The 144179-nt window shown below is 40.6% G+C and overlaps 1 pseudogene; it reads right to left on the bottom strand.

Annotated features, from left to right (window-relative positions):
- Positions 1-65103: 65103 nt before the first annotated feature.
- Positions 65104-103826, bottom strand: LOC131820577 (tubulin beta chain-like; annotated as a pseudogene).
- Between the last annotated feature and the right edge of the window lie 40353 nt (positions 103827-144179).

The raw sequence follows: 144179 nt of genomic DNA, 5'->3' as shown, positions 1-144179 counted from the left end.
GTTCTTTTGATTTCACATGTGAGGAGTAAGATTCAGCAAATACTCATTTTATGGTCTGGCCTCCCTTGGACTAAATGATCTTTTTTGTTCCTGTCCATGGGATACGTGCATTTCACACTCTAAACCACCCTATGAAGTTGCAAGCTTCTTGATTCTTTACAGACAGAAATGACAGCTCAAACAAAATGTCAGGGTCAAAACGAGGATATTCAGACTCAGAGATCAGAACTCTTTCCACTGACCAGTGCCCACTAAGAAAAGCACAGTATTTTAGAAGGTAAAAAAGGAAGGCAGGGACCTCGAAGGTGAGACGCGGAAGGAGAAGACCGTTGTGAGGACAAGACTTGCACTCCAGACATCTGACCTTTCTAACCTGAGGTTAAGTCTCATGTATGGATCTCATGTCCCAAACATGAGTCTTCATATTTAAGAATATTATTTAACAGAAGTAAAGGAGTTAAAAAAAATTGAAGAAAATACAGATTTCCTATTAAATACTAAGATTTTTCTATCCTATTAAATGGATGTGCTTTTTCCTCCAGAAATGAATGAGATTTGAAACATAAAAAGGAGAAAAATTCACTCCATTCAAACAGAAATATTATTTGGGCAAATCCATCCTAACAGAATTTTCCAGAAAATAGGTAAAATCTATTTATTGTAGTGTTTGGTCTTAGTGGACCGACTTGGGATTCAATTGAGGCTGTTTCATTACCTCTTTCCAAAGTAACTCCTAGCACTGTAGGTTTAGTATAATCCAAATCCTGACAGGAAACATTTAAGGAAGTCGAGAAGAAAGATGTCAGAATTAGTATCCTCTGATGCATATAAAAAGACCATAATAATCTTCATCCCACTAAATTTCATAATTCACGAAAGGAAAAATATTCCCTTGTTCAGTGCAAATAAATATCTCATTTATTTTTTTAAAGGGGCAGTTGAATTAAAAAAAAATAAAAGTGGAAGATTTCTCTTTCCTCCACCTTATTTTAACAGCTGCTGGCACAGGAAAATAAAAAAGGAATAAAAAACATCTCTGGCTTCCCCTGCTGTTTCTGAGGAGCCCCCCAGGGGTCCTACCTCATGTTACATATCAAAGCCTTTGTTTGAAAATTAAAGCAGATCCTGAATTGAAGAGTACACTGAAACACGGATTTAAGATGTTACAAATAAAACAACTTGTTTATATTGTATAGAGAATATATCTTACATACTTTCAGACTTTGGGGGAAATAACTAGCTTTCCAAACACATGTTTATTCATGCCAAACACCTTTATCAACTAGTGTTAAATTGAATATAATCCTCCAAATCAAAATTAAACCTTGCACTAGACAGACAACCCCTAGCAAATTATACCCATATATATGCACAGAATAGGAAGAAAGTTCACCAGAACAGTCCAGCAAATGCATATGTTTAAGTGTGTGCTTTATATACTTTATCATGTATAAGTTCACATGTTAAAATCAGATGACTTATCATCAGGAAGAAGGTGGTGGTTTGAGCTTCTCAAATGCAGGTATCAGTGATCTCAGGGGTTCAAAAATGTGGTGGGGGGAGAAAGACCAATTCATGACATTAATATTGGGCACCTTCCTGAAGCGTCAGCTTTTCTGAAAGGTGTGAGCTAAATTAGTAAGAATACTTTCTCCTGCAGGTATCTGAAAGCCCAAACTCACCATCTTTAGAACATTTCATCATCCTACATGACAGCAGGCCCACAAAGCAGGTAGTTCCAATGTTGGTTAACCAGAGACTCAGGGCGCCTGGGTGGCTCAGTGTGTTGAGCCTCTGCCTTCGGCTCAGGTCATGATCTCAGGGTCCTGGGATCGAGCCCCACATGGGGCTCTCTGCTCAGCGGGGAGCCTGCTTCCCCCTCTCCCTCTGCCTGCCTCTCTGCCTACTTGTGATTTCTCTCTGTGTGTCAAAACACACACACACACACACATACACACACCCAAAACCAAAAAAAAAAAAAACCACAAAAAACAAAAAACAAAAAAACAAACCCAAAAACAAAAACAAAAAAACAGAGACTCAATGATACTATTATCAGACCATTTATCATTTTGCTTGGCCATTTTCCCAATAGGGGCTTTCTCCTCTGGCTAGCTTGCCAGTATTTACAAAATAACTACCACAACCTTAGATATCCCATCCAGATACAAAAATGTCTAGACAAGAACAGTATGTCACCAACTATCTTTTAAGAACAAGAACAAGGTCTTTTGGGGGCCCTATCTTACTGTATGGGAACTCAGAGTCCTTTCCTGCAATGTCTTTCCACATACACGGACGGGAAAGAGCGTTCTTTCGGTCTCCAGCACAAGGGTCCGTACTGGTTCATCGTAGCGGATCATGGGAATCCCATCATTATTGTCAGTCATATACTTGGGGGTTTCCATGTTACTTAGAGGGGTGATACCAAGAGAAGACTTACATAATGGAAGAAGCACAGTTTTCAGGATCAAAAAACTAGATTCACTGACAGCCTCTTTCATTTGCTGGTAGCATAAACTCCTATGAATTCATTAGCCTCTCTGGTCCTCAGTATTCAAATCTTAAAATGGAATAATAACAGAAAGCTTGCTGTTACAAAGATTAAATTACAAGATATGTATAGATTAGCAATATGTGGGGGTCAAAAATATTTTGGGGATGCATATAAAAATGCACTCTGCTGTTGGAGAGGAAAGCAGCCAGCATTTTAGGTGGATGTATAAACACTCATATTATCACTATACACCATCTGGCATATGTATGACTTTTTAGTTTGCAAAGCATTTTCACCTACACTGTTTCACTGAATGCCAAAATATGCAAGATGTCCATTTTACAAATGAGGAAATGAGGTGTAGAGAAGTTAAAGGTCTCAGCCAAAGCACAAGTGTCCCAAAAAAGTGTCCACCCCTGTCCCCCCAAAAAAGAATTGAGTACAAACTTTATATTGCCTTGGCCAGCTATTAAAATTCCCATAATAGCAAGTTATTTTTCTCAAACTGGAATATGAGGTCTTTGAAAGTAGAGATCATTTATGTTCACATGTCACAGGTATATAGGAAGTACTCAGTAACTGTTCAGTGAGGGAATGAATAAAATGAGATTTTACAAAGGGAATGAAATAAAATTTCAATGTTGTGGGTAAAGGCCCTCCCTCGGGAATCAGGGCATGCAGGGCCCTACTCCACCTTCACCTCCTACCAGCCATACAACCTTGGCTAAGTCAGCTAGCCCAGTATGTACTTCGATCGGTCCTTGGGAAAGTGGAAATAATAACCACACAGATTTAGGAGGGGGAGGGGAAGGGGGAAAGAATTCATAGCTAAAATGTGATTAGCACTGAGTCTGGGACATAATAAACACTCAGTAGAACAGAGGTATCACTCTACTGTTATCATCATCATCATCACTGAGTTACACACGGGCTGAGTCGGCTTGGGCTTATGGGCTCGCAGAGACCATAAACTGGTTGACTTCAACAACAGAAATGTATTTCTCACAGTTCTACCCTACAAGTCTGAGATCTGGGTTCTAGAATTACCAGGTTCTGGTGAGGGTCCTCTTTCTGGCTTGCACATGACCACCTTCTGGCTGGGTCCTCACACAGCAGAAAGAGAAGGAGACAGAGAGAGAGAGCATGGAAGCTCTCTGATGTCTCTTCTTATAAGGATACTAATTCCCAAATGGGAACTCCAACCCTGTAACTTCACCTAAACCTAACCACATCCCAAAGACCCCCATCTCCAAACCCTACTATATTGGGGGTTAGGACTTCAATATAGAAATTTTGGGGAGACCCAAACATTTAGTCCATAATAAGTAGCAACAGGCATCCTCCGCAAAAAAAAAAAAAAAAAAAAAAAAAAAAAAAGCAAAGGCTAAAAGTCTAGCTAGCCAGGAGGGACCTAGCAGATAGGTTAGAGGGATAAGAGGTAAAACCTGGGAAATGTTCCCAAGAGAAAGGAAGGGTAGATTGAATAGACACAGTATATTCAGACAACTAGTCTAAAGCTTATAAAACCAAGTTGCTGGCAAAGGCAGCCCAAACTAGGAAAGCTGGCAACCCCCACCCCGTACTAGTCCCCAGCCAGCACCTCTATACATGTCCTCTTATATGTAACTTCCAGTATATATGATCACAGGACATTTAGAAACCCACCAAGGAAGCAGATTATCATATAATCTCTTTGTCTGATAGATCAGCTTTCCTCTCTGACAACCCCCCACCCCCACACACAATCTGAGAACCTTCAAGAACACTGAAGCCATCTGGCCAGAGGTTCCCTCCAGGTCTCTGCAAGATTCCTCATTGGGAGCAAGCTACCGCCCATCTTCCTCCATCTGATAGCCCCGGGGCATGGCATAGCTTGCAGTTATTCCAAATCTGACCACAGACTCTGAGTTTCACTGCAAGGAATGCAAAGATCTTCATGGTTGACTTACAGTAAGAATCTGTCATTGTCCTAGTTTATTATGGGGGAAAAAGCCCCACCAATCAACAAGCAGACCAAGATTCTGTTTTTCATGCTGGTACTATAATCCAAAGAGAATACCTCCAGGCAATCTTCTTTGATACTCCAAAACTTCCTGCAAATGATCAAAGACCCAGACTATTGGCTTAGAATGGTGCTGGTGCTGATAAACCGCACACAGCCCAACCTCTGCCAGCCTCCTGCATCAGCAAATGTGCTCAGTGGAGACAAGGGAAGTATCTTTCCAAAGAACCTTAAACAAACAGTGATTTCACTGTTTTTCTTCCTGATGTAGCCATATAGTGACTTATATGGGAAAGGTTTGTGATCATTGTTTCTGATGAATCGTACTTTGTAAATAAGCTTGGAAGCAGGTAAGATTCAGCCTTATGAACTCAAGACAAAAAAGAATGGAAGATTAAATAAAGATCACAAGGGAATAAAGATGCCATGGCCAGCCCAAGAAGGAAAACAGGAAATGTCTGAAGCCTTTCCATGACACTTTCATAGCAGAACCAGTGAATTTAATCTTCTGAAACTGAATAATCAAGTTATCTGCTCAGTGGACTCCCCTAGCAAGCTGTAGCTCCTAGCTAACTCTAAACCTTAGATTTAGAATATTCCAAAATATAGGTATTACTGTTCTCCAGGTTGATTATATTTTGCTCTTAATCCAATAATCTTATGCTTAGATCTGCTGCACATCCATGAAGCTTAGAGTTGAAATGCAAAATTTAAGGAAAAATTATGGGTTCAGATTGCCACTACATTTCATGGGTTTTCCATTCTTAACACGTTGCAGTTCTTCTTGCTGAATTTTCTTAAGTTTCCAAATTTCTCACATCTTTTATTAATAGTAAGGCTAAACATCACCCAAATGAAATAAACATCTCCCTATAAACGCAAGAAGTAACCAAGAAAAAAAGTTTAACATCCACAAAAAGAGAATGCTAGGCTGGCATTCAAGGGTGCTAATTCTCCTACCATGTGCTTCACAGCAATAAATGACCAATTATTCACATTGCCTGCCGCATGCCTCAAATGACATTAAAATGCCCAGAACAGTTACCGGTCATAACAGGAGTAGAAAACGAGATTAGTAGTTCTCTGTTTGCACATGGGAAGGAAGAGAATACAGGAGGCAGTCCCTAAGCATATTAAAGCTTTCTCACATTGATGATGGTGTAAGAGAAACAGAGAAGAAGAGTGTCCGCCCCTTCTTCTGAGAAAGGCACTGTTACTGACCAGTGAGTCCGAGATCTCATTTATGGGTCACACGGAGAAGCACGGGAGAACGCAGCCGACAACACAACCATGACCCAGCTAATCCTTTCCCTCTTCTTTCTCATTCATGGCGATGCTTCTAGCAAACGGAAGACATCACGGAAAACAATTTTTTCTGCTACCGATAAACAGACTTGGGCATCTTTATAGCATGTCAGCCAGGTGACATCCACCCAGAGCAGGTGTGGGAAAATGTGGAGAAAACCATTAACGGTTTCTTTATTTAAGATTCCAGAGGCTCAGCATTTAGTGGTAGCAATACAAGTAACGTCCATAAGGACAACTCAATGTAGATGCTGTCAGAGGTCAAGGACAAATGTTCTGAAAGAACACGTAATGGTGAGGTCGAATTGCTGTTTCTGATTTCACCCATCTACACTAATTCTGCATTCACATTTTTCCCTTGAAACAAGAAGGATTTACTCCCCAGCTTGTGACTATGGGTTTGGTCATGGGACTATGGCTAATGAGACACTAGTAATCTGACATGAACAGAGATTCACATTGCGTGTGGGAGGCCCCCACACACGTCTGCCATCATCCAGCAAAGATGAAGCAGGGTACTGTCGCCCCTTTAGTCCAGGCTGATGGACATGACCTAAGGCACGCAGGTCGGGACCAGACCATGAGTCACTCCTGGGGCTGGAATCACAGCTTCTCCAGCCACTCCCCAGGAGCCACCATCCTAAGTAGAGTCACCCAGTTGAACTAAACATCTGTTTACTGCTTTGTGTCACCAAGACTTTATGCAGCTGATACACACCGACAGGACTGATGGAGAAGCTGGTACCCAAAGTAGGGTGTTGCTGAACTAAAACCTGAAAACCTGAAACATGCTTCAGGACTGAAGGAGTTAAGGGACCTTAACTAAAGAGCTAAAAAATGGTCATCTGTGGCTGATGGCGGGGGGGGGGGGGGGATTGGAAAATTTATCCCTGTTGCTGATTGGAAGAAGAAAAATGTTGCTAATGAATATGGGGCCCTGAACAGATTTCAAGGACGTATGTTTGATGTGAGAGCTAGTTGTTACTAGCCACATCTGCTAACTTGCCACGAGAATAAGGCCATCTCAGGAAAGAACAAATCGCCTTGCTGGCAAATTTGGAAGGAAAGCAGAGAACCGATATATTCTAAAATTTCCAAGGCTGGAATATGAAATTATTTCTTATCAGGTCAACATGACAATTATGGTAAAGGCAGCTCAAGGCAAAGACCAGATGAGGGGCTTGGTCTGCATGTCGTGCAGTTATGACATCTGAGAGAAGAGAGCGCGGCCCCCCAAGGCTGGTCAGCCCAGCCAAAGGGCTCATTCAGCAGCACGGGTTGCCTCAGAGAAACCAAACGGGCTGTTGTCTCCACAAGGAAGTGGAAGACTTTCTGTCTGGTGGCTGTTTGGGCACCCAAACTTGTACCCACCTATACAGGACAAATGTACACGTAGCAACCTGTGTCGTGAGCGTGCTGACCTTAAGTACTTTCATTTTTCCCTCATATTTACGATATTGTTGGGAAAATGTACAATATCCTTCGCTGCAATGTAGAGCTTTCTCACATATATTTAAATGGTATACATCATATTTGCTGTTTTTGACACCCAATACACACAGGGATACCTTACAGTGGAAACATTCAATCTTCTGTTGCATTTCTCAATGGAAGGAATCCTCACTAATATGATAACCGGCATGCGGTCATATTTATGCCATTGGCACAGACTGGAATTAAAGCTATGTATTAATTTTACTTGAGTTGAGAACCATAGGATTCTTCTTTGTTCCTCCCTTATGGTGGCCACTCCTATGTTCAGATTTTAAAACTACTAGCTACCAAATAGTAGGAAAATTCAGGCAGTAATTAAAAACCTCCATATCATTGTAAATGGACCAACAGAATATGAATTTGGAGGCCAAGCTCTATAAATATCAAGCTCACATGCTTCAAAGAGAATTACCTATCTATGAGTTTTTAGTCTGTTTCATACAAAATCAAACATAATTAAGGTTTAAGACAGTATAATGACAACCTGCTCTGAGGGAAAAAAAAAAAAAAAACGGCATATTGGAAGCAAAGACGTGGGTGTGTCTGGCATGTTTATCCCGCTAAATGACGAGAGTTTGCCAAATATAATCATTTAAAAGTAAACTACCTTGACCTTCACTTGTTCAATGTTCCATGTTAAGAACAGACCACTAGTAAATGCAGGATAATTATGGTATTCTCAGAACTGGGAAAGATGACTGCCGTTCCACTAAAATAATATAATTTACTTGGAAAAATTCTGGTACCCCTCATAACCATCTCACATAAATCACAGAAAATGTTGCCCAGGGTCCCTCAGATTAGGCCATTGGGACACATTCAGAATAGGGGCTATACTCCTTTGGGTCAAGGGAACATTTGTCTCGATGCAGGTACAAGAAAATAACATGGTGCCCTTACATCAGCTGCCTGTGGCGAAGGCCCAAGGAAACCAAAGGAAGCGGAGATGATTCTCCATATTTAAAGAGGGACTCAGGATGCTACAATTTCAGCCTCTGCAGGAAGAGTTTGGTTGATGCATTCTTCTCTCTGGGATCACATACTGTAACAGAAAACCCATTTGGTTCACTTTGGGAGGAGATTTTAAAATACAAATTTTCATTTCTGATTGAAGGGCAAATTTTTGCCATTCCTTTAAACTCCTCATGTCTCCACCAAAACCACACAAAGATATCCAGATATTCCAAGTCAGGGCTTTTTAATAATAAAGTTATCTAAGGCTGTAGATTGTAAATCATCTGTTACTAACTTTTTCAAAATCCTGTGATATTTTAAGCGACTGGTTGCTAGAATTTCCAGAGACTAAAACATTGTCATGAAATCAGTTTCATGTAGAGACTAGACATAGACACGCGCACACACACGCGTGCACACAGCCCTTGTCTTAGTCTTCAATCAAGCCATCCGTTTCAGAAACAACATAAAAGAGGAACTGATTAACATTAAAATTAAAGTTAATTTTAATTTTTGTCTCTTGCATTCTCTCTACTTGGCACTAATTTCTTTTTTCCTTTTGATTTTAGTCTTTTCCATTCATGTTTTAAAAATTACTACTTTGTTGGAGATTATCTCAGACAATAAAGCAAAACCGAGAAGTGTTCACTTTTATCCCTTGATAGAACTTCCAAAGTAAAATGATAATCTTAGGGATTGCTCAAAAGTTTATGTAAGAAAAATTTTTATTATTTTCAGAGTAAAACTTCATTCATTTATGACCTTTATAGCTTAGTATTTTTAAATAAAAAGTTAATATATTTAATTTTTAAATCCCAAAAATCAATATCATGAATACAATTATTTCAAAACATTACTGCATATATCTCTTTGGTGTTTAATATAATTGTACCAAACAACATCCGGCTTACAAAAACAAACAAAAACAAAAACAAAAACAAAACAACACTCCAGCAACTACGGATATTTTACACACAATATAGTTAATACAGGAGATTGCTGTATTTTGGATACAGCATATCCAATTTGGATAAAATTTGGATAAATCCAAAATTTGAATTTTGGATAAACTGAGAAAGTGAACAGCGAAGTAGAGATTATCCCGAGAACAGAGGTGCGCAGAAGCTGTGTTAATGTGCCTTCACCATGCTAACCAGAAATCCTACTTGTGGCATCTCAAAGAGACCTGCACTCACACGTTCACCAAAGCATGACTCATAGAGCCTGGATATGCAGTCAGCCTAACTGCCCATCGATGGGCGTACAGATACAGTGGAATGGCCGGCCTTAAAAAATGATGGAAATCATACCATTTGCAACAACCTAGTTGGGTCTAGAGGACGTTAAATGAAATAAGCCAGACATAGAAGGTGAATACTCTATGATCTCCTTGATACGTATAATCTGAAATAGTCAAAAGCATGAAGTGGAGAGAGCACTCACAGGTTACCAGGGGCTTGGGGAAGGGGGAATGAGGTCTCAGTGACACAAGGGAAATCTGCTCTAGAGAGCCACTATGAATCACAGCTCCTCAGCTAAGAATACTATATTATATACTCCAAATTTGCCAAGATGGTAGATTTTCTGTTGTGTTCTTACAAAGAAAAAAGACGTTATTGGATAGCACAGACAAGAGAAGGGGCGTCAGTCACAAGCTAGTTTATTGGCACTGGGATGGCATATAAGACAGAAAGTATATGTTAAACTCACTTCGTTCATCTAGCAATTGTGGCTCAACAAAGTTAAACAATTTGTCCAAAGTCACCAAGGTAGGTCATAACTGAGGCACAAACCCATATCTATCTACATCCAAAGACTGGCATTTGAACCTAGTTCTGTTCCTGAAATTTATGACCCTCTCTCAGCACTGGCTTCCCACCTTTTAAGAAGGACTCTGGATGATGACTGGTTGTAGAACACATGTTTGTTAAATAAATAAATGACTGAAGTCTTAATATCATGGAAGAGCCTTTTAATGCCTAGTGGATTGCTTGAGCCCTTCAGAGGCAAAAGAAGTATTTTTTTAAGATTAGGAAAAGAGGAAAAGAGGGGGAGAATATTTCATGTTTTTATTTTCTTAAATATACTTAATTTTACTTGAGTATTTATTTCACTTGCTTATTAAATAAACAAAAACATTTGATGCTTTTGAATATGATTGAACATGCTTAATTTTAAAAAAGCTCTTTGTTTATCCCTTTATAAGTTGGCAATTTGGAAATCTGGATCTAAGTTCTTAGTTTGGATATTTACTTTCCTGGCAATGTTATTTCAACAGCGGAAGGAGGGGATTACCAGCTACGCTCACCATCTCACACCATCAAATACAGAAAAGTTTATAAGCATGGCCATTACATTATCATCTTCCATCATGTATATCAACTTAGAATAAATTAGTTGGATGGAGTTGTATTTTATATTTGTAAGTGTTCGTAGAACATATTGTAGTTAACATAAACAAAGGTAAGACCTTTGATTGTATACATCCTTAATATTGTGTAGTGAAATGGCACTTTACTTCTGTCTTCCTCCCCAGAATCCATCACCCCAATCTAATCATGAGAAACACGACACCAGACAAATCCCGACTGAGGGGTATTCTTTAAAATACCTAGCATACCTCAAAACTCTCAAGATCATCAAAACCAAAGAAAGTCTGAGAAATTACCAGAGCCAAAAGGATCCTAAGCAGACATGATAACTAAATGTAGTGTGGAATTTTAGATGGCTACCTAGAACAACAACAAAAAAAGAACATGAAGTAAAAACCAGAGAAATACAAAAAAAGTATGGACTTTAACAATAATGTACCAATACTGATTCAATAATTTTAACAAATGTACCCTGCTAACATGTTACCAATGGGGGAAACTCTCCAAGGGATATATGGAAACCTTCTGTACCAACTTGGTAATTTTTCTGTAAATCTAAAATTGTTCTAAATTTTTTTTTTTTAATTTAATATGCCTCATCATTTCAAAGATTTTGAGGTTTATTCCCAAGGTTATTTTTTCCAGTATGTAAATACGAAAAGCTTCCAGAGTAGACATACTTGTATCATTTTCTGAAACAAAAATCCTGAAAAAATGGATACAATTAAGAACAAAAAAGGAAAAAGAAACAACACAAAACTCTTTCCAAACTAATCCTGAGGTGGGGGTATAGCTCAGGGGTAGAGCATTTGACTGTAGACCAAACTAATCCTGCCTCGCTGGCAGGAGCTTGCTTTGATGTCTGGATGTGGAAGGGTTACCTGTCCCAGACTGGTGTCTGCAGGTCACCGCTAGCTCCTGACATTTTCTTCGTCATCTGTGTTTGCCTCATGGCTGGTATTTTGTTCTTTAGATTTCTTGTGGGAATACTTTTGTTTGTTTTGACATCTTCTGAGGGCCAGTTTGTTTAAAATTGGATAATTTACAAATGCACTTTACCAACAGAGGTCACGTGACATGGGCTGCGTAATTTAAAAGTCAACGCGGTGCCTGAGGGACCCCAGGCTACTGCCTCCTACTGTGGACCCCACTCTTCCCCGGACAGCTCAGTCCTCTCCATGAGACACAAGTCAGGGGAAGGTGTAACCAGGTGCGGGCACCCATGACCAAAGAAAACAAGTATTGTTCCATGTATTTAGAAAAAAATGAATACAGAAAGTAAGTTATAATATTTTCTTTTTGTATCCAACAGTTATTCCTGAGCAGTTCATTCTGGGGATCAGTCTCCATATGCCTCACTCCCATTGTGCGTTATGATGACTAATAACATTCAAATACTTCTTTATTAGAATCACGCTTGGCATTGTCTCCAAACTCTATTGAGCCTCAGGCTAAATTACTTCCCATCATGCCTCTCTCCAATATGCGTTAAACACATTTGGACATTGGGATAATTTAAACTATGATTATGAAATGATTTTTTTTTAAGATTATTTATTTATTTATTTGTCAGAGAGAGAGAGAGAGAGAGAGAGAGCGCGCGCGCACAAGCAGGGGGAGGGGCAGGCAGAGTGAGAGGCAGGCAGAGACAGAAGTAGGTGCCCCACTGAGGAAGGAGCCAGATGTGGGACTTGATCCCAGGATCCTAGGATCATGACCTGAGCTAAAGGCAGATGCCCAACTGACTGAGCCACCTGGTATCCCATGAAATGATTTTTTTACTGAAAATAACCCACTTCCAAACAAACCAATCCAAAAAACTAAAGCACAGGGTATGCATGTGTGTTTGTGTGTTTGCTTTTAAGTGGACAAGGATGTGTGTTGTGTGTGGATCTGCGTGTGAGCGTATGTAGAGGTGTGTGTGTGTGTCTGTGTGCAGGTGTGCATGTATGTGTGTGGCTGTGAGCCAGGTCACGTGAGCCTTCCAGGACACACTCTACCTGCACCAGCTGAAGGGTTCCGAGCAGAGGAATGGCATGACTGGACTCAGGTTTTGCTAGATCATTGAGGCTCCTCCATGAAGAATGGTCTCTTGGAGGGATGGAGACACACAGATCTGGGGACTCCTGTCACACCCCCGATAAGTGAGGACCACGGCTTGGTCGGTGGGGCTGAGCAGAATGTGAGAATTTTGAGCCAGAGTTGTAGGTTTCAATCCTGATTTGGTCGTGCACTAGCCGGGAGCCCCTGGCGGCCGTCTATTCCATCTCCTTCGGAGCCCTGTTATGCAGACAGAATGAGGTGCCCATATACGAAAGCATTCCCTAAACTCTCAGCATCTCTGTAATGAAGCACAGTGCTCGGGGCAGGATTTTTCAAACAGTGAATCAAATTAGTGGGTCATGAAATTAGTTCAGTGGGTCTCATTCAACATTTAAATAAAAATAAAACAGAATAAAAGAGAAGGGATTACAATGTTTGGACAGCTCTGGTACAGACTGAAGAATGGGGTTTGAAATCAGACAGCCCTAACCTCCACGGTCCAGACTGACATGTCACAAGGTCATTTAGGTTTCTGATCCAGGATCCTTATCTAAAAGGTTGATATTGTTTAAAAAAAAAAAAAAAAAAAAGTCCTAAATCATGGGGTTTTATAATTTAATGAATTAATGCATATAAAGTGCTTGGAAATGTATTTGGCATATACTAAATAAAATAATTATACATGATTATTATTAATTATCAGATAATGTGTAAAAACTTTGTAAATGATAATTTATCAAATTAGCAAGGTATTCTGTTATTAAGTGATCTGAATAAATATGCGCATGATTTAGAAATAGCTATGTGTGGGGCGCCTGGGTGGCTCAGTGGGTTAAAGCCTCTGCCTTCGGCTCAGGTCATGATCCCAGGGTCTTGGGATCAAATCCCGCAGCTTCCCCATCTCTCTCTCTGCCTGCCTCTCCGCCTACTTGTGATCTCTGTCAAATAGATAAACAAAATCTTTGAAAAAAAAAAAAAAAGACCTTTAGAAATAGCTATGTGTTTCAACTATCTGTTCTCCTGAGTTACCCAAACCCTAAAGAATAGAAACATTCCTCCCAGCATTGCATGGATGTTTTCATCTGTCTCCACTTCTTTCTCTTATCTGTCTCACCATCTTTGTAACACTTGCAATGACAAATAAGAAAGGAAACCAAAGGAAAGACTTTGGAAGTACAGTCCACAATAGCCAGTTATTAAAAGGATCCTAATTCCCTGACTTCTCACCAGCAGACACTCCCAGACTCTGCTGAACCTCCCCCTACCAGATTCCCTCAGGTATAGTCAGCAACTCCAGTCCCTGTGGTCCCCATGGACAAAGTGTAAATGTGATTCAGGGATGTGAGCTGAGAGTGAAACCTACTGCCTTCTTAAGTGGGGAGTTCCAGGATGACAAGTTAACATTCGTCATAATCCCTCTTTCTATCCTGTTAAATCACACTTGGAACTCTCTACCATCTCCAGTACGCTTTCACTGGGCTGGACGCGCCATGCTTCCCTACAGAGCTCTCAGAAAGGTTCTCCATGTTTCTTCCATTTGTTACTGATTGAGTTGCAAATGCAATGGGCAAGCTCAAGGTGTTCTGTGTCCAGCCCATTAATGCAAGTCATGTTTTCCATTCTAGGAGTTATCTCTGATGTTTCTTCCCCTCAGTGCTTTGTCCATCTGTACAGTCCCCTGCCTCTACAAACAATCGACTAAATAAGGTAGAAAAACAGCCATTTACTAACTTAAGGTCACAGCATAGCACTAAAATGCTTCAATGGTGAATGCAGTCTGAAGCATTTGCAGATGATTAATCAATTTATTATTTCTGTTTATACTTTTTCAAAGCTCACGATTTATGAGCCTTGCCTTGATTACAGCAACTAGTCAATGAAATTGTGTTTGCATTTCCCCGGGCATGTTTACATTGCACAAGCCCTGCTTTTCTCCAGGGGAGCCCTACAGGAACCGCTCTCTAATCAGGGCCAATACCTCAAACACACCATCAACAAATCTCTAAAACAGTAGCACAGGTAAATCACCTCTTTCACGCTTTGGGCAAAATGAAGTTTCATTTCCCATACCCCATGGATATTTCCCTTAGAAAAAACAGCTCATAAAAATGACTTACTGGAACAGAGTGATAAATAGGAAACAACCCTCACTTACTTTATGTAGACCAACTAAAAGGATCTTTCAAATCTCATGTTCCCCTTTGTATCTAAAACATAATTTACTAAATAGCATTACCACTTACTATTTTCAGAAACACACACAAGGGACATGCCTCTCCATACTGTCTCTTAAGTGGAGAATAAAAGAATATATTTAACAAAAGAAAGGTGGGAGAAAAGCAACTGTTTTAAGATCTTAGACTTACATTAAGTTCTCATTGATTTATTTCCTTCTTTTAGGAGATAATTCCCTGTGAATTCCATTGTTTTTCTACAATTATACTCTACCTGGCTACCTAATGATAACTTTCTATTTTTTGTCAGGGGGACTAATAACCCCGGAGGTGTCTCTGGGCATTCCTGGGGGGTGATATAATATAACACCTATGCTTCAGATAATAAAATAAAAAATAAAAAGAAATAAACAAAACAAAATGGAAATATAATGAGTCTTTCCTGCCCTACCTCAAGTGAAATATTCCATTTGGGTTTTCCTATGGGACAAAGCCACAGTGCTTTGAAGGCCGATGGTTGTGGCAACAGGAAAACCCAGCACCTCCCCCAGGTCCAGTCCTGCACCTTTCCCCTCCCTTGCTTAGAAACAGAACACAGTCTCCATCCTAAAATGATCAAATTCTCAGGACACACTCTATAAAACACTCATTTCCTAGGAGAGATCTACGTGTGGTTTTGGGTCAATACCCAAATTTAACTTTTACCTCAGTGGATTTAATAACCATGCAAATGTCCACCTCAGCTCTCCCTTTTGAATGCATTCACACAAGGGCTTGTGTGTGTGAACACACACATATACACACACACATACACACACACATTCATTCACTCTCACCTTTAATTCATTTGGTTTCTTTGTGGATGGTTTATTTATAGCAGAGAAGTCACTGTACAACTGTATTTTAAACTACCCTGATGTCCAAATGTATTCCACACGTCCTGGGGAGAAGCTTGATGGGAAGCAGTTTAGCTGGAGACGCAGCAGAGTTTGGAGATAATGCGAAGCCTGGGTCTAATAAGAACTATTTGAATTGTATTAGTCATCCAAACACACAATGAAAGTGGAAGGTGTGAAGATTGAGCCCTGAAATACTGTGAACAAAAATATCTACTGCATGAAGAAAATACTTGAACTTATTTTCTGTATTTTTCCCTAAGTAAAATTATTTTCATTCCTTTTCACAGAAGGTCATTCACTGGTACCCTCACTGCTATTGGTCAGGCTGACTCATGTCTAGTAGGGAGGAGTGAGGCACCCGGAGGGAAGAGTGAGGCTCCCACAGCAGGTAGCCAGGGCGGGGGCACCCCCAGCTTCCACAGCAGGTGGCCAGGTCTGGGGCACCCCCAGCACTGGGTTTGCTTGTAACACACGCTAACTTCCAGCCTCTGGCTGGCCCTCCTTGAGTGCCCCAGCAAGCTCACACGTCTCTTAGAACCTGTGTACTCACTCTCCCCGATGTCTGGAATGTTCTCCCCCAGGCACCAGCCAGTCCCTCACTCAGATCCACAGGACTCCACACAAACGTGGCATCACCTCAAAGCTTCTCCCCCACACATCCCCACTGCCCGGTCTCCTGAGCCTGTTTCTCTCTGCAATGCTCTTGGGCATCTGAAACACTGGATCTACCAGATACTTTTGTTTGTTTCTCCCTTCTTACAAACAGGACTAAGATACTGTTTCTTTTGGTCATTGAACTATATACACTGTGCCCCATTCACAGTGGTTCTGAACATTTTTTTTTTTTTTTTTTGTAGGAATGAAGTTGCATTTTATATGCTGCAAAATGGTAGAAATCAACACTAAAATTTAATTTCCTATACCTCGATTGCTTAGAAGAACACTTTTTGGATCATTCTTTATACTTCACCAAAGCTTATCAGTATTATTTTAAGATAATGGTTTTTAAAGATTTTATTTATTTATTTATTATTTGGCAGAGATCACAAGTAGACAGAGAGGCAGGCGGGGGGTTGGGGGGAAAGCAATCTCCCCGCAAAGCAGAGAACCCGATGCAGGGCTCGATCCCAGGACCCCGGGGTCATGACCAGAGCCGAAGGCAGAGGCCTCAACCCACTGAGCCACCCAGGCACCCCTTACAGATTTTATTTTTAAGTAATCTCCATACCCAACATGGAGCTTGAACTTACAACCCTGAGATCAAAAGTCGCATGTTCCACCAACTGAACCAGCCAGGCACCCCTAAGATAGTATTTTTAAAGATAAAGATAAAATATTTTCTGTGCCTCATTTAAATATTAGTGTGCTCCCCTGTTACATCCTAAGATGAACAGTCTTGATTCCTGAATCAACACACTCCCTCTACAAAACCAAGAGCATAGTACAAGGTAACAATGTGCTTTCCATAGCTTTCTTACTTTCCAAATGCTTCCTGACAAAACCCCCTTTTCCTCCGCAGTCTGCTTTTCCTGCCTCGTCACTCACACCCACACACCTGTATTACTACTTCCAACAGCAAGAGCAATTTGCCTTCCCTTTAAGAGAACAGAAGTTCTCCTGATTGATGAAGAAACATACAGAACTAAATCTCCCACATTAGAATTCCCCAGCGGTGAGGGGAACACGAGACTGCAATAACAGAGAGGAATTGACAATTTCACACCCTGCTCATTTATTTACTCATTCATTCATTTGTTCAATGCGTCCACCCTGGGAAGCTCGGGGGCTGTCAGAATGAACAATAATATGTAGTTCCTGTCATCAGGCAGCCCACAGCCGTGCCTCTAAGAAAGACCAAGTATTTATCACAAGGATGTCTGAAAAATCTTTGAAATACCCAATTAACTCTAGCAGTGGGTACTAAGATCCTATCATGCAACCCTGCTGGTTTAAAGGTAAGCACTTCTGACAGCTGATTACTAATGGAAACTATCAGGAATTTACTCTAGTGACATTGTGCAGACTTATTTTTTCCCCCTTTCTATAAGAAAAGCTTCAGCGTCTGCATTTAGAGAAAACATGAGATTGGTGACTAAGAATGATTTAAGAGTCCACGGGGCAAACACAGAGCCAGTCAGCAGTGGGGCCGGAGATACAGGAGTGGGAGACTAGGAACTAATGACCATATCACAAATCCCACATCTTGAGAAATAGGACCAGAAATATGAAAGATAAAGGAAAGAGGGAGGTGTCAGGCTTTGAGCAATGGAAATATGATATAAAAATTAATGTATATCAGGGGATTAAGAATACACTCATCATGGTGAGCACTGAGTAATGTATGGAGTTATTGAATCACTATATTGTACATCTGAAACTAATATAACACTGTATGTTAATTATGCATTTCTTTTTTTGAAAAATTAATTTTTGAAAAATTTTTGCATTAACTTTTGAAAAAAATTAAATTGATAACATTAGTGCTTGAGACAAACTTGCTCATGTTAAATATCAGCCGTGATGGCTGTTTGAACTGAACTAGTCTGTCTCACATCACTTGGTCACTTATGTACACACTTTTCTAAAGATGCCAGAATCTATGAGATACAGAAGAGATACGAAGTAACTTGTAAAATCAAATAAACTAAAAAGAAAACTTATAAATATACTTGTATAGTTTTAGAAGGCACTGATTCTTTTCTTGAACTGCCAAAAGTATTCAAAAATATTTAGGAATACTTTATTTTTTGGACTGGTAGTGGTGGTTTTAAACGGTGCATTCGACCAGATTGTCCTAAGAGATATATTCAGAACATTCTATTGTAAAACACTGAAATACAGTCTGTCGAGTGTATATGAAACATTATCCAGAATAGATCACATGTTTGGCTACAAAACAAGTCTCAATTCAAAAATCACATCATGCATGTTTTCTGACCACAATGGAATAAAACTAGAAACCAAACACAAGAAAGAAAAAAAAAATCTGGAAAGAACGTGGATACACGGGGGCTAACTAACACAGTACCAAACAAAGAAGGAGTCAACCTGGAAATAAAAAAATACTGTCAAATGGAAGTGAGAACAACACAGTCCAAAATTTGGGGGATGCAGCAAAAGCTGTTCTAAGAGGAAGATCGTAAGAATACAGGTCTACCCCGAGAAGCACGGAAAATCTCAAACAACCTAACTTCAGGCAGAAAGGAGCTAGAAAAAGAATAACAAAGCCCAAAGCCAGTAGGAGGAAGAAATTAAAACAGATTAGAGCAGATTTGAACAGAGATGTAAACAACAACAAACCCAATAGTACAGACCAATGAAACCAGGAAGTTGTTCTTTGAAAACATACACAAAATTGAAAAACCCTCCCCACCCTTTGTGGGGAAAAAAGAGAAACGACTCAAATAAATAAATAAGATCAAAAATGGAGAAAAAACAATCAAACTATAGAAATAGAAAGGATTATAAGACAGTACTATGAATAACTACATGCCAACACATGGGACAACCTAGACTGAACCGCTCCTCTTGATTCTCTGGGATTCTTGTCTCTGAGACTCGGTGGCTTTCGAAGATTACCATTGCTTTGCTGCCCTGTGGGGAACCTTTACCTCAGCAACAAAACATAAAACATATTTAACAACAGAGTCGACTTCCACCATCCTCACCGCCATTACCCCTCAGTGCTACTTGAGTGATGTTATTTCCCATATACCTCTCTGTGCAGAGAGTCAAGTCACGTTGAGGGAAGACCACCAGCTTACTAATGGGAGACCTCAGTTGGTCTCAAGCCCACCCTCGTTAGATGTATGATCTCGGGCAGTTCACTTATTGTCTTTGAGCTTCAGGCTTTTTTGTGGCATGTGAACAGCACTGCCTGCTCATATAGGAGGCTTTGGGGCAAACACGAGCTGAAAGATGTTTACAAAAGCCGTACAAACCACTTTAAAGCACTATTTAAATATGAAATCACATTACCACAGCGGTATTTGAAGAAGGGAAAACAAAGTGAGAGTGCACAAGCTTCGTTCTGCCCAGAGTACAATATTTTCTTTGCCAAAGCAGGATCTATTTAAGCAAAGGAACACAATTAAGAGTCCACAGAGTGAAAAATAGATCGCTTCAGGTTCACCTAACAGAGAAGAGAAGTAACTTTTGTCTTTATTTTGCCACCTAGGTTTCCCCCGGTGTCATGAAGGAAGAATGATAGTAACAATTTTAAACTGCGTTTCTTGGATTCTTGTCTCTGTCCATGGTTGCTAAGCGTCCAGCACTCTTCTGGGTTATAGGATCATTTTCAAGAGGAGGTCCTTGGGGCACTTTACATGTTTTCACAGATGCTTTCTTATGTTATGTGTTGTCTCCCAGTAGAGTTCTTGTCTCGCTCACCCTGGGGAATTCAACCTGATCTTCCAAAAGAACCCAGTATTTCTGTCCACAGAATGGTCAGTGTTTTCATCTTATTGCTGGAATTTACCCAAAGAATGTCAGCATTCCTACTGTGGCTGATATGCACAATGGACTCCAAGCTCTTTGGGTCTGGTCTCCCAGTAGTGCTGCAGCCTCCTGATTGTGCCACGACCACTGTGTCCCACTGTGACGTTGCGTAATTGTCACCGCTAAGTACCCATGCTGCTGGATGACTTTCCCAAGTGAAATCTGAGGAACTTCAGAGTTCCTCTGGCAATGACTTTGAGCCTCTCTGTGAGGGGCCAGGAACATTTAACAGATAAGCCTTCAAGAGTGTTTCAGAGTTCTTATAAGGATCTGACTCTCCATTGCACCATTAGGCTCCTCTTCTGTGAACTGACTCGGCCTTCAAACTAGTCAGCAACCATGACTTTCAAACTGGGGACGGTGACATCAACCTTCTTATTTCTAGAACTTTTTCTCAGCCACCTGGAGAGTATAAACACCTCCCGATGCCCGGATCCCACCCTAGAACTAGATCCCTGGGTGTAGGACCTAGCTGAGGGAGAAGAGTTGCAACAGAGTTCAAAAGAGAAGGAAGACACAGTCTGTGCCTGGAAGGAGTTAAGAGTGTGCACACACACACACACACACACACACATGCATGTACACACATGCACAGATATGCATGCTCATACCTATACACATACCTGCACATACACAGTGATCAATGATAATAACAAAGACCATCACAAAGTGTGTTGAGGGAATGGAGGAGGGAGTAAAGATCCTCTACAAGAACTGGGGAATACAGGGCGCCTGGGCGGCTCAGTGGGTTGAGCCTCTGCCTTCGGCTCAGGTCATGATCTCAGGGTCCTGGGATCGAGCCCCGCATCGGGCTCTCTGCTCGGCGGTGGGCCTGCTTCCCTCTCTCTCTATCTCTCGCTTTCTCTGCCTCTCTGCCTACTTGTGATCTTTGTCAAGTAAATAAATAAATAAAATCTTTTAAAAAAAAAAAAAAAAAAGAACTGGGGAATACTTCTCCGATGCAGACACTGAACTTGGTCTTGACAGTTAAGCAGGCTGCTGTCCAGGCAAAGGGAGCCCAGTCTGGGCACACAGAAGTGAGCTTCATGCAGATAGAGAAGAAGTAAAATTTTAAGGGTGCTGGTACCAGAATCCTACTTTTCCTTCTTTTCCTCCATTTGTATCACCCACTGCTAATCTGGTCAAGCAATTGCTTGGATTTGAAGTTCCTTTAGGACCGAAGATCTTTGATTTATCTGTCCCTGTCTTCCAGCCTGTCCCTCAGCCCCGGACTGAATCCACACCAACCGCGGACTGACAGGACTTAGTGACTAAACCAGCTTTCTCACCTTGAGAAGTAATTCCTTTTCACCAAGCTCTGGAGAAGCAGGTTGTGCTGAGCCATACGGTTCACCTGCCTGATGTTTTCAGCAGTCTGCTGATTCTCTTTTAACCAGGGTGTCTCCGCAAGCATGCCCATGTACGAGGCAGGTAACAAGCCCCTTCCCTGTCTTCATGGGATCCCTAAGTACTGTAGGCCCCAACACCTGCCTCTTGACCTCAGAAGTGGAAACACAAAAGAGAGAAAAGCTCAGCTATTCAAAGACACAAATCTTAAAACCCAGTCAATATCCAAACCATGGTGGGAGAAAACCAGCAAAAACAACCTGAAAACCATTGCTACATTCTTACATTTGTTCAACACATAGTTTGGCGCTCCTATGACATGTTGGGCACTGTTCTAAGCTGAGAGAGAACAGTGAGCAAAGCATTTCAAACACAATGCCTTCAAGCAGCTCCTATGCTTCTGAGCCAAGGAAGGAACAGCAAAGCGAGAAGGGAACAGCTGGGAGGAGCGCCGTAGGGAGGGCAGCAATGAGGAAGGGCTTGCTTCTCTAGATCGGTGGTCAAGGAAGGCCTTGCTCGAAAGTGAACATTTGACCAGAGATCTGCATGAGGAGGGAAGCACAGGAGCGCCATGTGAGCCCTGGGGACCACACAGACAGGGGTGAAGAGGTCCTGAGAGGAGAGCACGCGTGGGGTGTTCAGAGCAGCAAGGAGGCCAGCGTGGCTGGAACCACATGAGTCGAGGGCGGAGGCATAGGCAGTGAAGTCCCAGCAGTGACAGGGCCATGTTGGTAAGGACCTTATAAGCCATTCCCCTAGGAATCATATAATTACTTCTAATACTGTGTCAGTGTCCACCCTTCCAAGAGAAGAGACTGTGACCATTACTTTAACCCCTCTCCCACATATCTAGCACAGGGACCACTGTATAGTACGTACTTGCTTAAAACATGTAAACTTGGAGCTTGAGAGTGGCAGCAGGGCTATGAAGGCCAATAAATCTTCAAGGTACACCAGCCTAAAAGAAAGACTCTCCAAGATTTGAAAGATCAAATGGCTAAGCTAAGCACTCAGCACTACAATGGCTAAGCTAAGCACTCAGCAGGCTTGAATCGCAGGAGTTCCAAATTTGGAAGGTCCAGTCAAAACAGAGAGCTGCTCTGTATCCAGACCCTGTCTAAATAATTTGATGTAGTCCACTGGCAATCTCTGGTGGAAAAAAGAAAGCAACACTACCAAGAGGTCATCATGGGCAACTCAATCAGACACAGCAAATGGCTTCCTCATCCCCATCTGTGTTGAACCCAAAGCAAGAAGTTAGATCAGCAAGGAGATGAGAACTTGAGCACCGAGAAGCAGAGAAGAGAGACTATTTTGGGAGACAAGGCTTTTGATGCATCTCAAATAGTTACACATTTAGTCAAGAGGGGAAAAAATTCTTACCGTAGAGTTCAACTATGTTTTTCTTTAAAAAACAAAAAAAATTAAGTGTATGCATGGTAAACAAGATGTGATCTTTGGGGCACAGTCTTATTAGGATTCTCCTGAGGGGGAAAGAGAGCTGAACTGCTCAGTAACAAAGATGTGAGCAGAATTCCACAACTTTTCTGTAGTACAAGAAGGGAAAACGTCTTGGGAAAGAGCCTAGTAGCACCATCTACGGAGAGGTGGGACATTTGAGGAAGACAGTTGGCCAGTGAGATTCCTGGAAAACAACAGTTCAGAAAAATCTAAACTCTAATATTTGATCAGAAAGCACAACCCCAGGACAGCAAGTATATGAAAACATGGGAGTAAGTCAGGAAAGCATGGAAAGGAAATATGTGACATAAAATTGATTAATTAATTTCTGAAGATTAAAAAAGCAACATGGCTGGTGTTCAGCCCCACTATGCATCTTTGGGCATAGTTTCATGAAATAGCATGTTCCCAGATAGTCCATTGAGGGAGAGACAGGATGGAAATTTCTCTGCCAGCAATCTCCTGCCTCAATCCCTACTGGTCAAGAAGTACCCTAGTTGTTGTTTTTTTTTTAAATTCTTCTATGATGTGGTCACTTAGGTGCAGCCATAAGAGGAGACAGGGGAGAGGCTCAGAAAAACAAAGTTTATTACACTCACAGGTCCTAGAAGGGGGAGGCCCAGTATGGCACTCAGGGCCACATGGGGAAGCACCAGGGAGGCTTTCAGGAGGCAAGAGACAGGGCAAGGGGAGTGATTAGACCATGTCTTTTTGGGGGTTTCCATGGAAAAGTCAAGGCAGGGCAGGGTAAGGAGTTTAGTACTGGCTGGCTTGGCTACAGAGGAAAGCTCTGATTGCCCGGTACCTGGATGTCCCTGGATGATTAAAGCAGAATAATACTGTCTCCTGGGGTGCACAGGCCAGAGAGAGAAGAACGGGCTCCACCTTGGTTACTTCTCCAAAGGTACGCTCCCAGCTAAGCTTTTGTTATCACTAGGAATTGACTATCCCAGGAAGGGACAGTCAGAAAGGGTTTTTATGGTGTCAAAACATTATAATACACAGAAAATACAATATATCTACAATACACAATTAAAGCGAAATCTCTCCCAGTTCCAGTGTGTGCCACCTGCTGTCTTCAGCCCCAGCGGAAGGCAGACAGTTACCCTCTCCTCTGGTGCTTCCTCTGGGAAGAGACTCCAGCCAGAAACCCACTCCCTTCTTTGCCTGCCCTTTGGACAGAGCAAGACCAAAGTTGTGAGCTGTTGGTTGGAGCCAACTTTTCCTGATGCAGGAAATTCCTCCTTTGAGGATCAAGTGTTCTAACTAGGAAGAGCCTATGTTAAGCTGGAAGAGAAGCAGGAAACACAAATCCAAGAGTTGGTCCCTGGGGATGATTGCAGAATGGCCTCGTCCTGACACTGCATATACTGCAACGGCACATAGAACTGTACTCCACAATTCCTGCACTGAGCAAAAGGCCAGAGTGCAGTGCTTCATCCCCACAAACTGTTGTCCCCAAGCTAACCTCCAGCTGAGCATCATCTCACCAGCAGCTTCTGTTTCAGAACACGCAGTAGGACCACTGAAATCGACAGCCCTAAGCCCAGCAGAGGAACTCCCTTGCCTAAAACAATCTCTTGGTTTAAGGAACTGACTTGTCAGATACGATGTTGATGGAGAAGGCTCTCTATAAACCTTTGGGTGTTGATACTTTCAGATTGTATTGCTGGCAGTGAAGACAGTTCAGTGTCTATAATGTCCCAATTTTGGTAAAAAATTGCTGCCCCACCTAAGACAGAATGGCAGACTGTGAGACTGACATTCCACGAAGAGGCTGAAGGTCTCCCTGCAAGGTGAGGCTAGTCTGAAGCTCAGCACTGGGGTCTGCTTCTAGAAGGATCAGCCTTGTTGAGAGGCTCTTTCCCACGTACATAGTCTCCATCCCAGCCACGAAGACCACTCCACCCATCAACGTGATGTGTAAACCTTGAGGAGGCTGAGGAGAACGGCTGAGGGACCCCAAATGTCCATACACATTATCCCCACTACCAAGAGTTCAAGCACCTATCTCTTCCCCAGATATTTTTGTTCCCAACATACCAATCAGGTTCTCTCCAGGCTCCTGACTGACTGACCAATCCTTTTGCCACTGCCCAGGAGTTAACGTCGGCACATCAGATCACCTTTCCCTCTATAGGCACAGAGAACGCAGAGCTCTTCTTCCTGGAAAGACTTCAGTCTATCACTCCATTTCCAGCTCTTTCCTAAGCTGTAGAGATAATATGCCAGCAGCACATCTGAAGCCAACTCACTCTAGGAGTTGAAATGCATCCTGCGCAACATAAAATTCTAACCCCAATACCTGTAAAGGGGACCATGACCCTGCAGACACCTTGATTTAGACTTCTAGACTCCAGAACTGTGAGAGAATAAAGGTCTGTGGATTTAAAGCCCCAGATGGGGTATCGCGTTATAGAAGCTCTAGGAAACTAAGACACGTATGATGTCAACCCTCTGTGACCCAGACTCTAGTCCTTTTCTCCTCCCTGTCAGTCATGGTTGGAGAGAGAAGAATAATTTAAACAGAGAATGGTGACACAAAATCATGCCTCCTGAGCTGCCCAAATCGGATCCTGAATGTACCACTGAAATCACACAATAGAGAACCACCAGGCCCTCCCCCACTTTTGGTTCACTGGATTCGACAACACACAGCTTATTGCGATTGGCTTAGATCACATAACTACGTTGTATCCCACATCTCAGTCGATACTGGTCAGGATAAGAAAGCAAGGTGTTTCTCAAGTTGAGAGTGTTTTAGCCTGGGAAGAGACTATAACCTTGCTCCTGAACCCCAGGGGGCCTGTGCTCACCTACTAGGGATTGACATGCTTCATTCCACAGCCTCATGCCCCACAGTGATCTCCAGCGTGAACAGGCATGCTGACACCATGGCTTACATGACAAAGGGCATAAATCACAGCCAGTGGCAGCTGAAGTCCTCACTTGCTTTGTGCCCTAGAATCTGGGGGCCTATGGGGTCATCTGATTGATGGATCAGAGCAGTGCTCCCAAATGTAACAAATTCCCTGCCTGCAAAATTCAAAGAGGCCCCACAGAGGGGGCCAGCAAGATGTTCTCCAGAGTGTAAGGCGACCAGGGTTTCTGGGGAATGGACTACAGGTTGTACTGCTCTCCTTGCCATGCAAAGACAAATTGCTTCTCATTATCCCTACTGAATGGCATCAGAACAGGAACCCTGTCCAGTCGATAGCTACACACCAACCCTTCAGGCTCTGTCTGCTCTGGTCCAAATCTCCCATCTGGCACTCAGCATCGCAGCTACCATCACATTGACACCTATTGTGGTTTAGGGCTGTCCACGATCCTCCGTCATGACACAGATTACTTTTGTGTAGGTCAGAAAGGTCAACTGAGTGAACACAGATGGGGATCAACAATGCCCAATCCTTCATGTGTGATGGTAGCTCTTGTCTCTTCTTTTCCTCAGGGAACATGGCATTACTTCTGATTTACATTTGCATGTGTGTGCATGTGTGTGTGCAGAGAGAGAGATGGGGCTCACACTTATATCTTCCTGCCTTGATGTCCCTTCTCCCACAGCTCAGAGAACCAAGGTAAATGTTCTCCCAGCTGCTAATTCTATTGACTCCAATTTTATATTGTGGGGAGACCCACAGAATCATTACATTCACTGTGAGAAGGGACAATGTTTTGCTTGGCTTCTGTAAGCACCCCCTTCTATGTGGGGAGCAATCATGATGTTTGGGCTTCCTGGCTTGAGTGACAGCTCAGACACCATACCTAATAATCCTCAAAATCTGATCATTACCTGCCCCTTTCCTTAAAGTACAGACTTCCTGGCATAGGACTGTAATTACCTTCATGGAAAGATGGGAGAAATTATCTTGAAGAGATACCGCCGAGGTTTTCCTTGATGAGACCTGGCCTCTCCTACAAAGAGTTCATGCCTGTGAACTGCCACAGAATAGTAATCTAAGCCAGAATCCACAATTTTCCACTACAGTGACCGCTGCCTAGCTTCTGCTTGGCAGCCCTTGTTTTTCTTCTGAATGGAAACACAGAACACCCTCATCAACTGTCCATCTATTTAGTGCCTAATGTCACCACGATCTGTCAGCTACTGCCCTAGATCCTGGTGGAATCTGATTGCTACTCCAGCCTCGCAGACCACCGTGGCAGGGCACTGCCTCTAATGGATACATGCTTCTCATATTCTCTTACTCCATATCCCTGTGACTACCACTGATGCTGAGGAACCCAGTTAAACGGCAGATTTTCTTAGCCCCAGAATCCCTGGATCCACCATAATATGGAAAATCTATACTTTTTACTTGGTTTCTCTATGCCTGCATTCACCACTAATTCAGATCTACAGAGGACATCCACAACAGAGTTTTTTCAAGGATGCACTGGTCCCCTCGCCCCTGCATGCCTTACTGTCTTAGTAAAAGGAATGTTCTCCTGAGCGAACGATGTTTTAGGTTCTTGGGTTTCACAGAAAAAATCCTTTCTAACATTCCTACCTTCCTGAGCTTTCTGACTTCTTCCCAATAAAATGCTAGAGAAGTTCTGACATGTCAACCTTCTCCTCTTTGGGCATTTTGAGGTTTTGGGAACCACACCAGTGAACACTTAAGACAAGCTCCAGCTGTCTCTGACAAAATTTATATCATCAGAAGTGCCTGCCCCTGCAATTTCCCCCATATGCGAGCCTACATCACACCTTAGATGAACATTCTTGAGCTCCAGTCCAACCTGTGACCACTCCCCCCAAGACCTGCCAGCACATATCGTCCAGGTCCTGAGTACCTCTGGCACCTAATGTTTCTTTCTCAAGCAGTTATTGTACGTATTGGGGGTATCAATCAATCAACTGGGGAGAGGCATGTCAAACCCCGTCTTGTGAGGTCCCTTCTCAGGAAGAATCATCATATGTTCTCCAGAACGTGAGACTGTTTTTTTCCGGTAACTTACAGGATCTGCTTCTGTCAACGGATGGTCCAGGAGGATCCAAGGATTCAAACTGCTCGATCTCAACCCTCAAATGGCTTTGAGGATCTTTTGAGGGACTGACATTGACACAGGGACCTCTTACAACTGTGTGTTCAGTTTCCTTTCCAGATCTGTTAGTACTATGACCAGATGGGTCTGATTTTTGGTGCAGTTTGTCCTGTGGCTGCAAAATTCAAGTGTCCTCCACAGGTGCAGTTAGGGTGACCTTGCCTTCAGATCATGTCCTGAGTTGGGAACTAATTCACAGAATTAGTTTTCTTTCTTTCTGCGATGCCTTTAATATCATTTTGAAAAAGTGACTTCACTCTGAATTTAACAAACAAAACAAGTGAACAAAGGGAAAAACAGAGGCAAACCAAGGGAACAGATTCTTAACTACAGAGAACAAACTGATGGTTACTAGAGAGGAGGCAGGAAGGGAATGGGGGAATAGGTGAGGGGGATTAAGGACTAAACCTCGTCATGAGCACTGGGTGACGTATGGAAGTGCTGAGTCACTATATTGCACACCTGAAACTATTATTACATTGTATGTTAACTAGAACTTAAATAAAAATGAATGAATGAAAAATCTATCAGAAAGGTTATTTCAGTATCTTGTGAGTACGGATAAAGCTTTCCCTTGTGGGTAGAAAAGAAAAGGTTTAAATCTTCTTAAAGGTTATGTTTTTTAACCAATGAAGAGATTATCCTATAAATTGAATATTATTATTTTATTTCCTGTTCTAGTTTAAATGGATTTTTGTTAAACTGATTGTTCTAATCATAATTTTATCTTATCCTTTGTTCACAAAAACTAGTGAATCAGCCATTATGTTCTTGTCTTCACAAAATTTATATTCTATTTTAAAAAGATAGAAAACAATTACAGGAAAATACACCAGCATGTTACTTCTGGTTTTTTGGGGATATTAAGATTATAGATAAATATTTTTATTTTATATCATCTAATTTTTTACCTATATGCATTTGTTACTTCTTTTAATTATAATAATTTATTTGTAAACTACTTTAGGATTCCTTCATAGTTAGTATCATTCCTTTCTGACTCTTCTTCCTTTATTTCTTCTTCTGTTATCACACTGGCTGTGATCTCTAGTTCAATGCTGACCGCAGGCCATGACAGTGGGCACCCTTGTAGTTTATCTAATCTTACAGGGACTGTTTCCAGAGTTTCAGTAGTTTTTCTATTTCCTAGATTGCTGATGGACTGTTTATGTTGAATGGATGTTAACTTTTATCAAATAGCTTTATTTATTACTGTCATATTTTTTCTTGTTTAATAGTATGGTAAACTATATCAATCCATTTTCTTACATCAAATCAACTTTCCACAAAAGAAATAAACCTGGCTCAGTAATGATGTATTACCATTTGTGTACATAGATTTTGACATTGTTTGTTTATGGTTTTGCATATATGTTAATGAGCGACAATGACCTCTCATTTTTCCTTTCACGTGCTATCCTTGTGTCAAAATTATATTAGTGTCATAAATCAAGAATATTGTCTCCTTATCTATACTCCAGAACAGTTTAAGTGTGGAATTATTTTTTTGCTTAAATATTTGACAAAATCTTCCTGTAAATCCAAAAAAAATAAAAAAAGAAGAAGAAGAAAGTGACTTCCCCTACAAATCATGTCAACATCCACACTTAGCTGCATGCTGCACTTACAAGTTCTCCCAGCTCTCAACCCTGGGGAGCAAGAGCGAGGGCCAGTGGGAGGAAAACACTCACGATGCACAACCAAGCTGCCCAGGGCTTTGGAGGAAACCCTGCTTGTTGCCTGGCCTTGAAGGATATTTCCTGATGACTCTACAGAAACCACATGCCTTGGGATAATCCCCGGGGAGCAGGAAAGGAGAGGGAATTAATTGGCTGGCATCTTTAAACTTCTACTATTTCTTTGGTCAGATTTTACCTCATGGAAAGTTAACTTCCCAAACAAGTGAGCAAGTGGATGTCCAAAGGCTCAAGGTATGTCCAAAGGCTCAAGGTAAGACCTGAGACCATCAGAATCCAGGACACGGGCCTACAGGTCTGGACAGCTGCAGAACATGGAAACGTTAAAATATAGCAGTGTCTCCCATCTCGTTGCTGTTGTATGACGTGATGTGATGCTGCTTCCCCTCCGTCACTATGAATCTTCAGCATCTAATCCCCCGTACCATGGTCTTCCCCCACACCAAGCAATTCTCAGATACCAGACTACTGATTTATTATGACGGTTCTTTTTTTTTTTTTTTTAAGATTTTATTTATTTATTTGTCAGAGAGAGAGCGAGCGAGAGCGAGCACAGGCAGACAAAGTGGAAGGCAGAGTCAGAGGGAGAAGCAGGCTCCTTGCGGGACTCCATCCCAGGACGCTGGGATCATGACCTGAGCCGAAGGCAGCTGCTTAACCAGCTGAGCCACCCAGGCGTCCCTATTATGAAGGCTCTTAAAGTATAAGGATCAGCATCTACATGAAGAGAGCTTGGGCCAAGTATGACACCTGGAAGGATTCTGGATGACCAACTGTAAACTCTCTGAACCCCTTCCCTTGGGTTTTTTTGGAATTTCATCACATAAACATCGTGGATTAACTCACTGGTCATTAGTGATTGATTCAACCTCAAGCCTCTTCCCTCCTTGGAGGTAGGGGTGGAGGGAACTGAAATTTCTAACTCTTTAATCAGGGTTAGTTCCCCTGGCAACCAGACCCCACAGCAGGTTACCTATGGGTTTTCTAAGAGTCACCTTATCAACATAACAAAAGAAATCACCAGGGTTCCAGGAGCTCTAGCCAGAAACAGAAAAGAGGATCAAATATCTATTTCTCATGAAAAATCACAGTATCACAAGGTCTGTTAAGGTAAAAACCACTGCACTGTGAGAATGGTATTTGTAGGGAGTCAAGGCAAGGGGACAGTTTCCACACCCAGGCAGTGTGGGGCAGAGAGATAAGGACATATACCACAAAGGGAGGACCTGATTCAGGCTGCAAGTCTTCAGGTCAAAAACTGAGAATGTGAGGGTATAAACCACTGGAAACTAACTCAGAGAAGGCTCGGCGGAGGCCCTGGATTTATTAGATGTTGAACGACAGAGGACGCTGTCCAGCCCTATTCACACTTGCAAGGCCACAGGACACCAGTCACTGTGAGATGTCACACAGTCGCCACTTACCAACTCACTTAGGTCACCAGGCAAGGACCGTGTTAAACCAGGTCCACGCTGTGAGTTGGTGGTTATGTGGGAAAGTTCATTCTCCCCTGAGTCTCAGTGACCCCAAACAACTTGTAAGAGACTTAATGCAGATGCTACTCAAACCTCCCAGTTCTGTGACTGCAGTTCTGGTCAACTGAGAATTTTGTAATCACATTTAAGTAGGGATTAAAGAAAAGCAAAACAAATGCTCGATGAGTCACTTTGCCCTTTGGACCCAATCACATCCCTGCAAATCTCTTATCATGGCAGCTGGGGACAGAAATTCTGCCACACCACACCTCACCATCTGTTCCCTGGTTCTGAAGTAACTGGTTCTGTTGAAAGAATGGGTCATCACTTTATTAGCTGCATTAATACAAATTACATGGTGTTTTAATTTAAACTCTCGGAGCAACTACAGGTATTGTAACAAATTTGATCAGAGTCCAATCTAAGGAAGGAAACACATATTGCTGAATGTGATTTCTGTATTAAAGTAGCTGAAAGTCAGTATAAGAAAAGACAAACTTAACTCATGTCATGAATATGCTGACCTCAGTTGTGATCAAAGCCCCCAGAGTTCCAATGGGAAAGGACTTTAAGGCTCTGGGAGCTGCCCTTAAGGTAAATGTGCCTTGAGGTAGGAGGTCCCAGTCGTTCAATCAGAACTGGATATAGATGGCCTTCCTGTGTCTTAGCACCGAAGACTGCCTTCTAAATGATGCAAAGAAGTTTCTCAGTGCCTAGTATACTCCCCGGCATAGCTGGCTTAGATACATAAATGCCTTAAGTGTTCAAGAGCATTCTGGGTTCTTTAATTACTTCCCCTTGCCTTTTGGCCCACTTTCTAAATAGAGTAGGGCGGCCAGATTTCACAGGGTTCTTCACAAGGCTTTCCCCTCGGTGGTTAATGGGTAGTCATGAAGGCAGATCTGTTGCATTCTTTGCCAAAATTCTTGGCAAGAGTTTCAAAATTTTAATTATCCTCCATAGTTTTTATATTTAATATTCCCCCTTCTATTTCATGGATAGAGTTGACTTTGAATGGATTTTTGTTTTGTGGAAACTGATTTGGAATGGCTTCCTATTTGAGGTTTCAAAGAAAAGGCCAAGGTGCTGCAACAGGATAAAGAGAACCACAGATCAGCTGTGGCTGTGTTCTGTGAAACAGAGTTTCTCCTCCTGCTGTACTTTGCTGTCTTGAAGCAACCACGTTTTGTGGTTGACGAAGTCCCTGAAACATTCTAGATCCAAGCATAAAGTGACAGTGCTATGAATTTTCTTGTAGAGCCAGAAACTTCAGGAAACATCAAACTTATTGGCCTGACCACGGTTCAATCAACTGTTAAAATTAAGGGGGTGCAGCAGGCACAATCCAACCACTGGGTCAAGAGCTTACATTCCCTCCTGCTCCAACTGCTTTTTTGACTCGCAAATGGGCACCTCTCTGAAAATAAGTGATTGCATTTATGTAATGCCTGTGGGAGAAAAATCTTAAATTGCCTCTCGGATATAACAAAGTTATAAATACATTTTGTGAGCCCCTATTTGCTGTGAAGACCAATAAAAATGCATGTTGCAGTACAATTAGAAAATAGGACAGTAATTTGTAGTTCCCTATTTTATACTGAAACCTGAATTTATTTATTGAACCTAATAGTTCAGCATCATCATTCTGGGCCTGAAAATATTTACAGCAGTCTTGAATCTAGAAAAGTTCCACATCAGTAATATATTTGCTATAGCAGAATTTTTAAATGTCACTTTAATGAGATATTAACATGTACATATACTACATACATACATGTGTACAATGTATACATATATAATATACAAAAATAGCCCTTTGGTGAAATATCCAGTATCTCTATCCAGATCACAGCAAAAAACTGCATTAAAAATTTTTAGAAAGATAAACTTTCTAATAACTATAATCATTACCACAAAAACATATGCAGTAAAGTTCATATACTTTGCTAACTGAGAAAGTCTTCATTTGTAGACTCTGATCTGATATCCTAAGATACAGAATATTCAAAAGAGAAGACTTAATCCTGTATCTCTGTCACATGAATTTTTGGAGGTAGTTGGTCTGATAGAATTTTAACTGAGGCCCTTTGTCCACACTCTTTTCTCTAATCTGAAATTATACATGCCACCATCACAAATTAACAAACTTGGTCACAAAGGTTAGCCAAAACCATAATACACACATACAATGCTAAGCATGGAGGAGGTTTCTAAGCTCTGCAAAGTTACTGTATACACTTGTGCTTTCTTTGGGGGATCTGTTTGAATGACTATTGCTACATAATAAAACACTTTACTTTAGTGGTGGGAACAATGATATTTTTGTTATGCACTTGGATTCTGTGGCATGGAAATTTAGAAAGGGACCAACAATAGTGGCTGGTCCCTGTCTAGAACCTCAGCAGGGACAACTCTAAAGCTGAGGGTGAGGACCAGAGTCCTCTCAAGACTGGCTTAGTGATCTGGTGCTCAGAGTACGTACCCAAATGTGCAGACTTACAGAAGGAAATTATATTTCACCTCTTGGTGGAGGAGAGGCAAGCAAACATAAAAAGAAAACAAAAACATGTGGAAATGGGAAATACAGTTGTAGTCATCCTTGGAAATCACCATTTGCTATAGCATGTGGGCCCTTGGGTGGACTTCCTCCCTGATCAATCTTCCAGTTTTAATGTGGAACCTTAACATGGACTGTTCCATATGGAATACGGAAATATTTACTGGAGCAGATAAGCCACTCCTCTCCTAAGGAAATTTGTTAACTAACACACGTGGAGGGCCAGCAGAAACCCTCTCCAACATTCACGAAGAAGATGGTGAGCTAACTACCCGCGTGATGCTGGAAATATAACTCACTTAAGCCTCAGCTTTCTTATTTCTGAAATGGGAATAATAAGTAACATGTAGGATTTTGGTGAAGATCACAAAAAGTGGCTTTAAAAAGTGTTGACAACATGCAAGGTATTTTGTATATAACTAGTAACATCATAAAGACACATTGTCACTGTTTTTCTCTAGTGACTTCTGAAACCCCCACGTGGGTCTTCCAACGGGACTCTGAAGGCTGCTTACAAGGCGTTCCTGAGGTGTGACTTGACTATGAAGAGACCCAACCAGAAGCAAATTCTGAGAGTGAAGCCTGTCGCATTCAGAAGAAGGATGGCTAACAGTCCAGCTAACGTGTTTTGTTACAACCTAAAGTTATCGGCCAAAATTTACTTTTCAAAATCTCTTGTTCCGCTGGTCTGATCTGCAGGCAGAAAGGGACTTCGTCAGGGGCAGCAACAGAAGCACCTGAATCCACAGTGGTAAAGCGAGAATCTGGAAAAACACCAGACCCAAGATTCACCCTGAATGATTCAGGGTGTCTCTAACTGCTGACTTCCGGTATCCTGAGGTCTGGGTGTAAATGACACGCATCACCCACGAACAGAAGAGAAGTGTGAGGCCACAATAGAAGACAGGAAGACACTGAAGGGTGAACCCCACAGAAGCAGACAATCCCAAGAACAAGACTTGACCCCTTCCCCACAGGGTGAACTAGAAGAACATGTTTCTGTCTTAATCTCTGGATAAAGAACATATATATGACCCTGGAAATTCCGGCACATGCATTTCCAGCCCCTTAAGAAAAAGAGTGAAAACACAGGTTTATGTGAGTCTCAAAGTGATAAGCTACTGAGTGCCTAGTAGAAGCCAACCTCCTCTGAGGAGATTCACTTTAAAATCGGGTGGCAGGGGATTCTGTTTCTCATTTGAAGGAAACACAACAGCCTGCCTGCAGAGAGCAGCTATAAACTCTGGGCAAAACTGAAAACGAACAAGAAAACCTTTCTGCGTGAATTAGAGACCACAAAAGCAGGCAGATCGGTTAGGCGAGTTGAAACTTGAGGGAAGCAACCAGTTCTGGCGGGGGGCATGGGGGAGCCCGTGGAAGCTGCGGGGGAGAAGGGGGTCCCATCTTTGCAGCTTTTCCCCCACCACCTGCACAGGGAGGAGGCAGAGATGAGACAGACCCTCTAGCGATGCCATCACAATCCTTGTTGAAGGAACCAGTGGGGGGAGCCTGGGCGTGCGGCTGCAGAAAGGAGAGCGCCGTGATGGGGAGTCCGAGTTCTGCGCACCAACTCTGTTACATCCCCAGCATATCCGTGAACCCTGGTGTGCAGCGCAGAGCGGAAAGTGCAGAGACCTGGCCAGCCACCTGCACCACACCAGACAGAATTTGCAATTCAAGGAGAGCCCATTTCGTGGTGCCTTGAGGCAAACCTTCCTTGTTTTTGGAAAGAATATCACAGATTCCCAACCTCCACAACCTAACAGTCTCAATGCTGAGGAATCCACAACTCCTCAAGAGACAAAGAGGCAGGAAAGTATTTTCAATATATTTCCAGAGAAAAACATAATCCACTCTGTGATAACCCGCACGTCAGAATTGTCAGGCAAGGACTTCCAAACAGCTGTTATAATCACAGTTAGTGGGGCAAAGGGAAATTGCACATATTTATATGAATAAAACAGCAGTAAAGCTCAGAGACAGCATGATCTGTAAGTACGCTCATGTGTGTATATATACACACCGATGTACACATAAAACAAAACACAAAGTAATCCCTGATTTTTTTTTTAAAGTTACTGAATGCATCTAGGAGTGAATACAGATAATAATGAAAGTGAATGAACTTGAAGGGGGATATATACGACTGTGCAATCTAAAAAAGAGGAAAAAATTACAAAAATAGAATAAAAGAGCCTCAGAAATTTGTCACAATAACGCAAGTTACAATGGAAGCCCGATTAGCACATCAGAAGAGAAAGCAAAGAAAGAGGCAGAAAAATAATGGGAAAATAATGACTTTAAACTTGCAAATTGGTGGCATCTATTTTCAGATTTAATCATGTCAGCAAACCCCAAAGGGGATAAATACAAATAAACCCATTCCAAGGCACCTGCGGGGCGACTACCGGGACTACTGCTGGTGAGAGATAAAGGGACAGCGAGGGTGCGAGGGTGCGGCAGGAGAGGAGACAGTCCCCCAGGGCACTTGTCATGAGGGACAAGACCTCTCCTCAAACTGTGGGGACAGAGACTGAACCATAGCCCCCCAAGATGTGCCCTACCAGAAACATTAAAGGAAGTTCTCCAAAATGAAGAAAAGGATAAAACAGGGAAACTCAGATCTTCAGGAATGAATGGAATATAACTGAAAAGTTCATGGATAAAAATACAAATTATAGAAAAAAGGAAAACATACGCTAAACATATCAATTATAAACATACATTAATGTGTATATATTTTGATATAACTTGTTTATATGTTGCTAATGCATAACTATATGATATAAAAATATAAAGATTTATCATCTTAAAATATTTAAATACATGTGCCTTTTAAAGCAGAAAGTATAATCTTGTCATGAGGTATTAATGTATATAAATGCAATAGATGTGATGCTGCGTATAACAATGGGAAAAGACTGACAGGGACAATATGCAAAAAGGTAAAACAAATAGAAAACAAACCCTGAAAGGCACATCTAAGTCAACATATAGAAACCATTTCATTAAATATAAAATAGTATATAAATGTGTATGTGTGTATATATATATATATATATATACTATCTCTTTTTTTTTGGTGTACATGTACTATTTCAACGAAATAACTAGGATGATCACATTGGATATAAAAAGCAAGAATATACACTGTGCCTATAAAAAATGCACTTTAAACATAAAGCCCCATAGCAGTTGAAAGTAAACCAATAAAAAAGATATACTACACACACAGTAAGAATAAGGCGGCTGAATGGCTTTGTTAATATTTGATAAGGTTGACTATAATAGAAGTTATAGCATTACCGAATACAAACTATTCAGTGCCTGAGGATAGAGTTGTCAATTCATCACCAAGACTGAACAGCCATAAATGTGTCCTCCCAAGAGAAGAGCTTCAAATTATGTAAAGAATAAACTGATGGAAAAGACATCTAGGATTCCATCATTAAAATGGGAGATTTTGAAATCCTTTCAGCAACTTATGGAAAAATTAGGTAAATCACTAAAGATAGAAACACCTAAGAAAAGCATAATTAACTACCTTAACTGCCATCTATAAAATCCTACACCTAACAACTGAAGAATGAACATCACTTTCAGGTGCATGGGGCACACTCGTGAAGATCGATCCATTTTATGGGCCATAAAATAAGTCTCAGTACATTTCAACAAACTGAAATAATATGAAGTGTGTTCTCAGGTGTTAACAGAAATAAAATTAAAAGACCAATACGATGTGTTAAAAAACCTCAAACTTTTGGAAATGAAACAATATATCCCTAAATCACCCATGGGTCAATGGAAAAATTACAAAAGAAACTGGAAAATATTTTATACTAACTGATAATAAAAAAATTAACATTTACATTAACATTCCTTTGAAACAACTAGAGTAATGGTTAGGGGAAATTTATGGTTTTAAATTATTCTATTAGGATAAAGATTTAAGACTTTCCCTAAACTACCGCCTCAGAAGATTAGAAAATTAAATACAAAGAAACAAGGAAAAAATACAATGAGCAGAAATCGACAAAACAGAAGACAAATAAAAGAGAAAAGAAACAAGGTCAGTATCTGGCTATAGGAAATAATCAACAAAAGTGGTATATAGTGGACTAAGCTGAGGAAGAAAATTGAAAAATCAGGAAAAAAAGGATAAGTTCTCACTACAAATCATACAGAAGTTGAAAGTATCTCAAGAGAATCTAGTATGACGTGTTTATGGCAACAAACTCAGCATCTTAGATTAAGTGGATAAATTACTTGAAAAGTACATCCTAGCCAAATTGGCACAAAATAAAAGAAATCTATGGAAGAAACTGAATTTACTATAAAAACTTGTCCCATGGAGAAAGTATTGGTACAGGATAACTTTATTGGTGAATTCTATTGAACATTACAGAATAAATACAATTCTTAGATACATTTTTTCACAAAATTTAAAAAAAAAAAAAAAAAAAGGAACCCTTCCCAACTTGTGTTATTGAGTCTGCCAGGACTCTGATAACAAAAACAAGACATTAGAGAGTCTTAGATTTAGAGAGAGAGAGAGAGAGAGAGAGAGAGAAAGAAAGAAAGAAGCAGTGTCCCTCAGGTTTATAAAAGTAAAGATCTTTCACAAATATAAGTAGATAGAATATGACAAACTTGATAAGGAGGAAAATCTTAAAAAAAAAAAAGGACTTCTTTTAGGAATATGAGGTTGCTGATATTAAGATATTAGTCAATGGGACATCCACATTCAGCCAAGACAAGGAAACAGAGGTTATATTTATATTTACCTATAAGCCACTGTGAAGTCGGAAACCAACAAAATATTGTAGATATTGAGAAAAAATAGAGCAGAACCAAAGGATGGAAAGTAAACAAGTCATATGTTTATGCCGGTTTCCAGTTTATAGTAAGGACTAAGAAGACACAGAATCAGATGGAGAATTTGCAGAGCAAGGCACAGAAGGACAGACAGCTGTCTTCAGCAACAACTCTGGATACGTGTAGAGGGGTTCCAGAGTCTTTGGCTAAGTTCTAAAGTGCACATTTTACGTAGAAATATCGACAGAGGAAAAAGAACCGTAAGAAAGATTACACTGATAGTTTCTCGAACTCACACAGGGCTCCAGCCATGGTGGAAAAGCTTTGTAATATGTAGGGCAGAATCTTCAGAAGGATGTTCTTTACTATAGGAATAAACTTATGCTAGACTGAAAGCTTCTCTGGGCCCACCGTATAAAAGCTTAACAGGAAGTCTTGAAAGATCCCAGCAACTAAGGGCATGCAAGAACAAAATCTTACAGTGTGTTAATGAAACAAAATCCAGTAACAAACAACATAAAATCTTCCAGGTCTGGTATCCAATCAAAATTTATGAGGCGTGTGAAGCTGAAGAATATTATGACTCACGAACACTAGTAAAGTCGATCTGTAGAAAGAGACCTGTAAATGACAGAGATGATAGATCTACCTGAAAATAAAAACTACTAATTAGAAATAGGTTCCATATGTGAGAAGTCGAGAAAAATATGAGTGTGGTGAGGAGACAAAAGATATAAAAAAGAACTGAATAGAATAGATATGAAACTTCTATTCTAAAAATATCTATTCTATTCTAAAAAATAGAATAGATATGAAAAGTATAATACCAATAACAAAAAAAAACATACTGCCTGGGATGAACACATCAGACATTCCAGAAGAAATGACTGGTAACCTTGAGGACAAAGCCATAAAAACTTTTCAAAATGAAGCACAGAAAGAAAAAGATAGTTTAAAAAAATAATACAATGGATCATCACTATCTTGGTGGGCATTAGTATGTAGTCCAGTATACATATAATTGAGGGAAAAGAAACAAAAATATTTTAAGAACAATGCCAATTTTTTCCAAATTTATATAGGGTCTAAATCCGAAGATTCAAGAAATTCAGCAAATTCCAAGCAGAATAAACATAAGAAAACCATTCCAAGGCAATCCTGATGACGTTGCTGAGCACCAAGGATAAAGAGGAAAATGTTATAAGCATCTAAGAAGGGGCTGGGAACGGTGAGCTCATTGCACATCAGAGAAGACAAAGACAAGAGTGGCAGATGATTCATCAAATCCCACAGCCAGCAGTCAAGGCTGAAACACCCACGCACCGAAGGAAAAAAAGAAATTGTCACTCTAAAGCTCTTTGTCCAAGAAACTGTCTTTCAAAAAAAAAAAAAGCCAAATAACAGTATTTTCAGCCAAAAAAAGTAATTAATTACCTGTATATCTGCACTGAAATAAAGGTTAAATGAAGTTCACCAGACACCAGGAAAATTACAGGAGCTGGCAATGCGCTTAGAAACAAAGGAATGAGGAGCAGGAGAAATGGTGGGGATGACTCTGACATACACAGACCCTACAGCATCCCTCTCACGTTTACGTCTTTTTTTTTTTTTTAAAGATTTTATTTATTTATTTGACAGAGATCACAAGTAGGCAGAGAGAGAGGGGGAAGCAGGCTCCCCACTGAGCAGAGAGCCTGATGTGGGGCTTGATCCCAGGACCCCGAGACCATGACCGGAGCTGAAGGCAGAGGCTTAACCCACTGAGCCACCCAGGCACCCCTCACGTTTACATCTTTAAGAGGCAGGACTTCCAGCTCTGACTGCATGAACAGGCTGAACAGGAGCTTACATGCATGTGTGTACACATGCACATACACATGCACATACACACGCACATACATACGGACACACACATACACACACGTGCACACAGTCTACCACATTTACAACACGTTCCAGGCTCTGGAAGCCAAAAAAAAAAAAAAATAGTCAAACAATGAATGGAGAGTGTTTATCCACGACATGCTGGCAGAATTTGGGTAAGAAAGGTAGAGATCTGGGAGCATCTTACTGAGCCCACTCACTCGGTGGTGATGGTCTCTGAGGGAGCAGAGCTGACAACGAAAACAGGCAGCTGTTCCTGCCGAGGGGCCAAAGCATATCTGGATGGTGATGATCATTTCTTGGATTGTACAAATCTCCAAACCCAAAACTGAATGTATTTTGGTACATTATAGATGTAAATTAGAGCCCAGTAGAATTGATTTAAAAAAAAAAAAATGTAGGTCTCAAAGAACTGATGTAGATTTTTGTAGAACATGAGCTCAAAACTAGAAACACCCATTGTTAAGAGAAAGCGTCGACAGGAGCAAAGATCACAAATTCACGATGCTGGCAATGATGTAGTGACTGTATTAGAATTACACGATCCCAGTTATTTCAAATTTGTTTAATGTGAATAAATAAGATGGTGTTGGAAGTATAATTAACTAATAGGAAACAATCAAATTTATCATAAGATCCAAAGAATAAACAACCATCCAGCGAGAATCTCCGCGGAGAGGTTAAGCAGACTCGAGAAGGTGGCAGAGGAGTTAGTGGAGAGGTTGCTACGGAAGCAGAATGCAGCAGAGAAAAGGAGATGAAAAATGTGTGTGAGAGATAAAGAGGAACGGACTCAGTGAGCCGACCCCATGTTCAGTCAGCAATGCAGGGGACAATAGAATGGGGAAGAAGCAATATTCAAGGAAATAACAGTGGAGAATAAATGAACAAATGGATATACAGTCCCAAATTGTGCCAAGTTACAGAACACCAAACACAAAGTGAAAATGCTGGGGGAAAAAAATTAAAAACAGCTATAAACAGGGAAAACGGGACCACACAGCAGACTTTTCAAGCCTACATTAGAAATTAGAAAAAAAGTAAAATGATATCAATAAAAGTACTGAAGTAATTTAGTTATTGTATTAGTGAAGGTTCTCCAGAGAAATGGAACCAATAAGATATACAAAGATGGATGGAGGGATAGACAAATGGATAGATGAATGGATGGATGGGTGGAAAGACAGATGGACAGACACACAGATGGGAGATTTATTATAAGAATCAGCTCACATAGTTGTGGAAGCTGAGGTACCCCATGATCTGATTTCTGCAAGCTGGAGCTCCAGGAAAACCAGTGGTGTCACTCCGTCCCCATCTGAAGTTATGAGGACGAGAAGCACCGACATCTGACGGTAGAAAACAGAGGTTTTAGCTCCAGCCATGAGCTTACTGCTCCCTCCTCTGCATCCTTGCTCTATTAGGGACCTCAGGGGACTGGAGGTTACCTACCCACGTTGCAAAGGGTGATCCCATTTACTCACTCCACAGATGCCGATGTTGATATCTTCCCAGACACACCAGACAGAATTTTGTCAGCTCTCTGGGCATCCCTTAACCCAGCCAGGTTGACTATCAACTGGGCATTCCATACCCTAATAATCTAGAAATAATGAGGGTATCTTTAAGAAAAAGATGGCGGGGAGAAGAAAAGAAGGAAAGAAGGGAGGGAGAAGGAAAGAAGAAAGAGGCAGGACGGACGGACGAAGGAAACAGAGAAAATTATACTCAAGTAAAGTAAAAAAGGAACACAAGGAAAGTGGTTGTAGAAGGTCTCATATGCAAAAAGAAACGCTGAACAAAGGAAATGTGAGGATATTGGATGTTATGATTTTCTTTCAACTTTGCATTTCCTGAATTTTCTTTGCATTGTCTTCATATTAGTATGTTTTTTAAAAGAATTATGTGGGACCATTTATTACAGGAACAAGCAGTACTGGACTCCCAGCAGGCCCAGAGAGCATGGCATTATCCCACCACAGTGATGGATGGAAGAGTCATCACTTAGCTGTGTGAAGTCAAAGGCAGAAGGGCTTTGTAGAGGGTCTTACATAGCCTCTCCCAATTTTTAGTGAGTAAAGAAAGGTCACATATAATACGTTCTTTTTTAAAAGGAGAAACATTTGTAGGTATGTTTTAGGAAAATTTCCATCCAAAACAGTTGAGCACTTTGAAAAGGTTTAACACTTTCAGGGTAAAGCACAGCAATGTGCAAAGTTACATGGAGTGAAACGCTTTATTATCTAGTATCACCAGATCGATGCAAGCATTAATTGCACCTGATTGCTTAATAAGGAAGTTTGAATTAATAAGGAGATAGTTCTAATATAGAAAACAAGGAAACAAAGCCTTTCTTTCCAGTTGATGAGCTGATAATGGCAAGAAATGTTTATTTGCTTTTGTCCTTCTACACTTCTCCCCATGGGGTACCCAGCCTAGTGCTTTATGGTAGAACATAATCAGTGAACTGCAGGAGAATTCACTGAATCTATTTAAAGTTGTAGTCTCTTTTCATGGGCAGAGAATGGGCAACATAATACAGAAAATGTCGATCCAATACTTAATTAAATATTTGTTTTCCTGATGAATTTAAGTAGATCAAAAAGAGACTCCAGGATGATGATTGAGACTATCCAAAATATAATAATAATAATAAGAAGAATCCTCTAATTCCTCAGTCTGGGTAGAGTTTGGAGCTATACGGATTAGTTCAATAAAAGAGTGTAGGTGATGTATATGGGGGGCATGGGCGGAGGCAGTCAGAGAGAGAAGGAGAGACAGACACTGTCAGAAAGAACAAGCACAATCAAGACTACGTTAAATGCTCTTGGAAAACATAAACAAGAGGCTGTCGTTAGGGCTATGATTTAATTGTATCAGAATAACAACACGAGATTGAATGTAATGCATCAACGGAGAACTAAATCAACTACCCCGAGAGACAGAAAAAGCACTGTGGCGTTCAAAAGGAAGGAAGGAAGCCTTCGTGCACTGAGGAGGATACGAAAAAGAAGCAAAATTGTGCGTACAGTACAGCGTCTTCCAAGGATGACAGGGGAAAAGACACTACACCCTGCCACGTCCTTTTGAGTTTTAAATATGTGAGTGCTCTGCTGGACTTCAAAAAGAGACACACACACACAAACACACACACACACACACACACACCCTCCCAGCTGAACAGCATATGTCCCTGATTAGTGCATTTGCTCATTTGCTTTATATGTGCCCCATTTTCACATTTCTGCATGAATCACAGATACAAGATGGTATTTAAGTTTGAAGGCCACAGATCTAGCAAGGCTCAGAGAACAGCAGGAAAGAAGGAAAAACACCAAACACAGTGAACGTTTCCTGCTCACATTTGCGGGAGGTGCATTGGCTTGTGGGATTCTGTGCATGTATAAGCCAGAAAAACAAAATTAACATCATCTCAGCCCCCTCCCCTGCCCGCCACAGAGAGACTGCCTTTCCTGCCTCATGTGAAAAATTGGCACAACAAATATAGAGCCAAAACCAAAGACACTGACAGCCCAGGTTGATTTACTTGGCAACGGCAGAGAGTTTCCAGAGAAAGGTATATAATTCATCCAGAAGTTGAGGAGACCAATGAGAAAGAAAAGAGTGAGCACAATTGGCTGTTTGCATAGAGCGGGGAGAAATATTTGAGGGATTGCTGCCATGACTTTTTTTTTTCTTTTTCTTGCTTTTTTTGGTTGACAGATTGGTTTTCTACTAGTTTTTTTCTTTTTCTTCTTTGAATGTTTTATTGTACTGAAATGAACCCTAAGAAGGGATGTATATATACATATATGTGCATATAAAATATGTATACATAGATACCTGTAATACACATATATACCTGTAATACATGTGTAATGTAATCTATCTAGCTATCTATATATTACAACGACCAAATGAGAAAATATTATGAAAGTGTTTTGTGTACCACAAAGCACTATCATATAGTACTTTCCTCATTTGGTCATTGTAACAAGCTTTAAAGAAAACATTCTTTTTTTTTTTAAGGAAGCAGGATCAAAATGGTCCAATGCCTTATTCATTACAGCACAGCTAACACTGGAAAGCGGCAGAGTTTAGTTTATGTATCCATTCATGCACGCATTCATTCAAGAGCTTAGCCCAGGCCAAATTCTTGTGTTTGCTTTCAAGATACAAAGAAAAAGTTGAGTCTCTGCCTTGAGGGAGCTCACGTCCTAGCAAAGGATGACAGAGGTCCAGCACACACGTGCTGTGGAAGAAATGTCCCATGTACGAGGCAGGCACGAAGTCTGCCAGCTGGGTCACACGAGCTTGGATGAACCAGGTCCCCTGGAGCTGACCTGGAAAGCTGTGCGGGCATTCCCGAGGGAGACGGGACAAAGGGGAGAGAGAGAAGACATGGAGACGATATCTCTGGCCAAGGAGCTTCCCTTGAAGAGCCACACCCTTCCAAGGAGTGTCCCCCAGCCTGCCATGGTGAGACGTTGACAAAGGGCTGTGCTCTTCAGGTGGTCAATTCCCAAAAACCCTTCTGTCTCTGAGCCCAATTTCTCCTATGGTCTCCAAACTTCAATGCACGTAAAATCACTGCAGTGATCGTTTGAAAGTATCTGGGGCCACCTTGGGGTTCTGATTTTGATTCACACAGTCAGGCAGAACAGAAGCCAGAATTCCAGTCTTCGGGCTAAGGAGAGACTGTGTGGTGTAGGAGAACAGCCAGTGACAGAGTGCCCAGCACATCCGCCAGCACTGGCTCGACCACCATGAAGCCCCTTCTTGTCTTGGGGCCCACATTTTAGCATCTGCAAAGTGATCACACGCGCCAGGGGAGCAGTTTCCAAAACTGTGGTTGTGTTTTCAGAGTAGATGTTGCTGTCGTTGTTCAGACACTTCTTACAGGGAACAGGAATAAATAAGTAACCAGTATTGGGATGATTCAGACGTGAAGAGAACAAGCTCTCATGCTTGCTCTGCTGCTCACCCAGAACACTTCTGTGACCAAACGCATGGGTTTGCCACACACCAAACAATCCCCCAGCTCTCCAGACACAAGCTGGGGATCCCGCAATTCAGTTCCATTCTAACCCTACCAACCTATCAACCTGCAGATCCCACAAGTCAAGGGCTCAGTCCCACAAGATGGCACCCACTGCTGGTGAAAATCACCAGCCCTGTCACTTGTTATTGTCACCTGTAGCTCTGATGGATTCTCTATAAGTCAGGGGTCCATGAGCCATCCTTAGTTTCAATGATCTGCAAGAATGGCTCACAGAACTCAGACGACCTACGTTTGCCACTTTGTTACGCAATAAGGGACATGCTAAAGGCTACAGATGAACAGCCATATGAAGGGATACATAGGGTGAGGGCTAGATGGGTCTAGAGCGGAAGCTCCTGGCTCCATGGACCGGAGGCTTAGCCATCCTTCCAAAGTGTGAATGCCTCACCCATCCGGATGCTGTCAGAACTCTGTAAGTTAGGCATTTTTGTAGAGGCTTCTTTACATAGGCATGACCGATTAGTAACTCAATCTCTAGCCCATTCCCCTCCCCCAAGGACAGGAATGGGGCTGAATACATAAAGTCCATTTACTGCTGACCCTACAGTCCACTGGGTCATCCAAAAACTTGTGGCAAAGCTAGATTGGACTGTGCCTCACAAAATTTATCTGAAAATATCCCAGAGAAATGCCACAAGAAAAATGGGTGTAGCATATGTGCATCTCATTCACATGCATCTATAAGAGAACGTCCTGATAAATGATCCCGTCTCTGACCTGTTTCAGACTTTCTCATTGAAAGTGATGAATTGGAGAAGGGAAACAGCTAAGACATGGTTGGAATTGCTTGGTACCTACACTGAATATTTTAGAGTTGATATTTACTTTGACCTACAAGGGCAGCCTTGACCATTTTTACTCATTAACACAACTCCTTCAGGGGCTCAGATACACATCCTGATTTTGAGGAGGTAACAGGGAAAAAATTATTTAACTGTCTATAAAATAGATAAAGAGTCTGTACAAAAGAGAAATGACTTACACCACTAGCAGCAGCGGAATTAAATGCCACGAAGGAGTTAAGAGATGTATTAATACAGAGAACAGCACTGAGTTGCAGAGCAAGGGTCCCGGAGTGATCCATCACCGGCCACAGGTATGGCGCAGAAAACCGCACAGGTAGCCAAAGAGCACTGATTAGCACAAACAGATGGTAAGGTAGTGACAGCCCAAAGTTAGTCTAAAGCTTACAATTCAATATGCTTCTGCTTCTTCCTAAGTGTGCAATGCACAGACGAGTTTATGGTGATTACACAATAATTATTAAATAACACATTTGAGTCGCACAATCTTGATGGGCTCGCAATACATTAGCCATAGTTTCCATGTAGCCAGAACAGAGCTGGTGCTTAATGTTAAATGAATAAGGACGTAAAACTGGAAAAAAAAAAAAAGGACAATATGAATACTGAAATTAACTCTAAGATAAATGCCATCACAGCTACCATCTACAAACAATCAATAGCTATGTTAATCTAATTCATTTTGTCTGCCTCAGATTTTTTTTTTTTTTAAGATTTTATTTTTAAGGACTCTCTACACCTGAGGCAGGGCCTGAACTCTCAACCCTGAGATCAGGAGTCCTAGGCTCTACCCACTGACATCGTCTGCAAAGCCACTAACCTCGGGATTGTCCTTTCGCTTGCCTCTTCAGAGCCCCTCAAGAAAAGCTTTTGAGAATTTACGGACCATGATAAATACAACATTAATCACATTATCAATGAATCCCCAGCCACAGACGAGTGGGAGAAACAAAGTTCACATCAAAGTTGGAAAAAGAAAGAAAGCCAATTCAAATTCAAGTCAGAATCATCAGTAAGCAATACGGAAAATGAGATCAGCTTCATTCTCTCACTCTCAATGCCTCTGAGAGAAAGAAAACAATTAGCCATTGGTGCTAACTGGAAGCTACAGGACACACACGGCAGCGTCCCTCCCTGCGTAGCAGTGGTGATACGGTGGGATTCTGCTTCTTACTAAGAGGGCTCTTTCTTCTTCCCTTTGCTGTTTTTCACTGTCAAATATTCAACTGGTGGGTATTTCATGTTTACTTACTTTTCTGGCTTTTGGTATCTACACCCACACTGGGTTTGCAAAAATAATAATAATAATTCATTATTATTTATTAATTTATTATTATTAATTTATTACCGCGCTATCCTCCTGTGCCTTCTCAGAAACAGAATATTTCATTTCTAAAGCGACTGTTCCCAATTTAAGAAGAAATATCGAGTCTCACTTTCTTTTTATTAATTTTTAAAGATTTTATTTTTATTTATTCGACAGAGAGATCACAAGTAAGCAGAGAGACAGGCAGAGAGAGAGAGAGAGACAGAGGGAAGCAGGCTCCCTGCTGAGCAGAGAGCCCAATGCGGGACCCGATCCCAGGACCCTGAGACCATGACCTGAGCTGAAGGCAGAGGCTTAACCCACTGAGCCACCCAGGCGCCCTCTTTGTATTAATTTTTAGACTCCCTGCTTCATCTTTCTGAGATTTCAGGGCTCTCAAGAATGTACCAGGTGAGAAGATGCACACTTCTTATCTCTTGCTGTCACATGGATGCCTCGCTTGCTGAGAAGCACAGAATATTCCTTCAACAACATCCCAGGGCTTCAGTGTACAATAAAACCAATGGGCTCACCGTGTAGGTGTGAGAAACAAAGTTGACCTCCACTGAAAATAAGGATTTAACCAGATTTGGTGAACTTTCTCGAGAAGACAGAGATCAACTTGTGATGCTTGTTAGGATCTTACATGAAGACGGCACCACGCAGGTGAAGGGACACAGAACGGGAATGAGATTCCCGTCTCTGAGTAACTGACATTCCTTGAAGTCTGTGCACCAAGAACCTCACTCTCAGCAAGAACAGAATAAAAGCTAGAGAGAGAGTGAAAAGTCCTACATGAAAAACAGAGAGGGAGGAGAGGTTAGTGGTCAAAAACCCAGGAATCCTTCCCACGAGTAATGGTAACTGAGGTGCCGGACCACTGCAGCTGGAGATGGTGGAACAGAGCATGTGTGCAGGGTTTGCATTAATCACGTCGGTTACATGCTTGGAATCTGCATGTGGGCAGGAGGAGGAGGAGGAGGAAGGTCAAGGACATGAGTTAGACCAGAATGAACAAAATGCCACAATAATTAGTTGAGGCTTTAATGAATGGGCACGAAAGATTTTTAAGCAAAGAAATAACATAATCAGGGCTGTGTTCTCGGAAGATTTTGGAAGCAGAGAGTGTTGCTCTCGATGTGGAAGGAATCTCAATTAGGTTTAAATCATTGATGTACCTAATTCATAAAGATTTGTGGGACGACACTGCATTACTAGAGGACTACTTGTGACTATTAATACTTTAGATTAACAAAATGCTTCCTAGTTAAAAAAATAAATTTTCTATTTAGGATCTCATTGTAGCTTTGCAATTGCCTCAAGACGTAGGGAGCATTATCTTTGTTTATAAATAGAGAGTAATCTTCTGTCATATACACCATATATATACATACACATCATAATTAGGAGAGCAAAGACCAGAATCCAGGATTCTGGAAAATCTCATGTGATGTTAACGGTTATATGAATTAAATGTCAGTGAGAGATCAAGAGAGTGGGGGACTTTGGAAATAACAGTGACTAAAAAAGTAAAATTTTTAAAAACATAGGTTCTAATTCAGGAATTCAGGAATGACTCAATGATTTATTATGTATCCTACTTGAAACACATAATTTCACTTTAAGAGAAAAAAACAGGAGTTAACATAGAAAAGGGGTACATGGGTGGCTCAGTCAGTTGAGCGGCAAATTCTTTTTTTTTTTTAAATGAGGTAAGTTAGATTTGTTTTATGCAATATCATTACTATAAAATGATATATTTAAGAAAAAATGCATACATTGCAACAATAAGTATATCTGGTAGGTCTTGTTTTCTTTTTTTTAATTAATTAATTATTTTATTTTAATAAACATATAACGTATTTTTATCCCCAGGGGTACAGGTCTGTGAATCGCCAGGTTTACACACTTCACAGCACTCAGCATAGCGCATACCCTCCCCAATGTCCATAACCCCACCACCCTCTCCCTCCCCCCTCCCTCCAGCAACCCTCAGTCTGTTTTTTGAGATTGAGTCTTTTATGGTTTGTCTCCCTTCCAATCCCACCTTCTTTCATTTTTTCTTTTCTTACCCCCAAACCTCCCCACATTCATCTCCACTTCCTCATATCAGGGAGATCATATGATAGTTGTCTTTCTCTGATTGACTTATTTCACTAAGCATAATACCCTCTAGTTCCATCCATGTTGTCGCAAATGACAAGAAGTAATTTTTGATGGCTGCATAGTATTCATATATATATATATATATATATATATATATATATATATATATATATCTCACATCTTCTTTATCCATTCATCTGCTGATGGACATCTAGTTTCTTTCCATAGTTTGGCTATTGTGGACATTGCTGCTATAAATATTCAGGTGCACGTGCCCCTTTTGAGCACCACGTTTGTATCTTTAGGATATATACCCAATAGTGCAATCGTTGGGTCATAGGGTAGCTCTATTTTCAGTTTTTTGAGGAACCTCCACACTGTTTTCCAGAGTGGTTGCACCAGCTTGCATTCCCACCAACAGTGTAGGAGGGTTCCCCTCTCTCCGCATCCTCGCCAGCATCTGTCATTTCCTGACTTGTTAATTTTAGCCATTCTGACTGGTTTGGGGTGGTATCTCATTGTGGTTTTGATTTGTATTTCCCTGATTCCAAGTGATGTAGAGCATTTTTTCATGTGTCTGTTGGCCATCTGAATGTCTTCTTTGTAAAAAGGTCTGTTCATGTCCTCTGCCCATTTCTTGATTAGATTATTTGTTCTTTGGGTGTTGAGTTTGCTAAGCTCTTTATAGATTTTGGATACTAGCCCTTTATCTGATATGTTGTTTGCAAATATCTTCTCCCATTCTGTCAGTTGTCTTTTGGTTTTGTTAACTGTTTCCTTTGCTGTGCAAAAGCTTTTGATCTTGATGAAATCCCAATAGTTCATTTTTGCCCTTGCTTCTGTTGTCTTTGGCAATGTTCCTAGGAAGAAGTTGCTGCGGCTGAGGTCGAAGAGGTTGCTGCCTGTGTTCTCCTCAAAGATGTTGATGGATTCCTTTCTCACATTGAGGTCCTTCATCCATTTTGAGTCTATTTTCATGTGTGGTGTAAGGAAATAGTCCAATTTCATTTTTCTGCATGTGGCTGTCCAGTTTTCCCAGCACCATTTGTTGAAGAGGCTGTCTTTTGTCCATTGGACATTCCTTCCTGCTTTGTCAAAGATTTGTTGACCATAGAGTTGAGGGTCTATTTCTGGGCTCTCTATTCTGTTCCATTGATCTATGTGTCTGTTTTTGTGCCAGTACCATACTGTCTTGATGATGACAGCTTTGTAATAGAGCTTGAAGTCTGGAATTGTGATGCCACCAACTTTGGCTTTCTTTTTCAATATCCCTTTGGCTATTCGAGGTCTTCTCTGGTTCCATATAAATTTTAGAATTATTTGTTCCATTTCTTTGAAATAATGGATGGGATATTGATAGGAATTGCATTAAATGTATAGATTGCTTTAGGTAGAATAGACATTTCCACAATATTTTTCTTCCAATCCATGAACATGTAACATTTTTCCATTTCTTTGTGTCTTCCTCAATTTCTTTCATGAGTACTTTATAGTTTTCTGAGTATAGATTCTTAGCCTCTTTGGTTAGGTTTATTCCTAGGTATCTAATGGTTTGGGGTGCAATTGTAAATGGGATTGACTCCTTAATTTCTCTTTCTTTTGTCTTGATGTTAGTGTAAAGAAATGCAACTGATTTCTGTGCATTGACTTTATATCCTGATACTTTACTGAATTCCTGTACAAGTTCTAGCAGTTTTGGAGTGGAGCCTTTTGGGTTTTCCACATATAGTATCACATCATCTGCAAAGAGTGATAGTTTGACTTCTTCTTTGCCAATTTGGATGCCTTTAATTTCTTTTTGTTGTTTGATTGCTGAGGCTAGTTCTTCTAGTACTATGTTGAATAGCAGTGGTGATAATGGACATCCTTGCTGTGTTCCCAACCTTAGCGGAAAAGCTTTCAGTTTTTCCCCATTGAGAATGATATTTGCAGTGGGTTTTTCATAGATGGCTTTGATAATATTGAGGTATGCGCCCTCTATCCCTACACTTTGAAGAGTTTTAATCAGGAAGGGATGCTACACTTTGTCAAATGCTTTTTTAGCATCTATTGAGAGTATCATATGGTTCTTATTCTTTCTTTTATTAATGTATTATATCACATTGATTGATTTGAGGATGCTGAACCAACCATGCAGCCCTGGAATAAATCCCACTTGGTCGTGGTGAATAATCCTTTTAAGGTACTGTTGGATCCTATTGGCCAGTATTTTGGTGAGAATTTTTGTATCTGTGTTCATCAAAGATATTGGTCTGTAATTCTCTTTTTTGATGGGATCCTTGTCTGGTTTGGGGATCAAGGCCATGCTGGCCTCATAAGATGAGTTTGCAAGTTTTCCTTCCATTTCTATTTTTTTGGAACAGTTTCAGGAGAATAGGAATTAATTCTTTAAATGTTTGGTAGAATTCCCCTGGGAAGCCGTCTGGCCCTGGACTTTTGTTCATTTGGAGACTTTTGATGACTGTTTCAATCTCCTTACTGGTTATGGGTCTGTTCAGATTTTCTATTTCTTCCTGGTTCAGTTGTGGTAGTTTATATGTCTCTAGACATGTATCCATTTCTTCCAGATTGTCAAATTTGTTGGCGTAGAGTTGCTCAGAGTATGTTCTTATAATTGTTTGTATTTCTTTGGTGTTGGTTATGATCTCTCCTCTTTCATTCATGATTTTATATATTTGGGTCCTTTCTCTTTTCTTTCTGGTAAGTTTGGCCAGAGGTTTATCAATCTTATTAATTCTTTCAAAGAACCAGCCCCTAGTTTCGATGATTTGTTCTATTGTTTTTTTGGTTTCTGTTTCATTAATTTCTGCTCTGATCTTTATGATTTCTCTTCTCCTGCTGGGCTCAGGGTTTCTTTATTGTTCTATCTCCAGCTCCTTTTGGTGTAGGGTTAGGTTGTGTACCTGAGACCTTTCTTGTTTCTTGAGAAAGGCTTGTACCGCTATATATTTTCCTCTCAGGACTGCCTTTGTTGTGTCCCACAGATTTTGAACCGTTGTATTTTCATTATCATTTGTTTCCATGATTTTTTTCAATTCTTCTTTAATTTCCCGGTTGACCCATTCATTCTTTAGAAGGATGCTGTTTAGTCTCCATGTATTTGTGTTCTTTCCAAACTTCCTCTTGTGGTTGAGTTCTAGCTTCAGAGCATTGTGGTCTGAAAATATGCAGGGAATGATCCCAATCTTTTGATACCGGTTGAGTCCTGATTTAGGACCGAGGATGTGATCTATTCTGGAGAATGTTCCATGTGCACTAGAGAAGAATGTGTATTCTGTTGCTTTGGGATGAAATGTTCTGAATATATCTGTGATGTCCATCTGGTCCAGTGTGTCGTTTAAGGCCTTTATTTCCTTGCTGATCTTTGGCTTGGATGATCTGTCCATTTCAGTGAGGGGAGTGTTAAAGTCCCCTACTATTATTGTATTATTCTTGATGTGTTTCTTTGATTTTGTTATTAATTGGCTTATATAGTTAGCTGCTCCCACGTTGGGGGCATAGATATTTAAAATTGTTAGATCTTCTTGTTGGACAGACCCTTTGAGTATGATATAGTGTCCTTCCTCATCTCTTATTATAGTCTTTGGCTTAAAATCTAATTGATCTGATATAAGGATTGCCACCCCAGCCTTCTTCTGATGTCCATTAGCATGGTACATTGATTTCCATCCCCTCACTTTAAATCTGGAGGAGTCTTTGGGTCTAAAATGAGTTTCTTGAAGGCAGCATATTGATGGGTTTTATTTTTTTAATCCATTCTGACACCCTGTGTCTTTTGATTGGGGCATTTAGCCCATTAACAGTCAGGGTAACTATTGAGAGGTATGAATTTAGTGCCGTTGTATTGCCTGTAAGGTGACTGTTACTGTATATTGTCTCTGATCTACTAATTTTAGGGTCTCTCTTTGCTTAGAGGACCCCTTTCAATATTTCCTGTAGAGCTGGTTTGGTGTTTGAAAATTCTTTCAGTTTTTGTTTTTCCTGGAAGCTTTTTATCTCTCCTATTTTCAATGATAGCCTAGCTGGATATAGTATTCTTGGCTCCATGTTTTTCTAGTTTAATGCTCTGAATATATCATGCCAGTTCTTTCTGGCCTGCCAGGTCTTTGTGGATAGGTCCCGTGCCAATCTAATGTTCTTACCCTTGTATGTTACAGACTTCTTTTCCCGGGCTGCTTTCAGGATTTTCTCTTTGTCGCTAAGACTTGTAAGTTTTACTATCAGGTGACAGGGTATGGACCTATTTTTATTGATTTTGAGGGACGTTCTTTACATCTCCTGGATTTTGATGTTTGTACCCTTTGCCAAATTAGGGAAATTCTCTACAAAAATTCTCTCCAATATAACTTCTACCCCCCTCTCTCTTTCTTCTTCTTCTGGAATCCCAATTATTCTAATGTTGTGTCGCCTTATGGTGTCACTTATCTCTCCAATTCTCTCCTCATGCTCCAGTATTTGTTTGTCTCTCTTTTGATCAGCTTCTTTATTCTCTGTCATTTGGTCTTCTATGCCACTAATTCTTTCTTCTGCCTCATTTATCCTAGCAGTAAGAGCTTCCATTTTTTTGTTGCACCTGATTAATAGCTTTTTTTAATTTCAACTTGGTTAGATTTTAGTTCTTTTATTTCTCCAGAAAGGGCTTTTATCTCTCTGGAGAGGGTTTCTCTAATTTCTTCTATGCCTTTTTTGAGCCTGGCTAGAACCTTGAGAATCATCATTCTGAACTCTAAATCTGTCATATTATCAGTGTCTCTATTGATTAGGTCCCCAGCCTTCAGTACTGCCTCTTGCTCTTTTTTTTTTTTGTGGTGAGTTTTTCTGCCTTGTCATTTTGTCCAGATAAGATTTGCTTTCTCCTCCTCTGGAATTCTGATGCTCTCCTTGGTGAGTGAAGGTGGTCTTGGCTGGGTTTCTTGTTGATGTTCTGGGGGAGGGGCCTGTTGTAGTGATTCTCAAGTGTCTTTGCCCAAGGCGGAATTGCACTGCCCTTACCAGGGGCCAGGCTAACTAATCCACTTGGGTTTGCTTTCGGGAGCTTTTGTTCCCTGAGAACTTTCCGTTGAGTTCCGGAGGACGGGAAGGAAGATGGCAGCCTCCCAATCTGGCCTGGAGGAGCCAAGAGCTCAGGGTCTGCTCCTCAGTGCGCCCTCAGAGAAAAACACCCAACCGCCCCCATCTCCCCGGCGCTTGGAGGAAAGCTGAGCGGCAAATTCTCGATTTCAGCTCAGGTCATGGTAGTGTTGTGGGACTGAGCCACTTAACTCACAGAATTTAGAATCAGAATGAATTTCAAAAGGAAAACCACTGAGAGGGGTAAGAATCTTAAGATGTGGGCCCTGAGATTCCTGGGCTCTTGTGTATACAAACAGGTCCCAAATCAACTGATCCTAAGATAGGGAGATTATCTGGGTAATCCTGACCTAATAAGAGGAGTTAAGAGGCTCTTCCTCTTTCTGTCTGATAATACCCATACCCATGTCTAGGGCTGTGCCCTCTGCCCTGTCCCTGTTCCCAAACCTCAGTATAGAACAAGGCAATTTCACAGTTCTTTGTGTCTGACCCAGCTGGGGCCACTTAAAGGACCAGAGGCAGTGGAACGGCATGTCCCTCAGGGTGGGACAGCTTCAGATTCCGGTGGCCATCAGTTTTCTTTCTTGGATTCCAAAACTGGGTTTCTGGCAGGAACCAAGAACCCTGAGTGTTCTCTTTTCTGTGCTGGTTTTCTTCATTGAGTTTCAGTTTCTACACTGGGATATCTGGTATCTTTTGCTGACAGATCAACTTCCAAGATGAAGTTGACCTTTATGGGTTTAATCCTATGGAACAGTTCATTAATCTCTCATTGTAAGAATACCATTAAACTCAGAAGGGCAGGTATCCTTACCTATTAGTGCTTTTTTTCTTATTCATGTCAGTTAGCACTCCAACATCATATCAGTCAGAATCAAGAATAAAAAACAAAATCATTTTAATTAAAATATAATTTTAGGGACGCCTGGGTGGCTCAGTTGGTTAAGCCGCTGCCTTTGGCTCAGGTCATGATCCCAGGGTCCCGGGATCGAGTCCCACATTGGAGTCCCCGCTAGGTGGGGAGCCTGCTTCTCTGCCTTTGCCTGACACTCTGCCTGCTTGTGCTCTCTCTCTCTATGACAAATAAATAAATAAATAAAATCTTTAAAAATAAATAAATAAAATAGAATAAACTTTTACATTTGCCATGGACAAAAAAAAAAATCACAGAGCATCAGATCAAATTAAAAGTTATAATGCTAACAGCCACCAGCTACAAAACAGATTATGTCCCAGACTGAGGTTCAGTTCAGTTTAAGTACTGAAATACACATGCAAGCTCAAGTAAAAGGAGATTAAATTAATCTTATTTATCAAAACCCAAAGTTGTCCCATGCCTGAGAATTTTCAAGGCTTAAAAACAAGATTTTTAGAATGTCACATTACTAATGTCCTTAAATTTTCTTAAGGGGTTTGAATTTCAGTTATGTTATCCATCTAAAAAACTTCCTTCAGTTGACTTTTACATGGTACTTGAATTAGATGATACTGAATCATAGTGACATTTGTAAATATGTACACATAGTTTAGTGTTCTTTCCAAAGTTAGTAACATGCAGATCAGCCCATTGAAAAATCACTAACTTGCTTTTATCAGCAAATTTTTAAATAACAGCTAATTCAAGAGCAGACCTTCATTTTCTCTGAACAAAAACCACTTGCTTCATTAAGCAATATGTTGACAGCTAATATGATAAATTTAAATAACAAATATGAATTTTATGAGCTCATTAACTGATAACAAAAGATGCAAAAGGGCATACTTTTGAAAAGGGTGATTACCTCATGTACATAATGTTTGTCAAATTTACTTGAAATACACATAATAGAGCATTGATGTTGCATAAATTATCATAGTAATCCACTTTTAATTTCTTTCTTTCTTTCTTTCTTTCTTTCTTTCTTTCTTTCTTTTTTTGAGAGAGAGAGCACAAGAGTGCAAGCTGGGGTTGGAGAAATAGGGGAGTAGGGACAGAGGGAGAGAGAGAATCTTAGACTCCACACAGAGCCTCATGTGGGGCTGTATCTCACAACCCTGAGGATAAAGACCTCAGTCAAAATCAAGAGTCAGACACTTATCCTACAAAGCCACCCAGGCACCCCTAGTTTCTATTATGATACTGCTGGTGACTACACTTCTCAAAAACAAAACAAAACTGAGCAGCAGATGAAGAATGGTAAAAATAGGTAAAACAAATTGATGCTAAATATATGGCCAAAGTATTCAAAGAAAATTTAATCCTAAAATAAACATGATAGGAATAAAGCATATACAGTAGTAACTCCTCCAGTGAAATCCAGACGACCTATTTTGCAGAGGTTTTCCTGTTTCTCTACTACTTCTAGAATAAATTCCTCCTTTTGGGCAATATACAAACACTTTGCCTCCCAATAGGATTTCAGCAAAAGTTGTGCACAGTATTTAATAACAGGGAAAGTTCTCGTTCCTGAGGCACCATCAATCCAGTAATAGATGAAGATACTCCAAACAAAATGTTTCACTTGTCAACATCCTCCTACTGGCTTTCTGACTTCTCTTTACCACCACTGACAAAATGTTGCTGGCACAGAATATTCCCTGTGGTTCCTCAGTGAGGGGCCCAAATCAGTCAGTAGTTAATGTGTGGTAAAATTCTTACAGAAGATTATTTCATTTCTGTAATAATGCATGACACCAATCTCTGCATACATCTTCCCAATCTCAACAAGGCCAAGTAGGGGCAAGGTCTAAAGCCGCCCTTGCCTTAAGATACTTCCTTTATGGGATGCCTTCTGTCCAGCGATGTCCCAGTGCACAATGGTGTTTAAGACTGATGCTGGGTCTCCTGGAGATGACATGAAAAGTGAAACTGATGCCAGTAAGGTGTTCCTCCAGACACCATCCAGCAGAATCTGACCACAGCAGGAGAGCAAAGTCCCAAAGAAAAAGAAACCCCTGAGAAGCACAGATCAACTTCCTTGGGAAGAGTGAGACCCGCCAGGCATGTCAGACGGAGTTCTTCCAACAGTCTACCAAGAATACTCGCTTAGGAAGATTTCCATTTCAAAGATTTTATTTATTTATGTGACAGACAGAGATCACAAGTAGGCAGAGAAGCAGGCAGAGAGAGGTGAGGAAGCAGGCTCCCCGCTAAGCAGAGAGCCCGATGCGGGGCTCAATCCCAGGACCCTGAGATCATGACCTGAGCCGAAGGCTGAGGCTTTAACCCACTGATCCACCCAGGTGCCCCAGAAGATTTCCATTTTAAAAAGTAAATCTAAATCCCTGAAAACAAGGCTATAGGACAGGAATCTATAATGGGTCAGTGCAAATGTCTTCTTCCGAGAACTGTTTGGTTCACCATGGCACTTACCATCTTGAATCTTCTATTGAAAATGTGTTACTATTAGATAACTTTAAAGGAAGTCCTTTTTTCATGATTCATTTTGTCTTCCCCATAATGCCTAACACAGTCTATTCTATGCAACACACGCTTGCTAATTTTTTAAGTAAGCTAACAAAGGACTCTCAATTTCTTAAGAATCCAAAGTCCAAATATAGACCATCGTCATTGCGCCTTTAGGTCAGCTCATCCAGACCCTAAGGTATTTTTAGTCAATCAGAAATAACCCCCCGTTAGGGCATACTAGGGTAGGAGCTGCCTTTCCCAGCACAGTCTCCTTATCAACCTCCAAGCAGAACATATTCTCTGTGACTCCTACTGTTTACTCAAAACAATGGAATTGAAATACCTATGGATTTTAGAGGTTTGGTAGAAAAAATTATTAAAAGAGCAGGAAAGAAATAGCATCACACATTTCAAGATAGCACATACGAAATAAACAATGCATGAAAAAGTATTTTCTTCCCTTTAGGTCTTGGAGAAGACATGTGGGGGTGTTTTGATTGGTGGGTAGCCAGGGAGGGCTCTTCAAGGTCTGGCAATTCAGCTGGAAGAAACATTCCCATCCCCTGGATCCCCTTCACCGGCTAGAACTCTGCTCTAGGTTGCCCACTGAGAAGGGACACTGAGATGTGTAGAATGACAAAGACTAGAAAGCAAACGAGTCTGGGGAACAGCCACACAACCACTGCCATCTAAATGATTCCCTGTCCCCCCTTATTCCACATTTTAACATCTCTGTCCCTGGTAAGGTCTCATATTCCTTTTCCAAAGTAAATATGGAAGAACCCATATATGAATACAGCACAGAAATAATGTATTCTGTAGGAGATAAGCAGCTCACTTTTAAACTGTTTGACAATTCCTTTCTTCACACTTACTATTTTCTTGAAAAACTGGTGGTTTTAAAGATTTATTTATTTGAGCGAAAGCAAGCAAGCACAGGAAAGGAGTGGAGCGGGGTGGGGGGGGGGGAAATCCCAAGCAGACTCCCCACTGAGTATGGAGCCCAATGTGGGACTCGACCTCATGACCCTGAGATCACGACCTGAGCCAAACAAAGGCAGACACTTAATTGACAAGCCACGCAGGTGCCCCCAAACTGTCTTCTTGATCAACAGTCACAATCCTCTCTCATGAGAAAAAGTCTGCAGTTGCTGTCACTGATCGAGATTTCCTACAGATATAAATTTCTCCTTAGAAACAAAGAAATGTTTTTTTCTGCAAATTTATTTGCTTGAAATACACCTTTGTTCTAACAACTACTCCCACTTACCCCGCTGAACCAGGTCAACCTGCATCTAGGTCCCTTAGGACATCCAAGACTTTGAACAAACCCTCCCTATTCTTCTCAAGTCAGAATGACTTCAACCCAGGTTAGAGTCTCACTTGCTGAATCATAAAGCTGTCCTCGACATAATTTAGGAGCCATCTGATAGCTGTATTTGTAACCCGACAGATGTCTAGGTAGTTAAAGCCCTCTGGAGGATGGTGCCATGCAGTTTGGAACTCTTTGAAAGTGGCCCGGTGTTTGTCATTGTTGCTACCACTCGGCCCCTAGGGACCCTGACAGATGCAGCAGATGCCCACTGGAACTTCTTCTGTCTTGTTCATTCTTTACATCCTCTCCTAACACCCAATAATTTTTTTATTAACCAAAGTCCCTTGGCAATACCAGTGGAAACGACATCTTGCATAGAATTCCTTCTAAAGAGGTCAAAAGAATTCATGCATGAGGCATTGTCAGTATGTTCCGGAGACACAAAAAAGGATATTGCTTCATTATAGTGAACCAGAATTTTGAGGATTCAGAGAGAAAATAGCACTATCACAATCTAACTGTTAAAACTTAACACTATGTGATATTATGTTTGTACTAATGTGAGCTTTTATGTATGCCATTTCATCGCTCAAAATGAGAATTTATAGGAAAACACCATTTAGCTTTGTAGCAGGGGCAACTGAAGTTTGCTGCTCCTCCAAATTCTTCATGAATTCTCCTCCACGTGCTCTTGCTTACACGTATGCCTCTGATGCCCCGGGGGCTGTCAGTCATCCACTCAGAACATAGCATCCTGTCTTACCTCACTCCAAAACTCTCTCTTCCACTCTGTTCTTCATTGCCACTATACGCACCTGCCCACCCACTGCCCTCTCCAAGAGACACTCCCCAGAACTGCTGTGCAATTAAAACAAAGGCACAGATCAGATGCCAAGAGCCCTACGCCAAATTCTGTGGCAGGACATTTTAGCCAATAATTTACTTGTGATGTGATTTGTACTTGTTGATTGGCCAAGATGAAACACTCCATCCAGAAATTACAATTTTTGAGTGAAATGAGAACCAGACAATACATTAACTATAACAGAAGGGTAAAAATTATTGTAGGATCATAAAACCAACTATAGGAGTATCAACCTTTCAGAGAGGCCCAAAGTCCTTGGCTACCTTCAGTCACAGAACAAACACAAATCTTTAGGATGAGAAGAGATGTGTTTCCTCCCACCGAGTAGTTGACAGACCCGGTTTATTTTGAGCTATTTTTCACATACACCCAGGAGATTTTCAAATTCATAGGTCATGTTTCCATGTAAACAAGCATCTAATTCAGCTGTTTAAGTGCAAAAACAACCTCAAAATAAGTAGTGCATATTAAATAGTATATTTGTCTCTGATCTCTAACTTACACTATAGTATATTTGTCTCTGATCTCTAACTTACACTAAACATATTTTGAGATTTGGTAGATTTTTAGGATGCTTTTCCTCCATTGTTTCCTAACTCTCTCTGGCACTAAAATGCAGCCATCCAGGAAAGGACTGTGCTGAGGTAGTGACAGTCTTTCACTCCTGAATCTCTGGGATCTAGAATAAGGCCTGGCATGTAGCAGGTGCACAGCATGTTCCAGAGCCTTCCAATAAAGACCTTGAGGACACGATGCTGAGTGAAATGATACACACAAAGAAAGACAAACATTGCGTGGTGTCACTTACAAGTAGAATCTTAAACAAAACCAAAAACAAAAGCCAAACTCACAAAAACAGAGTAAAAAAGTGGTTTCCAGAAGATGAATAGATAAAGAAGATGTGGTATATATACACAATGCAGCCATCAAAAGAAATGAAATCTTGCCATTTGCAGCGACGTGGATGGAACTAGAGGGTATCATGCTTAGCGAAATAAGTCAAGCGGAGAAAGACAACTATCAAATGATCTCCCTGATATGAGGAAGTGGCGATGCAACATGGGGGCTTAAGTGGGTAGGAGAAGAATAAATGAAACAAGATGGGACTGGGAGGGAGACAAACCATAAGTGACTCTTAATCTCACAAAACAAACTGAGGGTTGCTGGCGGGGAAGGGGTTTGGGAGAAGGGGGTGGGGTTATGGACATTGGGGAGGGTATGTGCTTTGGTGAGTGCTGTGAAGTGTGTAAACCTGGCGATTCACAAACCTGTGCCCCTGGGGCTAATAACACATTATATGTTTACTAAAAAAAATTTAAAAATTTTTTAAAAATGCATTTTTCAAAAAAAAAAACAAAGTGGTTGCCAGAGCTGGTGGCAACTGGGAGGAGTCAGTAAAAGGAGACACAATTTCAGCTGCAAGTGGAATAAAGTCTGAAGGTCTAATGTGAAACATGGGGACTCTCAGTGAGTAACACTCTGTCATGTGATTAAAACTTGCTAAGAGAGTATAACTTAAATGTTCTCTCTCTCTCTCTCTCTCTCACACACACACACACACACACACAGAAATTACAAATTTACTGTGATGGGGGTTGGAAAGGCTCTGCTATTGTGAATGTTTGCTGTAGAATCCAATGGGAATTGCAAATATGTACATACAGGTGTTTGTAAATAGATTTTTTATCTTCTCATTTGATCAGATAAAATTCCTCCTCTTTATTATTTTTTTTTATTTTATTGGGGCTATCATAGATATTTAACATAGGAAAATGTGTGGACTGAACTGACCTGTCCCTCCTAAGCCAGAAAACAGAAACAGCCAAGCCTTATTTTCACCATGGGGGAGGGGGTTCTTTCCTTGTTTTTCTAGAGTGGCTTTACACATGGACACCAAAAGGGACAAGGGGATCCACTAAAAATTATGCCATCCAGATCCTGGACTATAGTTCCTCCAAATGCCTGATGAAGGAAAAACTACAAAGCTCGTGCCATGTATTTCTGGGCATTCCTCTTTACATAGTTTTGTGTGATCCTTAAAACCACAATTTATGGTGGAATGTTAAAAATAAATTTTTTTTAATGGTATTTTTTCCAGTCTCCCAGACTTAGATGCACTATCATTCTTACCAGGAGCTACCTTCCTTCCCTAACTCCTTCCGCACGGTTTCTAAATGTTAATCCTGTGTCTCATCATATGAATTTATACAGTAAAGTAAGTTCAATAATATTAGGCCTCTATTTTGACCATGTCACTGCAGATGCAGTTGCTTTTTCTGAACCCAACTAAGGGAGGGTGAGTAGCCCCTGATGCTCAGAGCTTTGGGTCTTTGTACTCCAAGATACTTAGAGTACCTGCATTTCCAACACCCTCGCAAATAACACTGTTGAGAGAGAATTTCACACAATAGAACTTTTTTTCTTAGAATAGTCCAAATATTAAACTAATGAGAGTTAAATTCTCCTTCTTATGCCTTTGCAGGTTTTTGCCCACATTTTATATCAGGCAGCGGGACCCCAGGTGTGAGAAAAGGGGTTATTTCAAAGTCATTTTCCAGATAGCTTCAAGTACCATCCCCGTCTTCTGCAGGGAAAAAGCTAGTGAAGAGGTATCACTCTTAGCGATGCTTTTTAGTTATAAATGTACATAAACCAAGATCAAAAGATTTATCACACTGCCCGCATGCTGCCTGGAATTTCTCCTTTCTCAAAAGCCTTTATGGCCACACTGAACACAAAGCCCTTTCCTACTCAACCTTTCTAGGCTCAACAAGGCTTAGAAAACCCTATGGGCTGTTCCTGACCTGATCAGGGTCCAGGTAAACTTACCCACTCTTGTCTTGTATAGTACCTCCACTATGCCCCACACAGACCTGATAAGAACATGGTAATACTCCAACAGATGCTGAGATTTTTTAAGGAAAAGGACCATCCTTGCATACACAAAGCGGAGCATCGTTTGAGCACATGATATATTTTCACTAAGTATTTGTTGAAAAAATTAGTAAATGGGTAAGTCATGAAATTCAAATGATCCACCCACTTATCCAGTCCTCCAAAGACCTTCCTGAATCACTGGAAATGAGCTGAGAGAGCTCAGCGCAGTGCCCTTTCAATCTGCCAGTATCCTTTGGGATACTTGAACTGAAAACAGTAGAAACAAACTCTGGCCAAAAGTAAAAAAGCATACTAACTGGTAGGATAGGTCTAACTAAGAGAACCAAAGGAAGGCTGAAAAACTCTAGGGTTCAGCAAATGTCAAACAAAGTCAAAGAGCTCTTGGGGTACCTACTGGAAACCACCGTCAGGGTGAATAAGCTCCCCCAGTTTTCAGACCTTGTCATCCCACTCAAAATTGAAATTCCAGAAGAACACCTGATCTTGGCCTGATTTGGAGCAGACAGCAATCCTCTACAAGGGAGAGTCAGTCAACTTTCTTGGCCGTGCCATCTGCGTTTTTATGATGGGGGAAGGATTTGCAGCAAAAGAAAAACTAGTCTGCTGCTATGAAAAGGCAGCAAAATAGATACTGGGCAAGAAAAAAATAGATGTCCTCTACGCTAATCATCTGGGCACGGGCCCTAGCCAGCTTTGACTGGCGTCCTCTATCTTTATCTTTGCTCTGATAGAACTTATTGCTTATTCTTTCATTCAACAAAATCATATTAGGAAGCTGCTATGCCAGGAAACACTCAAGCAGCAAGGATATAGCAATGAATAAATCTGACACCTCCCCCTGCTCTCATAGATCTTACATTAAAATCAAAGGAGACCGACAATAAACAAATACGCAATATGCCATGAGCCAATTAGTGAAATGGAGAAAAATGAGTCAGAAAAAGTAAATACTGCAGGTGCTGAGGGTGGATGTAATTGCCACTTCATAAAGGACGCTCAGGGAAGGAAGGCTTCTCCTATAAGGGGACATTTGAGCAAGAACCTCCAAGAACAGATGGTAACTGGGGAAACGGGAGGAGGAACATTTTAGGGAGAAATGGGGATATTATTGGGAATGTAAATTAAGGGTAAGGAGACCAGTGTACCCAAAATGGGGCAAGGAAACATTGTAGCAGAAGAACCACAGGGGTAAATAGCAAGACACATTATACATTTATAACCATAATAACGATAATAATTATAATTATAATCCTATTATAACCATTAATATACTACAATTATGCCTATTATCTATAATTACAGTTTTATTAATAGATAACACTCATTTTTGATGACCTTGGTACAATACATTGATTTTATTTTGAATGAGATGGGATTTTTTTGGAGGTTTCTGAAACACATCTAATTTATATTTTAAAATGGTCCCCTTGATTTTTGTGGGCAAAACAGACTATGTGGGCAAGAAGAGAAACATGGAACCTTGTTATGTTGCTGTTATAATCCTGGTTATTTATAATTTTTCCTTGGAGTAGACTGAAGGATGTAAAGACAGATTCTGAATGTGTTTGGGGGTGGGGTAGCACCAGCACAACGAGCGGTGAGTTACGGACTATGTGCACTAGGAAGGAAAGTATTGAGCCTGATCAAATGCAATGATGGAGTTTGTATTTATCGGATAAGAGAAGAATATGTAAGGTGGGCAGAAATTTGATGGCATAGGGTAAGCAGGTAACAGGAATGCAGGTGTAGACATGCTAATTTATACGTACCTGTTGTAAATCCAAGGAAAGATGTCCAGCTGAAGTCAGATGTGGATGTTCATTTGGGAGGAAGATCCGACCTAAGAATATAAATTTAGAAATCATGTAGGTAAAGATTGTTTTTAGACATATTTTCATTTCTGTCTTTTGTTAACAATCAGTTATTTCATCCAGTCCTAGGCTTTAAAAACTAAGTGCGTGGCACTCCGATTTTAGAGGTTAAGAACCTGAGTAGGACCCATCAAAGGTGATGAAGAGATAGGGTCAAAATTGTCACAAATTAAGACAGGGATGTCCCAGAAGTCAAATGATACAAGAAAGACTGAAAACTAGTGAGAACATACATATGGCCCAGCCACTGTGAAAACAGTTTGGCACTTTTAAAAATACTTTAGAAAAATTACAATCCTGAAATTCTACTCCTAGGTATCTACCCAAGAAATTAAAATCTGTGTTCACACAAAGACATAGGCACAAATATTCGCCACAGCATTATACAGAATAGCCCAAAGAGGGAACAAAGTGCCATCAGCTAATGAGCTAATGAACACAACGTGGTCTATGCGACCATCGATGACTACACGGCAGTAATAAAGGAAAAAAAAAAAAAAAAGACATCCTAGAGCAAGGCTGAGCCGCTGACCCTGTAGTGAATGAGAACTACTCACTGAAGGAAACGAGACAGTAAAACCGCATATTCTATGACTCCATGATATGAAATGTTGAAAGAAAGAAAGAAAACAAAGGAAAGAAAAAGAAAAAAGAAAAGAAAGAAAAATTGAAAGGAAAGGAGAAGAGAGGAGAGGAGAAGAAGCGCGGGCAGGGGAGGGGAGAAGAAGAAGAAGAGAAGAGAAGAAAAAAAGAAGAAAGCAAAGAAAGGCAGGCAAGTGCACACAGAACGCTTCGTGGCTGCTGGGATCTAGCGGCTGGGATGGAGAACACACACTAAAAGGCACCATCACTGAACTGTACACTTAAAATGGTTGTGGTTTACTGCATGCAGATAATACCTCAATCAAGTTGTTAAGAGAAAAAAAGTAACCATCAAGTCGGATGACCTTAGGATTTTGTCACCCGGAGTTACAACTGCAGTTGACAAGAGCTGCTCGTGTGGTCTAGTGGGGCCCCGGAAAGACAGTGGGAGGACAAGCATGGAACACTGAAATCATACTTCAGTTCATCCAATTATTAGATAAAGATGGTTTCCCTATAACTGCTTAACAAAAGCTGAAGAAAATCAAGTTAGCAGTATCCACAGTCTCCCAATTTTTCACACACAATATTCAACAATTAACCTAAAATCACAAGGCATGCCAAGATGCAGTACCAGGGAAAAATGACCTATCAGAAACAGACTCAGGGTCTGGAGTTAAGGACATTTACTTCTACTTAAAATAGTGGTGATTAATATCATCAGAAAAATAAATGAAATCATGAATTCTGGTCATCTGGAATTTTATAAATTCCAGAGAACTAAAGATAGTGGGAATTATAGAATTGATTAAGAACTGAAATTAATAATTCACTTATTGTGTTAAATGGTAGATTAAACACAGAGAATTAATAATGGTCAGTAGTCAATATCCAGATCCTTCAACATGAGGGGGAAAAAAGATGGGAAATAAAGAAAATGTTGAGTTCTACTGGACTTGATAAAATCCTGTAACATCTATGTATTTACTGGAATCCTAAGCAGAAGAGAGAAACAGGACAAAGGCGTTCTTTAAAAAAGAAATTCTCACCAAGAAATATTATAGCAAAACTGCTGAAATCTGAAGAAAAAGAAAATAATCTAAAGAATTCAGAGGGAAAGCAGCATATTGCCTCAAAAAAAAAAAAAAAAAAAAAAAAACACCAATGAGGTTTATAGCTGATTTCTTAACAGAAATTATAGAAACCAGATTTCAATGAAATGACATATTCAATTTCTGGAAGTAAATACTTGCCTACCAAAAAAAGGTGTCAAGCAAAACTATTTGACAAAATAAGGGGAAAACATTTTAAAACAAAGAACAATCACACAGCAGCACCAGACACCTCTTAAATGAAACACTGTCCACCAGTTTCCAGTGGAAACAAGATGAATGCAAAAGGAAGCACCGAACTTTCAGAATGAATACAGAGCACTGCATGAGCAATGATAAAAGGAACTACGTGGATGAACCTAAATAAATATTGATGGTGTAACACAAAAAATGAAAATAATAGTAATGATGAATTCTAAATAAACATAAAATTTAAATATATAACAAACACTTAAGGCATCTTTATTTGTCCAGGAATGGCAAAAGGTCACGTTTCTATTATGTAAGGCAAGGCTGAATGATGTAATCTGCAGGGTAACCACTGAAATGACAAACGAACAGCTCTTTACTCCCTCCATCTGTTCAAGCTGACGTGACAAGATAATACTGCAGCCTGGGAGCCTCAAACAACAGAAATTTGTTTTCTCACAGTTCTAGAGGCTGGAAGCTCAACACCAAGGCTGGGCAGGGCTGGTGTCTGATGAGAACCGTCTACCTGTTTTGCAATAAGCTGTGTTCTGGTGTCTCTTTCTCTTCTTATGAGGACACTGATCCTATCAAAGTAAGTCCCACTTTATGCTCTCAACTTACCTTAACTACCTCCTTAAAGTCTTTATCTCCAAACAGTCATGTTGGGGGTTAGGACTTCAATATTAAATTTTAACCAAGGGACATGACTGAGTCATTACAATTACTGAAGAAGATTAAATGGATTAAAAATATTTTATTACTCCCAAAGAAAAAAAAAGAGAAGAACGAAAATATAGAAAGATTTGGTAAATAGAAAAATAATAGAATGACATTAGAAATTGAAATATATCACTCAAAATAAACCTAATCTCTCTATTCTAATTAAAAGACAAAGATTAAAAGAATTTTAGAAACAAACCCCAACTATGTTGAAAATACATAATTTAAAAGGATACAGAAAATTAAAAACAGGATGGAAATTTAGATCATAAAACAATAATTAAAAAAATGATGGTATAGAAGATTGACCATACTGACCTCAAAACATTAAGAAGAGAACTACCATATGATCCAGGAACCACACGACTGGGTATTGGCCAAAAAAAACCTACACACTAATTCAAAGGGATACATGCACCCCAATGTTTGTAGCAAATTATGAAAGCAGACCAAGTCCCCATCGCCTGATGTATGGATAAAGAAGATATTACACACAATCGAATATGACTCGGCCATAAAAAGAATGAAACCTTGCCATTTGCAATGATATGGATGGAGCTAGAGTAGAATGTTAACTAAAGTAAGTAAAAAAAAAGACAAATAACATATGATTTCGTCTGTATGTTGAATTTAAGAAAGAAGCAAGCAAATAGAAAAAAGAAAGAGAGATACAAACCAAGAAACAGACTCTAAACTGTAGAGAACAAACTGATGGTTCCCAGAGAGGAGATGGGTGGGCCAGTGGGGGAAAGAAGAAATAGTGGAAAAGAAAAAAAATGGAGCTCACGACTGAATTATGTCCCCCTCAAATTCATGTACTGAAGCCCTAATCTGCAGTGTGGCTATATTTGGAGTAAATAATTAAGGTTAAAGGAGGCCAAAGGATGAAGCCCTGATCTGATAGGATTAGTTGTCCTTCTAAGAAGAAGCACTAGAGCTCTCCCTCTGCCCTGTGAAGACAGAGTGAGAAGGTAGCCAACGCAAGTCAGAATGAAGGTTCTGACCATAAACGAAATCAGCTGGCACCTTGATCTTGAACTTCCTGGCCTCCAGAACTGTGAGAAAATAAATATCTGTTGTTTAAACTACTCAGTCAAGAATTTTTATGGCATCCCAAGCAGACAAAGGCAGATGATAAGCTAGATTGACAGAAGACAAAGCAGGTTATGGCAGAAACCACACTGGTGATTGAGGTATTTCATAATAACAAATGGAGTAATTCTAAAATTTTAAAGAATTCCTAATTTGTTTACACATAAGAATGTAGATTTGACATATATAAAGTGAAATTTAAAATCTGCAATTTTTTTTGTATATACATCTCACAGTAACTGATAGAACAGGTGACAATCAGTAAGGTACCAGATAACTTGAAACACATAATAATCGCTTCTCGGCCTTTTGGCTAAGATCAAGTGAAACACATAATAAATCTGTCTCAAGCAACATATAAAACACTGTCTCTAATAGCTACGTATACATGTGTCTTGGATGCACAGAAAAACATTAACTGGAAGTGCCGTTATGTAGGAACTAAAAGCAGATTCACAAAATGTCAAAGGCCTCTCGTGATACAGGGCGTGCTCTTTAATCAAGTGAAATTAGAAAATATTTAAAAAGGGTATGTGCTTTAGTGAGTGCTGTAAAGTGTGTAAACCTGGCGATTCACAGACCTGTACCCCTGGGGATAAAAATATATGTTTATAAAAAATAAAAAATTTGAAAAGTAACTTAAAACATCTCAAGTATTTTGAAATATAGAAATGCACATTAAGAAAACAACTGTTGTCAAAGAAGCAACGTAAATGGGAAGGTGAAAATACTAGGAAATGATCATGACAATGAGTCGTGCTGTGGGATGCAAGGAAAGCTACAGATTGGGAGTGAATGTACGCCCGAAAACCTGAGTGACGAAACACTGAAGACCAATGAGAAAGAACCAACCCAAACAGGCAGAAGGTAGGAAATGATAAAGAGCGAGGTTTAATGACATAGACGAGAGAGAGTTGAGAAAGGCTTTATGCTCAATGATTGATTTCTGAAAAACTAATTGATAAAATAGCCTCTTAGTAAGAGTGGTAAGAATAAAAATGGAAAATAAAAAGTACCAACACCAGAAATGAAGACAAACACTCCCGTTACATAATAACCTTTTGTAAAAACATTTAGGAACAACTCTTTGTTGATAAGTAAAACATATGGGGGAAATTGACAACCACTATTTTAGAAGAACACAAATAACCAAACATTAGACGCTCTAAGGAGGGGCACCTGGGTGGCTCAGTCATTAAGCATCTGCCTGCAGCTCAGGTTATGATCCCAGCGTCCCAGGATCGAGCCCCAATTGGGCTTTCTGCTAGGCAGGGAACCTGCTTCTCCCTCACCCACTCTCCCGCTTGTGTTCCCTCTCTCACTGTGTCTCTCTCTGTCGAATAAATAAAATCTTTGAAAAAAATAGAAAAATAATAAAAGTTCTCCAGTGAAATATTTTCTGTGTATTAAAAAGTGACAAACGTCTCAAAAAAAAAAACAAAAACAAAAACAAAACTATACAAAAAAGGTCTTCATCAGTGAATTCTTCCAAAGCTTCACAGAAGAAATAAAGCCAAATATTTACAGACGAAAAAAAAAGGAATAATTCTGACTGTTAATTTGTTATGGGGTCAGAAAATCTTACTATTAATATCCCAAGAGCAGATTTCTTTCATAAACATTAGCAAATGTCCTCAACTGAATTAACAATCATTAACAATAAAATCAGGAGATACATTGTAATACAATGCATATCTGCTTCTGGGAAGAATGGAGTGGATTATGGCAAATCCAACGTCAGTATAAAATCATATAATATACGCCCCTATTTAAAGGCATAAGAGAAATACTGAAAAATGAGATCTACAAGCCTTTAGATCCTCGCTCATATTACATAGTCCTATTTTTCGGGGATATCTGCCAGCTTCAGGTGCACAGCAAAAGGTATGAATCCAAAGCCACTGTTGCAGACTTGAGAAACAGTTGAGGCTCTGGCCATCTTCCAGGGCTAGAAAGATCAACATGAACGTGCTGCAGGGACTGGAGAAGCACGGTTCCTTCCTCGGGTACTTAGTTTGACATCTACTGTCTTTTGAAGCTGCACGGGAGGAAGGCCAAATTGGCCAGGAGTCAGCCTCTGACAAGCAAGGAGGCTTTTCCAGTTTCTATGATTTGGAGCCCACAAATATTCAAGCTCAGGAGAGAACCTACAAGTACACCAGGCTTCAGCTCGAGGGGGATCCCTGCCTGCGAGGACATAGCAGGGAGAGTCAGAAACAGGCTCCCCTTACCAAAATGGCAGCACCCCCCTTAGGTCCAGCTCCTCATTTTGATCCATTCTCTCTCCCTGGCAGAGGAGAGCGCAGTTCCTGCAGGGATCCTCTACATTATTTACAAAACCTTTCTCATTCAATAAAAATGAGTAAGCATGCCTACAGAAAAGGGCATGACACCACCCAGACAACAAAAATGATGATATAAGTAGATCCATATATCATGCAAATATCGAACTTAAAAGACATGATGAATATGTCAGCTGGAGGAAAAAATGAAACTTTGGAGCATCTCACAAGTAAATTAGTTGAAAAAGTTGGTCCTTGGGAAATACAAAACAAGTATAAGACCTGGCAAACATCAAGCAGGAACGATTTCAAAGAAAAGTGGGGAAAACCCAAAATACAATATCAGAAATGAAAAGAGTATGACTCAAAGTAATAGAAACATGAAAAATAGGGTAATTATATCATGAACAACTTTACACTTAGAATTTTGAAAAGTGACTTGAAATAACTAGATTCCATAAAAAGCTCCACTTAGGAAGGAAGACATCAAAATAGAAAATTTGGTTGGTTATAACATCTAAAAAGTAATTTGTAGTTACAAATATTTTCAAAAACAAAACTCTGGGCTCAGGTATCTTCACCAGTAAATTCTTCTACTGAAGAAATAATGTCAACCTAACCAAATTTGCTCAGTTAACTTGACAGAAAAAAATTACTTCCCCAGATTTTTCAAGGTCATTTGATTGTCACATAGTCACTTTGATAGTTGCAGATGATGCATTTGATAAAATTCAAAACCCAGTCTGGCTGAAAAAATTATCACACAAGGAATAAAAGACAATTTAATCTGTTAAAAGGACAATTTAATCTCTTAAAAAATACCCACAGAAATACCCAAAGAACACACCACTCTTGATCATAAATTACAGCAAATTTATGCGTGTTCTGTGCCTCCAACTTTCTACAGAACAAGGATAGCAATGCATGCAGGTTTAGGAGGATTATATATGTGCTCACAAAGATGCATTATATGCACGTATTTGTGAAGCACTTTTAAGTAGAAAGATCTCCACAAATGTTCATTATTATTATTATTACATGAGCTTAATAAAATTGATGTTACTTGTCAATTAATTGCATACGACAGTTGAGATGGAAAAGGAAGCAAACATTAGCCCCACGGCTTCAAATCTGGGTGATTTTTAAGTTGTGTGTGAAGAATTGTGAGGAACTGGTAGACAAACCAGCTGGCCCCTGACAGTGTCACAGGCAGGGATGGGAGGCTGGGGACTCCTGGGTGAGCAGTGAGGGACAGCTCGTGCCGACAGCAACAGCAGTGGACAGAGGTGTGTCATATTCGTGATTCACATCCCCGGGTCACTAACGATGGGAATTTTTTTCATATAAATGAATTACTCAGAATCGGGATCGTCTTGTGATGTTAAGGCCAGGAACTGTCTTGCCATGGTCTCAGATATATAATCACACACTTCTCTGTCCTCAAGAGCTACAAGGGACCAAACCTAGGCTGAGTTGAAGAATCACGATGATTTACTCATCCTAAGCAGGGATGGGTTTTCCTTACTGGGGGTTTAATTTATTGTCTTATAGACACAGTAGCACAGAATTTGAAAATGGCTTTGTAGAGCCTTTATCTTCCTCTGCCCTGACCTAGGAATTTACTTTATAAAGAGTCCTACTCGGTAGAATTCTAAAGAGTCAGTTATAAGTATGTTTTACAACGTTTATCATAGTCTTCTCATATCAGATGATAATCTAATTGTTTTTAAACTCCTGAAGCCATGTAAATACTATCCTTGCAAGTTCTCTAAAAATGGAGAAATGCATTACTTTAAAAGAACTGCTTAATAGTCACATCACAGAATTCTGAGTACATTGTTGAGTAATAACTACTCCCCATAATATGCTGACAAAGACAGCCATAAGATGGACAGTAAATTCTATTTTACAGAAAACGGTTAGCTGGTACAGTTGGATGGGAGAATACGAAGTAACAAGAAACTTAAAAAGACACTGCTTTTGAAGGTGGATTATCCTAAACCAGTATACAGAAAAATTTACCGAGAACATTTTGATTTTGTACTTAGCGCAAAAAAATAGGAAGGGGTTTCTGGTAAAATTTAGCTCAAAGTGATGGCTGTCTTGGAAAAATGGGACCTTCAGGTTTCATGATTGTGGAACTAAAATTATAAACAGGAGGAAGTACAAGAGAGCAACAATTTCAAATGATTACTCTAGTTCCCAACTCCTCTATCTGGAGACCCACGATCTTACGTGGGGAACACGAACTCCAGCCGACCTCCAGCTCTGCCATTTCTTTCCCATCACCGGAGCCCGTTCCCTCCACACGGGCAGACAGTTCTCCGGGGTCCCTCGCATGGCTGTGATGCTGTGTAACGTGACAGACTGAGGGTCCTGTGCTCCACGCCATCATTTTGGAAATGCCTGCTTAGTGAAGGCCGAGACCTTCTCTCCATCAGAGAGAAGAGGGAGCATGGCTACCACCTACGGTAAGAGCTCTGGCTTCCTGAGCTCACGGTGTCCCTCCTGTAACAACCCATCATGCCACCTGGCCCCTGTGTATCACCTGGTCGGAAGTAGGGCTTGGGGAGCTGGCCCCCAAATGAGGCTCCTTTGCCTATCGCTGTTGCTGTGGGCATGAGTCTACCCCTTACTGCTGGCCCAGGGGTCCCCAGCTTCCCATTCATGTGCAGGGCTTGCTGTCACTCTAGAACTTCCTCCCAGTTCTTCCCAAACCACAGCTTCAAAACCACCCAGATGTGAAACCTCAGAGTTCATGTCTGCTTGCTTTTCCAACTCAACACTCATATGCAATTAACTGACAAGTGGCATCAATTTTTTAAGCCCATATAGTAATAATAATATTAATCACATTTATGGAGATCTTTCTCTAAGTGCCTTACAAATAGATGCATAGATGCATGTGTGTGTGTGAATATATCATCTTCATAAACCTGCATGCATTGCTCTCCTTTTCTACAGGAAGTTGGAGGCACAGAAAGAACACATAACCTTTCCCAAACCACCAAACCCATAACTAACTGCCAGACCCAAGAGTCCAGAACACCCCCTGTTCCTCCACCTGAGCTCTCAGTCACTCTGCTATGTGTCTCTGTAGTTAATTTCCTCCTATGTCCCACTCTTTCTTCTTTGCTGTAGTTTCTAAGCTCCTGGGGGGCCAAAGACCTCATAGTCTAACTTCATAGTCCAATTATAAAATAGGAGCACAACTTAGTTAATGCAAGTAGACCGAGCTGATCTCTTTAGACAGTCCAAGAAAAAGTAAAAGGGAGGTGAGGATAAGAAGGGATTTGTCCTAGTTTCAAGTATCCAGGAAAGCTTTCTAGAGAATAAAACACCAATCTGAGTGAAATCGTATCATTGAAAATTCAGCCCCAAATCTCAGCTAAGCTCTCGACCCCATGGAGAAAGTCTTCTTTCTGAGAAAGCTCTTCATGCCACCAGAAGTCAGTGGGCTTCCAGACTTCACGACCCACTCCCAGACCCCACTGACCACTCCGCGCACTAGGTAAACACGTCGATGACTTCATTAAGATGACAGGGCACCACTCCCCAAAATAAGAAGCTAAAAATAAAGATCCTTAAAGAAGTTAGTCTGAAAAGGCTACATAGTGTGATTCCAACTCTATTCCATTCTGACGAAGGCCAAACTTTGGAGGCAATAAAGAGAGCGTGGCTGCTGGGGTGGGACGGGGTCGGGAGGATGAACAGGTGGAGCACAGAGAACACTTGGGGCCATGAAAACCGTGATGCATGACGCTCTGATGATGGAAGCACGTCATTATACATGTGTCCAAACCCACTGAGCATGCCACCAACAGTGAGCCCTAACACAAGCCATGGACTCTGGGTGATAATGTGTTGTGTAGGTCCATCAGCTGTGGCAAATGTACAGCTATAATAAAGGATCTCAGTCATTGGCGGGGGGCGGGGGGAGGTGCTGTGCATGTGTTGGGGGCAGGGGTATATGGAAAATCTCTCTACCTTCCCCTCAATCCTATTCATCTAAACCTACTCTAAATAATGAGATTAAAAATAAATAAATTTTTATGCTCCACAAATAAGTGAAACCATATGATAATTGACTCAAGGGGTGTTAGAGAGAAGGGAGTTGGGGGAAATTGGAAGGGGAGGTAAATCATGAGAGACTACAGATTCTGAAAAACAATCTGAGGGTTTTGAAGGGGTGGGGGGTGGGAGGTTGGGAGAACCAGGTGGTGGGTATTAGAGAGGGCACGGATTGCATGGAGCACTGGGTGTGGTGAAAAAATAATGAATACTGTTTTTCTGAAAATAAATAAATTGAAAAAATTTAAATAAATAAATGAATGAATGAATGAATGAATTTTTAAAGATACCTTATGACCCCTGCATCCCTACAAACAAACATCCATGATTACTCAGGACTCCAAGTACAGAGTTTCTCTCCATTTCTTCTCTTCACCTATTTGAGTTCATACTCCTTCACTGTCACTACACTTGTACTTGATTCCATTGTCTACAAATACTTAATCAATTAATTCCCCTTAATTTTGTATCTTTAAATGTTCCTTTCCCATCTGTTCCTCCCCTTCCCTATAAAATTTTCAATTGTTTACCACTTATTTTTAAAGACCTACTATGAGCTTCAACAGCTAAGCTTCTAGAAAGAAGCATCACACCACTGTCTTCACACTGTAACCTCCAATTCTTCCCTGTAGCCCATCATTTGCCACACTAGTTTTCTGAAGTCATTCTCTGAAATTCCTCATTTCAATATGAATCAAGGTCGATTAATCACTATCAATATTCCTGCTCCTTTTTGCACTGAAATCAAGTCTCCCCTTCGAGACTTTCTCTTGGTTTGGTTTCCACTGCACATTCACTTGTAATATTCCTCCTAAATTCCTTCTCATGCTCCTTCAAGGTCAGGTTAGCTGCTGTTTGCCTCTCAAATAGTGAAGTTGATCTAGATTATTTTCTGAACATTCTTCTCTTGGTACTCAAGGATCTCCCCCCAGGCAATCTTAACCAGACCCATTTTCCAGTACCTACAGATCAGGTACTGAATTTGACTGTGGCTTCCTAGAATCCTGAGTTAAGAATGATTCTACAATTAACCATGGGTTTAGAGAGAAGGACTATGAGTGACTGACTAGTGACGTCTTCCATGGACACAGAAGATGCAAAGGCTGTGTAGACCCACATTTGCCATTTTGTGCATATATGCTGATAACTGCTGAATTCTTTTCTTCTATTAAGATGCATGCATCTATCTGTGACTTGGACAATGCTATGTAGACTTATCAAAAGACTACACACACAGTTTGCTAGAGCATCAAATGTCAAGTCTGAAGATAAACAAAATATTTTGCTTGCATGACTGACACAGGCTGTAAGTCAGAAAGCCTGAATTTATCACCTTGTGCCAAACCTCTTCTTCCTCATATCTTCCTTATTATGAATTGTGCCACTCAAAGTCAGGGACACCACGCAGACAGCTGCATAGGTTGGATTCTTCAAACTCCAGGGGCTACTACTCACATAACAGACCATGTTTGTGGACCCCCTAGACTTGTGTGGTGCAGTAAACCTGTCAATTCCCTAACAATCCAAGCCAAAAATCTAGGTTCCACCACGTCCTTAAGTCCAGTAGATCAATACAGCCTCCCACTCCAACCCTCTTGCCAAACCGCCTTATCTTCATGCGCACTCCCAGTGCTTTGGTCACATGGTTGTCTTCTAGTGTAAGCCCTTGCCAAAATCTGTCTCCATTCATGGTCCCTTCTAATCAGTCCATCTGTACACTACATTAGGCAGAGTCAAGTGTTTGAAACACACTGGTTATGACATTTCATATTTAAAACACCAAAACCTCCACATCAATCTGCAGCATGAAACTCAAAATCCCCCAGCCCGGTGCTCTGTCTTCCAAAATCACAGCCTGCCTCCCTCTCCATCCGAATCCAAGGCAAATCCTTGACAGCAGCATCCCTGCCTCACACCTCACACCCCCTGCTCCCACCTTGGCAAAAAAGCACAGGACTCCTCACACATGTTTGTTCACCTCATGGCTTCTCATGTCTTATTTTCTCTCTCAGTTCTCCCAGTCTCATTATCCACAAAACACATGTCGTCCGCTGTTCTGTGGTCAACGTTTCCATTACTCCTTCCTGTCTCTGCTTTGCTGCTCTCTTCCTACCGTGTGAATGTCTAACCATATTATTCACTATCGATGTCCACATCTCTCTTCCCTTCCAGGCTAATAGTTCCCTGAGACTGAGGAAAGGGAATGGTCTGTAGTCCTATCTTACGCAGCTAACACAATAACTGGTACCCAGTGGGCCTCGATAAATGCTGTTGAATGCATCAATAGAGGCTTTAAAGATCATCACCAACCTCTTGTTTCTACAGTTTTCAAGTATGCTCATGAAATAATATGAGCAGAGAAAAAGTAGATTATGAATATTAAAATCACAGATACAGGATGGAAAAAATACGTCAAGAATGCTTAAATTTTTCAAAGAACACAAAAACAAGTGGAGATTAGTCTTGATGAATATAATCTTTATCTCTTTCTCGTAAAATACATCTCACTGAGAATGCCGTCACAGGAGATTACTGACCACTCATGAAATCTTGCTTTCATTCCAAGTTCAATCCTTTTTCTAATTTCAAAATGGGTTTTGGAAAAATCTTGTTGTTAATGAAATGCAATATTTCATAAACTGTGCTTTGAATGGATGATTTTTTTAAATAATAATAAAGGGTTTAGATATTTGGCAAATAAAAATTTAGGATAAACAGTTTAATTTTAATATCAGATGAACAATGATATTTTTAAGTCTAAGTATGTGTCATGCAATATATAGGACATACCTATAATAAAAAATCCATTGTTTATATACAATTCAAATTTAAATGGTGGGTCTCTATTTTATCTAGCTATACTCCTTTAATATGAAGTTACAGAAAGTTAAGAAGTCACAAAACTCCCAGTACTATGTCAGCCTGTCTTTAAATATAGATATAGCTGTAGACAGAGATACAGATACAGATAGAAATTCTATGCAAATTCTTCCTTTCTTATGCCATAAAATTATAATATTCCCAGACATCCTTTCTTCTTGATAAATAAAAAAGAATAATGATACTGAAATATTATTCAGTTTAAGCCAGGACCATACTTTCTTGATTTGCGGATGGTCTGTATTCTGGGAAGCCGTGCCCCAGTATTCTAATTATTTGTCATAAAGGTCATTCCACTGTGTTAACATTCACACTGAAGCATGACCCTGAATAATCACAGGGCAATTTCTTCCAAGTAGATTCTCTTTCTGTACATCCTATTCTAAATTCATGTAGCTCTTTTTGGACTAATTAGTCTAATGAGATATTCAACATAGGGATCCAAGTAGTTTTCATAACCACATTCTAATTTAATGATGGAGAAGATGATGCCTCACTTAATCGTCTAATCACAAGGAAAATGACATAAACAGTTTACCCTCTTTCATTCCCCATACACGTCTAGGAGCTCAGTAGACCCCGAAATGCCCAGGACTAGACTGAATTTCTTCTACTGGTAGTTATAAACACATGTTAGAAGCCAAAAGGTAAGTCACCAAGAACATAAAGTAAGAAAACAGATGCCATAAGAATTGATCCACTCTCTTAATAAGTGAAGTAGCAGACATGGATAAAATTTACATGACATCAATATAAATAAACAGGAAAAAATAGTCTAATAAAAGATTCTAAAACAAAAGGGCAAGAGAACATAGCTCAGGAAGGGGCAGCTAAATAGTTTCACTGCAGAAACCAAACATTTCAGAAAGGCATACTTTCTACTTCCAAGAGAAAGCAAAATTTTTATTGAAAATGATCTATGAAATATTAAATTGTTAGAGCACAGACTCAAGGAAATATGGCTAAGGGACAGACACAAATTAAAGGTGAGTCAGATGAAATAAAAAATGGTTTGTACTTAATAGAAGAAAAAGTTTGATCCTAGAAATTGAGCCAGCATTAGAATAGTAATGAACAGAAGAAACACTGCAGAAAATTGAATTAGGGTAGTAGATGACAAGCTGGAAAAACTTCCTGGTTTTCAAGACCAGAAACAGAGTTAAAAACGTTATCTGAAAGAAAATGTGGGTATAACTGACATGACATTGCCTCTAAGTTGTGTTACTTGAAAAACATAGAGTAGCATCAAAACGCATATTTGCCATATGGAAAGCAGCATTATTTTTTTTTATTTTTTTATTTTTTAAGCAAAAACTATACGTAAAAGAATTCAACATCTAGATTCCATCAGGTGAAAATTTAACTCTTAAAGGCAAAGGAAAGAATCTCACAGACATGAAATGAAAAAAATTAATGAGTCAGAAAGAAAACTTCGATTTAACTAAAATTTCTTCTCCCCAACATCAGATATCCTTCCAGAATCATGAATAGAAAAGTTTATGACTTACAATTCTATATTCAGAAATTCATTCAATAAAAATTTTTTTGAGGGCCAATGTTGTACCAAAAATTGAGCTAAAGTAATTGCAATCATGTCTAGAGGCGAGAGGAAGGCTGAAAAACAAACTTTTCACATTCCTTTGTCAGTGGCCTCCAGAAGCACCGTAGGCTACCCTGCACTAAACCGTGCCAAGGAACCCCAAGAAGAGAAGGTACAAGAGTACCCTAACTAGAAAAGAATTAACCAGACACATGTCTACTTATTGCTCCTTGTCACTGGGGCAGAGGCTGTTTTCAGTTGTTTGTAAACTTTCCACTATCAGTGCGGTGGGTATACGACAGTGAGAATGCGCTGTTCTTGGACTTGCTCTGGGAGGGGACGGACTTTGCATACCGGCCATTGGTCAGCACCCCTCTACGAACCTGAGACAAAGCCTCACCTGACTGTCACCATCTAAATCACAGACACAACCATAAACAGGTTCGGCGAAGTCTTGCCATTAAGTTCAACGACAAAAGGATTGATGAGTAGCAAAAATACCATGACAACTTACATTTTTCTGAATAATTTTTAACAGTTATAAAATTATGCAAATATCGTTACTACATTGACATGTCATATATCTATATGTATATTTAAATCTAGTCAGCAAACAGTGTCAGCATTAGTGTCGGGTGTACCATAAAGTGATCCAGCACTTTCCTGCGTCGTCCGGTGCTCCTCACACGGGCACTCTCGGGCCCGTCCCCTGCGTCCCTCATGCGCTCCATCTTCCTCCCCTCTGGGGACCCTCAGTTTGCTCTCCACAGTGAAGAGCCTGTTTCTTGGTTTGTGTCTCTTTGTTTCCGTTGCTTTTTTTCTTCCTTAAATTCCACATATGAGTGAAATCATACGGTGTTTGTCTTTCTCTGGCTGACTTCACTCAGCACTACACTCTTTAGTTCCAGCTACGGCACTGCAAATAGCAAGATTTCATTCTTTTTATGGCTGAATAATATCCCGCTGTGCGTGTGCATTGGTGTGCACGTGTGCGTGTGCACGTGCCTTTGTGTGAATGTTTGTTCTAATTCTCTGAAAAATACTGCTGGTATTTTGATGGGGTTAAATGAGTAGATTGCTTTGGGTCCTATAGACAGTTTAACAGTATTTGTTCCTCCGATCCATGAGCAGCATGGAATGTCTTTCCAATTTTGTGTGTCGACTTCCATCTCTTTCCTGTGGCTTTACTGAGATCATTCATCAACAGGTAAGATACAATATCCAAAATAAGAATACTCATCTAAGATTTCAGTATCATCACTAAAAACTGGTACTAGTAACAATTTCCTTGTATTTAATGAGAGTGTCAGTAGAGTTTGTTTTATTTCTGATACTGACATTACCAAACACAGTCTCAAAAATGTTTTTGAAATTGGTAAGTATAACTGAAGTTCGTATGAAAAATAGTGGGCTCGTCTGCTCAGGCTACGAGAACAAAGTACTGTACACAGGGTGGCTTCAATCACAAAAATTCATCTTCTTGTGGCTCTGAAGACTAGAAAATCCAACATCAGGGTTCTGCCAACTCAGTTTCGGGGGAGGACGCCCTCTTGGTTTACAGAGGCTGCCTTCCCTCTGTGTCCTGACATGGCCGCTCAGTGCAGACTCAGAGAGAAAGTGTGCGTTCCACAGTGTGTCTTCTTACAGGGACACTAAACCTTTCAGATCAGGGCCCTACCCTTTTAACCTCATTTAACCTCAATTATTTCCTTACTCCAAATACAGCCACACTGGCATGGGGGGGGTGGGTTAGGGCTTCAACCTGTGAATTTGAGACACAAAACTCAGCCCACTACCAACGGAATATATAGCCTTTATATTATAGGCAGAGGAAATGCACAGTGATGAGATACGACAAAAGGAACGAAGGAGAGAATAACAAAGTCCCGAATGATGACAGAAGTAAAACAAGACTATCAGGCTAAGACTATGGACAAAACAGGAAAAACTTCTCTTTCAAGAGGAAGACTCTCAGATTGAATTACTTACTTTCTACAATAAGTGAATACCACCACCAGAACGAAACACATGACAAAAGCTAACACAAAACATCCATAAGTTATGTTAAGTCATGATAACTTCAAGAAGAGAAGGATTACCGTGTTAAGAAGACCAAGACAGAATTTAAAGTCAAAATAAAATTAAAGGGGGATTTCCTATGAGAGGGTATAATCCACCATGACGATGGAACAGAAACAGGGATCCTCCAAGAATACACCGTAGAGATAAACAACACAAATACTGGCTTTTTCACAAAAGGAGAAACTGATAGGTGTAAAGGGAAACAGCATGCATTCTTTCATGCAGCTGCATTTAGAGCAAGAAAATACAGAAAATCTGTGCTGAATGCGTTTGCATAATATCAGATTATCTGCCATAACAAATAGAAAGATTGTTTACTTGCAGCATTCAAGAAAGACAAATGGAAATGTATTTGAACTAAGAAGAGAGCTCAGTGGGATACACAGGTTGCAAAATATTATTTTAAAAAATCAATAGCTTCCCTTTACACCAGAAATAATAATCAGGAAAACATATTGAAAAACATCCTGTTCACAAAAAAAATAACAGACAAATACTGCCAAGAAAATCAGCTTTAAAATACATGCTTGATTGTATCAAGAAAACTAGAGAACCATAGACAAGGGCCTAGAAGATGGTTTAAATAAATGAAGAATCAATCCCTACGTGGCAAGAAATCAATAGGATAAATCTGTCAATTCTTCCCAAATTAATTTATAAATTTTAAGTTATTGCTCTTACAGAATTGAATTGGATTGATAAGGCTGTCAAAACAAAATACCATACACTGAGGGGCTTACACTGCAGAAATCTGTTTTCTCATACTTGTAAAGGATGGACATCCAAAGTACCGGTATCGGCGGGTATGGCTGGTCCTGAGGTCATCTTCTTGGCTTGCGAATAGCTGTGGTCCCACTGTATCCTCTCCTGGTCCTTCCTCCGAGCTTTCTGTGTCCTAATCTTTTCTTCTCCTCAGGAAGACAGAAGCCAGACAGGATGAGGCCCACTGCAGTGACCTCACTTAACCTCATGTACCTCCTGAAGGGTCTATCTCCATGTTGAGTTACTGGGGGTGAGGGCTTCAGCACAGGAATTTGAGGGGAACATTTTCAGCCCATAGCAAGAGCACAGCAGGGGCCTCACGCGTCACCAGTCCCCATGTCCTGTGCCTGCTTCCTGTGCCACTCCTGTGAACATGGCACCAGATTCTGCTCCAACAGGAAATGGGAGGAAGTGCTGTGCTCCGCATCCCAATGGCCCCGGGTCTCTGTCCCCACCCAGTCTACTGTGACGCGGGAGGACTTTGGTTTATATGACAGCATCATAAAAGGAAAACGCCCAGGAGCTCTGACTAAGGAGGTGGAGAGCCCTGCACCCACCTGTCTGCTCAGGCTGTGCAAAAACAGGAAACAAACCAGCCCTTCTGCGAGGTCAGCGGGGTTTCCTCTTGCATGCCAGCGAGCCTAAAGACTAATACTGGATGGCGTGCCCATAGGGCGCCATGGACTCTGGAGCACTGTCCTCACTTGAGAACTCAAACGCTGTCATTCTTAGTTGTATCTGCCATTGAGCATTTCAGTATTACACTGAAAAGGGGTGTTAATCTAACCGTAGTTAAAATATTAAACCCTCTAATCTTATTACTCACAAAAAAAAACAACGCTATAGACTAAATTCTTATATTAAAACCTAACTCCCAGTGTGCGTTTATCAGAAGTAGGGGCCTCTGGGCGAGGATCAGATCGCTGGGTGCAGTCTTCAAGAGTGGGGTTAGTGCGCACAGAAGGGACCCCCAGAGAGCTCGCTCACCCCTCCTGCCATGGGAAGACACAGCGAGAAGATGGCCTCCAGTGAAATGAGACGAAGAAAGGAACAGGCCTTGGGCTTGGACTTCCCAGTCTCCAGAACTGTGAGAAATAAATGTCTCTTGTAGAAGCCACCTAGTCTAGGGTGCTTTTATCACGGCAGACAGATAGGAGCAGACAAACACAACCTACTTGATGCGACGATCAATGTTATTGCAGACGACAGCCCCTCTGAAGGCCTTTGGGGAGGAGGGATTCTAGAGACTCCCCAGTGATACCATGAAAGGACACTATGTCTGCCCTGCATGTACAAAGAAGCCTTTAAATACAGTCCAAAGTGTAAAGTGATATCAAAATGCATTAGTCCTGACATGCGGCCACAGGTCCCCCAACAAAACCTTCTACTGATGAGGAAATCATGACCGGATACAAAAAATCACCACCTTGCAAAACTCCAGGCCACCGCAGGTAGAGGAGCTCAGCAGTGCTACAATGGACATATGGTAGAGCCCATTATTCTGCCAACTTCTGCTCTAATTCAATCTAAAATTATCCTCCAACGGAAAAGCAAAGGACTTGAAAACTTTTTCAGAGCTTTTAAAGGTAGACATCCAAGGACACAGAGACCCCTGAGCAGACACGCAGACTCCTAGCCAAGCTATGGCACGCACCGTGTGTCTAGAGGAGAAGCACTTTCCACAAGCATAATGGTGAGAAAGTTTACAGTGCCTGTTGATGAAAGTGCCTCCTTTAATTAGTATTGACGAAGGTTAAAATTTAGCCCTTGAACACGAGCATAGGCAAAAACAGGAAAATTTTTGGAAGAAGTCATGAAAATCCTTATAAAAAGCAAGAACCCTTCCAAAACAGATGGGCATAAGGCAAGAACAGTGCGGTAAGCAAAGATTGGGCCAAAAAATACACACCAAAAAAAAAAAAAAAAAAAAAAAAAAAAAGATTTCTTCTTGATGCAGTTAGTTGAGATTTTTATAGTTGCTCTAATAAGACTGTAATGGAAATGATGTACCATACCCATCCATGCACACAGGCACACACAAGGTGACCATTTCCTGAACAGCATGATGTTTTCATCCACTTGGTATAACTTCAGATATCCTGCTTCTCTCCCAAACATGTCGCACCTGGAGTGTGTTTTAACTAGTCGCAGCTCTGGCCGGTAGTGTAGCTCTAAACCTCACACATCCTTGAAACCTTAGCAGCTCGAAAATATTTACAAAATGTCACTTGAACACTCAATATCTCAAAGATGAGTAATGTGCTCCTGAAATTATCCTACAGATGTAAGCTGCAGATGATCTGACAGTGCTTTGTCATTGGCAAGGAGATGGTGTATGCTTTTGATTTCCTTTATGAATTCATCACCTAATATGGAAACAACATGCCTGAAATTAATATTAGGAAGAGCAATAGACTGAAATCATTCACACTAACCAAAGGAGTTTTCTGAAACTCTCACTAGAACTCGTATTTGTTTCTAGTAAGACATAGCATTCCTATCTTATTTTGTCCTCCCCAACAATCAGAAAAAAAAATATAGCAAAGTCAAGATAAAACCCTGTACCTTAAGGTTCACATGGAGCTGGCATGACTAGTAGACAGGTGGGCAGCGATCTCATGCCATGAGCAGAGAGAAGCGGCTTGAGGTTGAAGACCACTCACTGCCAGAGTGCAGGGGTTCATTCAGACAATGGGAATGTCACTCTGTCCAAGAGACCTAATGCAGAAAAATCTGAAACAAGGAGCAATTAGGAAACAATCCAAACAGCTGCCTTCTCTCTACCATCAGGAAGGGGTTAAAAGTACAACACCAGTGGTGCACTGAGATCTAAGTGAAGGGACAGGACCACAGTGGAGAGGAGCCGGTCATTCCTGCAATGACTGTGGGGACATGAGACAGACTGGGTACCCTGAGCAGTGAGCGGGGTCAGATTACACTTGTGACAGAAAAACAGTGCAAGTATGTATCAAAGAGTCAACAGTGCCAGCAGATGCCAACAGAGTCAACAGCTCCCCAATATGGGGAGCGAGAGCTGGAGAAGAAGGAAGCCATGGCGTTCCATAAGGCCTGCCAGGATCCCGAGGACAGCTGCTGCGAGCTCACGGGAAGCACCAGCTGGCCGAGCCCAGAACTGATGGGAACTCAGGTGGAGTTCACTGGGGGCAGTGATGGAAACCAGGGGTCTCTCTTTCATCGTCTTGGGCCATTAATTTCATCATCCACATCTTGTAGACAAGAAAACATGAATTTCACTTAGAGAAATAAACGACTGAACTGTGTCTTTGGTGCACTGATGTTTGTTCTTCATGGTGATCCCAGTGAGTGAGTGGGTGTGCCCTCCGGGGAAGGGGGAGTAGAGAGCCTACCCCAGGCCACGTGCCCCTTCCTCCATGCGGCCCCTTCCCACCCAGTCAGTGCGCTTAACATCCACAGGTGAGGAAGCCTCCATAAGGAAGGAGAGAAGGACTCATGAGTTGCATGAACTCACATTACTAGCATGATAGAAAAGTTGACTCAACAGTCCTTCTGAACCCTTGGAAATCATTTATGATTGAAGACTGGCATAGGTGAAAATAATTACAGATAAAGGCTTATGATTAAAATTTGTGGGTAAAAATAATTTAAAAGTAAGCTGTATACTTTAAAAGTATATTAGAGAATTATGTTTAGAGAAAAGGAATCCATAGAAACAGGCAAGTACAGGCTGCCAAATTATAAGATAGTTATGAGGATTAATTAGACTGTATTAGTAAGCTTTTCTGCAGAGAGAAACCTTTGAGATCTCTGCCCCTATCCCAGGACCGCACCTCTCATGACTGGAGGTAAACACAGCTACACACTGGAAGGCCCTGGAAATGCTGGTCGGACACGGTGCATCCCATGACCACTCCTACTCTGTGGGTCCAAGCGAGTCTCCATGGGCAATTCTCAAGTCTACAGGAAGCCCAAGAGGAATAAAAATTAAATGCCCCTTCAAGGGAAAGGGGACATGAGAAAAAGTGAAAATAATAATGAAGCCCATTAAAAAAATTATCTGTAAAATCTAGGAAACACAGATAATAAAAACTATTCCTTACCAGACAGTATAATAGTGTCTAAAAGATACAAGGCAGCACTGCTGATTAGATAAACAGATCAGTGAAACAAGATGGAAAACCCTACATCAGATGCACATAGAGAATTGTAGTGAATAATGAGGACATTTCACATCAGCAGGGAAAAAATGTCAATAATGTGAAGACAACAAAAGAGACATTTGTGGGAAAATGTCCATCTCCAACTGACCTCCAAGAAATAGCCAGTGGGACAGATTTTTAAACTTGAGAAATGAGACAAAAAGTACTTTTGGGGGGAAATAAAGTTGTTCATATTCTTGGAGAGCAACCATTTCTTTTTTTTTTTTTTTTTTTTTTTTGAGGGCAACCATTTCTGATTAAGGCATACAATTCAGATATTATCAAAGTAAAAATTGACAAATCTAACTACAAAAATAATTTCTGCATGATTTAAAAAACTCAGGTAGAAAGATAAGAAACAAATAAGGAAAAGTATTTCCAACATTACCATAAAGGAAAGGTAAGTCTTCTTAGTTTATAATGATCTAAGCATTGGTAAGAAAAAACCCAAAAGAAATTGGACAAAAATGTAAAGCTGAGAAGACATTTTACAGAGAAAGAAATTCAAATATACCTTAAATACAAGGTAATAATTCTCAACAATAAAATCACAGTGATTCCAATGAGATAGGCTTCACCTGTCTTCCTGCAAATTTCAAATAAATGAGAGCATTCTGTATTGACAGAAACAGGAGCTAATAGGTGTGTTCATGTATTGCTCCAGGAAGGGCAAGTAAGTTCAACCTAGAGTACTGGCAGTGTTTATCAACATTTACAATTCAAATATCCTGTAACTAACAATTCTACTGTTCGCCATGGTGAATAGAGAGATTCACACATGTATGAAACAATCAATGTATGTACAAAGAGAGTTACTGTATCTTTCCCCATTAGCACCTCAGGGCAAAGGGTTATCCCTACTATCCATTCATGACACGCTTTCATCACTGGTCCATAAGCGACCCTTTAATTATTGCTTTTTCACATAATGTAAAACATATTTACAAATACTCCATTTTGGGTGCCTAAGTGGCTCAGCTGGTTAAGGGTCCAACTCCTGATTTTGGCTCAGGGCCCTGTATCAGCCTCCACACTGGGCATGGAACCTGCTTGGGATTCCCTCTCTCCCTCTCCTTCTGCCCCTCACCCCTGCTCATGTGCACGCTCTCTCTCTAAAACAAAATAAACCCCACCAAACAAAACAAACAAAACAAAATAAAGGCTATGACCTTGAAGAGGATATGCCACCCCTTCCCACACCCCAGTTAAGCATTGTCCTGAAACCAATTCATTGTTACTTTATTTTTCGGAGAGTTTAACTGCATCTGTACACATTCCTGAAAAGTACTATACAAATGTAACACATATATATCATATGGGTGATATACAGATGTGTGTTATATGTATCATATCATATATATCATATATGTAGGTGGTTTGGACTTTGACCATATATATATGTACTGGGATTCATTTTTCCACTTAATTTTTTTACTAAAAATCATCCATGGAGTTCAATGCCCCTGTAGTCAGTTTGAGATATGACCTGATAATATTCCATTATAAAACATACAATTTATTCATTCATTTTCCTGTGGATGCACAATTGGGTTGTTGCCAGGTGTTTGTTTTTATAAACAGTGTTGCTACAAATACTCTTGTTCTTATCTCTTGAAGAACATGTTTAAGGTCTTCACTTTGGTGGGATTGCTGGGACATGAGTTCAGTCAATATTTAACTTGAGGAATTAACACTAATGTGTTTTCTAAAGAAGCTAGGACAACTGAGATGATCACCAGTAATGTCTAATAGATTCCATGGATTCATACCTGTTACAAAACTTGATAGTGTCGAGTTTTTCATTTTAGAGAATTTTTCATTTTTGGACATAAAATTGTAACTCACTCTTTAATTGTATTTTCCTGATTACTAATGATATTGAAAATCATTTTATGTTTAGTGGACAAAATATGTTTTGTTCAATCAAATGCTTGTTTATCTTTTGCCAAGTTTTTTTCTTATGAAATTATTTTTCTTATTGTTTTGTAAAAATTCTGCATATATTCTTGATAGGTCTTTTCAATTGTGTTTGTGAAAATCTTGTGTTTTGTACTCATTTATATCTTTTTATTTTTTATATCTTTTTACTTTAAAATATCTGTTGATGAACAAGAGAGCTTACTGTCATAGTCATTTACCATTTTTTATTTCATAATCAAAGCACTTTGTATCTTATTTAAGCAACTTGTTCACTCCAAGGTCCAAATATTTCACCTATAATTTGAAAATGTATTTGTATCTAAGATTATATTCATTTGTATCCAAGATCTATAAAGAATTTATATAACTCAACACCCCCCCAATATAATCAAGTCAAGAAAAGGGCAGAAGATATGAACAGACATTTCTCCAAAGAAAACATACAAATAACCAACAGATACATGAAAAAATGCACCACATCACTTGGCATCAGGGAAATGCAAATTAAAACCACAATGAGATATTATCTCACACTGGTCAGAATGGCTAAAATGAGTAAGACAGGAAACAACAAATGTTGGTGAGAATGTGGAGAAAGGGGAACCCTCTTACACTCTTGGTTGGTGCAGCCACTGTGTAAAACAGTGTGGAGGTTCCTCAAGATGTTAATAATAGAGCTACCCTACAAGCCAGAAATTGCACTACTGGGTATTTATCCCAAAGATACAGATGGAGTGATCCAAAGGGGCACAAGCACCTCAATGTTCATAGCAGCAATGTCCACAATAGCTAAACTATGGAAAGAGCCAAGATGACCATCAACAGATGAATGGATGAAGATGTGGTCCAGATAGATGATGGGCTGTTACTCAGCCATCAGAAAGGATGAAATCTTACCACTTATATCAATATGGATGGAACTGGACAGTATTACGCTGAATGAAAAAAGCCAGTCAGAGAGAGACAATTATCATATGGTTTTAATCATATACTAAATATAAGAAACAGCACAGAAGATCACAGAGGATGGGAGGAATCAGAGAGGGAGACAAACCATAAGAGACCCTTAACTCTAGGAAACAAACTGAGGGTTGCTGGGGAGGGGAGGAGGGTGAGGAGAAATGGTAACTGGGTGATGATGGGCATTAAGGAGGGCACATGATATGATGAGCACCGGGTGCTACACGCAACTGATGAATCACTGGCCTCTACATCTGAAACTAATGATGTTGGCTAATTGAATTTAAATAAAAACATAATAAAGAGTTTGTTTTTTGTTTAATTCCTTAATTCTTCTGCAGTTAACTCATTAAGATATGAGATGGTAATTCAATGTCATTGTCAGAAATATAGCTATTCTCCAGTTCTATGAAGCCCACCACCTCTCCTGACTGATCAGATACATGGCATGTGTTGGTCTTCTACAAAAACGCTAGTTTATTGGCCAATTGTCTGATCCTGAGCCAATATCACACATTCATAATAACGTCTATTAAGACAAGTCTCTTCTTTCTGCCCTTTTTCTTCACAAGTGCCCTACCATCATCTACCATATCTTTGCTCCATATAAATGTAGAATCATCTTGTTGAGTTCCATGGAGGAGGGGGTGGGGTGGGCGGAGCCCATAACATTTTGATTGGATTTGCATTGCATCTGTACATCCATTTGAGAAGAATTAAAATTTGTACATTTTTTAAACAATTTTATTTATTTGTCAGAAAGCAAGCAAGCATTAGCAAGGGGAGCAGCAGGAAGAGGGAAGCAGACTCACTGTAGGGCAGGGAACCCAATGCAAGACTCAATCCCAGGACCCTGGGATCATGACCTGAGCCAAAGGCAGATGCTTAACTGATGGAACCACCCAGGCATCCCTAATTTTCACAACATTAAGTCTTATGTATTCACAGGACAAAGAATTAGGTTTACAATATATAAAGAATCACTACAAATTGATTCACCTGTGTATTACTTTAGATCTCTGTAAAATTTTAGGACTTTTACATAGACATTTTATACATCTACTGTCTAGTTTTATTCCTACATACATGATATCAGATGCTATTATAAATTCCCTTGTCTAATTGTATGATTAAATGTTTACTGTGCTTATATTTCTAATCATTATTCCATAGGTTTTTGGGGATTTCCTACATCAACCATCAGAAGTGGGAACCTGGGGGATGGGGGCTAAATCTGGGAAGAGAAAGCTCCTTCAGTGTAAGGAATTCTAGGGGAGGGATTCAGATGCTGGCCGTCAGCAGACAGCACGCCCAGGAGTTGGCACCTGGAGGTATAAGTACCTAAACTCCCGAAAGTGGGTGAGGCTTGGGGTAGCCGCATGCGTTTCTTAGTACCCTCCCTGCCCTGACGCTATTCCCCACTGCGGACCAGACACTACACAGCGATGCTGCATCCCCTGAGCAATTCCAGAGGCCCAGCCATCCAAGACTTATGCGGGGATATGGCCACCAGCTCCTAGGACCCTCCTCAAGGTGCCTCTGTGGCTCCTGCAAAACTCAGGTGGCTCATGACGGATGAAGGCTGACAGCTATAAATGTAAGCCGGTAGAGCCCATGGCAGCGACTGCGCCACACTTGGGATCATCACCACAGGAGATCGACACAGACTCTGGCACTTGATGTGACAGCTGATAATTTAGTGAAAACCTTCTCAGTAGGAAGAAAACAAAGCAGTTTATCTTCACATAATGGGGAGGGCAAATTCACGGTTTTGCACTCCATCTATGCCAACTCTTACTCTCTCTTATAATATAGTTCACAGGGGCCTCATTTATCTTCACATGCTTTTGAACATCACTTTGATCCAGTATTGATTAAATCATTATGCCTGAACCTGGAGAACAACAAGTAGTAAGTACCCTGGTGCCAGAGGGTCCCATTAAGATACAGGGACTTAATCTATTAAAAGAGCTTCAGGGGTCCGGTGCTCTAGGACATATCATAATACTCCCTCGAAGATACAGGGCAAGTCCTTCTATCTCCCAAAGTTTACTACTCAAAAAGAATAGCATTTGGTGGGCCTCTCTGGGTTTTCTCTAATAGACTTTATTTTTAGAGCAGTTTTAGGTTTACAAAAAAATTACATGAAGGATAGAGAGTTCTTATCTGTAAGGTGAGAGCCCACTCTCATCTCCCCCACAATTTCTTCTATTATTAATGCCTTGCATTAGTGGCATTCACTTGTTACAACTGATAAACCAATATTTATATATTATTAATAACTGAAGTCCATAGATAAAACTAGGGTTCACTCTTGACATTGTACATTCTATATGTTTTTACAGGTGCAAAGTAACTTGTAACTACCATTTCAGTACCATTAAGAATAGTGTCACTGCCCTAAAAATCCCTGTATGCACCTATTCATCCCCTTTTTCCTCCCCTGGCAATTACGGATTTTTTTATTATTAGTTATTTTTATTCACATATAATGTATTATTGTATTATTTGCCCCAGGGGCACAGGTCTGTGAATTGCCAAACTTACACACTTCACAGCACTCACCATAGCACATACGCTCCCCAGTATCCATAACCCAAGCCCCCTTTCCACACATACACCCCCCCCTTTTTTTTACCATGTACATAGTTTTGCCTTTTGTCACGAAGTTGGAATTACACAGTATGAAGCCTTTTCACATTGGCTTCTTTCACTTAGTAATATGCATTTAAAGCTCCTCTGTGTCTTTTCGTGGCTTGATAGCTTTTTTTTTTTTTTTTTAAGCACTGAATAATATCTCATTTTCTGGATGGATGAGAGTTTGTTTATCTTAGTATCCTAAGCTTGACAACTCATTTAGTTTTATTGCTGAATAACATTCCATTGTATGAATGCACATTCAGAAGTGTCCTACATATTCCTGACCATTTTTTTCTTTCTTCTTTTTAAAATATTTTATTTATTTATTTGACAGAAGGAGTGAGATAGCAAGAGCAGAAATACCAGCAGGGGGAGTGGGATTCGGAGAGGGAGGAGCAGGCTTCCCACCAGGCAGGGAGACAAATGTAGGGCTCGATCCCAGGACCCTGGGATCATGACCCGAGCTGAAGGCAGAGGCTTAACAACTGAGCCACCCAGGCACTCTAGTTTTTCTTCTATCTAAATTTTATAATTGTCTTGTTCATTTCCATTTTAAAAAGCAGATATTTTTATGAAATTTCATCCCTACATCAACTCAAGAAAAACTGAGTAACATTTTGCTTGATTCCAATTTGGGGCAATTATGAAAAAAAAAAAAAAAACCCTGCTAAAAGCACCTGTGTGCAAGTTTTGCGGGGATGTAGGTTTTCAACTAATTTGGGTAAATACTAAAAACACAACTGCCTCTTTGGATTTTGTAGGCAACAGGCATGACACTTGGAAATCCAACCTGACCCATTTATTGAGGGAACACAGAAAGCTCCATGTTTAAGTTCAGCCAAAGCCAGAGAGAGTTTCTGTAGGTTCAGACTCTGTGCAAGCTCCATGGCCTTAGAGCCCTGTAGATCAGTGGTGTTAAAAATACTGTCTGGCATCTCTGGCAATCCCTGAAAGGAGACTTAACACATAGAACCTGATATCCAGACTACAAGACACAGGTGACAACATATCTGCAGCTGTCCATTAGAAGCCGATATGACCAGTGCCACTGAGGCACTGGTTCTTACTGGCCCGTCAACCATCCACTGTGAGATGAGTAGCAAATTTTGAGCAGAGTCTTTGCAGATCCAGAAGGTATGAGAAAATTAAATGCACGAAATAATGACATGTTCCTGTCAATTCACATGTGGAAGGGTTCTTTAGAACAACTGATGAAAGAAGAAAGAATGTGTGCCTAGTTCCTACATGGGTCAGTGCATCCTGTGGTTACTATCAGAAAATGAGAAACTGTCGCATTACAACCACTTCCAGAAGTGGCCTTAAAGGGCAATATTGAAAATGATGCTTTTAGTGGATTGAGCAGGAAGTGGTGAACTTGGAGATCTACTTTAAATGGAGAAAGAACTGGCTGAGGTATATACTCCAAGGCAGAGGTTACCCAGCGTTTTGTTCGGGAGCAAAACAGAAAAAACAACAGGGAGACTGAACACCTGAAAGTATGGGAGAGAGATTACTGAACCTATAGGACAGGCATAGAATAGGCAGATCCTTGACACTCGTGTTCATGACCACCATGGAGCTTTCCCTACAAACATGGCCATGAACTGCTCTGAGATGCGCTTGAAGAACTCCCGGATGGCTGTGCTATTTCCAATGAAGGTGGGAAGGATGACTTCTGTCACAGGTATAAATCTCCCTTCCTAGTGTCATAGGGCTGAGGCAATGTGTCCATGAACTTAGTCACCTTTAGTGGTAGATAAAGAACCTATTCATGAGACCGAGACACAAGCTCCTTTTGATAACAGCTAACATAGGGACAAACACTACAGAATATCTTTTTTTTTTTTTAATTTTTTATAAACATATATTTTTATCCCCAGGGGTACAGGTCTGTGAATCACCAGGTTTACACACTTCATAGCACTCACCAAATCACATACCCTCCCCAATGTCCATAATCCCACCCCCTTCTCCCAAACCCCCTCCCCCCGGCAACCCTCAGTTTGTTTTGTGAGATTAAGAGTCACTTATGGTTTGTCTCCCTCCCAATCCCATCTTGTTTCATTGATTCTTCTTCTACCCACTTAAGCCTCCATGTTGCATCACCACTTCCTCATATCAGGGAGATCATATGATAGTTGTCTTTCTCTGCTTGACTTATTTCGCTAAGCATGATACGCTCTAGTTCCATCCATGTTGTTGCAAATGGCAAGATTTCATTTCTTTTGATGGCTGCATAGTATTCCATTGTGTATATATACCACATCTTCTTGATCCATTCATCTGTTGATGGACATCTAGGTTCTTTCCATAGTTTGGCTATTGTGGACATTGCTGCTATAAACATTCGGGTGCATGTGCCCCTTTGGATCACTACATTTGTATCTTTAGGGTAAATACCCAATAGTGCAATTGCTGGGTCATAGGGCAGTTCTATTTTCAACATTTTGAGGAACCTCCATGCTGTTTTCCAGAGTGGCTGCACCAGCTTGCATTCCCACCAACAGTGTAGGAGGGTTCCCCTTTCTCCGCATCCTCGCCAGCATCTGTCATTTCCTGACTTGTTGATTTTAGCCATTCTGACTGGTGTGAGGTGATATCTCATTGTGGTTTTGATTTGTATTTCCCTGATGCCGAGTGATATGGAGCACTTTTTCATGTGTCTGTTCGCCATCTGGATGTCTTCTTTGCAGAAATGTCTGTTCATGTCTTCTGCCCATTTCTTGATTGGATTATTTGTTCTTTGGGTGTTGAGTTTGCTAAGTTCTTTATAGATTCTGGACACTAGTCCTTTATCTGATATGTCGTTTGCAAATATCTTCTCCCATTCTGTCAGTTGTCTTTTGATTTTATTAACTGTTTCCTTTGCTGTGCAAAAGCTTTTGATCTTGATGAAATCCCAGTAGTTCATTTTTTCCCTTGCTTCCCTTGCCTTTTGCGTTGTTCCTAGGAAGATGTTGCTGCGGCAGAGGTCGAAGGTTGCTGCTGCCCGTGTTCTCCTCAAGGATTTTGATGGATTCCTTTCGTACATTGAGATCCTTCATCCATTTTGAGTCTATTTTTGTGTGTGGTGTAAGGAAATGGTCCAATTTCATTTTTCTGCATGTGGCTGTCCAATTTTCCCAGCACCATTTATTGAAAAGGCTGTCTTTTTTCCATTGGACATTCTTTCCTGCTTTGTCGAAGATTTTAGTTCACTGTAGAGTTGAGGGTCTATTTCTGGGCTCTCAATTCTGTTCCATTGATCTATGTGTCTGTTTTGTGCCAGTACCAAAGCTGTCTTGATGATGACAGCTTTGTAATAGAGCTTGAAGTCCGGAATTGTGATGCCACCAACGTTGGCTTTCTTTTTCAATATCCCTTTGGCTATTCGAGGTCTTTTCTGGTTCCATATAAATTTTAGCATTATTTGTTCCATTTCTTTGAAAAAGATGGATGGTACTTTGATAGGAATTGCATTAAATGTGTAGATTGCTTTAGGTAGCATAGACATTTTCACAATATTTATTCTTCCAATCCAGGAGCATGGAACATTTTTCCATTTCTTGGTGTCTTCCTCAATTTCTTTCATGAGTACTTTATAGTTTTCTGAGTATAGATTCTGTGTCTCTTTGGTTAGGTTTATTCCTAGGTATCTTATGGTTTTGGATGCAATTGTAAATGGGATTCACTCCTTAATATCTCTTTCTTCTGTCTTGCTGTTGGTGTAGAGAAATGCAACTGATTTCTGTGCATTGATTTATATCCTGACACTTTACTGAATTCCTGTATAAGTTCTAGCAGTTTTGGAGTGGAGTCTTTTGGGTTTTCCACATATAGTATCATATCATCTGTGAAGAGTGATAATTTGACTTCTTCTTTGCCGATTTGGATGCCTTTAATTTCCTTTTGTTGTCTGATTGCTGAGGCTAGGACCTCTAGTACGATGTTGAATAGCAGTGGTGATAATGGACATCCCTGCCGTGTTCCTGACCTTAGCGGAAAAGCTTTCAGTTTTTCTCCATTGAGAATGATATTTGCGGTGGGTTTTTCATAGATGGCTTTGATGATATTGAGGTATGTGCCCTCTATCCCTACACTTTGAAGAGTTTTGATCAGGAAGGGATGTTGTACTTTGTCAAATGCTTTTTCAGCATCTATTGAGAGTATCATATGGTTCTTGTTCTTTCTTTTATTGATGTGTTGTATCACATTGACTGATTTGCGGATGTTGAACCAACCTTGCAGCCCTGGAATAAATCCCACTTGGTCGTGGTGAATAATCTTTTTAATGTACTGTTGAATCCTATTGGCTAGTATTTTGTTGAGTATTTTCGCATCTGTGTTCATCAAGGATATTGGTCTATAGCTCTCTTTTTTGGTGGGATCCTTATCTGGTTTTGGGATCAAGGTGATGCTGGCTTCATAAAATGAGTTTGGAAGTTTTCCTTCCATTTCTATTTTTTGGAACAGTTTCAAGAGAATAGGAATTAGTTCTTCTTTAAATGTTTGGTAGAATTCCCCCGGGAAGCCGTCTGGCCCTGGGCTTTTGTTTGTTTGGAGATTTTTAATGACTGTTTCAATCTCCTTACTGGTTATGGGTCTGTTCAGGCTTTCTATTTCTTCCTGGTTCAGTTGTGGTAGTTTATATGTTTCTAGGAATGCATCCATTTCTTCCAGATTGTCAAATTTATTGCCATAGAGTTGCTCATAGTATGTTCTTATAATAGTTTGTATTTCTTTGGTGTTAGTTGTGATCTCTCCTCTTTCATTCATGATTTTATTTATTTGGGTCCTTTCTCTTTTCTTTTTGATAAGTTGGGCCAGGGGTTTATCAATTTTATTAATTCTTTCAAAGAACCAGCTCCTAGTTTCGTTGATTTGTTCTATTGTTTTTTTGGTTTCTATTTCATTGATTTCTGCTCTGATCTTTATGATTTCTCTTCTCCTGCTGGGCTTAGGGTTTCTTTCTTGTTCTTTCTCCAGCTCCTTTAGTGTTTGGAGATTTTTAATGACTGTTTCAATCTCCTTACTGGTTATGGGTCTGTTCAGGCTTTCTATTTCTTCCTGGTTCAGTTGTGGTAGTTTATATGTTTCTAGGAATGCATCCATTTCTTCCAGATTGTCAAATTTATTGGCGTAGAGTTGCTCATAGTATGTTCTTATAATAGTTTTTATTTCTTTGGTGTTAGTTGTGATCTCTCCTCTTTCATTCATGATTTTATTTATTTGGGTCCTTTCTCTTTTCTTTTTGATAAGTCGGGCCAGGGGTTTATCAATTTTATTAATTCTTTCAAAGAACCAGCTCCTAGTTGCTGAGCAAAAGAGGGACAAACAGCTACTGGACCACGAGGGGAGAATTCGAGAGATAAGTGACACCATAAGTCGAAACAACATTAGAATAATTGGGATTCCAGAAGAAGAAGAAAGTGAGAGGGGAGCAGAAGGTATACTGGAGAGAATTATTGGGGAGAATTTCCCCAATATGGCAAAGGGAACGAGCATCAAAATTCAGGAGGTTCAGAGAATGCCCCTCAAAATCAATAAGAATAGGCCCACACCCCGTCACCTAATAGTAAAATTTACAAGTCTCAATGACAAAGAGAAAATCCTGAAAGCCGCCCGGGAAAAGAAGTCTGTAACATACAATGGTAAAAATATTAGATTGGCAGCTGACTTATCCACAGAGACCTGGCAGGCCAGAAAGAGCTGGCATGATATTTTCAGAGCACTAAACGAGAAAAACATGCAGCCAAGAATACTATATCCAGCTAGGCTATCATTGAAAATAGAAGGAGAGATTAAAAACTTCCAGGACAAACAACAACTGAAAGAATTTGCAAATACCAAACCAGCTCTACAGGAAATATTGAAAGGGGTCCTCTAAGCAAAGAGAGAGCCTACAAGTGGTAGATCAGAAAGGAACAGAGACCATATACAGTAACAGTCACCTTACAGGCAATACAATGGCACTAAATTCATATCTCTCAATAGTTACCCTGAATGTGAATGGGCTAAATGCCCCTGTCAAAAGACACAGGGTATCAGAATGGATAAAAAAACAAAACCCATCTATATGTTGCCTCCAAGAAACACATTTTAAGCCCGAAGACACCTCCAGATTTAAAGTGAGGGGGTGGAAAAGAATTTACCATGCTAATGGACATCAGAAGAAAGCAGGAGTGGCAATCCTTATATCAGATCAATTAGATTTTAAGCCAAAGACTGTAATAAGAGATGAGGAAGGACACTATATCATACTCAAAGGGTCTGTCCAACAAGAAGATTTAACAATTTTAAATATCTATGCCCCCAACGTGGGAGCAGCCAACTATATAAACCAATTAATAACAAAATCAAAGAAACACATCAACAACAATACAATAATAGTAGGGGACTTTAACACTCCCCTCACTGAAATGGACAGGTCATCCAAGCAAAAGATCAGCAAGGAAATAAAGGCCTTAAATGACACACTGGACCAGATGGACATCACAGATATATTCAGAATATTTCATCCCAAAGCAACAGAATACACATTCTTCTCTAGTGCACATGGAACATTCTCCAGAATAGATCACATCCTCGGTCCTAAATCGGGACTCAACCGGTATCAAAAGATTGGGATCATTCCCTGCATATTTTCAGACCACAATGCTCTAAAGCTAGAACTCAACCACAAAAGGAAGTTTGGAAAGAACCCAAATACATGGAGACTAAACAGTATCCTTCTAAAGAATGAATGGGTCAACCGGGAAATTAAAGAAGAATTGAAAAAAATCATGGAAACAAATGATAATGAAAATACAACGGTTTAAAATCTGTGGGACACAACAAAGGCAGTCCTGAGAGGAAAATATATAGCGGTACAAGCCTTTCTCAAGAAACAAGAAAGGTCTCAGGTACACAACCTAACCCTACACCTAAAGGAGCTGGAGAAAGAACAAGAAAGAAACCCTAAGCCCAGCAGGAGAAGAGAAATCATAAAGATCAGAGCAGAAATCAATGAAATAGAAACCAAAAAAACAATAGAACAAATCAACACTACAGAATATCTAATCCACTATCAGCAATGACAAACAATGAGTCCTTAAAAAGGCACCCCGCTCTGAAGAATCAGTGTGTACTTGGCTTCTATGTCTACCATGCCCTAACAAGTGCCACACTCTGAGGACTCCCATGATGCTTTCTCTATTAACATTATATCCCAAACAGTATTATCTCAGACCAAAGAACCCACTGTGCAGTAAAACAGTGAAAGAAAAACTGTAACCTATTCTATGTCCCAACCTAAGTTTCTGATAAAGGCCAAGATAAGATGCCACCCATATTACCAAGAGCTAGAATAAATGAGCCATATAATCAAGAAGTGGAATAGGCAGTTCAAGATGGCAGCATGGGAAGATCCTAAACTCACATTTTCCCATGGACACAACTCTACAGCTACATATGGGTCTGAAAAAGATCCAAAAACAAGCAGAACAGCTTCTCTACAACAACTGATAAAAGGGTCACATCAGGGTAAACAGGAGATACAGAGATAGAGTCTCACCAACACCCCACCCCCAGCAAGGCAAGCCTCACTAGGGACCAATTTCACAATCTGGAGATTCTCCCTAAGAAATGAGGGGTTTGTGCCTCACATCAAGTACCCCAACCCTAGAGACCTGCACCAGAGACACAAGCCCCCAAAACATCTGGATTTGAAAACCAACCTGGCTTACATTCAGGAGACCCCAAGGACCTAGGGAACTGAGATTCTACTTTGAAAGGGCACACACAGACTCACTAATGCCAGGACACAGCACAAAGGAATTTGGAAAAGCACATGAACCATATGCAAAAAAAGATTCATTTGCTGATCTTAAAGCATGCTCTGGAGAGGCAAGGGATTATTAGGACTCCCTCCAGGAATGGAGGTACTGGTAGGCACCAATTCTGTGCTCTCCATCTATCTTGCCAGCACTAGCACTGGCATGCTCCACTGGTGTGTCCTGGCCCTATACTCCCCTCCCGCCTTACTAAAACCAGTGGATACATGTAGTCCACACAGGAGATACCCCTTAGGCATTGGATCTGGTGAACTGGGGACTTGTACTTCAGTGTCCCATGGGACTGAAACAATAAAAGAGACATTTCCTGGCAGACTACCACCTCCCAGGGCATGAAGAAGGAGGAGGAAAAGGAGAAGAAGGAGAAACTATGATTTATTTACTTATCCTATAACTTCAGCAATGGGGGGCAGGCTTTAGAATGACCACACATCTAGAGGCTATGGAGGTGCTCTAAGGGATGTAGGCCAGGTACGCCATCTTTGCATCCCGCCTTTGCTTTGCTACATCTTGTGGGTACCTCCCAGAAAAGAGTTTATATACTAGAGCCCTGATTTTCCCAACTGTCACTCGGGGCACACATTCAGACTGCCCAGTCTAGAGGATAGCAGGGTTTATAAATGTGGCCCCAAAGGACTGTACAGTGTGTACTCTTGAGATACTTCCCCTTGGAGTACAGACCGATCTTGGTAAACAAAACAATTGGAACTTAAAAATAATAAATCAGGCAGTTTAGATAATCACAAAGACTCAAAAGACAACCAAAAATTTGTGTAAGGTTGAATGATAGGGCTAACCTCCTACACATGGACACTACTTCAAGATACATGAGGACACTCCTTCAAGACTGGGAGAGGTAGATGTTTTGCCTAATGCATACAAACAAACACAGAGTCAAGCAAAATGAGGAAATAGGGGATATTTTCCAAACAAAGGGATACAACAATACCTCAGGAAAAGACCTTAATGAAGTAGAGATAAGTAACTTACCAGATAAAGAGTTCAAAGTCATGGTCATAAAGATGCTCACCAAAATTGGAAGAATGAATGAATGCAATGAGAACTTCAACAAATAGACAGAAAATAGAAGAAAGTACTTAACAAAAGTCATAGAACTAAAGAATACAATAGCCAAATTTAAAAATACACTATAGGGCTCAATAGCAGGCTGCATTTTAAAAATACACTACATGGGTTCAACAGCAGACTACATGAAGTAGAAGAACAAATCAGAGCCGGAAGACAGCAGTGGAACTCACCCAAACAGGGCAGGGAAAAAAAATTTTTTAAAGAATTAAAAAAAAAATAAAGATAGCGTAAAAGTCCTATAGGACAACATCAAATGAAATAACATTCATTATAGGGATTCTAGAATAAGAGTGAAAGAGGAAGAAAATTTACTTGAAGTAATGCCTGAAAACCTCCCTAATGTAGGAAAGGAAACATACATCCAAGTCCAGGAAGTCCAGAGAGTTCCAAAAAAAATGAACCTAAAGAGATCCATGCCAAGACACATTATAATTAAAGTACTGAAATCTAGGGATAAATAATCTTAAAAGTAGCAAGAGAAAAACAACTTGTTATGTATAAAGGAATTCCCCCTAAGACTATGAGCAGACTTTTTTTTTTTTCCAGCTGTCATTTATTTTTGGCTCTTGGGGCAATGTTATATTTTCAATATGAAAAAAAAGCAAGTTCAACACAAAGCGGAAATTTGAAATGTAGGACAAGATGAAGCCTGTCCTACAGGGAATAGCAAAAGGAAAAAATGAGATGTTGCCAAAGATGGGAGGGTCTCCTTGGCCCCTTTCTGGAAGAATGATTCAAAAGATTTAGGTGGCAGTACAAACCTTTCTGTATATACAGAGCAGAGCTGGATATTTGCTAAGAAAAGGTGGGGATAGGGAGGGTCTTTCTGGAGGCTAGTCCCTCTTCCCCTTCTCCAACCAGGGAAAAAGAAAGGAATCCAACATATGAAGGAGGTTATGTAGGAAAGGGAAGTATCCTGCTTAACAGAGTGAGGCAGACCCCTGCAAAAGAAACAGCTCAGGACACAGCTTGGAAGAAGATGAGAAATAGAGATAATACTGTGAACACCTCTCCTGAAGCTGAGAGGGCCAGGGAAATTCCTGGAAATTAGGTCTCAAGAGCTGGATATCCCTCTCCAAACTGCTCTAGAATAGAATACGCTACCCCTTCCTTATAGGTACCTCTACTGCTATGAGGTAGCTTGGTTTCCTTTCCCCCAGGCTACCACATGGGCTTAGGATGGTGGCTGTCTACTGGGTTTTAAGCACTTGGTTCTAAATGGGACCTGATGAGACACAGCTTCTTGGAGAATTATCTTAAAAAACAAAGGGAAGTACCAACAGGACAGATGGGAGAAGGGGACACCAAAAGGAAATACAGGGTTACCCAAAATGGCAGAAATCTAGGTTTCCCGGAGTGGAAGAGAGGAGATATTCAACAAACAACAAGTGTTTATTGAGTGCCTATTATGTGCCAGGCACTGTGTTCTAGGACCTGCCCCCTCCACTTCCAAAAAAAGAAAAAAGGAAAAAAAAAAAAAAAGGAGACAGAGGCAGAAAATGTAATTCTGAGGGAAAGTACAGGGGCAGCTGAGGAAGAAGGCTGAGGAAATGGAGAAGCCTGAGGTGATAGCACTCTACCATAAGCCTCCTCTTCAGCCTCCTCACCAAAATCTTCCTCCTCTTCTGTGGTGGCATCCTGGTACTGCAGGTACTCAGAGACAAGGTCATTCATGTTGCTCCCAGCTTCAGTGAATTCCATCTTGTCCATGCCCTCACCTGTGTACCAGTGGAGGAAGGCCTGGTGCAGGAACATGGCCATGAACTGCTCTGAGATGCACTTGAAGAACTCCTGGATGGCTGTGCTATTTCCAATGAAGGTGACTGCCATCTTGAAGTCACAAGGTGGGATATTGCAGACTGCTATCTTGACGCTGTTGGGGATCCACTTCACGAAGTAGCTACTATTCTTTTTTGCATGTTGAGCATCTGCTCATCTACCTCCTTCATGGACATTCACCCATGAAGACAGCAGCCACAGTGAGGTAACAGCCATGGCAGGGGTCACAGGCAGCCATCATGTTCTTGGCATCAGAGACCTGCTGGGTGAGTTCAGGCACAGTGAGGGCCTGATACTGCTGGCTTCCACAGCTGGTTAGAGGTGCAAATCCAGGATGAAGAAGTGGAGCTATGGGAATGAATGTTGACGGCTAGCTTCTGGAGGTCAGCAATGAGCTGACCAGGGAAGTGGAGACAGGTGGTGACACCACTTGTGGTGGCTGAGACGAAGTGGTTCTGGTCTCCATAAGTTGGCATGGTCAGCTTGAGAGTGCAGAAGCAGAGGTCATAAAGGGCCTCATTGTCAATGCAATATGACTCATCTGTGTTCTCTACCAACTGATGGATAGAAAGGGTGACATTATAGGGCTCGACCACAGTGTCAGACACTTTGGGTGAGGGTACCACACTGAAGGTGTTCATGATGTGGTTGGGATACTCTTCTCAGATCTTGCTGATGAGCAAGATGCCCATTCCAGAGCCTGTGCCCTCACCCAGTGAATGGGTCAGCTGGAAGCCCTGCAGGCAGTCACAGCTCTCGGCCTCCTTCCTCACCACATCCAGGACTGAGTCAACCAGCTCAGCCCCCTCTGTATAGTGGCCCTTGGCCCAGTTGTTTCCTGCACCCAGAGTGACCAAAAAACAAAGTTGTCTGGTCTTAGTATCTGCCCAAAAGGACCTGAGCAAACAGAGTCCATGGTCCCTGGTTCTAGATCCACCAAGATAGCACGAGGAACATATTTACCATGTGTAGCTTCATTGTAGAATGTGGAGATGTGATCCAGCTGCAGGTCACTGTCACTGTGGTAGCTTCCAGTGGGGTCGATGCTATGTTCATTACCGATTACCTCCCAGAACTTGGCACTGATCTAGTTACCACACTAACTGGCCTGGATGTGCACAATTTCCCTCACTGTTAAAATTCATTTTAATTTTTTTTACTCACCTCAAGGTGTGTACAGGGCAAGAAAATGATATGGATTTTTTTTTTCTGTACTGCTAGTTGCAGGATGAAAGGATGGGATGTGTCCCAGAGGCTGAAGCAGCAAGGTCTGAACACAGCTTCAGGAAGGTTCTGAGCGAGAGTATGAGCAGACCTTTTAGCAGAAGCTTTGCAGGCCCAAAGGGAGTGTCATGATATATTCAAAATACTGAAAGAAAAAAAAAAAATAACAAAACACCATCCAATCAAGAACACTCTACCCAACAAGGCTGTCACTCAGAATCAAAGGAGAGATACAGATTGTTCCAGATAACCCAAAGCTTACCAACCTATACCACTCAACTAGTTGTAGAAGAAATACTGAAGGACTTCTTTAAGCTGAAATGAAAAGGCACTAATTAGTTACAAGAAAACATTTAAGAGTAAAAAAAAAAAAGTAAAAAAAAAATAAAACAAAGAAAAGAAAAGGAAAGAAAAAATCACTGGTAAAGTTAAATATATAGGAAATATGGTAAATTAATCATTTATAAACATAGTATGAAGGTTAAAGGACAAAAGTAGTAAATTTAACAAAAACTGTAATGGTTAGGAGATACAGAAAATAAAAAGATGTAAAATATGAAATCAAACAATGTTGGGGGGATAATAATGCAGAGTTTTAGAATGTACCCAAACTTAACTTGCAATCAACTTAAAGCAGACTGTCATATATAGGCAAATACATGCAAGCTTCATAAAATCAAAAAGCAAAAATCCAAAGTAGATAATGAGAAAAGAATCTAAGCATAGTACTAAAGAAAGTCATCAAAATACAACAGAGAGAGCAAGAGAAGAAGAAAGGAACAGAAGAACTACAAAATAGCCAGAAAACAATTTACAAAATGTCAATAAACACATACCTACTAATATAAATGGACTAAATTCTCTAACAGAATGGATAAAAAATAATTCATCTGTGTGCTACCTATATGAGACTCACTCCAAATATAAGGGCATACAGACTGAAAGTGAAAGATAGTCCATGCAAATGGAAACAAAAAGAAAGTTGGGGTAGCTATACTCATTAAGAGACAAAATAGACTATAAAACAAAGTCTGGGGATAAAAGACAAAGATGAACATTACATAATGATAAAGGGGTCAATCCAAAAAGAAGATACAACATTTATAAATATTTATGCACCCAACATAGGAACACCTAAATGTATAAGGCAAATATTAACAGACCTAAAGAGAGAAACTGATATAATTACAGATCCCATGGACTGAAAAAACACTAAGGAAACATCAGCCTTAAACAACACATTAGACAAGATGGACCTAATAGATAATATTTAGAATATTCTATGAAAAGCAAGAGAATACACATCCTTCTCCAGTGCACATGGTAAACATTCTCCAGAACAGATGTCATGTGAGGCCAAAACAAAGCCCTAATAGGCAGCTACATGCAAAACAATGAAACTGGACCATTCTTAATACCTTACACCATACATAAAAATTAACTCAAAATGGATTAAAGTCCTAAATGTGAGACCTAAAGCCATAAAACTCCTAGAAGAAAACATAGGCAGTAAACACTCTGATTGCAGTCTTAGCAATATTTTTTTAGACCAGTCTCCTCAGGCTAGGGCAACGAAATCTAAAATAAATAGACTACAACAAACTAAAAAGCTTTTGCACAGCAAAGGAAGCCATCAACAAAATAAAAAGGCAAACTATAGAAAGGGAAAAGACATTTGCAAATCATATATAAGGGGTTAATTTCCAAATCTATAAAGAACTTCCACAACTTAATATCCAAAAACAACAACCTTATTAAAAATTTGGCAGAGGACTTAGACATTTTTCCAAAGAAGACATACAGATGGCCATAAGGCATATGAAATGGTGCTCAACACCACTAATCATAAGGGAAATGCAAATCAAAATCACATTGAAATATTGCCTCACATCTGTCCCATTGGCTATTATCAAAAAGATAAAAAATAACAAGTATTGGCGAGAGTGTGAAGAAAAAGGAACCCTCATGAACTGTTGGCAGGAACACAAGCCAGTGCAGCCATTATGGAAAACAGCATGGAGGTTCCTCAAGAATTTCAAAATAGAATTCCTATACTATCTAGTACTTCCACGTCTGGGTATTTATCTGAAGATAAACAGCACCATTTGAAAGAGATCTATGCAGTCCTATGTTCGATGCAGACGTATTTACAATAGCCAAGATACAAGAACAAATTAAATGTCTCTCTATGGTTGAATGGATAAAGAAAAAAAGAGTGAAGTGTTACTCAGCCATAGTCTTCTGATGCATCGTCAGACACACTATCTGCTGCCCCACCGGCGCCCTTTCAGCCATCAAAAGAATGAAATCTTGCCATTTGCAACAACATGGACATAGGAGAGGTATTATGGTGAGTAAAATTAGTCAGAGAAAGACAAATACCTTGATAACTTCATTAGAGATGGAAGTTAAAAAAACAAATGAAATGTAACAGAAATAGACTTGTGGATACAAGAAAAAACTATTGGTTATCAGAGTGGGGGCAGGGTTGGGAGTGGGTGAAACAGATGAAGGGGATTAAGAGGTACAAACTTCCAGCTATAAAATAAGTCTTGGGGACGTAAGGCATAGCACAGAAAATATAGTCAATAACATTGTAATAACTCAGGTGACAGATGGTAACTAGATTTATCATGGGGATCATTTTGTAACATATAAAAAATCAAATCATTATGCTGTACACTTTAACAGGATATTGTATGGCATATATACTTCAAGAAAAAAAAAATTCCGTTCTTTGAAACACAAGACAGTGAGAGAGAAGATGAGGGGCAAGAGAATAAGCTGGAGGAAAGGGGGAGGTTTTTATTTTTTATTTTTTTTCAAAACAGGATTGCTTTGGGTTTTATTATAAATCTTTCACACAAGAACATTTGAGGAGGATAGTGATCCAGGAATGCCAGGGACTGAACCAAGCCAAGCGGTCACTTCAGGACACAGGATGTGCCATTGAGACGAGGGACCCCCCACTCCCCTACTTCCAGGGAGCTCGCTCTGTGAAGACCGGCGGAGGGAGATACACGACTGTGCGTGGAGAGTGAGCAGGGGTCGCCTGACCCGGAAAGGTGGGCGCAGAACCTCACTGAGGGCCACGAGTAAGACCAAGCACAGCACTTGGAGAAATCCAAGTGTCATGAATGCGGGAGGTCGATTCCTGATAGGGACCAAAAGTCGGTCACACTAAGCAGGGAAAGATTGTTAATTGGCATAATTAACTGTAGCAACTGATGAGACAGACACAGGAATTTGAGAAGGATGGACAGAAGTCTCACTGCAAGTCCACGAATTTAATGACGGACAGAAAGAGTCAAGGGATGGGAAGGGCAAGTCAGACAGCTAAAAGGCTAAAAATTCTGCATTTCCACGCAAAGACAGACAGACAAACTGCATGAATGGAGATCAGGCAGAAGTACAGAAACAGAGCAAGAGAGAAACTCTGCTGGGTTAAAGGACGGGAAGGCGCCGTCTCAGAGTGGAGGGGTTTTCAGAGCAAACTTGCTCGGACCACCCACCTTGGGGCCACCAGAAGCCTCTTGCCGGGATGCCCACATTTGTGGGTTCCAAGACACTATGTTACAAGTTGAGATATAAGGAAGAGGAGGTTAAACAAATTTGGGCAAAATTACTGCTGTGGAAGCTCGGGACACAGGATGTACTCTGGCTTTCACCGAGTCTGTGACCTTCAAGCACTGGGGAGGTGACCGCCAGCCCCCCGCACGTCTCCATAAGCGCGTGACTCGGCGAGCAGACAGCACGGCTGGCTGTCGTCACCGGCCTCCGGCCCCGAGCCCCTGACACCTGCTGCTAGTCCCAGTCCCCTCCTGGAAGGAACGGCTGACTACCCCCATCCATGCCCTGGGTCTGGGGAAAGATCCTCCACTTCGGACTAGGCAGGAATGAGCACCTGCGGCCACTACACGCCACGGGGCCGAATGTGCTGGACCCCACAAATAATGGGCACAGCGTGCCTCGGCGTGTTGCGGCCGACAGGACAGACCGCCGGAGGACTTGTGAGCTACGGACAGTCCTCTCTCACGGTTCTGGAGGCTGCAGGTCCGAGACTGAGGCACGGGCCGATTCAGCGTCTGGAGAGAAGCTACGTCCTGGTTCCCAGTCGGTATTTTCTCCCTGTGTCCCCAAACGATGGAAAGGGTGAGGGAACTCTGTGGCATCTTTTTTCTAAGGGCACTGATCCCACTCATGAAGGTGCCACCGAACTGCCCCCTCCTCATATGATCACACTGAGGGTTAGGACTCAGGGTAGGAGTCTGAGGAGGACACAACCCACTTGGCGTGTGGCAGGGCACGCGTGGCAAGTGGACAGTGCGGATCCACCACACTAGGAGCCCTTGAGGTTCTGTCTGCTCTCAGGGGCTGCTGGAGCGACAGCAGAGGATCTGGGCCTCAACTGATACAGTAAATAATTCTGCATTCAACCCAATATTGACAGTTCACAATACAGTATGTAATGGAGACCTAGTTCCTCCTCAAGCAAGGGCTCTTCTGGCAGCCACCAGACCCATGTGGCTACTGAGCCCACAAAATGTAGCTGGACAAAAACACAAGCTGTAGGGAGAAAATACACTGGATTTCCATGATATAGTCCCCCCCAAAGTAAAATATCTATAAGTATAGGTTTACATCAATGACATGCTGAAATGATAGTATATTATGTTAAATAAAACATAGCAATAAAATTAATTTCACCTTTTCCTTTTTTCTTTTCACTAGAAAATTGAAACTTAAATATGTGGCTCCCATTTTAGGTCTTTTCAGCGATGCAGATCTAGATGGTGCTTAATAGCTAATAGATGAGCGATCAATCTTTCAACACTGACTGTGGTCTGACACCTACAGCCATGCTCTCAGACCTAAGCCCCCATGAGATGGTCAGACAGCTGCAGACGGTCCGATTCAGCGGGTCTGGAGGGGCCCAGGCAACTGACCTTGGAGCAGGTGACACAGATACCACTGGGCCAGGGACCTGACGTGGAGAACTGCCATCACAGCACGTCCAATGGGCTCTACCATCTCGTGTGGCCTGAGAACCAGCTCGAGGAAAAGTTTTTGTTCGCACTGGGTAGGACTTCTGGTTGGTCCTCCTAAATTGCAAACCTAACAAGCCTTCCAGGACAGATCGTTCATGAAGTTATCCTAGGCTCTCACAACCAACGTGAGGAGGCTCATAAGATGTTGCCCAGTGGTCTGAAAGCCAGCAGCAGGCATCCCTGCGGATCTTGACAGGTGCCTCACAGGGATTGTGACACAGACACAGACAAACCTCTGCAGACACAGACACATTTGCCCCACACGGGCTCCCAATGTGCCCATGTAAACACGTAATTCTATCACCTGTATTGATGAACATGTAGAATTTTAATCTGACCAGTCTCCTAGGTGATTATAGTTTCCTAGGATTTTAAAACACTATTCTCTAAAGAATATACAAATATAGTCTCAAGTAATCCATACAGAAGTAAGCAAAGAAAAATAAAAATCTCCGCTCACCACTACCCATGCTGCCCTCTCGAGAGGCAAATTCTTTTATGATTTTGATGTAAATGTTTCCAGGACACCTACTATGTGTTTACACGCGGATCTGTACACCTATAAATCATCTTTCTGTTATATAAATGGGATTAAGTTCAACACACTGTGTGGAAATCTTTTTTTGTTCCTTAAGAAGAACATTTTAATGTTTGAGACGATGTTTTATGTCCGAGAATAGAATGCACGTGGGCTCATGTAGGCACACATGTGTGCGTAAGCACCTGGGGAAAGTACTTCACGGGACAGATACGCCTTTTTTTAAAAGTCATTAACCATTACTATTTAACCATGTCCTTATGAATAAACATTAACTTTCTCTCCAGTAGTCCTCTATTCCAAGCTACGCTAAAATGAACATTGTGCTAATAAAAAAAAAAAGTGAACATTTTTCCAAAATAGAAAACTGAAAATGGAATTGCGTGTGTCTTGATACGGGTATCGGCAGTTGCTCTTCAGAAAGACGGAGCCAACTTCTACACCCAGTATCGACACACCTACATCAATACTGGATGTTAGATTTTTCTGTTTTAAGAGGGTACAGTGAATATGCATAGATCATTTTCTAGGAACACTTTCACCAGACAGTCCGTCTACCCTAGTCACTCCTAACCCTTTCACCGTATTGGTCCCTGTGCTGATACCGCATTATTTCAACAGCAAAGATTTACATTGGGATTTTCTTTTTCAAAGTTTCCTTCCTAGTTTTTTAGTTATTCACTTTTCTCAATAAATTTTAAAAGTGGATTGTGAGGATCCAGAAAAAAAAATTCTTGGAGTTTTTATTTTATTTATTTTATTTTTTATATTTCATTCATTTTCTTGACAAAGATCTCAAGCAGCAGAGAGGCTGGCAGAGAGAGAGGAGGAAGCAGGCTCCCTGCTGAGCAGAGAGCCCGATGTGGGGCTTGATCTCAGGACCCTGAGATCATGACATGAGCCGAAGTGAGAGGCTTCAACCCACTGAGGCACCCAGGCACCCCTCTTGGAGTTTTTATTGGCATCCAGTCAATCTTATAGGACAATTAAAAAAAAGGATTATAAAGCTAAAATCCTTATTTATTTGGCAACATGATCGGCCTTTCTAATTTTACATGCCTCCTCACATAATTTATTATGTTTATTTCAGTGTAGAGTTGTTTGGGAAGATCACAGCTCTATCATGTAATGCTGTGCAACCTTTAGATAACTTATCCTATCTGTGCCTCATTTTTTTCATCTAGTAAATGAAAAGAATACTAGCTATCAAAATAAGTGCTTGTGTAAAAGTATCAACTTTTCTTTTTCTATTTCTTTACTTAAAAAAAAAATTATTGGACAGAGAGAGAGCACAGGTAGGCAGAGCAACAGGCAGAGGGAGAAGGAGAAGCAGGATCCCAATGTGGGACTCGATCCCAGGACCCCAAGATCATGACCTAAGCCAAAGGCAGACACTTAAACCACTGAGTCAACCGCATGCCCTCAAAGGGTCAGTTTTTAAAAATCATACCTACATTCCCACTCATTTCTTATGTATTTGTGTAAATAGATTCTTCTCTTAATAAATTTTACAAAGGCTTATCTGTAATATTGCTTCTTTCAAACTATCAGGCTTTTTGTTTCATCGAATATTCAAGAATATCCTTTTGTGGTTTTCTTTTTATTTTTTGCTTTTAACTTTGGTAATTTCTTCCCTTGACTTTCCTTAGATTTGTCTTAGTCGTCTTTATCTTGTTGAGGTAAATACTCAGTTCCAACACAAAGATGTCTCTTTCCTAGGAAGGATTTCTGATTGTTTCCAGAGTTGAACTTGAAGATCCCAGGTTTGAATTGCATGGGCCTGTTTATGTGCAGTTTTTTCCTTCAATAAATATAACACAATGCTATAAACATATTTTCTCGTCCTTATGAGTTTACCATTTTCTTTTCACTAGCTTACTTTATTGTAAGAAAACAGTATGTTTTACAGAGAACACACAAATGTGTTAATCCACATTATATCATTAGCAAGGCTTCTAGTCAACAGGAGAGTATTGGTAAAGTTTTGTGGGAGTTAAAAGTTATAGGTATATTTTCACCTGTGCAGGCGTTGTCAGCCCTAACCCCCATCTTGTTCAAGGGTCAAGGTAGATAGTGTACACAGATACACTTTTTAGGGTATGGTATGTTCTACCACCCAAATTTTGGAAAGGAGAACCCTGAGAAGTTACTTAAATTCTTCAAGGTCAGACAAGAAAATAAAGGCAAGGAAAAGACAGGAGTGAAAAGTAGGCATTTAGTTTCAGGGTTTGTGTGCTTTGCCAGCTCAACACCCTGCCTCTGAGTACAACCTGAGAGTTCCACCTCCACAAGTTTCTATGTGAAATTCCACCACTGTTACTCATTTGAAAAAGTACCTTTTTTCTTCCTCTTTAACATAAGTTATTTTTAAGGATTTTGGTTTGTTGTTGTCTGTTAACTCCAAAAAGACAGTTTGGGCATGGTAATGACACTTGGTATTTATTTTTGCCTGTCTTTGTTGTAATTGCTAGGTGCATTGCATTGTTTAAAGTAAATATTGTATATATGATTTTTCCCTTTTAAAAACCTAAGCTTCCCCTTCTTAATACAATATTTTTGGTAAACATTGGCTTGTGTTTAAAATGACTACATATTATGTGTTGAGTTCAAATAGATACCACATGGTTTTAATGAAGTATTTATATGACTGTGTTGTTTGTATATTTGCCCTGTTGATTTTGAGTGAAGATTTGCTTTCATCCTGTGACTATGTCCTTTTTATTTATGTCTTAATTATTTCTGCTGTATGTATCTTAAAGCAATATAAGAAGCTTAATAAAGGCTGTGGCCTCATTTTTGGAGTAGATTAAATAGATTACCAATATGAAATCTCATTTCCCCAGTTAAGGGCTTTGAGATTTGCCTTTTTTTTTTTCTTAAATATACTGTCATATTTATTTTTCCCCTTTGTTTGAATTTGCCTTTTTTTAAATGTGTCATTTCTCTATTTGCAGGGGTGCTCTAACATTTAGTGTCTATTTCTTACACTACAGCTGAGCTTGTAAACCAGTCTCTTTTACTTAGAATTTAACTCATTTACATGTATTTGGTTGTGAATATGAACTGGAATTTTTCTTCTACTTCCGTTCACTCTAAAACCTCTGCAGAAAACACACAGTTTTATAGATTCATCTTCGTACCTTTAATCTTTTTTTAAACCTTTTTTTTTCCTTTTCCCCATAGTCTGAGGCAATTTCCAGGTATTTTCCCAATCACTATTTTTGTCTTCAGTTACAATTTTTTTTTAATAACATGATTAATTTGCAAGACTAATTCTTGTTCTCACATTACTTTTTAATGGTATTATTTTATGGAAGCACAAAAGTCTCACGTATCTTTAGAAGTATTCTTTGGAATATTTTTTACTTCTCTTCTGTTCCCTGAATTCTGTTGCATCTAGAATCAGTTTATCATTTGTTTGCTTCACTTTGATCCTGTTACATAAGACTCTACACAGCATGGTGCATGTGTAAGGTACATCATGGTGGACTGTGGTTTATAACACTACTGCATATTTGGTAGGTGCTAGAAAGTTCTTAAAAGGCCTAATCACAAGAAATAAAAACTGTGTAACTATATGCAGGGATGATCGCTAACTGAAATTATTGTGGTAATCATTGCACAGGATATAGAAACATTAAATCATTATGTTATACACTTGAATGATGTTAATTATCCAATTAAGAAAGACTTGACTTTCCTAAATAATTTGGTGATCCTTGCTTCCCCCTTCATCCCACTTTGAGTATAAAGGCTTAGGATCACTTAGGTACTTAGACAGATTCTTCCTAGGGTCTGGGTTTTTAGGGGTTAACTTCTTAGAATTGGAATGCTGACTGCCAGTGGACAGACTTCCCTCAGTGGATACAGATGGCAGTCAGTCCCATTTGGGATTTTGAATGGCCAAAAGAATGACCTCTTTACCCTAGGCTTTGGGGACTGGAATGAATTTTTCTTTTGGGCAGAAATTACATACAGAGTCTCATTTTTCACTGTTGCATAGTATTCTGTGAAGCTCTTGAGTTATCTCCATATCTGGTCTCTCAGTTCCCTGAAGCCAGTATACTTGGCATGAAGCAGATGGTTGGCTTTGCTAGGTTTGGGCACAAGTGCCAGCCCTGTGTGTGGTGTGCACACATGTTGATAGGGAGGGAGAAAAAAGCTGAACTCTGGGCCTACTGTCCCATAGTCAGTTATCAATCACCCTAAAGATCATCTTGGGGCAACCTCCTGTTCTTGTTCTGAAAATTTCTCTGGCTTTACTCCTGAATTACAGCAGCTTTTCAGCTTGTGTTTTGAGCTGTGGTGTTGCTGCACTTATAAATCCCATTCTTTCTAACACAAAACATTTGTTCTCTATTTTCCAAGAACACTTCTTAATTTTGTTCTGAGGCTGGCAGCCCTTGTTACTACAGAATAAAGATTTATTATTTGAAATACTAGGTTAAGAAAACACAAGAGAAACAACCTTTAGGCTTTGGGAAATATGAAACTCCAAGAGGTTCAGATCCGTGATGCTGAAGTGTGAATCACAGCATGGAGAAGGTAATCGAAGATATTTGAGAGTGAGAGATAATACCAAAGAACAAGACAAGGGCAGAGTCTCGGAAAGAGAAATTCACAGAGAAAAAGAGGATTGAGGTCTATATAATTTTTTTTTATTTTTTTTATTTTTATTTTTTATTTTTTGTCAGACAGGCAGGTGAAAACCCTAACATAAAAACAGAAAATTAGAGAAATACAGACAGGTCCTCTACAGCTATAAAGACATGTATGTTTTAAAGTACCAACAGAAGAGATTTTTCAAGGGGGAACGCCTGTTAGATAATCATGAATGCCCTGGAACTGTGGTTCTTACGCTTTAACATGCATCCTAATCACCTGGAAAGCCGTCAAGCCACAGACTAACCAGGTACCAGGTGTGACTGCGGCTGCTGTCTGGGGAGGACAGCCAGTCAAGAGCAGGGGAGAGGGAGGAGGAGAATTCACAGGGCGCATGAGATGGAACAAGTTGACAGGCCTAGATCACCGTGTGGGCAGCATCAGCAGAGCAGCCGGCAGGAAGTAGAAGAATAGACAGTAAGGAGCCCAGAGGCAAAAGACAAGAATGAGAGGCAACTGCATTGTCATTGCAAAGACAAAATTCACCTCCAAGCTTAAAGTCCTATAAATTACAGTCCTTGGTTATTCAAAGAAATCCCTTCTCTGTCTCTTTGCAAAAGAATGAAACTCAGTTGAAAGTTGAGGGTGGTGACTACCTCATGGAAACAGTGACCTCCATGGAAATGCTGGGTTTGGAGAAGGTTCTGGGTGGTGGAAGTGGGGAAGGAAGGAAAAGCTTTAGTGAGGACCAGGTCCCTGCTTCTGGTTCCTGGTGGCGATAAACCCGGGTAAAACACAGCTTGTTGAGGAACTTAATGTAACAAAATTATTTTTATTAAAGGTAAGATATCATACAAGAATCCTGAAAACTAGTGCAAGAAGTTCCAGATGATTCAGTAATAATAAGAGTAACCAACATAACTGTAGCAAACCAAAAAAAGGTTTTGTGACTTAACCAAAAGTAATGAAATTGTTATTTTAAGAAAAGTATCACCAATATTTCATTTGAGGGAAAAACTGGACATGAGTGAATTTATCTGGGCAAATTCAGGCACTCACTGTGTGTGGCCTTTGACAAGTTAAACTTTGACCTTCTGTTATCTTATTTGTAAAATGAGGTTTAATATACCTTATATTCCAGGATTTTAATTATTAAAGATTACATATGTAAGAAATGTCTGGTATAAATTACAGGCTTACTAAGGAGTAGCTACTGCATTATTATTATTATTATCTCCAGTTTTTTTAAGTTTTTAATATTTAGAGCAGAGCCTGCTTTCCCTCCTCACCTTGCCAAAAGGCTTAAGAGGAAGTCTGGTTGTAGGGCTGGTGATGCTCAAGGAGACAGGAAGAAGCCCACCAGAGTTCAGGGGGATCCCATGGGAATGACCAGGGTCCCCAGAACCTGCCTTTTTCCTCTTACTCACAGAGTCTTAAGCTGCTCATTCAGATGTGTAATCTGCCCTAAATCAAATAACCAAAATAAGTCCGAAGGCAGGTGTTCTCAGGGTGTGAGAAAGACTATTCAGTCAGTCCTCTGGGCTTATGGAGACACAAATTCATACACGGGAAGCATGTCTTTCCTTAGAGAGGGCACAGTATGTTCATTTCCTGATTATCGATGGCCATTAACCTTGGACGCCAACACACATTAACCCCTTGTTTGGAGCCAACTGCTTCATCCTCATACTAATGAATCCTCAAGCCATCAAGTGGCATTTTTTGAGGAGCTGGAAATTATCTGACCCATGACAGGGAGGGACACTTCTGCACTCCGCTCTCTTTTCCTCATGTGATTTACAGAGGAGGAGAGGAGTCCCCTGGCAAAATAATTCAAAGCCTCCATGTGTCTCTGAAGCAAATATCCTCTGGCAGTTATGTTAGGGATCAGAGGACAAACAGCCAAGAGCACCGCCTAGCCTTCTAAAAGCAAATTTCTCCTAAGTAAGGAATGGCAAAGAGGGCTGAGCAACTGGCCAGAGGAAAAGCCAAGCCTCAAGTACCACAGCGGCCTTTTGTCAGCCCACACATCAGCACCAGTGGACCCATGTGTTCTGGGGAGGAAAGACTCTGGAAAAGTGAGGGAGACACTGTTTCATCTTCCTCACTAGACCCTGGATCCTCTAGAAATTAAGAGCTAGGGAGACACGGCTTGTATCTTTAAAGAAGTCAGCCACTCATACTGTGAGACAGAGTAGTAGAGGAAAAATCAATTCAAATGGCAGGATTTAACGGAAGGGTCCTGAGCAAGGCAGGTATTCATCAAAATGGGATGACAGGCAAATTAAGAGCATCAGTGCAAAACAGAAGTAAATTTCAAGTAGGTTATTCACTGAGAACCAGCCTCAGAGGCGGTTTCGGTCAGTACCAACTTGGTTGTGATGCAGTAACAAGCAGCCCCACATCTCAGTGACTTAAACACTCTGATTCCGTGTTCATCCTGCGTTGGCTGGGGGCCCCCATTCTCCCTCACAACAGAGACAGGTCCAAAGAAGTATCAATATCACCATCTGGAATGGCTCCCCTTACAGAGCCTGAGAGAGAGGAGAGCACGAAGAAGCTAAAATCATGGGAATAGCCCCAGGTGCTCTTGGAAATCCTCGAGGACAACACCACACAGGGGCAGACGCCCCAAAGGAACACAAACCTTGAAGGAGTGAAATGTGAGTAATTATGGTTACTATGACTCCATTTGCTCTAACAGGTCAGTTCTTACACAACTAGTGGATGAGGGAGGGATATAGTACTAGCTCCAAGACAGGTCCTCATCAACGCACGGTAACTTACGAGGAACCCTAAAATATGGTCTGGGTTACAGCTATACATAGCAAAGCTACTGTAGGATGTCTACATAAGAACAGGAGTCTGGCCAGAGAGACAAGAAGTGGAATTCCCAACCACCCCGTTCCCATTCCCAAATCACATCTCTGATTGAATCCCAACCATACCCAGCACCATAAATGGCAGCCCAGTGCCTTCTAAGGCTGCTTACCTTCTATTAAACTACATTCTCATCCATAAAATGGGGATGACAATTTTTACCTCATGGAGTTGCTGAGGTGCTTGCAGTCGACCCATGTACAGCAACAATATGCAGTTGGTGCTGAATTAGTGTCAGTTCCCACACCTCACTGGTGTCTAGTTTCCTAGCACTCCATCTTGCTAAACTGTGGGCTTCGGATGTTGTCTTCTTCCTCACAATTTTTTTAAAGATTTTATTTATTTATTTGACAAAAAAAGAGAGAGCACAAGTAGGCTGAGCAGCAGGCAGAGGGGTGGAGTTGGGGGGTGGGGAGCAGGCTCCCCGCTGAGCACAGAGCCTAATAATGCAGGCTCTATCCCAGGACTCTGAGATCATGACTTGAGCTGAAGGCAGAGGCTTAACCCACTGAGCCACCCAGGCACCCTTTTTCTCACAACTTTATGGAATGCCTTAATATTACATTGCTTTGCCCAGCACACTGGCTCTTGGAAATAAATTGTCAGCACCACCTCATTAATAAATAAACTAATCCACAGCTTGGCAAGCAAGAGGACTCTGTGAGCTTTCCATCCAAATGGACTCAAGATGGCTAGGCAGAGGCACAAAATGCCAAAGTCCTGATTGGTTCCCATATAATCCATTGCCAAGGTTCTCAATTCTCAGAGATGGAGCTTTGCTTATTGATGACACTGAAAAATTGTGTGAAAAGAAAATAAAGAGGAACTTAGTTCTGCCTAAGCCTTTCAGCATTTGTTTGCTTCCTTTTTAGATAAGGAAATGTGCAGAACAGTGTGAATGCATCTGGCTAGAGGCCAGAGGATAGCACAGCCACTTGGAACGGTGCCCAGAGTGGTATCCAAGGGGCCAGCCTCTGCAGAGGGACAGTTTAGCAGCCACTGGAGAACCGGAAGCTGCTGTCTGGGGTACAGTGGGGCCTTGAAAGTCCATGGAAAGGTGTCTGGAGACCCTGAATTGCACAAGTCAGAAGTATATAAACATACACATAGAAGTATATGCACACACACTTCTGACAATGAAGACAAACACACTTTTTCTGACTGTCCCTATACACCAATGTGCACGTTTTCCCCAGAAAGAATTCCATTTCTTTCAGCAGATTCTCAGGTTGATCCAGGACTTAGAGCCCAAGAGGAAAACACAAGAAGCCAAAGTAATGGAATTTAAAATCTTCGCAAAAACAGGATGAGTTCTAAAGCCCGCTTTTGTAGAGCAGACTTCCCTGAGTCACCCCCTGCGTTAGAGCACCCACCCCTCCCTCACTTGAAACACTCCAGACACTCCATTCGCTCCCACCAGCCTCTGTTAAAATGTTTGCCCTAAATTTACTTGTTTACAAGTTCCCGTGTAGTCAAACTAAGCTTTTGTTTTTCCATCTTTTGTATCTATACTTGCTGTCACTCTCCAGACTTGCTGGTTTGAGACCTTCAGGCTTTAGTAGAGAGTTCCTTTTTGGCACTGGCCAAAGCCCTCTTGAGGCATCTTTGTGGCTCAGAATGAAGGGGCCCAAAGTGGCTCGGGGGACAGAGCCTAAAGGCTTCACCTGCCTGCTCCACCCTGCAGGTGTCCCCTGGCATTTCAAAAGATTGCCACGCCGGGCAGTCAAATTCCCAATTAATTGATTACCTGACATTGCCTGATTGTGCAGAAATTGACTCTTTTTCTACCTTCTGTTGATTCCTCATGAGCATCAACTTTTTAATTCAAATCACTAAGGGATCTTTCTTCCCACATTTCTAATCTTAATCCCGTCCTTGATTTCCTGCTTGACACACACATCGGTATAGTGCAACACATACTCAAGGAGTGGTTTCTGTCAACCCGAGAGACACTCTGCAACCAGGCGTGGCGTCATTCACACTTCAGAAAACCAAAAATGGCCAACCATGAAAGGTTGGTCATCTAGTGAATGTGCTGGCAGGTTTACAAACCTCTAACACAAAGAAGATTGTGAGAGTATCTCAGAGACTGCTCCACAGTTTGGAGAAGAAAGAAAGAGCACGCAGTTAAATGCAATCTCAAAAGGCTTTCTGGAAGAGAGGTCACCACCCAGCCTTGGAAAATAGTGGGAAACCCAGAGAACAATGAGTAGCTGCATTAGGCTGATGCTTAGGTTTTATTTAGGGACATGGTGGAAACTACAAGGTAGGTTGGAACCATCACATGGAGTTCTTGACACGGAAGGGCTAAAAAACTCACTGCACTTGTTAGATATGATTCATTTGCTATATCAATAAATAAGTCTTTTATCATTTTCTTCCCCTGCCACCCAATATCACCTGTGCTAACTCACCATCTCCCCCTCCCCCACTCCACATTCACATGGCTCCTGCCTGAGAAGCTTTACCACTTTCAATGGGGATGCATCTTAAACTCAACATATTCAAGATTAAACACATCTTCCCCCCCCTACCCCACCAAACTTGCTCCCTTTTTCATAGGAATGGCAGTTGGTCAGGTTGGAAACAGAAGTACCCCACATCCTTTAAGGGCACCACATCTAATTCACCACTAAATTCTGTTCATTATACCACCTGGGCTCCTCCCTCTACCCACATGTCCTTCTCATCATTTTCCACCCAGCTGGCAGAAGAATCTCCCCCAAAATATTAGTTTCACTGTGTCATTTTCCAGGTTAACATCTGTCCAGGACTCGTTACAGCAGTATTGAGGTTCAAGCTTCCTTAAAATGATTCGTGAAGACATCAAGAACAGGCTGCTCTGCACCCCTTCATCTCTACTCAGTCTCAGGCTCACACCCACAGCCCTATTCAGGGGGAGATGAGCTCCCTCTGGCCACCTGATCCAGCCAGGATTCCTCCTGCTCCCCGCATTAGCCTGTCGTGCCCTCCCACTCATGCCCCCATGCCCACCCCCTCGGGAGATCGTAGCCTGGCCACCTCCAACAGGGAACAATCTCCCAAGGGGGTGAGTGTGGGGCTAGGCACTCCTCCTATGTGCATTTTCTTAGAGCATCCTCTGTGCTGCTGCTCTGGGAAAGGACCACATCCTATGTAATTTTTCCCCTTCTGTCCTGCCTCCATTCTATGTTAGACTGTAAGCTTTCTAGGAATGGAGACCATGTCTTCACACTCAAACCCTCCCCTCCCCACTCAGAGCATACGCCAGCCAGTGGCAGACACGTGGTGGTTGGGGTGGAGATGGGGAGAGGCTCAGTGTATTCCTGGACTCCCCCAGCAGAAAAGTGTGTGGACTGTGGAGTCATCATGGTCTAGGACCTCAGAGACCTTGGCCTGTGCATCCAGATTATCCTATTTTACAAATACAAAATGAATGAAGGTGATGGAAATGCAACCAAGAATTCTTACGGATGGTTCCTCATAAAAGTAGGAAATGAACTCCCTGGCCTAAAATTCCATCTTAGTATCTAAAGTTTCATTAACCTAGAAAATATTTAATATCAATTCCTCACTCAACTTAACAGTAGCCCACTGAATCTTTAATATACACCAGGTTCTGTTTCTGGTATTTTTTCCAAGAGGTTTTTAATCTCTACAACAAGCCCAAGAGCAAAGTACCATGATTATTTCCCCATATTACAGACAAGAACACCAAGGAACAGAAAGGGCAGATAAACCCCCTACCCCCCCTTAACACCACAGCCCTGGAGAGGCGAGTGGGGCTCACACGGAGGAGCATAGGCTCCTCACAGCTGCATTGCAGCAAGGGGGTGGTGTGGGGGTGGGGGGTTGCTCTCCTTTTCCTTCCCGTAGCTCAGGACTTTTTATTACGACTTTCATCCAGTATTTCAACCAACACTTCCCTTTTGCATGCTGGAATTCTGACAGTTTTAAGTTCACTTTTCAAATAAAGCCATGTTTGAGAAGACCACATAAGCACTAATACTTGTCATCTGTTTACCAGTGTATCCTAAGCACTACTGGAATCTGCCATAAAATTCTCCACGAGGCTCACAGCAGAGTCCTCGCTTCTCCACATTTCATGCCTTAGACCCCACTGTCTACTCTACATACTCTGATGCAAAAATGGCTGGATTCCTCCTTGCAAATGATAAAATGCTTCCTAAAAATACCAAAGTTAATAATTTTTTTAATAAGCCCCTGATTTTTTTTGTGATTCAATTATAGATTAAAGCTTATGGATGACCTTCTGAAAAATGGAGAAAGTCTGTCTTAAAATAGAGTAGGGAAAACCCAATTCACAGAGAATAAAAAAGAAAAGTACATTTTGATAAAGATAAATAAACTACTACGGACATGAAAATAATTTAAACTTCTAGGACATGTTCACGTGTTAGTAAGCATTTGATTGACCTTTAAGGGATAACTGAGCAAAAGGGCTGATTTTTTTTAAAAAAAAATTTGAAAAGTACTGATTGAATGTACAAAGTTTGCTGAAAACATGCTCACTTCGAAACGTGATCACCCTCATGAACCACAATTCCCAAGCTTTCCCAGTCCCCACGATGAGTAGATCTGCTGCAGGACCCTCTGACTGGGCATCTTTGCACTGTTCCTGAAGTAGAATTAAACACACAGTTCTTACCTTCAAAGCCAGAAGCAGAGAGGTCTTCTCCACAGCGAACTCTTAACAGTGGCTGACTCTCAGGGTTGGTGGGGAAAATTCCAAGAAGTCAAGGATGCTGAGAACACAAGAACTGGAAGGATCTTGAAGAAAATCTCACCTCGGAGACCCCTGCGGCCCCAGATGGAGGAAATGATCTACCAGAGCACGCACAAACCCAGAACACAAACATTCATCTTCTAACTCTGGATTCAAGGAATTTCTAGCGACTTCACAAAAACACAGAGGGACAGACATCAGAAGTTTTAGCCAGCATTCTAGAGCAGCAACCGTGACCACCCGGACAAGCCAGCTAGGGCTTTAAGTAGATTCGGTCCCAGGAAACGAGCCCCACGCCCAGACCCAGGAGAAGTCAGTTAAGGAGGCAATTAATGTCAGCTGGGTTTTGCACTAGTGTCTCCTTCCCAGGCAAGAGCAAAGGTGCTTCACCTGATTTCACAGAAACCCCAACTCACCTTCCCTGACTCTTCTCACTGTCTCCTCACAACTAAGTCCTATAAACCCTGTATCCTGTTAGGCAGACGCCAGTCTTCAACAACCTCTAGGAAGACTCCCCCAGGCTCAGTGCGGTGTTCTGTTCAACTTTTACTGAGAACGGCCCTCCTCGGACACTCATTCTCCCCTGCTCTCCTGAGTGACCCCCAGAGGCAGGTTTCACCATGAGTGAATTACACATGCATCCACTCTGGGCCAGTGTCAAAGTCCTAAATACATCTGATGCGCTGCTGACGTGGCAACAGCAGCGCCGCTTGAGAAGGGGCAGAGTTTCCAGCAGCTGTCACAGAAATCGCACCGCCTATGAGGAGCCCAGCTGCCAAGAGACAGATACAGGCTGGGGCAAGAGTAACTGCTGTGGGTTTGCAGGAAAACAGACTGGCTTCTTACTCGCGGGGCCAGCGATAAAGACTTGGAGCAGGGCTGGCCGGCCGGCAAGCTCCTTGTCTCCCCCTGTCCCGTCTGCTCCCGCCCAGCTCTCCCACACGCCACCACGTGGCGCAGACCGCCACAGTGCCTTTGGATGCCCTGCTTTTCCAGCTGGTCTTCTTCAGCTGGAGTCAAAGAACTTGCCCGAAACAGTTCTCAGGAGAAGAATTTGATTTCATAAGGAGAGAAAACAGCAGGGGAGATTGCATTCCTGGAAACAGCTAGAGAACGTGTGAATATGGCAAGGACAGCCCCGGCGGAAGCCCGCGTCGAGATCTCGCTGCTCGCCCGGCTGCAGGTGGAAAGCGAGGCTGCATCGATTTCCAAGGGTCTGGCGTACTTTGGTGGGGGGAACACATCACTCTCGCATCGAGGGCTGAGGACAGGCACACCCCAGTGCATAAAGCTCTCTTTCCTATTAGAGCCAGAAAGGGCTACAGTCCAGTCCAAACCCTAACATTTCGGAGAGAGTGAACAACATGTTTGTTTGTCCTCACAAACTCCTGCCCGCCAGTGTTTGTCCCTCTCCGGGCATCACCTGTCTGATTGCTGAAATACAAATCTAGACTTTTCCCTTGATTCTTCCTTTTTGAATTCCCTAGTAAGTCCTGATCCTTTTTATTCCCAGAGTGTATTTTTAATTGTCTCATTCTCTTTATTTCCACTGGCTTCATCCTAGGTCAGGCTGACACCCTCTCTTCCCTGGATATCACAAAACTCTATTTCTTAGCTTCCTAGGTACACCTCGCGGATACGGTCACTCATGCCCCCCCATCTCCCCGTCATCCATCACACATATCGCACACGTGAGTCGGATCAAGCCACTCTTGTCTGAGAGCCATGCAGCAGCTCTCCTTTCTCTCTAGAACAAAATCCAAACTGCCAGTCGTGAGTCTCAAACACCTCTGTCCCTGGTGCCTAAGGACCCACCCAGCTGGCCCTCCAGCACCTGCAATGCTCAAAGCATCTTACTTCCCCTCCCACAGTGGGCTCTCCATGCGAGCCCCCGTGGTCAGTGAGTAGGAGCCTTTGCACGTGGCTCGGAGGTATTAAGAGAAGGCACAGCAATTCGGGCATTTTAGGACGACAGGGAGAACAAACGAGAGGCTCTCAGCGGTCAGTGTGGCTTCTCGGGATCGAGAGAAAGCACACCATCTTTTTTTTTTTTTTTTTAAAGATTTATTTATTTATTTTAGAGAGACAGAGCATGTGGGAGTAGGGGGAGGGGCAGAGAGAGATAAAACAAAAGTGACAAAAGTGATGGAGTAGGGGTACCCGCAGAGAAGGGGTGAGCGAGCACGGATCCGCCAGAGAGTGGAGTGACAAGTGAAGGTATTTCTCTCCCGAAGCCAAGTCAGTAGGCACAGGAGGACATGACAGCTTCTTCAAACATGAACACAGCAACACAAGACCGCAAGGAACAAAAAAATCAAGGAAACATCACCAAAGGAAGGCAATAATTTGCCAATAACTGATCCCAAAGAATGGAGATCGATGAATTGCCTAACAAAGAATTAGAAATAATTGATTTATGCCTGAGCTCTAAGGACATTTTCAACATACCCCAATCAATAAATGTAATATATTATATTAACAGAATGAAGGGGAAAATTATGTTCTTCCCAGTAGATGCAGAAAATGTATTCAGCAAAATCCAACCTCCTTTCATAATAAAAACTTCTGAAAAATTATTTACAGAAGAAACATACCTCAATATAATAAAAGCCATTATGACAAGTCCACAACCAATATCAACTCAATAGTGAAAAGCTGAAAGCTTCTCCTCTAAAATCAGGAACAACACAGGAAACAAGTCACTTTCACCACTTCCATTAAATATAGTATTGGAAGCCTTAGCCCAAGAAAATAGGCATGAAAAAGGAATAAAAAGCATTCAGATCAGAAAGGAAGAAGTAAGACTGTTTCTGTTTGCAGATGACACAATTATATATATATAGAAAACCCTAAGGATCCCACAAAAAAAGTTAAATGAATTCAGTAAAGTTTCAGGACATACAATCAACATGCACAAATCAGCTGTTCTTCTACTAACAAACTCTCTGGAAAAGAAATCAAGAAAATAATCTCACTTAATGAATGTCACTAAATGAATAAAATATTTAAAAATGAATTTAACCAAAGAGGTAAAAGCTCTGTGCACTGAAAATTATAAAACACTCATGGGAAAAATTGAAGAAGACACAAAGAAATGGAAAGACATTCCATGTTTGTGAACTGGAAAAATCAATACTGTTAAAATATCTATATTAACCAAAGCTATCTACAGATTCAATGCAACCCCTATAAAATTCCAAAGGCATTTTTCACACTAATAGAAAAAACAATCCTAAAATTCATATGGAAATACAAAAGCTTCCAAATGGCCAAAGCAAGAAGGACAAAGCTGGAGGCAGCACAGCCCCTGATTTCAAAGTCACAGGAATCAAAGCGATAAGATGCTGATATATGAGCAAACACATAGACCAATGGAACGGAACAGAGAGCTAAAAAGTACGCTTGAAATGCCATCCCCCAGTCTAAAAGAAAGACACCAAGAATTCAAAAAGGGGAAAGGAGAGTCTTCTTCCCGTGTGGTGTAGGGAACACAAGATACCCAATGCAAAAGAGTAAAACTGAACCCCTACACCATACACAAGAGTCAACACAAAATGGATTAAAGAGGTAAATGTAAGACCTAAAACTGCAAAGACCTCAGAAGTAGTCACAGGGGGAGAGCTCCATCTCACTGTCCTTGGCAATTGGAACACAGATAACACCAAAAGAGCAGGCAAGAGTAGCGAAAATAGGTAAGTGGGACCATACCGAACTGCACCGCCAAGGAAACAATCAACAGAGTGAAAACCTAAAGAATGGGAGAAAATACTTACAAACCATATATACAACAGGGATAAGTATCCAAAATATTTAAGGAACTCATACAACTCAATATTTTTTAAAAATTACCCCATTAAAACTGGGCAGAGGACCTGAGTAGACATCTTTCTAAAGAAGACATCCACAAGGACAACAGACACGTAAAAGTGTGTTCACCATCACGCATCATCAGAGAAATGCAAATGAAAACCACAGTGAGATACCTCCTCCCGCCTGTCAGGACAGTCACTGGGGAGTTTGCTTTACCCTTGCTCCTGCTCATGATCTCTCTCAAATAAATAAATAAAATCTTAAAAAGATAAAGTTTCAGTTATGCAACATAAATGTTGCCGAGATCAGCTGCTGTACGACACTGTACCTACGGTTGACAATAGTGTACTGTGCCCTTACAGTCTGTCGGTAGGCTGTATCTCGTGTTAAGTGTTCTTACTATGATATAAAAAAAAAAAAAAAAAGAAAAAAGGAAATACCCTCAGTGAATGAGTTTGGTATAGTTTAACACACAAAGACCGATCCAAATTTTTGTCTTATCCTTTATTGCCAAAAAACACTTACTTTAAAGATCATACTAATCCTGAGGCACCTGGGTGGCTCAGTGGGTTAAAGCCTCTGCCTTCAGCTCAGGTCATGATCCCAGGATCCTGAGATCCAGCCCCATGTCAGGCTCCTGGTCAGTCTTCTCTCTCTCTCTCTCTCCCTCTGCTGCTCCTTTTGCTTGTGTTCTCTCTCTTTCTCTCTCTGACTGTCCAATAAATAAATAAAATCTTAGAAAACAAAAACAAACAAACAAAAACACCTCACTTCACACTCATTGGGATAGATACTATTTAAAAAAAAAAAAGACAACAAATGTTGGCAAGGGCATGGAGAAATCTGAAGCCTTGAACACGACTGGTGAGAAAGCAACAGGTCCTGCCTCTGTGCAAACTCGTATGAAGGTTCCTCAAAAAATTAAATATAGAACTTCTGCACGACTCAGCATATGCTCTCACTTCTGTGTATGTAACCAAAAGGATGGAAGTCAGGATCAGAGAGATATTAATGCTGCCGTGTTCGCTGCAGCACTATTCATCGTAGCCAAGACGTGGAAAGAACCCTGATGCCCACGATGACAATGGATTTAAGAAAAAAATTACATACAACAGAAATTCGATGGAAGTATTCAGCCTTAAAATAGAAGACGATCTTGCAATACGTGAGAACATGGATGAAACCTGAAGCCGGTACACAAGTGACCTAAGCCAGTCACCCGGGGCAAACGCGGGATGACTGCACCTAAAACAGATTCGTGGAAAAGCCAAACCCATGGAAAGAGGGAGCACCTCAGTGGTTGCCGGGGGGAGGCGGGGGAACGGAGAAGCTACTGGGTATGAAGTTTCAGTGAAGGCAGATGAACCTGCACCACATTGTACCTACAGTCAGCAATACTGCGCTGTACGAAGGTCGGTGAGAGAGCACACCCCATGTCAAGGGATTAGGATAATAATAAAAATTAAGTAAAATTAGAGGTGCCTGCACTGCTCAGTCAGTTGGGGTCCAACTCTTGATTTCGGCTCAGGTCATGATCTCTGGGTCTTGAGACCAAGCCCTGCCTTGGGCTCTGCGAGGAGGGTGGAGTCTGTTTGGGATTTCCTCTCACCCTCTCCTTCTTCCCCATCCACCCTGTTCATGCAGACATGCTCTCTCCCCCCTTCTCCCCCCCCCAAAAAAAAATATCAAAAGTAAAAATTAAAAATTAAAAATCATCTCAGGGGGAAGACTATTGTTACATTGTGGATATTCGGTAAGTTAACCAAAATCCCACAGCTATTAAAGGACCAAACCAAAGTTTAACTCCAAAGCCAGCATTTTTCCTCTCCCTCCGGTTCTATAAGCAAGGAATAGAACTGTGGGACTGTGGTCTGGAACAGGAAAATCACGACAGGGATGGTGGACAGGATTCACATAAACAAAGGAGGGTAAGGAGCGTGTTTTAGGTGGGTCATGTTATTATTTTAGACATTGTAATATTATATAAGAAATTACAGAACAGGGGTGTCTGGGTGGCACAGTCGGTCAAGCATCTGACTCTTGATTTCAGCTGAGGTTATGATCTCGGGGTTGTGAGATCAGGCTCCACACTGGGCTCCATGCTGGGCAGAGGCATTCTCTCTCTCCTTCAACCTCTGCCCCCACCCCCCATGTTCTCTCTCTCTAAAATTAATATATCTTTTAAAAAAAAGAAATTACAGAAGAAAAAAAACACCTTGGCTAGAGCATTGATTTTATATAAAGGAAGCAGCTAATTAACCCTGGACTAATGACTATAAGACACCCATAGTACACTTGAACTCAACATGAGAGGTTCTCTGTTTTTTGCAGACAAGGATTAAGTCCATCATGATTCGCAATACAAAAACGTGGAGATGCAGTGTACTGAGAAAGACGTCATACATCTTCAGATAGAATAGAAAGGAATGAAAATGTAGAAAGTTACATGTGCCAGGAACGAGAAAACGAATGTGCAATAGGAACTGGGAAAAGGAAGAAATGATGTAAATGAAAAATCACAAATCCCTCATGACTTTTAAGAGCTGAAAAAGTCAAAGTTTCTGTTAAAACTTTACAAAAAAAAAAAAAAAGAATTTAGAAGGCATTGTAAAAAGAAGCGAAGAGCTAATTAAATCATCGGGAGCATCAGTAATATTCCTCAGTCACTGCGCAGCTATTGAACGGACCATTTGTATCAACTCAGTCCCCACCTGGGAAATGATACCATTGCTTCTAACCTCATCAAGAGGCACCACCAGACTTGCTGAAACATAAAGAAAATGAGGCCAGTCCACATCATGTGGGATCATCTGTTGGTTCTACCAGAGAGCAGAAAAATAAGGAATTCATAAAATCAATATTTATAGAAGATAATTTTGTAAGGAACACATGCTTTCAAAATAAGAAAATAACATTTTAGCTGTCAAGAGCCTATAATGAATTTAAGAAAAGGTCAATAAATAATTTATAACACCATGGGTATTAGTTTTGAAATACTGCTCTCAACACTGAATTATCTATGGGAAGGACTAAGCAGGTCATCTAAAATATGGAATGGTCATTGGCATCTCTTAATTTGTTGCCATTGGAGTAAGTGTGATGATCCCTCCATCTTAAGATCTCATCACCTCAGGGAAATAATTCGTTCTGATGGGCAGATAGTCCTGTCAGCCAGGGTGTTAAAAGCTTAAACAGCAAGTAATTGACACCCAAATGACACTGAGCAAAATATCCCGAGATGGCAAATCAAGGAATAATTTAACCCTTGACAACTCAGGGGGTGGGGGTATTGATGAAAAAAAAATTGTGAATGCTAACAAAATGATTACCCCAAATTAACTAAACTTACCAGTGTTAATGTACTCATTCGGCCCACTTTTATTTGCACTGGAGATACAAGGAAATTAAAAATATGGACCTTCCCACAAGGAACACATTGTCTAGTAAAATGACATATACAAACAAGCCATTCTAGAATGAAATTTTGACACCTACTACCCCATGGATGGACCTTGAGGACATTATGCTAAATGCAATAAGCCAGATTCAAAAGGACAAATTCTGTATGATTCTCCTTATACAAAATACCTAGAATAGCAATTCTTAGAGACAGGAAGTAGAATGGTTTTCCAGGGCTGGAGGAGGTTGGAATGGGCAATTAGTGTGTCATGGACACAGATTTTCAGATTAAGAGGATGAAAAAGTGTTGGCAAGACCGTGGTTAAGGTTGTACAACACTGTGAATGCCCTCAATGACACAGATCTGTACACCTAACAATGACTAAAATGGTAAATTCTGACGTATGTATGTTTTACTACAATAAAAAAAATGCCAAAAAATGATTATAAGCAATTATAACAGGCCTCTAGGCTAACCTAGTCATCTTTCCCCATATTAGAAGTAATTTTTAAAAAGTAAAGGACTGACTTAGATAACAACATTTATCACTTATAAATTTATCCTTTCTCCTTTTTAATTATAACTTGAAAATCAGTTAAGGAAAGAAACTAAAGCAATGTTTATAAATTTCTATCTTGAAATTATATATATTTGAAAGAAATAATATATACTAACATAATATATAATAATTATATGTTAAAGTGTAATATATTATATATAATTTAATAATATATTTATCATATAATGTATTATACATATGCTATTTTATACATTATATATAAATCATATAATATCTCCATATGTAAATATACAAAGTAAATAAGCCCCAAATATTTTTTAAACAAAATGAGGAGTAAGAAAACAAAGCAGAAAATGTGCTTTGAACATTTTCCAACATTTAGATTGGCAGTTAATTGATTTTTTGACAGAATAGGGGATGCCGAGCAGGTCCCACAACTTTAGCTCACCACCTAGGATGTGTTGGTCAAATGGCAGGTAACTTGCTACTTAGCGGGGCCCAGATAGTACTAATCTCTTGTGTGAGCTAAGGTAGAGAGAGGGGAGAAAGGGAAAGAAGGAAAGAAAGAGAAGGAAGAAAGAAAGAAAAGAAAAGGAAGGAAGGAAGGAGGAAGGAATGGATGGAGGAAGGAAAAGAAGAAAGAAAGAAAGAAAGAAAGAAAGAAAGAAAGAAAGAGAAAGAAAGAAAAAGAATAAAAAGATATCATTGGAAATAGGAGAGTACTAAGAACCTCCCAAAACTGTCTATCTAAAAGCAATGCCAACACCAGCAAAATGATCAGTCAACTCTGTCGGAACTCTGGAAATGAACCAAAAGCTGGAAATCATCTTTCGCGTGAAAACATGTTCCACAGTATTAGTTGCAGGAACTGTAAACCAAAACCACAAAAACACAGCACTTGATGCAAACGGTGCTTCGGAGAACACTTTGGCCACTACTCAAAGTCACGGATAGAGCGGTCCTGTCATCTTGTAATTCCACTCCGAGGTACACATCTCCCGAACCCTCATACACGAATGTTCCCTGGAGCCAACAGCCAAAGAGTGGGAACAACACCCACATCTTGACAAACAGGCAGACAAAAAAGCATAAGCACACAATGGAATGCCAGCGGTCATAAAAGGAACCCTAGGACTGCATAACCCTCGAACCCAGTGTGCCGTGATAAGGCACCGACTGTCACAAATTACATGGGTTCATAAATTTGAAATGTGCCAGATAAGCAAATCCATGAAGACAGAAAGCATGTGGGTAATGGCCAGGGCTGGGTGACGGGGGAATGTGGAAGGACTGCTCACGAGTACAAGCTTTCCTTCTGAGGTGCTGCAAAGGTTCTGGAATTACATCATGATGGGTACTGCAAGGTACTGGGACTACACTAAAACGCACTGTGTCACCTGCATTAAATGGGTGGATTTATCCCATGTAAGTTGTATCTCAATCAAAATAAAAGCTTCAGCTGGTATTAAGTGCACAAGCTATGACCAAAACAGACATCAAGGTGACAAGATGGAAGGGTACTGGGCAGCAGAGATAAAAAATGAGCAACTTTTTCAAATATAAAGAAAGAGGGCTTGAATGTGAAAATCAATAAACTTCTAGAACAGTAAATGGGAAATTTGGTGAAAATGGAAATTTTCGCTAATTTAGTTTGTGGCAATTGCATGAGGGTATGCCTGTCATTGAGCTGTACTTCTATCATTTATCCCATTTACTGTATATACATTATACCTCAACAAACACAACAAGGAGACAGTTTGTATCAACCTATCCACAAACATGTACATATGCACACACACACCCAGAAAAAGCACTCGCACACCTGAAAAAAGTTTTAAGAAATGTGATTACTCTTCTATCTTAGGATATATATTCCAATCTCTTCTAATCTTGGGTGTACTTTATGTATATTTTAAAGTATTTCATAATTTAAAATTATTTTGAAATGCAGATGAGGTCTCACTTTCCAGAAGTAGATGTAGACATCTGTCCCTGGAACAGGAAAAACAATGAGGAAACTTCATGCAACTTGCAGCTAATAAAATGTCACAATGCCAGCTGCCTGAATCAGTAGGAGTCCATGTCATGGTGATCAGAGCCATGTAAATCATAGATTCTGTCCTCAAGGGTCCCTGTGCTTACTAGATGTTCTACTTACTAGAGGCTATCCCTACGATGTATACTTGGAGATACGAAACTTGGAGATATAGGGGACAAATATGGACAGATTTAGAATCCCAGATATATACGCAAGTAAGAACAGTGAGTCAAATTTAATAATATGACATTTTATGGCAATAAATTCAGTTTTTCATGCCCAGATTCAGAATAAAATTTGCCTCCCAGAAGAACAGGGTATGGACACGAGGCTTCTGGGAATTCGAGCAGGCTCATCTAGGGTCAGAAGTGGGAAGGAGAGCTAGGAAAACCAGTTCATCATAGAAGTTGATAAATGGACAAATAAAGTGCACCCAATAATTTAACAAAACTCATATATTCCTGCCCATATTTAACAAAGTATTGTAATACTTACCGAGACGATTCTTACAGTAATAAAATATAATAAATACCATGAATATTCACTTTCTTCGATTCCCCTGATTCCATTCTCTTTCTTTATTTCCCAAAAAAGAAGGGAGTAACTTATTGTTAGCATTTATTATGTATATGAATTTGATAGCATGTTATGTGTGTGGCACATAGACACTTATCTATATCACTAATAATACACAGAATCATATATACCCCCATAGGACATAACCTTTTGCAACTAATGTTTTTCCCACAACTTTAAATTTTCCTAGCAAGTCCTCCTTTTTATTCCTGTAGCTCTAGACTAAAATAATATCCACACATTATTAGTTCATATCAAGTCAAGAACACACAGTCCCAGTAGAATCCTTTACCAGAATCTTTCAGCTCTAACAAGGAAGAGGGAAAAAACCACCATGGTCCTTTTTCCAGTATTGGTGGTCTTTACCCCTGTTCTGTGGATAACAACTGGAAGAAACATATAACACTGAATGAAGAAAAAAAAAGCTATGGCACACAAACTGAAAAAGTGAGAGATCATAACTAGAAACAAAGTAACTCTGGCTTCCGGTTCCACCTGTGATAGTTTAGCTGGTATCAGACATCCTCCGACCATAAACACCCATGAGGCCTACAGAAGAGATGACAGTTATTTCCAGGAATTGGCCGATAGTCAAGGAGGGCTGCTGCAGTCCCTGAAGAAGCAGAAGCACTTGCAGCATGCCCACAGGCACCTACACTTGCCCTGTGGGTCACTTTCCTTGGCCATGACTCAAAGAAACAGAGCCTAAGCGTGGAGACTCAGTGTCTCCACGTAGCGAAGCCCAAGTCCTCCACTGAGAGAGCGAAGATTGGGGCTGACAGCAGCAGCGAGGACTTGAGGGCGGGCAGAACCACCCAGAAGAGACCTCAGAAGTCCACATGGCAATTTCTGTTAGTCTTTGGTTGACTCTTGAGCTACAAAAGTTTGGAATAAGACAACAGACACATCATCAAAGAGCAATTTTTCAGGAGGCTGGTAAATGAGCTGTGACCAAGGAATCTGAACAAAGATGGAGAGACACTGACATCTGGGTCAGGAGAAACCATGATGACATGGTGTGGTATGTTTGTCAATACAGTAATTTAAATAAATCTAAGAATTCCTTGAAGTACACAACATAGAAGACAAAATACAAAATTTTAATTGTTCTACCTGTTAAATAAATTGATCTGACACTTTTAAAAAATCTAATCATAAAGAAAATTGAAAAAACTCAAAAGCTTCACTGTGGAATTTTAGCAAACCTTCAATAAAGAAATAACAACAGGAGTGCCTGGGTGGCTCAGTGGGTTAAGCCTCTGCCTTTGACTCAGGTCACATCCCCAGGGTCCTGGGATCAAGCCCCGCCTCGGGCTCTCTGCTCAGCGGGGAGCTTGCTTTTCCCTCTCCCTCTGCCTGCCACTCCACTACTTGTGCACTCTCTCTCTGTCAAATAAGAAATAAAAAATCTTTTAAAAGAAGAAACAATAATGCACAAATTCTTTCAGAAAATAAAAAAATAATGAGACTACTTGCCAAATCATTTCATGGTCAAGGATAACCATAATATAAGACCCTGACAAGAGCACTACAAGAAACAAAAATTATGCCAATACTTCATGAATATAAAATAACAAAAATATCAAAAATATAGCAAAAACAATCTAGCAACACACACAAACTTACACATGCACACACACAATCTCACACATAATGGCCAAGTGGGATTTATCCCAAGAAGGCAAGTTTTGTTTTACATTTGTGAAAACTGGATCAATGTAACTGACCACACTGATAGAATATAGGAGAAAGGTGATACAATTAGCTCAATGGATGAAAAAAATTATTTGAAAATTCAACATTTATTTATAATAAACATATCAGCAAAGAACTAGAAGAATCTCCCCCAATCTGATAAAATTATTTTCAAAAAGAAACACTAATGATAATACCTTAAAAATTAAACTCTTCCTCAGAGATTAGGCACAAAACCAGAATGCAATGTTTACCACTCCTACACAAACTTAGTAATGGTGATCTCAACTAATGCAATAAGATAAGAAAAAATAAAAGAACAAAAATTGGAAAGAAGTAAGTAAAACTGTCTTTTCATAAATAGCATGATTGTGTACATAGATTATATGGCAATACCTTCATCAATAAAAGCTCAACAAATTCTCAAAAAAATAGTAAATATAATCTAGCAACATATCTAAAAAGATAATACACCATCACCACATGAAATTTCTTCAAAATGCCAAAATAAAAAAGAATCCACAAAAACTATTTGAATTAAAAAGTGAATTTTGGAAAATCTCCAGATAAAAAGTCCATACAGAAATATCAAATGCATTTTTCTACAATAGATAGTTACAAACACTACAAAATAAAATTTTAAAAGTGCTATGTCCTATAATAACATCACAAACGTCCAATACCTAGGAGGAAAAAAATCTAAGGCAAGATGAGAAAGACCTCCATATAAAACGTATAGTACATTGCTATGAAAAGCTAGAGAACACTTAACAAATAGTCACCATTCATGGATTAAAACTGTAATACTGTTAAGATATAAATCCTTCCCAGGTTGACTGAAAAACACAATTCCTATCCGATTTCATTAGGTTTTTCATAGAGATTAGCCAACTAAAAACTACAGGAAGGGGCACCTGGATGGTGCAGTCAGTTGAGTAACTGACTCTCAGTTTTGGCTCAGGTCCTGATCTCAGGGTCCCGGGACTAAGCCCTGTGTTGGGCTTCCTGCTCAGTGAGGAGTCTGATTGAGATTCTCTTTTTTCCTCTCCCTTTGCCCCCCCCCCCCCCGATTTACACATGCATGTGTGCACTCTCTCTCTTTCTCAAATAAATAATCTTTTAAAACTACATGATAATGCAAAGGATCTGGAATCACCATAAAAACCTTGAAGTAGAAGTAAATGTCAGAGAATATACACCACTAGTTTTCAAGATTTAATAGAAAACTATCTTAAGGGGCGCCTAGGTGGCTCAGTGGGTTAAAGCCTCTGCCTTCGGCTCAGGTCATGATCTCAGGGTCCTGGGATCGAGCCCCACATCGGGCTCTCTGCTCTGTGGGGAGCCTGCTTCCTCCTCTCTCTCTCTGCCTGCCTCTCTGCCTACTTGTGATCTCTGTCTGTCAAATAAATAAATAAAATCTTTAAAAAAAAAAAAAACTATCTTTAAAACAGTGTGACACTGATACACAGCATAACCAGACGAATGGAACAAACCAGTGTATAGAAATGAACACATTTATACGTTGATTACAAGGGCACAATGTAAATCAGTGGGAAAGTATGACCTGTTCAATAGATGGTGCTCAAGAAATTGGATAGTCTCTTAAAAAAATGAAAACAAGCCTTGATTCCTATTTCACACACAAAAAATTAATTTGAGATGAAACAATAATCCAAATATGAGGTTAAAATGTTGAGACTTCTACAAGAAAGCTTTGGTGCCTATCTTCATGAACTTAGGTAGGGTTAAATTTTTTCTAAAAGGATAAAATATGCTTAACCATAAAGGGAAAAAATGATAACCTAAGTCCAATAAAATGAAGAATTTCTGGTCATCAAAAGGTCTCATTACAATAAATAGGCGAAGGATTGGAGAAATTCACAGTTCCTGTATTTGAGAAAGAACACATCTGGAATATATAGATACCACCTGCCAATCAATAAGAAAAAGGAAATCCAATTCTTTAAAAATCGGTGCAAGACTTGAACAGGTGCTCCACAAAAGAATATATCTAAATGACCAACTCACACTAGGTAAATGTAATTTAAAAACAGAGTGAGATGTTAGACCAAAAATATCAAGTGTTGGCAAGTCCGTTGAACAGCTGGAGTTCTCGTGCACTGCTGGCAGGAACACAAGCTGGTTCAAGAACTTTGGGAAACTGGCAGTACCTACCAGGGCTAACTACATGCCCACCTTCTGACCCAGCAGTTCCACTCCTAGGTACACAGCCTACAAAGACGAGTGCCTATGAGCACCAAATGATATGAAAAGGAGTGTTCCTAGTGGCTCTGCTCATCCACGTTCTATACAATCTTGCTTGCATGAGATCAGAACAGGCAAAGCTAGTCTATGGTCACAGAAGTAAGGACAGTGATCAACAACATGAGAAGTCTAGACAATGAATGGGCAGAGACATCAGGGTGTGTTCCAAAATTAAGGTCATGCTCCCTATCTTGATTTTGATGATGTTTACGTGTGTGTGTGTGTGTGTGTGTGTGTGTAAATTCAGAGCTATACACCTAATATTTGTATATATTTTACTAAACATTACTATATAATGTTAAAATAAGAACCTCCTCCATTAACATACTTCTAGAATGTTCAGTTCTTTTTGTCTGTTTCACACTCTAGACCCCAGCTTGAACAGGTCTGAAATCTCAAGTGACAAGTACATTCCCGTCTAAACTAACAGCTCCTACGAATGACTGGGGTATTCTTTTTATTGCTACCATTTCCTTGGTGTGAGGTGTTGTTTGTCAATGTTTCCCATACCATTTGGTTTGCAGTTTGGGTCCTATTTACTGACCCTCTATTTTTTAGTTTTAAAGTCTTTGGATCAGCCATGCATGTCTCCTCATAGTTCATCTCTCTCTTCACCATTCTCCAAAGCTCACACGGAGCATCCCAAGATCCCACGCACTGCCTCAGAAAATAGAACCTTGATTCTCATCATTTCCTGCAGTTTAGAGGGGAAGGAGTCAGAGTAGGAGGAGCTGGGCTTTGAGACACCAGAGGTCACCAAATCCCCAAGTGTGAAAAACCCAACATAGTTACACAAATGATCTGGGATAAAGAAGACTGCAGTAGACACAAGTCAACCTCTTCTGTGTGATACACTCCATCAAACACACCCTGCATCTGGCACAGGAGAGAACAGGAACTTTTCCAGGGCAAGCATGGACTGTTTCACTAATATTTCTACCACCAATACCCCAAGCACCCCACTGTACATTGTCTAAAAATAAAAAGGTAATTATGACTATTATCTCAAATTCATGTTCTCCAAAATTTCAGGGGTATACATATAAACTAAAATAGCCTACAAAGAGATTTCTCAGTCCAGCTAAAAAAAAAAAAAAAAAAGCTTTCTTCCTTCCCAAGTTCTTTGAAATTGTGGCTCAAAGCCAGCATCTCTAACTGAGCCTAATGTTACAAAAATCTATAAGCCATTAACTCCAGCCATATTAAATATATAAAAATCAATTCTAATGCCCTGTTCTTCTTCCAAAGTCCCAACCTGCAATTGGAAACATACAAGAAAATACTACCTGCTCCCCAATGTCCTTCAGCCTTTTGTTTGATTTATTCTGGAAATGCTACCTGTATCAGGGAAATTAGAAATCAGTCAGCAAGCCTGGTGGTCTGTGCCATGCACACTGTCAGGTTCTTCGTTCAGGGGCCAAGCCAGCTCTCAAGTGGCCATGCCTGGTCCCAACAGCTGGAGGGAAAATCGCCTGCTATCAACCCCTGTGCTTCTTTCCACTGGTTCAAAGCAGGCTTTGACATGCTGTCCAGTGCTCGGGTTCCTCCTTACAATCGATGCCACACAGGATGCTTTCCTGTCCTCTGAATGTTCCTGATTAACCCAACGACAAAAACTGTATCGTCAAGGGAATTTTCTACCCTCCGCTTTTAATATGTATAGTTTTACACATGGTGGCCAATACAGATGGCCTATTTATCCTCAAATGTGTACTTTTGTTTCTAGTTCTTCACTGTGTATATTACTAGTTCTGTTTATGAGAACTAAAACACAGGGGTGCCTGGGTGGCTCAGTCGGTTGAGCGTCCAACTCTCGGTTTCCGCTCGCAGGTCAGGTCGTGATCGCACCCAGTGTCGGGCTCTGCACCCAGTGGGGAGTCAGCCTGAAGATTCTCTCCCTCGGACCCTCCTCCCACTCATGTGCTCTCTCTATAATAAGTAAAATCTTATCAAAAAACACCAAAGCACAGAATCTTCCCCTGCTTTCTCAGATTCCTTTCCTATTATGAATATTTAAAAATTTAAATTTCTAAACAAATACCAATTCAGCAGCATCTCATAAAGTTTGGTAAGTAAAGTTTTCATTATCAGTCATGAACACTTTCTAATTACATATATGGAATCTTTTTTTTCCCCATAAGTGAATGAGAAATATGGAGATTTTATTAAGGTGTGCACCTAAAACTGTGAGATATTTTGTGGCTATTTGTAAATTGGGTCTACAATTCATTTTGCTTCCAGAATAAAGTCTTTTAATATTGATTCTTGCAATTTACTGGGGAGGGGGGAATCTTCATTTTGGTTTAATAGATAATCAACCATTGTAAATGTCCCTTGCACTGTGCAATGATTCTTCCCACAGTAATTGCTAGGTACAGAGATCTGGGGTTTCAAGAGCAATATAGCAAAATAGTCAAGATACAGACTTTAACTCCCAATTACCAGCTGTGTGATCTGGGATGACTCCCTTAATCTCTCTGTGCCTCACTTAGCACACCTGTTAAACATCTAATATATCTTAGATGCTATTTAAGTGTTAGATGTTATTACACAAATCCACAGAATTAAGTTTTTTAATCATTCAGATATTCTTTATGCTTAAGTTTTACCAGTTTGATTTACCAATTACTAAGAAAGGTATTTTAAAATCACTCTTTGTGGATGTTATCTTACCCTTGTTTTCTCTTAAAAGCAAATTTAGACAAGGACTTTGGTACAAGTTGTTTACTTGGGAGGTGGTCCCAGGAAGCACTGTGGGGAAGGAGGGACGTGGGACAAGAGATGGAGGGTTTGCATTCCGAAATTCATCACTACGCAGCTCAGTCCCACTGGGACTGAATAGTGAACCCCTGCCCCTCCCCCAAAAAAAATATCCACACCCTCCTCTCTGGAATCTGTGAATGTTACCTTATGCAGGAGGGAAAAAAGACTTGAAAGATGTGGTTAATTAAAGATTTTGTGATGAGGGGATTGTCCTGGGTTATCCAGGTGGGCCCAGTGCATTTTTAAGGGAAGGAGGCAGAGAGGTCTTTCATACAGGAGAAGGCAACATGACCATGAAGTCAGAGAATGGAGAGATGTGGCCACAGCGATGGAATGCCCGCAGGCAAGAGCAGCTAGAAGAGAAAGGAGCTGATTTTCTGCTGGAGTCTCCAGAGGGAGCACAGCCCTGGCAACACCTTGCTTTTTTGCCCCGAGAAATGGGCTGCAGACTTCTGCTTCCAGAGCTGTTAGAAAATAAGCTACCAGTTCTGTGGCAAATGGTTAGAGCAGCCAGGCCCCCTTAGAGAACCGCCACAGAACACAACTCAGAACTGACCCCATTGAGTGGCAAAAAACTGGAGCATCCATCCACCAACTCTTTTTAACTTCCTAAGACACTACCAACTCCTCCTCACGGCCAGCTGCCCACCTCGAGCTCTGAACACACTCAAAGCCAAAGAAGACCCTCGAGAAGACAGACACGGAAGGTAATTGGCTCCACGAGGGGGTTAAGTCAAGGGAACTGGAGCAGGATTTTGGCAGCCTCCACTATGGAGGAAACATTGGCAAGCTCTTTCAACTTCCTAGTTCCACATTTGAAGGCTATGTTAGTTCATACAGATCATTGGTTAGTGCATCTTGGTAAAGTACTTTTTGTGTCACTGGGTAATGCTATTCATTATCTGCCACAATGTCCTTAACCTTAAAATGATGTATCTTTTTCTGATATTGTTTGGTACAGCAGCTATTCATCTGGAATATCTAGATTAATCTATGTTTCTAGAATGTCTATTTTCCATTCCTTTATTTTCAAATTTCTCTGTGTCACTGCCCTTAACATGCCTCTCTTATAAATACCATATACCAGATTTTTTAATCCAATCTAAGAATCTCTTCTCTTCTGTCACATACATTAATTCACTTCCATTACCTGTGACTACAGTTACCATCGTTTTAGTATTCTCTACTTACTCCAGTGCTTTTGCTTAATTATTTATCCTCCTCCTCTTTCCTCCCTCACTAGATTTACCCTAGCTTCCCTCTTTCCTAGAAAAGAAAGTATATACTCTAATGTTATTGTTTACATGGCTACGCTTAAAATTTTAGTGTAAATAAATATGGTACTTACACTCTTAAGTCTCCATCCATCTTTAAAAAAAAGATTCAAGTGTTCAAATTCTAATCATGCTTTACCTATTTCCCTTATGATTCTTGTCCAGTATTTATTGCACCTTGTTCTTGAAATCTAAAACGGGCTAGGTTCTTTCATACTCAGTGATGTGTTTTGACCAGCAGAATTGTTTTCCAACTTTATTGCTCATCACTAATAGCTGAATTTCACTCCCTCCTTCTGGAGGTCAATATTTTTCTTAATACCTCTTACACTGAGAGTTTTTGAGTGAGTAACTCTCAGTCTTTGAAAATATATTTGTCTTGTCTTTGCTCTTGAAAAATATTTTTGCTGGTTATATAATTCTAGACTATTTTTTCCTTTCAGCATTTTGAAAAAAATTACCATCTGATCTATATGATGAATGTGATCTATTACAGAGAAGTATGCATTCAGCCTTGCTTATATGTGACTTATTTTTTTCCTTTTAAAATACTTTTTCATCTCTTCAATTACTACTTTTGTCCTGTCCACTCTACTGTCTATTTGGGGAACTATTTCTAAATGGACCTTCTTTCAGCTTTTATTCATTCTCTCTCCCTCCCTCCCTCCCACTTTTCCTCCCCCTCCAATATACACATTCTGTGTAACTTCCCAGATCTATCTTCTACTTTATCTATTCTCTCTTCAACTAAGTCTAACCTTTTAAATTCCTACAATTATTTAATTTTAAAAACTATATTATCCTGTTTCTATACACACTGTTAATTTCTTTTCCAAATCAGCCTGCTTTTTATACTTATTTTATTTTATTTTTTCAGTGTTCCAAGATTCATTGTTCACATTTTATACTTCTCATAATTCTAACATCTTTTTCAGTTTTTTGTTGCTTTTGTTCTTTTTTAAAAATATAGTTACTTTATAGACTCTTACAGATTGCTGCATTATCTCAATTCTCCTATTGTCTGCTAACTCCATTGCATAATAAATTATTTCTTGGGATGCCTGGGTGGCTCAGTCAGTTAAGCCGCTGTCTTCAGCTTGGGTCATGATCCCAGGGTCCTGGATCAAGTCCCACATCAAGCTCCTTGCTCGGCAGGGAGCTTGCTGCTCTCTCTGCCTCTGCCTGCCACTCTGCCTGCTTGTGTGCTCACTCTCTTTCTCTCTCTCTTTCTGTGACAAATAAATAAATAAAATCTAAAAATTATTTCTCTTTGTGCTTTGTACTCTTTCTTTGGTTTTGTTTTTCTTGTGAATATTCCCTGGTTCTTTATACAGTGATAATTTCCATTTACTTGTGTCAGGTACCCAGTAGATTTTAGGTCTAGGACCAAGTCTTACATTCTCAGTTTCAAGTTCCCATACAATACTCAGACTATAAATTTGGACTCAAAACTATGTATGGCACAGGCTTGGTATTATATTTTTTCAAGGAAGAATTTACTACCCAGTATTTCTACTTTAGCATATGACAATGAATGGAGTCTTTCTAAATTATTTTAAATGGAAAGGTGTCATTTGAAGGCTTCAGCTTTCCTACAGAGGTCTCAGTCTTCATTCTCTGCCTTTCTTCAAGGACCATGCTCTCTGTTCCTGAGCAACCACCAAATTATAAGGTCTATACTCCCTCCATACTTGGGAATCTGAGGTATGAGAAAGGTACTTATGCTTAGGGCTGTGATCTTCCTTTCTTGCTGGCAACTCCTTATTTCTATCCCCTTCCTTATAAAATAATTATATATTACATATGAAACTGAATATATGAAACACAATCAAATATATATTTCTCTATATAATTTCAATGATAGATATATAATTTTGAATATACAAGTATATAATCAAAATTTTATGCTAGAATTTAACAGTGTGTTTGGAGCAGGAGTGGAGCTTATCCTAATTCCATATACCATATTTGCAAAATTTCACCTCCATCAGGAAAGCAAGTTAGCTTTTGCTACCTAAGTAATTTATTAGTCCCTCCAGTAAAAGGCAACATTTTAAGATGTTGCAAGTCACTAAAACTGTCATTTCAGTGCCTAAACTTAAGTTCCCCAGAAAACACAGCTTAAAGCAAAAAAATCAAGCGTCAGCAGTTTATTTAAGAGTGTGATACCAGGGCAGCCAGGGTGAGGAAAAAGACTGAGGCTGGGCTAAGGAGAAGGGAGATATAAGGAAGTGCATTGCCAGGCCAGCAACAGTTTTTGGATAAGCTGATCATGTAGTCTCACTGGGCATCTTCAGAGAGGCCATACAAAGCAACCGTGTTAATGCACCAACCATTTGATGGAAGGAAATTAAAAGACATTACACCCTGTCACCCATAAGTCATAGTCCACCCCGAAGGGCACCATTACTCATGGATCCCATGTGACCTTCATACCACCGAAAGGTATTTGGTCTGTGGCTCTGGTTCCTGGCTTATACCTCTCCAAACCCTAGGAGCTTTCTGTGATTGAGGTGATAGATACATTTTGTTCTCATGAGGGAACTCTTGGTGGACCCCTGCACAGCTTCAGGTGGAGGCTGGTCGCCAGAAAGACCAAACATTGATTAGAGGCTTGGAAATTTTAGCCCTATCCCCCAACCTCCAGGAAGGGGAGAGGGGCTGGAGATCAAGTTAACCTCCAATGGCCAATAATTTAATTGATCATTCCTACATAGCGAAGCCTCATAAAAACCCCAAAACCATAGAGTTGGAGAGCTTCTGGATTGGCAAACGCATCAAGGTGCTAGGAGAGTGACTTTCCTGGAAGGGCTTAGAAACTCTGCTTCTGCCTCCCCTCCATGGCTTATCCTAAGTGTCTGTTCCATCTGGCTGACTTGTGTCCTTTATAGTAAACTGGTAAACGGAAGTAAAACACATTTGTAAGTTCTGTGGGCTCTTCTAGCAAATTTTTGAGCAAGAGAAAAGGCTTGTGAGATCCTCCATTTTAAGGTCAGTGGGTAAGAAGTACAAGGGGCTCAGTTGTGCAACGGGGATCTGCTGAGGGGACAGTTCTGTGGGACTGAACCCTTTAATTTATGAGATCTGGTGTTAATTCTGAGTAGTGTCAGAACTGAATTCATTTGGAGGACACCTAGCTGAAGAACCGGAGAATCACTTGCTGGGGGAAAACCCTCATCAGGTCCCTGAAAACCATGAGGTTTTGGCCCATAGCAGCAGGAGGAAGCCCCACAGAGAGATGAGGAGGTCACTCACACTCTAGTATGAGGCAGGTGCCATGGGGCAGGCCTGTACTGACCTGAGTGACTGGGAGTAGCATTGCAGTGAGCCCCCTGGTAACCTGGCCCCCACAAATTCAGGAATGGCCAAAGCATTTGTTCAGTTCCCTTATAAGAAAAGTGAGGATGAACAGTATGTTTCCAGAAACTAGTTCACGACTCAGCTTAAATACTGACAGATAGAGGTTTAAGACCGCTGCCCCCCGCTGAGTGCTTCCACCCCACGAAGACCTGCACTTTTCTACATGTGTGTTCTACATGTTTTCTATGGAAAACAATTCAACGAAGTTACTTTGACATCTCACATAGTTACCCCTTCATCTAGTAAATACAAGTATGTAAATATCACAGAATTATTTTCATTTCAAATCAAAGTATTTTTATTCAACTTTCAAATTCCTGAAGAAAAAATGTCCCAGAGAAGTAAAAATGTTTCCTTTTGAGGACTTGTCAGCCCAGGAAATAAAAGGGGAAAATCACAACATGTTAGAAAATTCTTGAAAGGACACAGGCTAGAGTCTGTATGCAAAGTCAAACCGGTTGTGTTGAAACTAAGCCATACATCAACTGGTAGGTGGAACATTAAAAGAACAGAATATAAACTGCAATTTTTTACTTTAAAAACAGTTTAACAATTTAATATAGTT

This window comes from Mustela lutreola, chromosome 18 (assembly GCF_030435805.1).
Source record: "Mustela lutreola isolate mMusLut2 chromosome 18, mMusLut2.pri, whole genome shotgun sequence".
NCBI lineage: Eukaryota > Metazoa > Chordata > Mammalia > Carnivora > Mustelidae > Mustela > Mustela lutreola.
This window is presented reverse-complemented; position numbering and strand designations above follow the sequence as displayed.